We start from the raw sequence: 144,179 nt of genomic DNA, 5'->3' as shown, positions 1-144,179 counted from the left end.
AGAACTTTCACGGCGCGCATAACGGAGATAAAACACCTCAATTATTGGGAGCGCTTGAGGTTCCTAAACCTGTATTCCCTGGAACGCAGGAGGGAGAGATACATGATTATATACACCTGGAAAATCCTAGAGGGACTAGTACCGAACTTGCACACGAAAATCACCCACTACGAAAGCAAAAGACTTGGCAGACGATGCACCATCCCCCCAATGAAAAGCAGGGGTGTCACTAGCACGTTAAGAGACCATACAATAAGTGTCAGGGGCCCGAGACTGTTCAACTGCCTCCCAGCACACATAAGGGGGATTACCAACAGACCCCTGGCAGTCTTCAAGCTGGCACTGGACAAGCACCTAAAGTCAGTTCCGGATCAGCCGGGCTGTGGCTCGTATGTTGGTTTGCGTGCAGCCAGCAGCAACAGCCTGGTTGATCAGGCTCTGATCCACCAGGAGGCCTGGTCTCAGACCGGGCCGCGGGGGCGTTGACCCCCGGAACTCTCTCCAGGTAAACTCCAGGTACACGTAAATACACACCAAACGATACCATGGACGGGGGTAGAACCTGCGATCAGAGAGTATCAGAACTCCAGACTGTCGTGTTAGCCACTGGGCCAGCTAGCCAAAATAAGATTCATCCAACAATAAGATTCGTCCAACAATAAGATTCGTCCAACATAAATACAGTGATACATAGTGTAAATTACCTAGGATAACCCAAAAAATCCAGACAAAGTGCTGTACTATGCTTGTAGATATAAGACATAATAAGCATGACTGGCAAGTAATACACATTTTCAGTTGTTCAGGAATCAGACATGACGACTCTGCATTGTGTGCAATACCTGTTGGTTCATGAGTGGCTCTCTGAGACAGAGAGACAAGTAGAGAGACAGGAGGACAGAAATACAGATAAGCAGAGACAGAGATAAACATAGAGCTAGACAGACAGATAAACAAATAGACAGAAACAGATAGACAGAAACAAGCAGATATACAGACATGTTGATGTGTAACAGTGAAAAATAAAGCCATGGCAGTGCACAATCATCAAATGTCACTCCACTGTTGCACTGTCAGTAGTGGAGTGACACTCATCTTACACTGTGCTTCAAGGATTATCTTATATACTCCAGCATTTCTAAAACATTGCTGGGGCGTGGCAAAAAAGGCAAAATTCTTTTCTTATTTAAACACCCATAACAAAATAATTGGGGTGGTTTTCTGGGGGCTAGAACGGATTAATGGCATTTCAGTTAATTTCACTGAGGAAAATTGATTTGATGTATGAGCAAGTTGAGTTACAAGCTCGGTCACAAAACGAATTAAACTTGTAAGTCAAAGTACCATTGTACTTTACAGTCTAGACAGGTGAACAGTGGTAGAATCCAAATGTTCAATATTTTACTCTATTATATGAGGTAGTACATTTAATGATACAAACATACATTTTTAAGTTTGTAATAATTAAGGGATAATAAAATATTTGGGAGAGTTACTTTAAATTTGGTTATAGTTTAGCATAGTGTGGGTATGGTTGTTATTGAGAGATGAAATGATTTTTAAGGATAGTCCTAAATTGATTTGTGGGCAGGGAACATCTTGCTGTTTCAAGGAAAGAGTTCCAGATCTTCGGGCCCTTTATGTGCATTGCATTTTTGCATAGTGTAAGACTGACATGTGGGATGTCAAAAAGTGTTTTGTGCCTCGTGTTATGCCTGTGTGTATTGTTGAAACTGTCTAGGAGAAGTTTGAGTGGAGGGTTGATATTGGAGTTTAATGTTCTGTATATACAGTAGGCACAGTAATAAGTGTGTATATTTTGTATATTAAGTAAATTCAAGCTTTTGAAGAGTGGTGGGGTGTGTTGTCTAGTGCTGGAGCTTGTGATCATCCACACGCTTTTTGTTGGGTTATTAAAGGTTTCAGGTGATTGGCCACGGTAGATCCCCAAGCACAAATACCATAGGTGAGATAAGGGTATACTATTAGAGAGTGATATAAAGTAAGGAGTGCCCTTTGGGGTACATAGTATCATATCTTGGAAAGGATACCTACCGTTTTAGAAACTTTCTTAATTATATGCTGGATGTGGGTCTGAAATTTAAGATTACACTCAGAGTGGAGACCTAGAAATTTGCCCTCAGTGTGTCTCGTAACGGGTGAACCATTTATCAATATGTTTAGCTGGATATTTAATGCTCTGTTTCCAAAAATCATGAAGTAGGTTTTGTCTATATTGAGAGTAAGTTTGTTGGTCATCATCCAGGTCAATATTTTATGTAGTTCACTGTTTACAGTGTAAAGTATAGCCAGGTTTGGGTGGCAGAAGACCTAATAGGTGTCATCTGTGAATAGAACTGGTTTAAGGAGTCGTGATGCATTTGGGAGGTCGTTGATGTAACTAAGAAAGAGTAATGGACGTACATAAGAACATAAGAAAGAAGGAACACTGCAACAGGCCTACTGACCCATGTGGAGCAGGTCCATGTCTCCCCCCGGATTAACCCAATGACCCCCCCCCCTGCATTAGCCCAATGACCCACCCAGTCTTGTCACCTCCACTCAAGGAAGGAGCACAGTGCCAGACTCAGCAGCACAAGCTAGTCAGGTCCAACTCACACCCACCCACACCCACTCATGTATTTATCTAACCTATTTTTAAAACTACACAACGTTTTAGCCTGAATAACTGTACTCGGGAGTTTGTTCCACTCATCCACAACTCTATTACCAAACCAGTGCTTTCCTATATCCTTCCTGAATCTGAATTTTTCCAACTTGAAACCATTGTTGCGAGTCCTGTCTTGGCTGGAAATTTTCAGCACGCTATTTACATCCCCTTTATTTATTCCTGTTTTTCATTTATACACCTTGATCATATCCCCCCTAATTCTACGCCTTTCGAGAGAGTGCAGATTCAGGGCCCTCAGTCTATCCTCATAGGGAAGATTTCTGATACATGGGATTATCTTTGTCATCCTCCTCTGTACGTTTTCCAGAGCATTTATATCCATTCTGTAATACGGTGACCAGAACTGAGCAGCATAGTCTAAATGAGGCCTAACCAAGGATATATAGAGTTGAACAACCTGAGGACTTCTATTATTTATACTTCTGGATATGAAGCCAAGAATTCTGTTAGCTTTATTGTGAACACTAATGCACTGTTGTCTTGGTTTTAGATTACTGTTAACCAGAACTCTTAAATCCTTTTTGCAAGCAGTAGTATTAAGATCTACATTATTTAGTTTATATGTGGCATGGTTATTTACCTGTCCAACATTTAGAACTTTGCAATTGTCAATATTAAACTGCATCTGCCACTTCTCTGACCATTGCATCAGTCTATTCAAATCATCCTGGAGTGCTCTAGTGTCCTCATTAGAATGAATTGGACGGCCTATTTTGGTGTCATCAGCAAATTTGCTTATGTCACTATTTATTCCCTCATCTATGTCGTTTATGTAAATTGTGAACAACAACGGGCCCAACACTGACCCCTGAGGAACACCGTTTGTGACGTGCCCCCATTCTGATTTCTCCCCATTTATACAAACTCTCTGCTGCCTATTTGTCAGCCATGCCTCTACCCAGGAAAAAATTTCTCCTATTCCGTGTGCCCTAAGTTTCCTCAATAGCCTCTGGTGTGGAACTCTATCGAAAGCCTTACTGAAATCTATATACACAATATCATATTCATTACCATGATCTACCTCCTCAAACACCTTAGTGAAAAAAGTTAGTAAATTCGTAAGACAGGAACACCCCTTTGTAAAACCATGTTGAGATTCATTAATCAATCTGTACCTATCAAGATGGCTACGAATTGTTTCGGCAATTATTGATTCCATAAATTTTTCCACTATGGAGGTAAGGCTTATTGGTCTATAATTCGAAGCCAAGGACCTGTCACCTGCCTTGTAAATAGGTATTACATTTGCCATTTTCCACTTATCAGGCACTATGCCAGTTTGTAGTGATATGTTAAAAAGATTAGCCAAAGGTATGCTAAGTTCCTCTTTACATTCCTTTAGCACCCTTGCAAACAGTTCATCAGGACCTGGGGATTTGTTAGGTTTTAGTTTCTCTATTTGTCTGAGGACCATGTCACTAGTTACCGCAATCGTACATAGTTTATTATCATCCTGTTCTACATAATCTATTATTTCAGGAATATCGCTAGTATTAACCTGGGTGAAAACTGAGAGGAAGTAGGTATTGAGAATTTCACACATATCCTTATCACTGTCAGTGATCTGACCAGAGTGACTCTTAAGTGGGCCAATCTTGTCCCTAATCTTACTTCTGTATACCTGAAAGAACCTTTTTGGGTTAGCCTTTGAATCCCTTGCGACCTTAGCCTCATAATCCCTTTTTGCTTTTCTTATTCCTTTCTTTATTTCTCTCTTTAACTGAATATATTGATTTCTTAACTGCCCATCCCCTCTTTTGATATGCCTATATATGCCTTTCTTTTCACCATTGAGATGTTTTAATCTATTGTTCATCCATTTGGGATCATTTTTGTTAGATCTAATTTCCCTACTCGGAACAAAAGTTGTCTGGGCAGCTAGAACTATGCTCTGAAAAACGTCATATTGGCCTCCAAGATCACCTACCTGACCCATAGTCAGGACACCCCAGTTTAGCCCACCCAGGTAATTTTTCAGTCCCATGAAGTCAGCCAAGCGAAAATCTGAGACAGAGATTTGATTGCAGTTATCTGGGTAATTCCATGATATATTGAAACTAAGTGATTTGTGATCACTTTCCCCAAGCTCATCATTAACCTCAAGATTATTAATTAGTGAATCTTTGTTGGCAAGAACCAAGTCAAGCAGACTGTTTTCTCTAGTTGGTTCTGTCACAACTTGTTCTAAAAAGCAATCCTGAACCGTATTAAGAAAGTCACTAGACTCAAGATTTCCTGTCATATTGTTTCAATCAATTTGTCTAAAGTTAAAATCTCCCATTATCACAACATTTTCATATCTAGATACCTTATGAATTTCGTCCCATAACAGCTTACTGCACTCTCTATCAAGGTTTGGGGGCCTATAAATCACACCCAAAATTAATTTGTCACGTCCCTCGAGAAACTGTAGCCAAACAGATTCTATGTTCGATGTTTCTAATCTTATATCATGTCTAAGACAAAAATTTAAGTTTTCTCTGACATACACTGCCACTCCACCACCCTTCCTGTTGACCCTATCAATGTGGAATAGTTTATAACCCTGTATGTTGCATTCAGAAGGTATTTCTCTATCTTTCGGGTTGAACAAGGTCTCTGTTATACCAATAATATCTATATTACCTACACTTGCAAGTAATCTAGCTCATCTATCTTATTTCTTAGACTCCTACTATTTGTATAGTATACCTTAAGGGGGCTAGTCACTCGTTGCCCTCTACTATCTCTCCTTGTTTGTTGATCAATAAATTTGCCATTGCTAGCAACTTTATTTTGAATATTGTCTTTTAACCCTTAAACTGTCCAAACGTAGATCTACGTTTTTTCAACATCTGAAAGTATGTAAAAAAACATAGATCCTCTTTTTTTTTACATTTGAAAACGAGTAAAAAATCTTTGATCTACTTTTTTTTTTATATATATATATATTTGAAAATATGTAAAAAAACGTAGATCTACTTTTGGAGCACTACGCATGTGAACGCAAATTTGTTTGGACAGTTTAAGGGTTAAACATATCCCTGAGGTATCCTGGTAATAACTGATATTTTTAACCCTAATGCTGCAGCCTGATTGTTTCTCACAAACACCCATACCTCTACAATCTATCAGTTTAAATTCCTAGACAAGTCATCAATTACCCTCTCAATTGAATTGGCTAATGCAACCACTCCATCCCCAGAGAGATGAACCCCATCCCTTGCATAAATATCACGTTTGCCAGAGAATAGGTCCCAGTTATCAATGAATGGGATTGCAAGTTCCTTCAATTTGGCACTCCAACAACTACAGGCTGAGTATTGGAGGTCATGCCATTTATGTATACATACTGGTGTCTGCCACTAAGATAAGATTTTAGGTAATTGAGAGAGCGTCCTCTGGCCCCATAATGCAAGATATTGTGGTCTACTGTATCAAATGCTTTCCGTAAGTCTGTGAAGAACCCCAGAGGATATTAATTTTTTTCAGTTGCTGTATATATGTAGTAATTCAAGCATTTGAATATAATTGCATCATTCGTGGAACACAAGAGAACAGCTAGAAGCTGAAAACACATATGAATCATAGGAATGTTAGGAAGTATTTCTTCAGCCATAGACTTGTTAGGATGTGGAACAATCTAGAGTGTGAAGTGGTAGAGGCAGGATCCATTCATACCTTTAAGAAGAGGTATGATAAGGCTCCTGAAGCCAGGAATGGACCTAATAGCAACCAGCAAAGAGGTGGGGCAAGGAGCTGTGACTCGACCCATTCAGCCACATAGGCAAGTGCTCACACATGCACACACTTATATGTAGGTGTAGGTTTGTGTAAGTGTGCATATTGATGTGTGACAGTATAAACTTCAATAATATAAACCAATAACACGATGATATTTGGAGGGCCATTCCTGCAGAGCTATGACTTAAAAAATATATCAGTGTTTGAAGTGTTTAATTTTTTTTTCCAGGGAGTGTTCTTCCACTTATATCATAGAAATTAATAGACTGATCTTTATGTGACTCACAAGTTGTTCTTTGAAAGAATACATAATTAACCAAAGCACTGTAAAAAAGAAAAAAGAAATAATTTTAATTTCATCTTAATATTGAGTTTTCATTGTAGGTTTTAGATAAAAAATTATGTCTTAAATGGCTGATGGAAATTGCATAAAATTGTATAGTGTAGATTTGAAATATTTTAAAGATAAGGTTAATTTTTCTGCTTGATTACCCAGTTTCTCAGTGGTCCAGAAGAGTAAAGATGATTCTTGAAAAAATCTCAATATATGACAAATTAAGGGCTACAGAGTCGACCAAAAAATTAAATATTTCTTTAAGTAAGACACATTAAAGTTGAAATGTTGAATCTCACCAGAAGAGATATTCTCCAGTTATTACACTGTATCCAAGAATTTAAAGTTTTATTATGTTTAGTTTGCCCAAAATTAATTTGCATGCTAGTGGATTTGTTTTGTGCCTAACAATGTTTTATTACATGTAAACTACATTATCTTTGTACAACATATAAATAAAATTTTTAATTCAATTTTAACTTAGTAGACATAATTGCTCCTTTAAAGCATCTGGTCAGCTTTAAAGTTTTTGCACTGGTGTTCTTGTCTTGAGCACACCAGTGTAAGTTTTAATTTACTGATTTCACTAAATAAATTCGTTTTCTTGAAATAACTAGAGAAATACCATTTCTCATAGGCATCAAACCTTAAAATCTGGTGTATCTTAGATATGTAACGTCATTAAAAATATATGCTGTTCTATCTACTGTTCCTTTTGCATGTTAAATGCCATTCATCTCTCTTCCTTCTAATTAAGGCCCCCTATTTCTCAAAGAATCCATTAACTTAGTGTTACCATTTTGCTCAACTTCCTAAAGTAAAGTCCTCATTTCATAATGGAAGCTGCTAACAAAATCTTTAGTGGCTAGAGAGTAAGCAGACCTTCAGGTGCCTGTACATGTTCCTTCTTGTGAATCAAGACAGTTTCTCTATGTCTACTTGCCAAGGATATAGACCAGGATCTAATTGTTTGTGAGAATTTTATATTATTATAGTCAAAAGAATGTGCTAATGAGGCTTTTATAAAATATATAACAGGTGTAGGAACTTTTGAGGCATGTGAGAAAGTAATTGTGGTAGGGGACCTAATTGCTAAAGTAGGAGAAGCATTTAGGGAGGGTGTGGTGGGTAAGTTTGGGGTGCCAGGTGTAAATGATAATGGGGAGCATTTGATTGAACTTTGTATAGGAAGGGGTTTGGTTATAGGTAACACATATATTAAGAAAAAAAGGATAAATAAGTATATACAAGATATGATATAGGGCGTAATGACAGTAGTTTGTTGGACTACGTATTGGTAGATTAACGACTGTTGGGCAGACTTGAGGAAGTACATGTTTATAGAGGGGCCACAGATATATCAGATAACTTTTTAGTTGTAGCTACAGTGAGTGAAAAGGTAGATGGGATACAAGGAAAATGGAAGCAGCAAGTAAGAGAGAGGTGAAGGTTTATAAACTAAAGGAGGAAGCAGTTAGGGCAAGATATAAACAACTGTTGGAAGACAGATGGGTTAGTATGAGTATAGTCTGGGGGTGAAGATTGAGACACTTATGTAGCATATGGGAATCTTTATTCAGGAAACGTTTCGCCACACAGTGGCTTCATCAGTCCAATACAAAGAGGAAGGCGTAAGGAGAGAGGAAGATTGATGGACTGAACACATCGACTCCAGGCTGAGGGACTGATTACCTCATACTCCTCCTCTCCTTACGCCTTCCTCTTTGTATTGGACTGATGAAGCCACTGTGTGGCGAAACGTTTCCTGAATAAAGATTCCCATATGCTGCATAAGTGTCTCAATCTTCAACTTGTCAGTTTTTCAAACCATTCATCACAGTCTGGGGGTAGAAGATGTATGGGATAAGTTTAAGAATATAGTAGTGTTCAGCAGAAGTTTGTGGTTACAGGAAAGTGGGTGCAGGAGGGAAGAAGAGCAGTTGGTGGAATGATGAGGTAAAGAGAGTGGTAAGAGAGAAAACGTTAGCATATGAGAGGTTTTTACAAAGTAGAAGTGATGCAAGAAGGGAGGAGTATATGGAGAAAGAAAGAGAGGTTAAGAGAGTGGTGAAGCAATGTAGAAAGACAGCAAATGAGACAGTGGGTGAGATTTTATCAACAAATTTTGTTGAGAATAAGAAAAAATTTTGGAGTGAGATTATTAAGCTGAGAAAACCTAGGGAACGAAGATAAGATAAGATTTTGTTCTGATTTTTAACCCCAGAGGGTTAGTCACCCAGGATAACCCAAGAAAGCCAGTGTGTCATCGAGGACTGTCTAACTTGTTTCCATTGGGGTCCTCAATCTTGTCCCCCAGGATGCGACCCACACCAGGCGACTAACACCCGGGTACCTATTTGTTGCTAGGTGAACAGGACAGTAGGTGTAAGGAAACACATCGAAATGTTTCCACCCACCGGGAATCGAACCCGGGCCCTCCGTGTGTGAGATGTTTCCACCCACCGGGAATCGAACCCGGGCCCTCCGTGTGTGAAGCAAGAGCTTTAGCCACCAGGCCACCGGGCCACTGGAAAGGAGAGTTATTAAACAGAGAGTTAGAGGTATCAGGAAGACGGAGGGAATATTTAGAGGAATTGTTAAATGTTGATGAAGATAGGGAAGCTGTGATTTCATGTATAGGGCAAGGAGGAATAACATCTTGTAGGAGTGAGGAAGAACCAGTTGTGAGTGTGGGGGAAGTGCCTGAGGCAGTGGGTAGAATGAAAGAGGGTAAAGCAGCTGGGATAAATATAGAAATATTAAAAGCAGGTGGAGATACAGTTTTGGAGTAGTTAGTGTTTTTATATAATAAATGTATGGAAGAGGGTAAGGTACCTAGGGATTGGCAGAGAGCATGCATAGTTCCTTTGTATTAAGGCAGAGGGGACAAAAGAGAGAGTAAAAATTATAGGGGAATGAATCTGTTGAGTATACCTGGTAAAGTGTGTGGTAGTTATTATTGAAAGAATTAAGAATAAGATGGAGAGCAGGATAGCAGATGAACAAGGAGTCTTTAGAAAGGATAGGGGCTGTGTAGACCAAGTGTTTGCAGTGACATATAGGTGAACAGTATTTAGATAAGGGTAAAGAGGTTTTTGTGGCATTTATGGATTTGGAAAAGGTGTATGATAGGGTTGATGGGGGATGGGGCAGTGTGGCAGATGTTGCAAATGTATGGAATAGGAGGTAGGTTGTTGAAAGCAGTGAAGAGTCTTTACGAGGATAGTGAGGCCCAGGTTAGAGTATGTAGGCGAGAGGGAGATTATTTTCCAGTAAAAGTAGGTCTTAGACAGGGATGTGTGATGTCACCAAAGTTGTTCAGTATATTTATAGATGGAGTTGTAAGACAAGTGAATACTTGGGTGTTGGCAAGAGGTGTGGGGTTAAAAGATAAAGAATCTAATGCAGAGTGGGAGTTATCACAGTTGCTTTTTGCTGATGACACTGTGCTTTTGGGAGATTCTGAAGAGAAGTTGCAGAGGTTGGTTGATGAGTTTGGTATGGTATGTAAAAGAAGGGAATTAAAAGTGAATATAGGAAAGAGTAAGGTGATGAGGATAACAAAAAAAATTAGGTAACTAAAGATTGAATATCAGATTGGAGGGAGAGAATATGGAAGAGGTGAATGTATTCAGATATTTGGGAGTGGACATGTCAGCAGATGGGTCTATGAAAGATGAGGTGAATCATAGAATTGATGAGGGGAAAAAGGTGAGTGGTGCACTGAGGAGTCTGTGGAGACAAAGAACTTTATCCATGTAAGCAAAGAGGGGGAATGTATGAGAGTATAGTTACACCAACGCTCTTAATTTGGGTGTGAGGCATGGGTGGTGAATGTTGCAACAAGGAGAAGGCTGGAGGCAGTAGAGATGCCATGTCTGAGGGCAATGTGTGGTGTATATACAGTGGACCCCCGGTTAACGAACTTTTTTCATTCCAGTAGTATGTTCAGGTGCCAGTACTGACCGAATTTTTTCTCATAAGGAATATTGTGAAGTAGATTAGTCCATTTCAGACCCCCAAACATACACGTACAAACGCACTTACATAAATACACTTACATAATTGGTCGCATTTGGAGGTGATCGTTAAGCGGGGGTCCACTGTATAATGCAGAGAATCTGTAGTTTGGAGAGTAGGAGGATGTGTGGGATTACCAAAACTATTGTCCAGAGGGCTGAGGAGGGGTTGTTGAGATGGTTTGGACATGTAGAGAGGGTGGAACGAAATAGAATGACTTCGAGGGTGTATAAATCTGTAGTGGTGGGAAGGCGGGTTAGGGGTTGGCCTAGGAAAGGTTGCAGGGAGGGGGTGAAGGAGGTTTTGTGTGCGAGAGGCTTGAACTTCCAGCAAGCATGCTTGAGCATGTTAGATAGGAGCGAATGGAGACCAATGGATTTTAGGACTTGACGTGCTGTTGGAATGTGAACAGGGTAACATTTATGAAGGGATTCAGGGAAACTGGCAGGCCAGACTTGAGTCCTGCAGATGGGAAGTACGTACAGTGCCAGCACTCTGAAGGTGGAGTGTTAATGTTGCCATTTTATAACTGTAGTTTAGGCATGCCTCTGGCAAGACAGTGATGGAGTGAGTGATGGTGTAAGTTTTTCTTTTTCAGGCCACCCTGCCTTGGTGGGAAATGGCTGATGTGTTAATAAAAAATAATAACAGGTTGATTTATGTCTTAGAGATACATTTATGAAACTGAAAAAGGAAAATGAAACTGATGTGCAGGTAAAAAATAATCAAAGGTGAATGAAAATACCCTTTTGGATCATTAGAGTATGTAATTGCAACAGCAAATTAATTTATGACAATTTTTTTTACATATACATGTATATAAGTACCTGTATAATTTCTACAAGAGTAACATGAATGTACCAAAGATTTCTTAGCACTGAGGAGCATATTTAACTTCTTGTTATAGAATACAAAAATATGTACTTGAAAATAATCTTTAAGATATTGTGAAGCTTTGAAAGATAGAAATATGCATGAAATATTTTTTTAGATACACTCAAATTAATTTTGACACATGTGGCACATACAATCTCATTACGTATTTTACAAATACAAAATATCTCGCTCAACATATAATATTATACAGTAATTTCTTGTATAGAGTAGTATATCAAACTATTGCAAAGTTATTGGTTTGAGTGTATCTCTGATAAAATGGCCCCATGAATATGCAACAGGTGATGAAGATGTACAGTGATTGTTAAGGGTGATATGTGCATTTACAGGTAATTCACAGATGTAGATGACTGTCCTAGTTGCTACAACTCTCCATGGATCCATATGTATACTATGGAAGTGCTACCACTTTATAAACATAACAATCTTAACAAAAACATATTGTCACATTGATATATGAATCCACTTCTCAGTGAATTTCTACACACATGTACATACACAGTACAACCAAACATTTGTTAAGTAAAAGGACACAAGTGCAGCTAATGTGACATTTTATTGTGGCAATGTTTCACTCTCTGGGAGCTTTGTTAAGCCATTACAAACAATACATGGACACAGAGGGTATATATAGGCTTAGTGAGGTGTATTAATTGTAATACTAGTGGAGGTAGTAGTAGTAATGATACATGTGGTGGAAAGTCAGCTTGTATCACTACTACTAATACTACTACTACCTCCACTAGTATTACAACTGCTATACTTCACTCTAAGCCCATATATACCCTGTGTGTCCATGTATTGTTTGTAATGTCTTAACAAAGCTCCTGGAGAGCAAAATGTTGCCACAATAAAATGTCACATTAGTTGCAGTTGTGTCTTTTTACTTATTGTCGGTAATTCTACCAACGTTAATACAACCAAACACTTGCATGCACATTGATATGTATAGTTCTACTCCTGTATGTAGACGCATCTATATGGCTTGAAGCTCAAATGACCACTGCACTGAGAGTTTATCTTAATCTCTGTTTATTGGGATTAAAGTATTCTTGCCTGGCAGTGAGCAGGATACATGCAGCCATAACAAACCTTGTCTCCACAAACGAACTAGTGTATTAACATACCTCTATAAGCCTCCAAGCTTACTTGAACACTTGCACATACACTGTTTTGTATAAGTAGCTCTACTTCTGTACATTTTTACGAGCCTAAATTCACATTGGTATACTATATAGTTCTACTCTTATGTGTGGACACACCTGTATCGCTCCTAACTTGCATGAACACGTGCACACACATACGGTATATTTTAATATTTTTCAAGTTAACCATCATTACAATATAAAAGATTATATATTATGTTTTGGTTATGTAATTTTACTTTAGCAAAAAAATGGAGCACAAGGTATAAGGTCACTATTCAACAAAATTATGGTGTTTCCACAGAAGCTAAAAACCCATTACAGTGGTACCTTGACTTATGAGTGCCCCAACTTACGAGTTTTCCAAGTTACGAGCTGTTGCTTGGTCGATTTTTTGCTTTGAATTGCGAGCCAAAATCTGAATTATGAGCGAGCTTCAGATACGCCACCACTAGTTGGCACAGCGAATGCCACAACAGTGCACATGGTTACCTTGCCATGGAAGCATCTCTCTTGTGTTGTGATTGCATTTTGTGCAGTTATTTTGCCAAATTTCTTCTTTCTAACCATGGGTCCTAAGAAAGTAAGTGCAAAAGACAGTGCTGAGAAGAAGAGGATGATGTCCATTGAATTAAAGCATGAAATCGTAGAAAAACACGAGCGATGTGTGCGTATAGTTAACTTGGCGAGGCAGTATGAGCATAGTATGTACTTTGTGCCTCGTGCCTTCTCACAGAGAAGGCATGAGGTATTTACGCTGATTTACTTCCGAGATATTCACCCAAAATGTAGGCTCGTCTCCTGACTCGGCAAAAAAAAAATCCGAGAAAATTGCTTTTGTTTCAGTGTTTTCCTTATGAAACTAGTGATCTAGTGCAGGTAGCCTCACAAACTCCATTTTCTCTCATAATAAGATCTCAGAAGGGCAAGAATGGGAAGATATGGTTAGAGTAATAATTATTTTTACCTTGGGAGTGGCCGCCACAACTCGTCACATAATGACATATTTTATTCATTCTAGAGTATATATCATGTTTCTACATTATTTATACAGTGGACCCTCAACCAGCGATGGCATCGATTAATGATAAATCTGACTAGCGATACATTTTAACGCAAAAATTTTGCCTCGACTAGCGCTTAAAAACCCGACCAGCGCTATTCGTTCCATACCATACGCGTCCACTTTGGCCTGAGCGCGCCTCACTTGTCCCTTGGGTGCCAGTGTTTACAAGCCAGCCAGCCAGCCACCGCGGTCGCTTCCAAACATACAACTGGAACATTTCATATTATCACAGCCTTTGTAGTGATTGCACCTGCAAAATAAGTCACCATGGGCCCCAAGAAAGCTTCTAGTGCCAACCCTACAGCAAAAAGGGTGAGAATTACTATGGAGATGAAGAAAGAGATCATTGTTAAGTATGAAAGTGGAGTGCGTGTCTCTGAGCTGGCCAGGTTGTACACAAAACCCCAATCAACCATCGCTACTATTGTGGGCAAGAAAACGGCAATCAAGGAAGCTGTTCTTGCCAAAGGTGCAACTATGTTTTCGAAACTGAGATCGCAAGTGATAGAAGATGTTGAGAGACTTTTATTGGTGTGGATAAACGAGAAACAGATAGCAGGAGACAGCATCTCTCAAGCGATCATATGTGAAAAGGCTAGGAAGTTGCATGATGATTTAATTACAAAAATGCCAGCAACTAGTGATGTGAGTGAATTTAAGGCCAGCAAAGGTTGGTTTGAGAGATTTAAGAAGCGTAGTGGCATTCATAGTGTGATAAGGCATGGTGAGGCTGCCAGTTCGGACCACAAATCGGCTGAAAAATATGTGCAGGACTTCAAGGAGTACATAGACAGTGAAGGACTGAAACCTGAACAAGTGTTTAATTGTGACGAAACAGGCCTGTTTTGGAAGAAAATGCCAAGCAGGACCTACATTACTCAGGAGGAAAAGGCACTCCCAGGACATAAGCCTATGAAAGACAGGCTTACTCTGTTGATGTGTGCCAATGTTAGTGGTGATTGCAAAGTGAAGCCTTTATTGGTGTATCACTCTGAAACTCCCAGAGTGTTCAGGAAAAACAATGTCCTCAAGGCTAATTTGTGTGTGCTGTGGAGGGCAAACAGTAAGGCATGGGTCACTAGGGACTTCTTCTATGACTGGTTACACCATGCATTTGCCCCCAATGTGAAAAATTACCTAATTGAAAAGAAATTAGACCTTAAGTGCCTCCTAGTATTAGACAATGCTCCTGGTCATCCTTCAGACTTGGCAGAGCGACTTTCTAGGGACATGAGCTTCATTAAGGTGAAGTTTTTGCCTCCTAATACCACTCCTCTCCTGCAGCCCATGGACCAGCAGGTTATTTCCAACTTCAAGAAACTGTACACAAAAGCTATATTTGAAAGGTGCTTTGTAGTGACCTCAGAAACTCAACTGACTCTAAGAGAGTTTTGGAAAGATCATTTTACCATCCTCAATTGTGTAAACATTATAGGTAAGGCTTGGGAGGAAGTGACTAAGAGGACCTTGAACTCTGCTTGGAAAAAACTGTGGCTAGAATGTGTAGACAAAAGGGATTTTGAAGGGTTTGAGGCTAACCCTGAGAATCCTATGCCAGTTGAGGAATCCATTGTGGCATTGGGGAAGTCCTTGGGGTTGGAGGTTAGTGGCGAGGATGTGGAAGAGTTGGTGGTGGAGGACAGTGAAGAACTAACCACTGATGAGCTGCTAGATCATCTTGAACAGCAAGAGGGCAGACCTGAGGAAACTGCTTTGGAGGAGGGGAGAGAGAAATTGAAGAATTTGCCTACTTCTAAGATAAAGGAAATGTGTGCAAAGTGGCTTGAAGTGCAAACCTTTTTTGATGAAAATCACCCTGACACAGCTACTGCAAGCCGTGTTGGCAACCTGTACACTGACAATGTTGTGAACCACTTTAGGAAAGTCATAAAGGAACGAGAGGTACAGGTATCTATGGACAGATATGTTGTGCGACAGAAGTCCAGTGACTCTGAAGCTGGTCCTAGTGGCATTAAAAGAACAGGGGAAGTAACCCCAGAAAAAGACTTGCTGCCTCAAGTGCTAATGGAAGGGGATTCCCCTTCTAAACACTAAGATCAATGCTCTCCCCTCCTCCCATCCCATCAATCATCACCAGATTTCAATAAAGGTAAGTGTCATGTAACTGTGCATGTAATCTTCAGTTTGTGTGTATTAAAATTAATATTTCATGTGGTAAAAAATTTTTTTTTCAATACTTTTGGGTGTCTTGCACGGATTAATTTGATTTCCATTACGTATTTCTTATGGGGAAAATTAACTTGACTAACGATAATTTTGACTAACGATGAGCTCTCGGGAATGGATTAATATCGCTGGTTGAGGGTCCACTGTATTGTTTATAATGTCATATTAGATCAATTGCAATAGATAAATAAGTCGTAGAATTGATATTAGCATTATAATAAAGTATTTTCTCCTGCCTCCCAAGAGCCAGGAGTTCCGCTGGAATGGATTAATGGCATTTCAGTTAATTTCAATGAGGAAAATTGATTTGATATACAAGCAAATTGAGTTACGAGTTGGGTCACGGGGCAAAGTAACCCTTTGACTGTTTGTTGTATATATACGTCTTACGCGCCACTGTTTCTGACGTATTTATACGCATAAATTCTAGCAGCTTCAAATCAAGCAGGAGAAAGCTGATAGGCCCACATGTGAGAGAATGAGTCTATGTGGTCAGTGTGCACCACATAAAAAAAATCCTGCAGCACGCAGTGCATAATGAGAAAAAAAACTCTGACCGTTCTTTTGGATTAAAACGCCGACTTTGAGGTGTATTTTCGTATAGTATTTATTGTATTCTCGTTTTCATGATCTCGGGTGATAAAATGGAAACATATTACAGAAATAGAGATGATTTTCATTACTTTCACTATGAAAACGACCTTGAAATTGAGCTCAAAGTAGCGGAAATGTTCGATTTTTGCCAATGTTCAGGAGTAAGCAAATTACACCACACGTCCAATACACGTCAACTGGGGAGTCTAATATTTTTTCACTAGTGCACTGATATTATTTATACCATTTTTGCAATAATGCATTAGTCTGCATAACAGTAAATTTTGTATTGTTTTGTATGAATAAAAAATCAAAATAGAAAGCAATAGTAATATAAGAGGGGCCTAGAGACGTGACTAATGAACAGAGGATATGTTATTTTAGTGCCAAGAATGTCTACATTGTTTATTCTGGACCCTATTTTGAAATTGGCATCTTTTTTAATTTGCGTGAAATTGGCCAAATTGCCAATTTCTGACCACTTTATTGGGTAGTTCAAATCTGTAAATGGGTGGTTTCTTGTACTCAACTGATAGAAAAAATGGAGTTCTAAAGAAATAGCTTTGAGTTTGGTAAACTGGAACAACGGAATTGGCCAAAAACAGGGCTCAAAGTCGGCGAAATTGCCGATGCATACCTGGAGTTTACCTGGAGAGAGTTCTGGGGGTCAACGCCCCCGCGGCCCGGTCTGTGACCAGGCCGCCTGGTGGATCAGAGCCTGATCAACCAGGCTGTTGCTGCTGGCTGCACGCAAACCAACGTACGAGCCACAGCCCGGCTGGTCAGGAACCGACTTTAGGTGCTTGTCCAGTGCCAGCTTGAAGACTGCCAGGGGTCTGTTGGTAATCCCCCTTATGTATGCTGGGAGGCAGTTGAACAGTCTCGGGCCCCTGACACTTATTGTATGGTCTCGTAACGTGCTAGTGACACCCCTGCTTTTCATTGGGGGGATGTTGCATCGTCTGCCAAGTCTTTTGTTTTCGTAGTGAGTGATTTTCATGTGCAAGTTCGGTACTAGTCCCTCTAGGATTTTCCAGGTGTATATAATCATGTATCTCTCCCGCCTGCGTTCCAGGGAATACAGGTTCAGGAACCTCGAGCGATCCCAGTAATTGAGGTGTTTTATCTCCGTTATGCGAGCTGTGAAGGTTCTCTGTACATTTTCTAGGTCAGCAATTTCACCTGCCTTGAAAGGTGCTGTTAGTGTGCAGCAATATTCCAGCCTAGATAGAACAGTGACCTGAAGAGTGTCATCATGGGCTTGGCCTCCCTAGTTTTGAAGGTTCTCATTATCCATCCTGTCATTTTTCTAGCAGATGCGATTGATACAATGTTATGGTCCTTGAAGGTGAGATCCTCCGACACGATCACTCCCAGGTCTTTGACGTTGGTGTTTCGCTCTATTTTCAGGTAAACCAAGGACTCGTTTTGGTCTTCCTATTATTTCTGTTTCCCTTGGGAACAAACCTTTCCTCTGCCTCCTTGCACTTTGTTGCCACATATTCCATCATCTCGTTTACTGATTTTCCTACCATTTCTCTGTCCCACTGAACCTCCTGCAGGAAGTTTCTCATACCTGTGTAGTCCCCCCTTTTATAGTTTGGCCTGTCCCCTTCAGTTCCTGTTACCTTCTCCACTTGTAACTCTACTATATAATCAAAACTCAGAACCACGTGATCGCTAGCTCCAAGGGGCCTCTCGTAAGTGATGTCCTCAATGTCTGAACTGCTCAGGGTGAACACAAGATCCAGTCCTGCTGGCTCATCCTCCCCTCTCTCTGGTAGTGTCCCTGACATGTTGATGCATGAGGTTTTCAAGTACCACATCCATCATCTTGGCTCTCCATGTTTCGGGACCCCCATGTGGCTCCAGGTTTTCCCAGTCGATCTCCCTGTGGTTGAAATTGCCCATTACCAGTAACTTTGCTCTGCTCGAGTGAGCTCTTCTTGCCACCTCAGCCAGTGTGTCCACCATCACCCTGTTGTTTTCTTCGTACTCCTCTCTTGGCCTCCTGCAGTTCTGTGGTGGGTTATACATCACTCCTATGACTACTTTGTTCTCTGGACTGAATTGTACCTACAATGTAGTCTCTTTCTCCAATCATGTCCATGCCTTCCATTTCCTCAAATCCCCATCAGTGTTTTATGAGCAGTGCAACCCCTCCTCCCTACTCCTCCTATCTTCCCTCAGGATCTGATATCCCGTTGGGAAGATTGTGTCTGTTATTGTCTCAGCGAGTTTTGTTTCTGTGACTGCTATGATGTCTGGGGATTTCTCACTGATTCTTTCGTTCCACTCCTCATGTTTATTCATTATTCCATCCGCGTTTGTGTACCAAACTTTGTTTCTTTTCTATCATTGTGGTCATGCAAGAATATTGGGGTTGGGGAGCGAGAGCCTTGGTGGGGGCCTATATGGGGCTGTGGTGTAGGTGGGGTTTGTGATGATGGGGGTGGGGTCAGAATGCCCATAAGGGACAGCTGTTGGGGTGAGGTTTGTGATATGGGGGTTGGTGGCAGAGGGAACAGTGAGTGGGTTGTAGTATAGGTTGCTCAGTTGCGTTGGGAATGTCGCGGTTGGAGTCTTTTGGTGGGAGATTCTGTGGGGTGTGTTTGCCCTTCCTCCTGTGTCTGGGTCCTGCTCATCTTCGTCATTGCCTCTCGTTCCTCCTTATGTCTCTGTACCCTCTCTTTCAGTGTAGTCCTTTCTTCTTGTGTTCTGTCGCAGTCGAGGTATACTCTCTGGTACCCCTGTTTGTCCCTCAGTCTTGCTTTCTCTTGCAGAATCCTGGTTCGAACTGATTCTTCCTTGAAAATTACTTTGACAGGCCATGTCCTTCCACTCGCAAACCACCCAATTCTCTGAAAATTTGTCACCTGGGTCATATCGCCCTCACCTATTGTTTTCATGATGCCTTCAATCATTTTTTTCTCCTCCTGTTTTATTTCTTCGAAGTTGTCCCCCTTGGCTTCTTGGAGCCTGTACACAAAAACTGACCTCACCCTTTCCTCCTCCCACTGAGTCTCCATCTGCTTCCTCTGAGGCATTTTATTTCCTTCCATTGACATGTTCTTGCCTTCAGTCCCTGTCATATCTGAAACTTCTATTCTCAGTGAACTGTCTTTCATGACCAGCTGTCCCTTGCTACTGCAGTTGGCTGTTAGAGTCTCTGCATATAGCATACGTTCATTTTGTCTTCGGACCTGTCATTTGATCTTAGTGTACTCCTCGTCTTTTCCCTGGCCCCACGTGGGTCTGATAGGACCTTCGCTTACGGCATGTCTCCTTTGTTGCTTACCGTCCCCTTGTCTGCGCCTGACATTGAATTTCCTGTCACATCTGAATTGTCATTTGTCTCTCTAATCTGTTTCAGGCTTTACAGTTTCTCTTCTAAGCACTGTATCCTAGCTTCTGCTGCTAAGACCTGTACTTCCCACTTCCTGCACTCTTCAGCTATCCGCTCCTCCATTTTCTTACCAAGCTCTACTATCTTCCTTCCCCACTCTTCCTCCCTTTTTTGGAGCTCTAACTCCCAGTCTTTCCTCCCTGGTTCATCCACCAGATCTCTGGTTTTCCGTCCTCTAGGGCCACCCATTTTTTTTTTTTTTTTTTTTTACCACAGAAGGCTAGAGGAGGGAGAGGGTGAGAGGGGGAGAGAGAAAGGGTAGAAAGAGGGAGAGAGAGGAGAGAGTATGGGGGTGAGGGATAAGACCAAGGGGGAGAGAGAGAAATGTGAGGGGGGAGAGAGAGAAATGTGAGGGGGGAGAGAAAGGGTAGAGAGAGGGAGAAAGAGAGGGAGAGAGAGAGAGAGAGGGGGAGAAAGGAGGGTGAGGGAAAAGGCTATGAGAGAGAGAAATGTGAGGGAGGGGTAGAAATATAGAAAAAGGGAGATGGAGAGAGAAGCCTATAGAGAGAGAGGAGGGTGAGGGATAGGGTTATGGGAGAGAGAGAGAGTAGGGGGAAGGGGAGGGGAAAAGGCTATGAGAGAGAGAAACGCGAGTGAGGGGGAGAGAGAAAGATAGGAGGGAGAAGGGAGTGACAGCAAGAGCGGGGGAGGGGAAAGGTCTGTGGGGGAGGGAAAGGTCTGTGGGGGGTGGGAGGACACGGTCAAATTCCAAGGATCAGCTGTGTGAATGAGTGGGTCTGTGTACTCACCTAGTTGTGGTTTCAGGGGTCGAGACTCAGCTCCTGGCCCCGAGTGTGTATGTGTGTGCGCGCATGTGTGTATGAGCACGTCAGTTGTTTATATGTCCCAGAAATACATTTCACCTCTGTGTATCCATAATACTAATAAGATACCATTAACACTGAGAGTAATTCTAATAATTATAATACTAGCGTGTGTTAACGAGTCTTTCTTTCACCCAGTTATGTACTACCTTTTACTACATGTGTACCCAATACAGTGGACCCCCGCATAACGTTTACCTCCGAATGCGACCAATTATGTAAGTGTATTTATGTAAGTGCGTTTGTACGTGTATGTTTGGGGGTCTGAAATGGACTAATCTACTTCACAATATTCCTTATGGGAATAAATTCGGTCAGTACTGGCACCTGAACATACTTATGGAGTGAAAAAATATCGTTAACCGGGGGTCCACTGTACTTGCTTCTCAGATTGTACTGTCTTTGTGTCCTAAAACATTATCTCTCGAAACTGTTGTCAGGGCTGTAGTCCCATTAGCACTGACTTAATCCTCCTGCCTATTCCTTGCTCCTACAAATTTTATCTTCCTACTACTGCTAGGTGTTGTGTGTATGATAATCGCTCTGGAGCAGGGTTTGTGATAGCCAGCTACCAGTGATCGTAGGGCTGGCTCTACCACTCAAAACTTCCCGCCAACCACAAACAGGTGATTTGTACGTTGCAACTCAGAGGGGACGTCCATCCAGATGCCTGATGTACGATGCTCGTTGTACGATGCTCGCTGTGCGATGCCTCGTGCACCTCGCCCTTCCGCCTCTGACTTCTTCAACTATTCTTTTCTCATTGCCCTTTTGAGTCCTCATTTACCACACTTATCACTTGTATATTGCTACTTTTATAATTTACACTTCACTTTTGGTAAGTACACTTCTTATTTGTGATGACACCCAACCTGTTATGGCGGCGCTACTTCCTCAGGCCTACTGCTGCCACCTTCTCTGCTTATGTATATTTATGTACGTATATGTATGTATATGTGTGTATATATATATATATATATATATATATATATATATATATATATATATATATATATATATATATATATATATATATATATATATATATATATATATATATATATATATATATATATATATACATATACATACATATATACATACAGTGGAGCCCCGCCTAACGATCAGCTCCCAACTCGACCAATTACATGTATGTAAGTGTATTTTTGTAAGTGCTTTTGTAGGTGTATTTTTGGGGGTCTGAAACGGACTAATCTAATTCACAATATCTCTTATGGGAACAAATTCGGTCTATAACGGCACCCAAACAGACTTCTGGATTGAAATAATATCGTAATCCGGGGGTCCACTGTGTGTATGTATATATATATATATATATATATATATATATATATATATATATATATATACACACAGTGGACCCCCGGATTATGATATTATTTCAATCCAGAAGTCTGTTTGGGTGCTCAGAATACAACAGTCTAGAAGCATACACATATAAAGATACACAACATATCCCTCCAAACTGCCAATATCCCAAACCCCTCCTTTAAAGTGCAGGCATTGTACTTCCCATTTCCAGGATTCAAGTCCGACTATATGAAAATAACCGGTTTCCCTGAATCCCTTCACTAAATATTACCCTGCTCACACTCCAACAGATCGTCAGGTCCCAAGTACCATTCGTCTCCATTCACTCCTATCTAACACGCTCACGCACGCTTGCTGGAAGTCCAAGCCCCTTGCCCACAAAACCTATTTTACCCCCTCTCTCCAACCCTTTCGAGGACGACCCCTACCCCGCCTTCCTTCCCCTATAGATTTATATGCTTTCCATGTCATTCTACTTTGATCCATTCTCTCTAAATGACCAAACCACCTCAACAACCCCTCTTCTGCCCTCTGACTAATACTTTTATTAACTCCACACCTTTTCCTAATTTCCACACTCCGAATTTTCTGCATAATATTTACACCACACATTGCCCTTAAACAGGACATCTCCACTGCCTCCAACCGTCTCCTCGCTGCTGCATTTACCACCCAAGCTTCACACCATATTAAAATAATTGGGGATGCCTGGGTGCCATATGCTCTTTTTTCCTATTAAAAAAAAAAACTATTTTTTTTTCTCAAAAAATTTGGGGCACTATGCGAGTTAACGTATATATACGTTTGGATCGTTTAGGGGTTAATGAATGTTATAGGGAAACCTAAATGAAGCACTTAATGTGGAAAGCCTTGTGCTGTGTGTATGAGTTACTACTTTAACCCTTAAACCGTCCAAACGTAGATCTATGTTTTTTCAACATTTGAAAGTATGTAAAAAATGTAGATCTTTTTTTTTTTTTACATTTGAAAACGTGTAAAAAAAACTTTGATCTACATTTTTTTTGTTATATTTGAAAATATGTAAAAAAACAAAGATCTACTTTTGGAGCACTACGCATGTGAACGTAGATCTGTTTGGACAGTTAAGGGTTAAGGATAAATTATTTTTATCATTATTATTATACCATTATTTTTCTGATTTATGGGGTGTGGAGACACTTGCCTAGAAAGGATGGAGTTGTAAGAAAACAGTGTTAAAGACAATAAAGACAAGAAAATAAATAAATTGCCCTAATTTTTTTTAAATATATATCAGAAAATTATGAGAATACACATCCACTTAGTGTTGTATCTTGTCAGATGTTTTCAACACATCCAGAAACAGAGACAGTGTTAACTTGTAAGTTGTAATACTGAATTTTTTGACAACAAAATACTGCATACAAAGTATTGAACACCAATAATGAAGTTAAGCAAATGAAATTAAGCAAGGTAATGCATAATTGAAATTGAGACTTTTGGATTTTTAAAAAAATACTGCACTTAGTTGCTATCATGAACTTGAATACTATACAGTATATATACTGCATGATAGTAAACATGGGTGCTCATGGTGTGTTGGTAACCACCTCAGCTCATACAATGAGAGACTGTGATGGATTCCAGGATGGGTGAAATGTAGAGTATGTTTCCTTACATCTTCTGCCCCAGATCACCTAGCAGTAAGTAGGTACCTGGGTATTAGCCAACTGTTGTGGATTGTATCCTGGGGTAGAAGATCAAAGGACCTGAATGGGAAATAAGACTAACAGTCCCCATTGACATGATGACTTTATTGGGTTATCTTGGGTGGTTAACCCAAGATAACCCAATAAATTACTTGTTGGCAATGTATCACATTTCATAAATGTTCAGTCATTTATCTACATTGAAAATTTAAGGTTCTTGAGAAATTAAATGAACAATTTTAGACACTGTATTTACCAGCATATGAGGCATTTTTTTTCTCCCACAAAACGTCTTGCAAAATCAGCCTGTGCCTTATGTGCTCAAGGTCAGGATCAGTGGTAAGCTTTGGGTTATGATCTTCTTTTTGATTTATTATAATCATTATAATAATTTATAATTATTATAATAATTTGAGTTATGCTTTAGCATTTGTTTGCTAATGTTACGTTACAACTGTTTGGTAACATCGTCTTACATGTCTTGCATGCTCATGTACCTTATATGCCGAAAAATACAGTGCTACTTGTGTCTTGGTGCTATATGCCTGAGCCTTCCTATTAGCAGCTGGTAACCTTCCATAGAATCACCAAAAAAAAAAAAAGAAAAAAAAAGGGCTCTGTTTATTAATTATTTTGTAGAATCTTATGAGGCAAGCATATTCTTTTGAGCATTGGCTTGTAGGCAGCAAACTGCTTCTTGGCTCACTTACATACAAGATTATAAAAGTGACTGGGTCATTCAAAAACAATAAGCTAGCACTGGTGTGTGCTTACCTAGCAGAATGTTGGGAACCCAGTTGCTGGACCCATTATTCGAGTGCAATTGTTGGACTGTTGTAACAAAGCTATTTTTGGGGGGCAAACTAACTCGTATAAATGTAGGAGAATACAGTGGAATCTCAAAAATCGAACTGCTCCCAACACGACCAATTATGTAAGTGTATTTTTGTAAGTGCTTTTATAAGTGTATTTTTGAGGGTCTGAAATGGACTAATCTAATTTACATTATTCCTGATGGGAATAAATTCATTCGGTAAAGGCACTCGAACAGCCTTCTGGACCGAAGAAAGTTCGATATTTGAGGTTCCACTGTATTGTGGTAAATGTACTTATCATGACATACATGACAATTACAGACCATTTTAATCTGAATTTTCATTTGCTACGTACATATGCGTGACTCTTCATTTTAAGTAATAGGGATTTTCCATGTATCCAGTGAGCAAGCATTGCGAAGTTTAAGTTTGTATGATTTATGGGTTTAGCACTCTCCCATTTATGTAATAATAATATTCCTACCATCCGACTTACGACCTGCTCGACATACAACCATTCGACTTATGACCGTGATTTCTATGCCAAATTTCTGGGAAATAAACAACTGTTTGTGGTGTACACAGTGTTTATCCTAAACCTTACAGTATAAAATACAGCACTAACAGCATAAAAAGTAAAGTAAAAAATGAAATACCAAAATAAAACAATAAAATAAAATCATTACAAAAATGTGATGTTGATATTCAGTAGTAAGGTTCGACTTATGTCCATTTCGACTTAGGACCGGTTTGTCGGAACCGAACTCAGTCGTAAGTCAGATGGTACCAGTAGTTACAATAATTAAGTAACTTATCTTTGGTCAATACCGGAGTTATACAGTAAATTATTGAGATGTTGAATCTCAAAAAGTAATCTGCCTATTTTATAATGTTCTATTTCTCATAAGCATAGTTTTGCATTTAAAAAATTACCAGTAAGTTTTAAATAAATATGTAAGACACTAAAGTGGTATTAGGACATTTATTGAATCTTTTGCCTGCCAGTGTTTGTTTTGCTTAGTCCAGTACAAAGAAATAAAGATGGAGTATACATAGCAGGTAAGAGGTCAGGCGCTGTACATGGGCTTGGAGGCTACTTGATAGCTTTGTCTGGTTAGGGGAGGATGAGTCTGGCAAGAATATACAAAATTATAAAACTGCTAGAATTTTGTTTGGTGGTACAGGTTGGCCATTACTAATCCAGCATCATTGAGTCCTGTAGGGTGTTGGATTAATGATTTTGCTGGATTACAGAGTGGTTAAGTTAGAATGCAATTAACCCAGTGGTGATATTTACGCATCGGCGATTTCACCCACTTTACGTCCTATTTTTGTCCCATTCCATTGTTCCAGTCTACCAAACTCATAGCTCTTTCACTAGTATTCCTTCTGTTCTGCTGATTGAGTACAAGAAACCACCCATTCGCCTATTTCAACTTGTAGACAGCCTGTACTGTCTGCACAGACAGCCCATGCTGTCTGCCAGCTTAGTTCATATTTCGCGCCACTCAGGTGCTGCCACCTAGGCCTTGCCACTTCAGTATGCCCAGACTTGCCTCGCCCTCACTCACACAGCGGCCTGGCATCAACACACAAGGCCTCCCAGCTCTCTCTCATGGGCATGGCCCTCCCGGGCCATGGGCATAACACACAAGCCTGTGTACCCACAACGACTTAACAATAAAGTAAGAAGCCTCCGAAGACGTATATCATTTAACCACCCGCTACCAGAATACCAAACAAGCTCGTTATAAATGGTGACAGCGGTGCTCCGCAGCAGTTGTTTGCCTGGAGAGAGGGAGGAAGAGGTATGAAGTCATCTTCACTTCATCACCCTACACAAGAAGCATCCGTCTCTCAACGAGTTATCCTGATGTCGTGTCTGCACGTTTGAGCATCCAGACACAGGTACAAGCAGGATCCAGCCGAAATTTGCCGAAATTCTCCGAGAATTGTAATGGCGTCCCAGTGACCCTACGCTGTTTCTCAAGTCACGTGTTCAGCGTCACTTGTATGTTGCTGTTGTTGTTCAGCTCAGCACAGCTGTTTCAGCAAGGCAGAGGTGAGTTTTGTGGTGATTTCTGCATCCAGTGTGTTTCCCTTGTGTTTGTGGGTGGGAGGAGGAACCGCCAGATGCCCGCCCTGCCATACACTCACGCACGCTCCTCGCCACCAGCCTACCATACACCACTCACCACTGCCCACTCCCTCTGCTGTGTTTTCTGCTGTTTTTCGTATGAATTCATTGCCAGTGCTGTGTATCCGAGTGCCCGAGGCCACTCGAAGCTACGTGGATCACGACGTCACGTGGGTGTGGGCGATGTCACGTAGACCTACAAAGCCACGTGAGTTACCAGATGTCCCAGGCCTCATGCTGTGGTCTGCTGCCCGCATCACATCGACGCCACCCACGATGCTGCCCGACTTCATGACGTCACGATGTCTGCTGACGTCACCTCACGATGTCTGCCTGACGTCACCTCGAGATGTCTGTTGACATCACTGCTGCTGACGTCACCTTGCGACATCACGCCTGACATCACATGATGTCACATCGAGTGTTCTAGTAATTATTTCAGTATTGTTGAGAAGATTGAGAGAAGATATAGTATGTTGTGTGTTAATTAATTCCTCTCAGTCAGTGTTCTCACATTTTAGTATGTCTTAGTCAGTTTTATGCGCAGAAAAGCATCATTTGCTAGTTAAGCCATGTTGTACCGTATGTACAGCGGTGTGTTTGTAAGTTTTCCATGTGTCCAGTGAGGTCTGTGGTCAGACCCTTGAGTTGCACCACTGTGCTAAGTCACCCGCATGACCAGTGTTTGACAGCTGATTTCTCAGCCCTGAGCATATGAGCTCCCTTGTACAGAAAGCTTTTATGCTCGTCGCTCGTGTTGTTCTGCAGAATCGTACCTGCTACGATTCCCATCGAGATTTGTTTCACTTCACCTCCAGACCGTCAGAGTGCAGTTATATATAGAGAAACAAGTCTGGGGACGCTTAGGCTAACCTCTGCTATAACTCCAACTGTCGAGAGATGATACTCGTCAAGCCGCCGCCAGGCCTGTCGGCAGGCGCTGTGTCAGCCTCGTGTCACAAGCTTCATTGAGCAGCCTGCACAAAGATGATGTCACTTTGACTGCTAGCTCTCTCACTGCAGTCTGGTGTATGATGTTACGACTCCCAGATGTTTCGCCCAGTCGTCTCTGCCACGACTCGCTCCACAACTCGCTCCATGCTCGCCGGCAGTGACAGCCCAGCGACAGTACCAGTCGAGAAGTGTCCTCCTGAGTCGCTTGCCAGGAGTCCTGCCCAGTTGCCGAGTTTTGTCGACGCCTCACTCGAGGGCACCAGCATGTCGTGCCCCAGGTTGAGTGAAAACCTGCAGCGACTCCTACGATGTCTGCTTCACCGTTCCAGAGGAGACCATACCCTGTTACGTCACAGCTCAGCCGCAGCGATGTCTCCCGTGTTGCAGTATCTGTCCAGACGCAGGAAGTCGTGCAGTGATGCCCATCGACGCTCATTGCCTTTGACCACGATGTTTAGCACACCCCATGTTTTTTTCTTCCCTCCCTGTAGGAAGTTTTTTTTTTCCATGTTCATATGTATATATATGTTTTTATTTTGTGTTCTGTGCCCTGTTCCTATGAGAGAGAGACCGAGTTTCTTTTACTACCAGTATTGTCGCGTCGGGACGACGCGCGGTAGGTGGCCGAGCATATGTAGACAGCCTGTACTGTCTGCACAGACAGCCCATGCTGTCTGCCAGCTTAGTTCATATTTCGCGCCACTCAGGTGCTGCCACCTAGGCCTTGCCACTTCAGTATGCCCAGACTTGCCTCGCCCTCACTCACACAGCGGCCTGGCATCAACACACAAGGCCTCCCAGCTCTCTCTCGTGGGCATGGCCCTCCCGGGCCATGGGCACAACACACAAGCCTGTGTACCCACAATGACTTAACAATAAAGTAAGAAGCCTCCGAAGACGTATATCATTTAACCACCCGCTACCAGAATACCAAACAAGCTCGTTATAAACTACCCAATAAAGTGATCAGAAATTGGTAATTTGGCCAAATTCACAAACTTCAGAAGATGCCAATTTCAAAATAGGGTCCAGAATAAACAATGCAGACATTCCTAACACTAAAATAACATTTTCTCTGTTCATTAGTCATGTCCTTAGGCCCCTCTTATATTAATGCTTGCTTTCCATTTTGAATTTTTATTCACACAAAAAATAGAAGATTTACTGTTATGCAGACTACTGCATTATTGTTATAATTGTGTAAATAATGTCAACCCATTCATGACTCTGTATTAGACTGGCCAGTTGGACATGTATTAGACAGTGACTTCACTTGTTTACTCTTGAACATCGGCAAAAATCGAACATTTCTGCTACTTTGAGCTCAATTTTAAGGTACTTTCCGGTGTGAAACCAATCAAAATTACAGGTCTCCCTCAACATTCACGTTTTCAACTTTCACAGGCTTCACACATTCGCGAATTCCCAACCGCCAAATTCTCAGCCACCAAATTCCCAGCCGCCAAATCATATTTAAGTTTCCCGCCACCTGCGAGTCCCTACTACCCTCTCTCCGACCCCCGCAACTGGCAGCCAGCCCTCCCACCACTCAGTGTGGTGAGTGTTTTGTTTGTTCATTATTTGCTATTAAACTACAGAATAAATAATGTAAACCCATTCATGACTGCATATTGGAATGGCTATTAGGAAAGGTATTAGACGGTGACATCATGTGTTTACTCTTGAACACAGCAAAGAATCGAACATTTCTGCTATTGCTAATAATAACAATAATAATAATAATAATAATAATAATAATAATAATAATAATAATAATAATAATAAATACGATATAATTGAAGAAGGAAATTGTACAAAAATACGAGGGAGTGGTTGACACATCGTCAGTGTGACTTTGTTTATGCTGGAGTGAACATTAGTCTCCCTGCTCTTCCAAACATTTCACAATAATTCATTGTGTTTGGTGCTTGTAGATTGAGTGTGACTGGAGTGGTAGAGGCAGTGATTGACTCATTGGTATTTAATAACATACATGTTATTAATAATATGTACTATTATTATTTATAACATGTTATTAAATACATACATGTTAATAATAATACATGTTATTAATAATAACAATAATAATAATAACTAGCAGCCAGCCCTCCCACCCGCCACTCACTCACTCAGTCAGTCAGTCTCCAGCCACTGTGCGAGTCGGTCATTGCTGTTTGTGTGGTGGTGAAAGTATGTCTCATGCCATGCAGTTACACTCCATATAATCATCTCCATTCAACTGTCATCAGTAACTGCATGTAATATCAATAGAGAAATAAAGAATTATAATTTAAATTTTTTTAATCATCACAAGTCATCAGAGTTCGTCTGCCTTATGAGTGGTGAGTGTTTTGTTTGTTCATTATTTATTAAACTACAGTATAAATAATGTCAACTCATTCATGACTGCTAATAATAATAATAATAATAATAATAAATACGAGGGTTGAAGCAGTGGGTGGTAGAGGCATCGTCAGTCAGAATGGCTTTGTTTATGCTGGAGTGAGTATTATCCTCTGCGCTCTTCCAAACATTTCACAATAATTCATTGTGTTTGGTGCTTGTTGATTGACTGTGACTGCTACATAATTAACCATGGGCCCAAATAAATTTTGGTAAAGAAACTGAGAAGCACGAAAGAATTGAAGAAAGAAATTATATAAAAATACGAGGCAGTGGTGGAGGCAGTACAATATTTTACGATGTTCTCAGGTACGTATTTTATGATTGTTCATGAGAACATAAGAAAGGAGGAACACTGCAGTAGACCTGTTGGCCCATACTATTCAGGTCCTTCACAAATCCAGCCCAATAACAGAATAAATGCTACCCAAGCAATAAGCTTTGAACATTCTATTTACTCGCATGCAAGACCCATTCAAATCCAACCACCTCTCACTTGTGTATTTATCCAACCTAAATGTGAAGCTACCCAAGGTTTTAGCTTTGATAGGACCTTGGGTAGCTTTAAAAAGAGATTGGACAAATATATGAGTGGGAGGAGCATGTACGTATATACATGTATATACATAGATTATTTCATTTTATTATTTTATTATATTTCCCTGCAATATATTGGGGCACCAAACATTCGCGATTTTTCAACATTCACGAGGCTCTTGATCCCCTAACCCCCGCGAATGTTGAGGGAGACCTGTATATCTATTTCTGTAATATATTTTTCATTCTATCAAACAAGATCAAAAAAATGAGAATACAACCATACAAACCATACGAAAATACACCACAAAATCCTGTTTTACACCAAAAGCACAGTCGCCTTTTTTTTCTCATTGTACATTGCATGCCGCAGGATTTTTTTATGTAGTGCATACTTACCACACAGACCTATTCTCTCATATGTAGGCCCAAATTTACCGGACACAGCTTATCTGAGTGAGCTGAGCTCATGGCAACCGACAGTGGCTTCAAAGCCACGTTTTCTTGTTTGGACAGTGTACGGTGTAAACTACACAATGAGAAGCATTTCTTTATTCGTTGGAACCATGGCTAGGGCTAAAAGTAAGCAGGTTAAAACAATAAATGAGAAAAAGAAATTGGAATGACTTGCGCAGCAAGTAGCACCACCAAATGTGCCACGATTGTAGACATTCGTGGCATTAAAATAACATTTCAAGATTGATGGACTAAACACATCAACTCCAGACTGAGGGACTGATTACCTCAACTCCTCCCTCTTCTTCCACTTTTCTCTGCATTGGACTGAAGAAGCTTCTAGGTGGCAAAATGTTTCCAGAATACAGATACCCAAATATTGCAAAAGTGTCTCATTTATCAACTTGTCAGTTTTCCAAACTATTTATTCAAACATTTTCTCTGTTCATTAATCACATTCCTAGACTTCTCCTGTATTGCACTTGCCCTCCATTTTGAATTCATAATCACACAAAAATATGAGATTTATTTTATTTCTTAGATAATCAGATATAACCAAAAATCATTGGTCATGATTTATGATGTCCCAATAATTTAATCAAGACATATTAAAAACCCATAAAACAGGCTGTGGGGTGTAGGGGCTTTACTATTCCTCAGGAAAATTGGAAAAAATAGAATATTCCTACTACTTTGAGCTCAATTTTGTCATGAAAACAACCAAAATCATCTCTATTTCAGTAGTATGTCTTCTATTCTATCAAAAGATACTAAGAAGCAGCCATAAAATCATCTGTGGAAATACCTCAATGTCAGTATTTTAAACCATACATACAGTCGGGTTTACTCTTCCCATCATGCACTGCATGGGGTAGGATTTTTGTATACTGTGCACACTTACTGCACAGACCCATTATCTCGTATCTAGGCCAAAATTTACTGCTAGCAGCTTATCTGAATGAGCTGAGCTCATGATGTAGAACTACTTGAGAGACCCCTGGCCTCAATGATATAGTTCTGTGTGACTGCCAGCTTTCTTGCCAAGAGTAAGACCATCATGGCCAACATCATATCCAGCACTATCAAGAATTTAATAACAATGAGACACCTCAAAGTAACTAGTGCTAGCAGCTATACCACACTGTAGTGGATGAGACAAACTGTACATAGGGGAGACTTCTAGAATTCTGGATACTTCATGCATTAGAAAATACAGTGGAACCTCTAGTCACGACCATAATTCGTTCCAAAACTCTGGTTGTGACCTGATTTGGGCGTGACCCAAACCTAATTTTCCCATTGGACTGTATGTAAATACGATTAATCTGTTCCAGACCCCAATGAACTGTATGTAAATATTGTTTTTCTAAGATTTTTAAGCACAAAAATAATTAATTATACCACAGAATGCACAGTAAACTAAATTTAAAATCCTTGAATAACACTGAGAAAATCTTGAACAACAGAGAAAACTAACATTGCATGAGTCCGTTCTAGACCCCTATGAACTGTTTGCTGTTTTTTTTTTTTTTTTTTGTAAGAGTTTTAAGCACAGAAAAAATAATCAAAGTTTGAAAAATCCTTATGTATACAAAATAATGCACCTTAAATAACAGAGATAAAAAGCATACTGTAAACAACCAAGAAAATAAAATGAATTAAAAAACATATGAAATACAACACAAAGAGTTCACAGTGAATGAACCATGTCTGACCAAGACCGGCTACAAGGCGAGGGTCTTCATTAGGTGTACACAAACAACAAGAAGTGGGGAAAATTGGCACGTGTGAAAAAATGGCGCGTAATGTGAAAATTGACACGGCTGTGTTTGTTCCATGCCTGATCATGTGTTTGTGACCAAATGCAAAAATTTGGCGAATTTTTTGGTCATGAACCGATTTGTTTGTGTTCAGAAGCATTTGTGACCAGAGGCTCCACTGTATTAGTACCGTATTGCAAACATACAGCACTATGTACCCCGATCAGCTCTTCTTGCACTATACCACTCGCTCATCTACCCTTACCTCACCTATGGTATTTGTGCATGGGGCTCAACCACAGCAAATCACCTTAAGTTTGCCCGAAATGCTCTGCATACAAGGGGCTTTTGGCATGTACACTCAATTATTATATTCCTTTGTACAACTATGCATCCTGTCAAAATATTATTATTTATTATTATTTATTATTATCACACTGGCCGATTCCCACCAAGGCAGGGTGGCCCGAAAAAGAAAAACTCTCACCATCATTCACTCCATCACTGTCTTGCCAGAAGGGTGCTTTACACTACAGTTTTTAAACTGCAACATTAACACCCCTCCTTCAGAGTGCAGGCACTGTACTTCCCATCTCCAGGACTCAAGTCCGGCCTGCCGGTTTCCCTGAATCCCTTCATAAATGTTACTTTGCTCACACTCCAACAGCACGTCAAGTATTAAAAACCATTTGTCTCCATTCACTCCTATCAAACACGCTCACGCATGCCTGCTGGAAGTCCAAGCCCCTCGCACACAAAACCTCCTTTACCCCCTCCCTCCAACCCTTCCTAGGCCGACCCCTACCCCGCCTTCCTTCCACTACAGACTGATACACTCTTGAAGTCATTCTGTTTCGCTCCATTCTCTCTACATGTCCGAACCACCTCAACAACCCTTCCTCAGCCCTCTGGACAACAGTTTTGGTAATCCCGCACCTCCTCCTAACTTCCAAACTACGAATTCTCTGCATTATATTCACACCACACATTGCCCTCAGACATGACATCTCCACTGCCTCCAGCCTTCTCCTCGCTGCAACATTCATCACCCACGCTTCACACCCATATAAGAGCGTTGGTAAAACTATACTCTCATACATTCCCCTCTTTGCCTCCAAGGACAAAGTTCTTTGTCTCCACAGACTCCTAAGTGCACCACTCACTCTTTTTCCCTCATCAATTCTATGATTCACCTCATCTTTCATAGACCCATCCGCTGACACGTCCACTCCCAAATATCTGAATACGTTCACCTCCTCCATACTCTCTCCCTCCAATCTGATATTCAATCTTTCATCACCTAATCTTTTTGTTATCCTCATAACCTTACTCTTTCCTGTATTCACCTTTAATTTTCTTCTTTTGCACACCCTACCAAATTCATCCACCAATCTCTGCAACTTCTCTTCAGAATCTCCCAAGAGCACAGTGTCATCAGCAAAGAGCAGCTGTGACAACTCCCATTTTGTGTGTGATTCTTTATCTTTTAACTCCACGCCTCTTGCCAAGACCCTCGCATTTACTTCTCTTACAACCCCATCTATAAATATATTAAACAACCACGGTGACATCACACATCCTTGTCTAAGGCCTACCTTTACTGGGAAAAAATTTCCCTCTTTCCTACATACTCTAACTTGAGCCTCACTATCCTCGTAAAAACTCTTCACTGCTTTCAGTAACCTACCTCCTACACCATACACTTGCAACATCTGCCACATTGCCCCCCTATCCACCCTGTCATACGCCTTTTCCAAATCCATAAATGCCACAAAGACCTCTTTAGCCTTATCTAAATACTGTTCACTTATATGTTTCACTGTAAACACCTGGTCCACACACCCCCTACCTTTCCTAAAGCCTCCTTGTTCATCTGCTATCCTATTCTCCGTCTTACTCTTAATTCTTTCAATTATAACTCTACCATACACCTTACCAGGTACACTCAACAGACTTATCCCCCTATAATTTTTGCACTCTCTTTTATCCCCTTTGCCTTTATACAAAGGAACTATGCATGCTCTCTGCCAATCCCTAGGTACCTTACCCTCTTCCATACATTTATTAAATAATTGCACCAACCACTCCAAAACTATATCCCCACCTGCTTTTAACATTTCTATCTTTATCCCATCAATCCCGGCTGCCTTACCCCCTTTCATTTTACCTACTGCCTCACGAACTTCCCCCACACTCACAACTGGCTCTTCCTCACTCCTACAAGATGTTATTCCTCCTTGCCCTATACACGAAATCACAGCTTCCCTATCTTCATCAACATTTAACAATTCCTCAAAATATTCCCTCCATCTTCCCAATACCTCTAACTCTCCATTTAATAACTCTCCTCTCCTATTTTTGACTGACAAATCCATTTGTTCTCTAGGCTTTCTTATTAATTATTATTATGTCAAGAGATTATTAAACTAAAACTCTACAGCCATCCCATAAACTTCAAAGATGCCAGATTAGTTATTAAGGAAACTAACACCATAGGTGCTGGTGAAATTCTCTTCTTATTGTCACTACCAATGCCATCACACAAAATTCTGGCAGTTTTAAGAAATCATATATTCTGCCAGGCTCATCCTGCCCAAACCAGAAAGAGTTTTCAGGCAGCCTGTCCCCCACATGGGGCACTGACCATCTTGTACTAATTATTATTTCTGTCCTAGTACTGATTTTGTCTTACAAGCTATATTGGTATACTGAGGTGCCACTCCCCCAAAATTTACTCATTTGCAGATTAGATTTTGCCACTGAAGTAGCTAGTTATTGTGCACCCCCATATAGATTCTGTGGATAGCATTAGAGGATGTGGATATACAAGAGGCCTAGAAACTAGGACCTGAGAGGGTTTACAGGAGTATATCTGGATTTATATCTACAGTTGACTTATTTGTTGCAAGCAAATTTAAGAAGCTTACTTAGTATATCTGGTATCTTATTTTCATAAAATAAAATATCTTGACATATCAATTAGGCTATTATACTGTCTATCTCTGTATTCCTCATTAAGTGGACAGTTTAGCACAGTGTTCAGGATAGTGACCATAGTTTACATCAGTGACCTCCCAAATGCGTCTTGACTCCTTAAACCAGTTTTATTCTATTTTTAGAGTCAAATCATTTCTCAGTAACAAAATGTACAACACAGTATGCTAATGCTACATAGATATAATTTTTAGCTCTACATTGTTTATCAATTAAAAAACAAGAAGCATTTTCATTACATAAATTAACTTCACTTGAACAGATAAGTATGATTGGTCAAAACTTTTTATGGTGCATGCATAATTTTGCTCATCAAATTACAGAAGTCATATGTATATTGTATAATTAATCACATGCTAACCTACACATTTCATTTGAGGTCAGTACAAAAATAATAATCTTTAACCCTTTCAGGGTCCAGAGGCCAAATTTCGAAGTGTGCACCAGGGTCGAAGAATTTTCAAAAAATAATTTTGTTATTTTTTCTTATGAAATGGTAGATAATCTTTTTCTGAAGGTAATAAAACAAAAAGTACGGAATTTGATGGAAAATTGACGAAATTATGCTCTCGCGAATTTTGATGTGTCGGCGATATTTACGCATTGGCGATTTTGCCGGCTTTGACTCCCATATTATGACAATTACGGTATTCCAGTCAACCAAATTCTTAGCTGTTTCACTAGTATTAATTCTATTCTATCGATTGAGCACAAGAAATCGCCAAGTCAACTGTTTCAACAACAAAATAAATTGACCGGAACTTAGTAATTTGGCCAATTTAATGCAAATTTCAAAATATTCTGATTTCAAAATAGGGTCCAGGATAAACAATGTAGGTATTCCTGGCACTAAACTAACATTTCCTCTGTTCATTAGTTACATTTTCAGGCTTTACAAATGAATTCCATTTTGATTTTTTATTCACATAATGAATTTTTATTCAAACCAAAAAATAGAAGATTTACTGTTATGCAATGCTGTAATAATTGTATAAATAATATCACCACATTTGTGAATGTATATTAGACCCACCAGCTGGCGTGTATTACACGTGTGAGGTCATTTGTTTACTCTTGAACATTGGCAAAAATTTAACATTTCTGCTACTTTGAGCTCAGTTTCTAGCCATTTCCAGTACTTAAACCAATCAAAATCATCTTTATTTCTGTAATATATATTCCATTCTATCAATTGAGACCAAGAAATTACAAATACAACTATAAAAACATACGAAAAAATGCTGCAAAGTTGCTGTTTTAATCGAAAATTACGGTCTCAGTTTTTTCTCTCATTATGCACTGTGTGCTGCAGGATTTGTTTTATGTGGTGCACACATACCACAGCTATATTCTCTCATATCTAGGCCCAAATTTACTGGTCACAGCTTATCAGAGTGAGCTGAGCTCATGGCGTAGATCTACAGTTTGGACCCTGAACATAAAGCTGTAGATCTACAGCACGGACCCTGAAAGGGTTAATGTCATTGTGCACTGAGGTATATAAAAGTATGAGTGGAAAATTCCATTTGGCATCATCATAGAGAATAATGATAAAATGATGAATAACATACTTGTAGATGTGTTTCAGCAACAAAATGTATATGATTTTAAAAGAAACAAAAATAAAGATTTTATTTCTTTGTAAAGGTTACAATGTGTAATTACAATTTTGGTTTGCTAAGTACAAAGAAAGTCACCATCATGCTGGGGCAAGATAAGTGGTTAACTTTCATTAAAATCTTAATACTAATCCAAGGTAGTCAAGGTAGAGGTTTATAAGAATAATAACCTTGAAGTTGCACATAATAAAAACAATATGACAGTTAATAGTTCAAGCAGTAATATTTCATGGATTGGCAGATTTTTAATATACTAAAGGTCATACAGTGGACCCTCAACCAATGGCATTAATCCGTTCCAGAGGGCTTGCCGTTGGTCGAAATTGCGGTTGGTCAAATTAATTTTCCCCGTAAGAAATAATGGAAATAGAATTAATCCGTTCATGACACCCTAAAGTCTGAAAAAAAAAAAAATTTTTACACGAAATATACATTTCCTTATATGGAAAAGAATGGGACATGCAAAATAAACAATAATTAAATACCACTTACCTTTATTGTGGAGTTGTTGATGAGTGATGTGCCAGCAGCAGGAGAAATTCAGAATTGTCTATTGCTTGAAAGGAGAATCCCCTTCCCGAAGGACTTCAGGTACCGAGTCCTTTGGTGGGGTTACCTCCCTCCTTGGTTTTTTAATGCCACTGGACCCCTGTCGCACAAAATAGCTGTCCAAAGAGCTCTGTTTCTCACATGCCCTTAGGATTTCACTAAAATGGGACACAAGAGTGTCATTGTACATGTACATTTCCATTGTAATTCTCACCCTTTTTAACACAGGCTTGGCACAAGAAGCTTTCTTGGGACCCATGGTGGCTTATTTAGCAGTTACAAGCACTAGAAATAGTGAAATAATCCAAAATATATGGGAGGCACATGTGGAAACAGACCGCAACAGCTTGTAAACAATGGCACACTGACTCTTGGAGTGGCTGGGCCCGCTCAGGCCGCGCTCCGGGCACATCAACACGTTCCGGACAAACGTCGTTGGTTAAGTTTTTCGCCGTTGGTTAAGGCATTTTTTCTACGGCAAAAAGCACCATTAGACGAAATTGCCATTACTTAACCCTTTAACTGTCTTAAGCCCCTTTCTGAAACTGTCATTCTATGTTTTGGAAAAAAAATTATTTTTTCTTATGAAATGATAGAGAATCTTTTCCTGATGGTAACGACACCAGAAGTATGAAATTTGGTCGAAAACTCGCGGAATTACACTCCCGCGAAGTTAGCTGTCTCGGCGACATATTCACATTGGCAATTTTGCCCACTTTTAGCCCTGTTTTTGCCAATTCCATTGTTCCAGTTGACCAAACTCATAGCTATTTCTTTAGAACTCTATTTTTTCTATCAGTTGAGTACAAGAAACCGCCCATTTACCGATTTGAACTACCCAATAAAGTGATCAGAAGTTGGCAATTTGGCCAATTTCACGCAAATTAAAAAAGATGCCAATTTCAAAATAGGGTCCAGAATAAACAATGTAGACATTCTTGGCACTAACATAACATATCCTCTGTTCATTAGTCATGTCTCTAGGCCTCTCTTATATTACTATTGCTTTCTATTTTGATTTTTTATTCATACAAAAAAAATACAAAATTTACTGCTATGCAGACTACTGCATTATTGTAAAAATGGTATAAATAATATAAGTGCACTAGTGAAAGAATATTCGACTCCCCAGTCGATGTGTATTGGACATGTGGTGTAATTTGCTTATTCCTGAACATTGGTAAAAATCGAACATTTCCGCTACTTTGAACTCAGTTTCAAGGTCGTTTTCATCGTGAAAGTAATGAAAATCATCTCCATTTCTGTAACATGTTTTCCATTTTATCACCTGAGACCATGAAAACGAGAATACAACGATAAATACTATACAAAAATACACCTGAAAGTCAGCATTTTAATCCAAAAAAACGGTCAGTTTTTTTTTTTCTCATTATGCACTGCATGAAGCAGGATTTTTTTTATGTGGTGCACACTGGCCACACAGACCCATTCTCTTACATGTGGGCCTACCAGCTTTCTCCTGCTTGATTTGAAGCCGCTAGAATTTATTTTTATTATTTTTTTATTAACACACTGGCCGATTACCAGCAAGGCAGGGTGACCCGAAAAAGAAAAACTTTCACCATCATTCACTCCACCACTGTGTTTCCAGAAGGGTGCTTTACACTTCAGTTTTTAAACTGCAACATTAACACCCCTCCTTCAGAGTGCAGGCACTGTACTTCCCATCTCCAGGACTAAAGTCTGGCCTGCCGGTTTCCCTGAATCCCTTCATAAATGTTACTTTGCTCACACTCCAACAGCACGTCAAGTATTAAAAACCATTTGTCTCCATTCACTCCTATCAAATACGCTCACGCATGCCCGCTGGAAGTCCAAGCCCCTCGCACACAAAACTTCCTTTACCCCCTCCCTCCAACCTTACGTGTATAAAACCTTTACGTGTATAAATACGTCAGAAGCAGTGGCGCGTAAGACGTATATATACGACATAAACAGTCAAAGGGTTAATGCTGCCGTTAGTCGAGAGTCGACTGTATAATATTGTATTGCCTCTCCTCCCTTAGCGATGGAGTTCCGTTCCTGAGACCATGTTGCAAAATGAATTCATCTCTAAATGAGGAACATACTATAATGGTAGTGAGTCTGTGTCATCCATCTTTGATATTGTTTTAATGTCACCTTTGCACCATTTATAACATTTCTGGTATATTTTTAAATGTTTATACAGTAGTGTACTGTATATTGAAATAGACAGAATAGAGGAAATCTGCTCTAATATACATTACAGTATTTAGGTATGAATGTTGGTCAGAGAGCCTGTCATAAGTCGGAGACATTGGTAAACGAGTACGTCACTAAATGAGGAGAGGCTGTATAATAACAGATTGGAAGTTGTTTTGGCTGGTTTGGTTAATATTGAGAGATGAGATGATTTTTAAGCAAAGTCCTAAATTTATAAGTAGTCAGGGGATCCTTTACCTGTTCAGGTAGTAAATTCCAGATCTTTGGGCCCTTTATGTGCATTGCATTTTTGCATTGTGTGAGACTGACACGAGGGATGTCGAAGAGTGCCTTATGCCTTGTATTGTGAATGTGCGTTCTGTTGTAGCTATCAAGGAGAAGGTTAAATGGAGGGTTTATATTGGAGTTTAATGTTCTGTATATGTAGTAGGCATATTATGATTGTATGTCTTGCATATTTTGCAAGTTCAGGCTTTTTGAAAAGTGGTGGGGTGTGCTGTCTAGCACAAGAGCTGGTAATCTTTCCAGATGTTTCCCAAGAGAGGTATTGCCTTTATAAATTTTTCCCAGGCAAAGTATTTTCTTTCCAAAATTTTCCCAAGCAAGGTATTTCATAAAATCTCAACTTGCACAACAGAACATAAAAGTTGCAGTGCAAGAACATTCCCATTGCATTCTGAAGTTATAATAAAGTTCAGTGCTGGTAGAACATTTACAGTATAGCAAACTATGCTTTTTATTGAATGCTCACTCAGTGAGCCTTATTTGTATAGACACAGTGAACTTTATTTTTACACTGCTACAGTGTGAAAGCTAAGCTTTCACAAGAATTGAAAAAGCTCACCTGTGAGAAAAAGTTGTACAATTAAAGATTGTTCTCTGGTATAAGTGTGTTCTAGCATATCTAGATGGAGTAAATTGTATATATGCAGAGCAAGCTTTGTGAAAAGTCTTACCAGGTTTCAGTGACTGATAAAGCTGCTCACAAAATAAAACCTTGTCATGACAAAAGCTTTCTTTGCATGTGGTCACCCATGCACATTTCTTATCCATGTAATTCCTTACTTGCAGTTTTTGTCACTGGTAGGTTTCTCTATTCATAGGATTCCTCACACACAGCATTACTCATTTGCAGATTAGATTTTGCTACTGAAGTAGCTAGTTTATTGTGCACCCCCATATAGACTCTGTGGATGATAGCATTAGAGGATATGGATATACAAAAGGCCTAGAAACTAGGACCTGAGAGGGTTTACAGGAGTATATCTGGATTTATATCTACAGTTGACTTATCTGTTGCAAGCAAATTTAAGAAATTTGCTTAATGTTTGGTATCTTATTTTCATAAAATAAAATATCTTGACATATCACTTTGGTTATTATACTATCTCTATATTCCTCATTAACCCTTTCAGGGTTTCCGATGTACTAGTATGGCTTACGCACCAGGGTTTTTGACGTACTAGTACGCATAAATTCTAGCGCCCTCAAATCCAGCAAGAGAAAGCTGGTAGGCCTACATATGAAAGAATGGGTCTGTGGCCAGTGTACACAGTATAACAAAAATCCTGCAGCACACAGTACGTAATGAGAAAAAAAAACTTTGACCGTGTTTTTGGTTTAAAACAGCGACTTTGCACTGTATTTTTGTATGGTATTTATGGTTGTATTCTAGTTTTCCTGGTCTTATTTTATAGAATGGAAGACATATTACAGTAATTGAGACGATTTTGATTGGTTTCATAATGAAAAGTACCTTGAAATTGAGCTCAAATTAGCAGAAATGTTCGATTTTTGCCCAAGTTCAAAAGTAAACAAATCATGCCATGCATCCAATACACGTCAACTGGTGAATCTAATATTCTTTCACAAGTGCGCTGATATTATTTATACCATTTCTACACTAATACAGTAGTCTGCATAACAGTAAATCTTCTATTTTTTGTGAGAATAAAAATTCAAAGTGGAAAGCAAAAGAAATGTAAGAGGGGCCTGGGGATGTGACTGATGAACAGAGGAAATGTTATTTTAGTGCCAAGAATGTCTTTCTTGTTTATTCTGGACCCTATTTGGAAATTGGCATCTTTTGAAATTTGTGTGAAATTGGCAAAATTGCTAAATTCTGACCACTTTATTGGATAGTTGAAATCGGTAAATGGGTGGTTTCTTGTACTCATTCGATAGAAAAAATGGAGTTCTAGCGAAATAGTTATGATTTTTGTTGGCTAGTACACTGGAATTGGCCGAAAATAGGGCTCAAAGTGGGCAAAATTGCTGCTGCGCAAACATTGTTGATACCGCTAACTTCGCGAGAGCATAATTCCGTAAGTTTTCCATCAAATTTCATACTTTTGGTGTCATTATGATTGGGAAAAGATTCTCTATCTTTTCACAAAAAAAAATAATTTTTTTTTTTTTAAATTTGGCGACCCTGAGAACAAGTCTGGGAGGGGGCCTGTTGACCCTGAAAGGGTTAAGTGGACAGTTTAGCACAGTGTCCAAGATAGTGACCTTAGTTTACATCAGTGACATCCCAAATGCATATCGACTCCTTAAACAGATGAGACCACTTGTGTTTTCTCCCACCCAAACCTTGCTGTACTTAGTAACACTGTAAACAGTGAGCTACATAAAATATCAAACTGATGATGACCAACAAACTTACTCTCAATATAGACAAAACTTACTTCATACTTTTTGGAAACAGAGCATTAACCCCTAAACGGTCCAAACATATATATATGTTCTTACCGCTAGCGCCCCAAACATAGATCAACATTTTATTTTTACTGCCTCCAGATTTGGCACAATTGGGTCTTAACACTCGTGTGCGCAGTATTAAAAAAATCTGGGACCACTTAGTACCTTGTGGGAGCACCAGTTCAAATGAGCACCAGCTAGAGCAAACAGCGTGGCAAACACCTGGGATTCACTGATTTCATGTAGTATTAACACTCTCAATTTTAAGAGGAAAGGGATGTTGACCCTGAGTTAGTGGCTTTGAGGTGGACATGGCCATAAATGGTCGAGGAAATATAAAAAACCACGATAATAACCCATGTGTATCATTTGTGCAACACCCTTTCAGAATGTCTTATAACCTATGCCCTAAGTAAAGAAAAACAATTCTGGAATGTGTAATACATGTTCAGCAGGCTGGGTGGCTGGATAATAGTTTTGGTAATCCCTCGCCTCCTCCTAATTTCCAGACTACGAATTCTCTGCATTATATTCACACCACACATTGCCCTCAGACATGACATCACTGCCTCCAGCCTTCTCCTTGTTGCAACATTCACCACCCATGCTTTACACCCATATAAGAGCATTGGTATAACTAAACTCTCATACATTCCCCTCTTTGCTTCCATGGACAAAGTTCTTTGTCTCCACAGGTTCTTAAGTGCCCCACTCACCTTTTTTCCTTCATCAATTTTATGATTCACCTCATCTTTCACAGACCCAGCTGCTGACATGTCCACTCCTAAATATCTGAATACAGTGGACCCCCAGTTATCGGCTGGTTTGGTTATTGGCCAACTCGGTTATCGGCGGGGTTTTCGGCGCCCGGTTATCGGCCATTCTGGATGCGTCCATCTGCCGGCTGGGGCAGCTTGTGCTTCAGTTTGGCTTTGTCTCTCGGTGGCTGAGGAAGCTTCTGGTCATAGATCCGAACATTTTGCTTATTTACCATTGTTTTTAGTGGTTTTCTTGCAGTGCAACTGTGAAATAAGTAACCATGGCTCCGAAGAAAGTTCCTAGTAATGTTCTTGTGCTAAAGAAAGTAAGAAACACCATGGAATTTAAGTGTGAAGTGATAGAAAAGTTTGAGAGTGGTATGAAGGTGGTGGAACTTGCCAGGATGTACAGCAAGAATAAATCAACAATTACAGCCATCCTGGCAAAGAAAGAAATCAAAGATGCTATTGTTGCAAAAGGAGTAGCTTTTCTAACTAAACAAAGGACACCAATAATGGAAGAGATGGAAAAGTTATTATTATTGTGGATTAAGGAAAAAGAATTAGTGGGAGATAGTGTTGTGGAGTTGATCATTTGTGAGAAGGCAAAGCAGTTGCATGAGGATCTTGCAAAGAAAATGCCTGGAACAAGTGCTGCAGTTTGTGAATTTAGGGCCAGCAGAGGATGGTTTGATAGATTTAAGAAGTGTAGTGGCATACACAGTGTTGTAAGGCATGGTGAGGCTGCAAGTTCTGACAAATGTGCGGCTGAAAAGTATGTTCACGAATTCCAGGACTATGTAAAGGCTGAAGGATTCGAACCCCAACAAGTGTTCACTTGTGATGAAACAGGCCTGTATTGGAAGAAAATGCCAAACAGGACCTACATTACCCTGGAGGAAAAGGCACTGCCAGGACACAAGCCTATGAAAGACAGGCTTACTCTTTTGTTGTGTGGTAATGCTAGTGGGGATTTCAAAGTGAAGTCTTTACTTGTGTATCACTCAGAAAATCCCAGAGTGTTTAAGAAAAACAATATCATGAAGAATAGATTGTGTGTGACGTGGAAAGTTAATCATAAGGCATGGGTCACAAGACAAATTTTCAAAGAGTGGGTTAATGATGTATTTGGCCCAAGTGTGAAGAAATACCTCCTGGAAAAGAAATTGCCACTCGAGTGCCTCCTGGTACTGGACAGTGCTCCTGCACATCCTCCAGACTTGGAAGACCAAGTGTTTAGGGGCTTCAGTTTTATAAAAGTGAAGTTCTTGCCTCCTAACACCACTCTTCTCCTCCAGCCCATGGACCAGCAGGTCATTTCTAACTTCAAAAAACTCTACACAAAAGCAGTGTTTCAAAAGTGCTTTGAAGTGACCTCGGACACTGAATTGACCCTAAGAGAGTTCTGGAGGAATCACTTCACTATCCTCTATTGCATAAGCCTTATAGGTAAAGCTTGGGAGGGAGTGACTTCCAGGACTTTGAACTCTGCTTGGAGAAAACTGTGGCCAGATTGTGTCCAAGAGAGGGATTTTGAAGGGTTTGAGGCTCACCATGACCATGACCCTGCCAACCCTGTGGACTCTGTTGTGGAACTGGAAAAGTCCCTGGGGTTTCTGGAGTTTATCTGGAGAGAGTTCCGGGGGTCAACGCCCCCGCGGCCCGGTCTGTGACCAGGCCTCCTTAGGTCAGTGTCCCAGGATGCGACCAACACCAGTCGACTAACACCCAGGTACCCATTTTACTGATGGGGAACATAGACAACAGGTGGAAAGAAACACGTCCAATGTTTCTACTCTGGCTGGGAATCGAACCCAGGCCCTCACCGTGTGAAGCGAGAGCGTTAACCACCAGGCCACCAGGGTTGGAGGTGAGTGGCAAGGATGTGGAAGAGTTGGTGGAGGACCACAGGGAAGAGCTTACCACTGAAGAGCTGCAAGAGCTTCAACTTGAACATCAACAGACTGCGGCTGAGGAACTTGCTTCAGAGGAGGAGGAAGAGGGAGTGAAGGAGGTGCCTTCTTCCGAGATTAAAGAGGTGTGTGCAATGTGGACTAGGGTGCAAGCTTTTGTAGAGAAACATCAACCTGACAAAGCTGAAACAAGCCATATCTGCAACATGTTTAATGACAAAACCCTGTCCCACTTCAGGGAAATCTTAGAGATGCCAGAAACAGAGCACTCTGGACAGTTATTTTGTGAGACAGGGGTCCAGTGACTCTCAAGCTGGTCCTAGTGGCATTAAAAGACAGAGAAGGGAAGTAACCCCAGAGAAGGCTTTGCTACCTAAAGTCTTCATGGAAGGGGATTCCCCTTCCAAACACTAACTCCTCCCTCTTTCCTCCTCCTTATCTTCCAGCAGCCAGCATTAGCCTTCAATAAAGGTATGTAATACTTTCATAATTGTAAAAAATATTTTTTATTTTTTTTGTGAATATTTTTGTTTGGAACGAATTAATTGTATTTCCATTAATTCTTATGGGAAATATTAATTTGGTTATCAGCCATTTCGGTTATGGGCCGACCTTCAGGAACGGATTATGGCCAATAACCAGGGGTCCACTGTACATTCTCCTCCATACTCTCTCCCTCAAATCTGATATCCAGTCTTTCATTACCTAATTTTTTTTGTTATCCTCGTCACCTTACTCTTTCTATATTCACTTTTAATTTCCTTCTTTTACATACCCTATGAAACTCATCCACCAACCTCTGAAACATCTCTTCAGAATCTCCCAAAAGCACAGTGTCATCCACAATGAGCAACTGTGACAATTCCCACTTTGTGTTAGATTCTTTATCTCTCAACCCCACACCTCTTGCCAACACCCGAGCATGCACTTCTCTTACAACCCCATCTATAAATATGTTGAACAACCATGGTGACATCATGCATCCTTGTCTAAGGCTTACTTTACCTGGGAAATAATCTCCCTCTCTCCTACATACTCAACCTGAGCTTCACTATCCTCGTAATAACTCTTCACTGCTTTCAATAACCTACCTTCTATTCCATACATTTGCAACATCTGCCACATTGCCCCCCTATCCACCCTGTCATATGCCTTTTCCAAATCCATAAATGCCACAAGAACCTCTTTACCCTTATCTTTGTAACGTGCCATGATTGTGACCAGATCTACCTGGAGTTCATTACCTTTGTAACTAGTTCAGCTATCATAACTTTGGGGTCCAGTCCCTGGACCCATTATGTACCTTTGTAATCTTTTGACTACCACCCACAGGATGGGTATGGGGTGCATAATAAAGATATTAAACTAACCTTATCTAAATACTGTTCACTTGTATGTTTCAAATTCAAATTGTTTCACTGTAAACACTTGATCTACACACCCCCTACCCTTTCAAAGGCCTCCTTGTTCATCTGCTATCTTACTCTCTGTCTTACTCTTAATTCTTTCAATAATAACTACTATACACTATCAGGTATACTCAACAGACTTATTCCCCTATAATTTTTGCACTCTTTTGTCCCCTTTGCCTTTATACAAAGGCACTATGCATTCTCTCTGCCAGTCCCTAGTTACCTTACCCTCTTCCATACATATATTAAATAAATGCACTACCCACTATCTCTCAATAAAAACCATACCCCACAATTCTAATCTCTAACCATATTTGAAGCAATTCTCCCAGATATTTTATTAATCCTTATCTATTAAACCATTATTACAAACCTAAAAATGCATGTTTGAATCATAAATTGTACTACCTCATATTAATAATAGAGTAAAATATTGAATATTTGAAGTTTACCACTCTTTACCTGTCTAGACTTTAGTAGTCTTTAAGTATTAGGTTAATTAATTTTTTTTTTTTATTAACACACAGGCCGATTCCCACCAAGGCAGGGTGGCCCGAAAAAAGAAAAACTTTCACCATCATTCACTCCATCACTGTCTTGCCAGAAGGGTGCTTTACACTACAGTTTTTAACCCTTTGACTGTCGCAACCCCCAATCCTGAGGTGTCTCCTGGTGTCGCAAAATTTAAAAAAAAAAAATTATTTTTTCTTATGAAATGATAGAGAATCTTTTCCCGATTGTAATGACACAAAAAAAAACGAAATTTGATGGAAAACTGACGGAATTATGCTCTCGCGAAGTTAGCGACCTCGGCGCTGTTTACAAATCGGCGATTTCGCCCACTTTGAGTCCTATTTTCGGCTAATTCCGTTGTTTCAGTCGCCCAAACTCATAGCTATTTCTTTAGAACTCCATTTTTTTCTATCGATTGAGTACAAGAAACTGCCCATTTACAGATTTCAACTACCTAATGTGGTCAGAAATTTGCAATTTGGCCAATTTCATGAAAACTAAAAAATATGACAATTTCAAAATAAGGTCCAGAATGAACAATGCAGATATTCCTGGCTCTAAAATAACATTTTCTTTGCTCATCAGTCATGTCTCCAGGCCCCTCTGATATTACTCTTGCTTTCTATTTTGAATTTTTATTCAAACAAGAAATAGAAGACTTAGTATTATGCAGACTACTGCAATACTGTAATAATTGTATAAATAACATCAATCCATTCATGACTGCATATTAGAATGGCTAGTTGGACATTTATTGGACAATGGCATCATTTGTTTACTTTTGAACATTGGCAAAAATCAAACATTTCCCCTACTTTGAGCTCCATTTCTAGGTTCTTTTTATAGTAAAATCAATCAAAATCACCTCTATTTCTATAATATGTTTTCCATTATATCAAATGAGACCAAGAAAACGAGAGTACAACCATAAATACTATACGAAAATAGACCACAAAGTCGGCATTTTAATTTTTTTTAATTAAAATGCCGACTTTGTGGTCGGAGTTTTTTTTTTTTCTCATTATGCACTGCGTGCTCCAGGATTTTTTTTATATGGTGCACACTGACCACACAGACCCATTCTCTCACATGTGGGCCTACCAGCTTTCTCCTGCTTGATTTGAAGCCGCTAGAATTTACGAGTATATATATGTCAAACACGGTACCTCGTAAGACGTATGTATACGGCCGCGACAGTCAAAGGGTTAAACCAACATTAACACCCCTCCTTCAGGTTAAGTCCGCTTGAAATGCCCCGGCATGATAGTGGCTTTTTCTGTACTAATTAAGTTATGAAATGTAAATGCACATTGTAACCTTTGCAAAGAAATAAACTTTTGTTTGTTTGTTTTTTTGTTATAGAACTGGCCGCATTGCATTTGGTTTGATCATCATCTGTGTGTCTGCCAAGCTTCTAGAAGTACTTGTAACTAAGCCTAAGCCTGGCTACTACAACATGAATTAGTTTGTTCTCATTGCTTCTACCCTTCAGAGTACAAATTTTTTTGCTAAAGTATTAAATTTATCATGAAGGAGTAATCCAGTGTGTGATGGAATCCATAATATTGTACATTCATTTTTTTTCTTAGATTTTTGAGAAATATCTATATCTGGCTTCCTAATGAGCATGTTAGTCATTTATGTGAGTCAAGGGCCTTCAATGATGACATAATCACTAATAATCATAGTGTCTAGCTCAGTGTCATAATTAACTTTAGTGCCATTAGGATGGCAAACAATTCAGTGTGCAGTGTAGACTATCAGTTAATTCTTATGCATAACTCAATATAGTTCCTCTATACTATAGTTTAACTACGGAGGTGGCAACAAGAGCAGATGCAGCCCTGCCAGCAGACTTTCTTAGATCTATCAGTGTAGTATATAACTTGTTATTAATTATTACTAACGGTGCCCCTTGCCCTGGTGGCAAAGCTCTCACTTTACATGGTGAGGGGTCCAAGCTCAATTCCCGGCAAAGGGTGAAAATGTTGGCCATGTTTCCTTACACTGATTGTTCACGTTCACCCATCAGTAATAATGGGTACCTGGGTGTTAGATGACTGGTGTGGGTCGCATCCTGGGACAAAACAGACCTAACTTGCCCGAAATACTCTTGCTTTATAAGCAGCTTTCTATATAGTAGTACATATGTCATTGATGTCAGCTAGGCCTGTATACCTTGTACATGTACTTGTAGAAATAAAGATATTATTATTATTATTATTATTATTATTATTATTATTATTATTATTATTATTATTATTATTATTATTATTAACAGTAAAGAGAGAAATTTCTTACTGAACAGTTGCTTTTGCAAGTAATTTAAGGAAGGGATTACTAGTGATGAACTTCTTGGGAGGAGCTTGCAGCTACCTGGAATTTACCTGGAGAGGGTTTGTGATATTAAATGAACACATCTTGCATGGAGGGGTGAAATGCTCTTGTTGCCTACAGTGATACAGTTCATGTATGTTATAAAACTTAATATAATTGCATGTTTTCACAACCCATTTAGATTTATGTGAAGTTACTTCTAGACATTTAGTAATAGTCGTAGTGACAGTATCTGGTACATTTCTTAACATACTAATACCACAGAGTTTTAATCTCAATAATCCTATCACTGATACTAGAAACACCAAGCTCCTTCCTTATATTAAGAACATTGGTAGATTTAGGACAGCCAATAATAATTCTGAGGGCCTCATTTTGCAGGATTCTTCATTTGTGGGATTTTCTCATTTGCAGGATTCCTCATTTGTGGGATTTTCTCATTTGCAAGATTTTCTCATTTGCAGGATTTTCTCATTTGCAGAATTCCTTATTTGCTGTGTTCAGAACTTTATTCACACAGGATATGTACACAAAGGCATCTATTTCTGTGTGTACGCAGTAAGAGGTGTGGATCTGTGTTCCTTCTGCAGTAATGGCTCACATGTAGTTGATAAGCTTCATATCTAGCAAATCAACATTTCTTTTTCATGAACAATTACAGTTAATAATGTATATAATGAATTATGGATAATTATGCAGTATTCTACCTGGTGGTCACTATTTGAGGCTTAGAATCTAAGAATATTTTCAAAGCAACATTCTTCATGCCCCTTAAACCAGTGTCTAACATTTAATATGTTTCATTATAATTTTGAAGTGAACTGATTGTGCGACCAATTCATAACTATTGTTACTGAATACGTTTTTTGAAAAGTTTATTACTAGAGCACACTAACAATGTTGGTCCAGTCCCTGGACACATTATGTACCTCAGTAATATTTTGACCACCGCCTACAGGACACATATGGGCCAGGTGCATACCATAATTGTCAAACTAACCATTACATCGATAGCAACTAGGTCAAGTTAAAATTTAATAATACCTGGTGTTTACCTGGAGAGAGTTTCGGGGGTCAACACCCCCGCGGCCCAGTCTGTGACCAGGCCTCATGGTGGATCAGGGCCTGATCAACCAGGCTGTTACTGCTGGCTTCGCGCAATCCAACGTATGAACCACAGCCCAGCTGGTCAGATACTGACTTTAGGTGCTTGTCCAGTGCCTGCTTGAAGACAGTCAGGGGTCTATTGGTAATCCCCTTTATGTATGCTGGGAGGCAGTTGAACAGTCTTGGGCCCCTAACACTTAATGTGTTGTCTTTTAACTTGCTAGTGACACCCCTGCTTTTCATTGGAGGATGTTGCATCGTCTGCTGAGTCTTTTGCTTTCGTAGGGAGTGATTTTCATGTGCAAGTTTGATACTACTCCCTCTAGGATTTTCCAGGTGTATATAATCATGTATCTCTCCCATTTGCGTTCCAGGGAGTACAGGTTCAGGAACTTAAAGCCCTCCCAGTAATTGAGGTGTTTTATCTCAGTTATACGTGCCATGAAAGTTCTCTGTACATTTTCTAGGTCAGTTTCACCTGCCTGAAAGGGTATACATGGCGTATACCTGGAGAGGGTTTTGGGGGTTAACGCCCTCACAGCCTGGTCTGTGACCAGGTCTTGTGGTAGATCAGGACCTGATCAACCAGGCTGTTAATGCTGGCCACACGCAAATTGACATCCAAACTACAGCGTGGCTGGTCAGGTAGTGATTTTAGGTGCCTGTCCAGTGCCTTCTTGAAAATAGCCAGGGGTCTATTAGTAATCCTCCTTATGTATGCTGGGAGGTAGTTGAACAGTCATGGGCCCCTAATACTTATTGTGTTGTCTCTTAGCATATTCGTGGCGCCCCTGCTTTTCATTGGGGAGATGTATCTCCTGCCGAGTCTTTTGCAAGTCTGGTACTAATCCCTTTAGGATTTTCCAAGTGTGTATTATCATCCATCTCTCTCGCCTGCATTCCAGGGAATACAAATCAAGGGACTTCATTTGTTCTTTGTGACTGCTTTAATGCTACCTTTTTGGAGTGGGATTATTTCTGTTTTTTTAGTGACTATGGGATGACCCGTGTCCATGCTTCCTCTCCATAGAATGCTAAAGGCACGTGAAAGGGGCTCCTTGCTGTTCTTGATGAACATGGAGTTCCACAAATCTGGGCCTGGGGCAGAGTGCATGGGCATGTCATATATTGCCTTTTCAAAGTCTTGTAGTGTTAGGATCATATTAAAGATTTTTGAATTGACCAAATGTTGAGACAGTCATAAAAAAATAATTTAGACTGTCGACTCTTAATCTGGTTAATGGTTCACTAAACGCCTAGTCATATTGGGACTCTTAGTATCTCGCTCATTTCTTTGCTGTCATCTGCACTAATGATGCAAATATAAAAATGCTAGACCTGCTTTACGCAGCATTGGAAAATAAGGAATATCCGCTAGGAATTTTTATTGATGTAAGAAAAGCGTTTGACACAGACCACGGCATCCTACTCCACAGACTTGACCACTATGGTATAAGAGGCCATGTGCTTGCATATTTTAAATCCTACCTTTCTAATAGGTATCAGTATGTCACCATTAAAGACATAGCCTCATCAATACGGCCACTTGATACTGGAGTTCCGCAGGGAAGTGTCCTTGGACCCCTGCTCTTCCTCATTTACATCAATGATCTTCCAAACATATCCCAACACCTGAAACCCATTCTCTTTGCTGACGACACGACTTATGTCATCTCCCACCCTAATCTTGCCACCCTCAACACCATTGTTAACGAGGAGCTGCTCAAAATATCGACTTGGATGACAGCCAATAAACTTACACTTAACACTGGCAAAACCTACTATATTATGTTTGGTAGCAGAGCAGATGCTGCGCAACTTAACATTAAGATGGACAACACTCTAATTGCCAGACATAATGAGGGCAAATTCCTTGGCCTATACCTCGACAATAACCTAAATTTCAGCACCCATATCCAACACATAACAAAAAAAGTATCCAAAACGGTGGGGATCCTCTCCAAGATACGATACTACATGCTGCAAACTGCCCTTCTCACACTATACCATTCACTTATATATCCATACCTCACCTATGCTATCTGTGCTTGGGGTTCAACTGCAGCAACACACCTAAAGCCAATAATAACCCAACAAAAAGCCGCAGTAAGAATAATCACTAAATCCCATCCCTGGCAACACACCCCCGCCACTCTTCATAGATCTAAACTTACTCCCTGTTCAGAACATCCACACTTACTACTGTGCAATCTATATCTACAGGACCTTAAATTCCAATATTAACCTTGACCTAAAACACTTTCTTGATAGTTGTGACAGAACCCACAGGCATAACACCAGACACAAACATCTCTACGACATTCCCCGTGTTCGACTAAACCTTTACAAAAATTCAATGTATGTCAAAGGCCCTAAAATCTGGAATACCCTACCTGAAAACTCTAGAACTGCAGACACATTCATCACCTTCAAAACTACCATTAGAAAACATCTTATCTCCCTGATACACCCCGTCAACTAACTACACGAATACCACCTGGTGGTTCACACTTACACTCACTCACTCATTTGACCATAAACAGAAATATTAATCTCAGTCTTAAAATAATGAATCCTGTGATACTCCAATACTGAAACTATGTACTGTGCCAAAACAAAAGCATTCACATTGCTAAACTCACAAACTAGTATTTAGTCACTTAGCCATAATACCAACTTGCCTCATAATTTGTAATATTTTACAATTAAGAATAAAACTAAGTATGCCCGAAATGCCTAGCCATGCTAAGCGTTCTAGTGGTACACTCTGTAATCACAATTTTACTACATGTAAACCAAACAATAACCAAATTTCTGTAAACTCAGCATTGTAATCCTTATAGAGAATAAACTTTGAATTTGAATTTGAATTTACAAAAATTCAATGTATTTCAAAGGACCTAAAATCTGGAACACCCTACCTGAAAACTCTAGAACTGCAGACACATTCATCACTTTCAAAACTACAGTTAGAAAACATCTTATCTCCCTGATCCACCCTGACAGCTAACTACATGATAACCACCTGGTGGTTCACAGTTACACTCACTCACCCACTGACTATAAACCCAAAAATACTAATCTTAATCTTAAAATAATAAATCCTAACTAGTCATAAGTTTGCCTATGATACTCCAATATAGACACCTTGTATTGTGCCAAAACAATAGCATTCACATTGCTAATCTCACAAATTATGATGTAGTCACTTAGCCTTAATACCATAATCTGTAAGGATTTAATGTTAAGAATTAATCTAAGTCTGCTCGAAATGCCTAGCCATGCTAGGTGTCCTAGTGGCCCCCTCTGTAATTAGTATTTTATAGCATGTAAACCACACAATACCCAAAACCTGCAAACCCCACATTGTAACCCTTATAGAGAATAAACTTGAATTGAATTGAATTGAATTGAAATCTGTGTAGGTCCCATCTCATCTAAGCAGGGGTACAATACTGGATGTTGTTTTTCCCTTAGATTTGGCATAAGAAATATTTTGGGTTTCTTTCAAATTCATTTATGGCTTTAAGTTCTTCCTGAGTTTCTTGTCTCCTGTATGATGATAATATTTTACTCACCAGAACCGAACACTCGCATTTTATGAAAAAATTTAAAACAATTTTTTTTTGAGTCATTTTAATAGTTATATCACATTTTGAAAAAAAATACTGTATATAAAATTGAAGTTTCATTATTTAACAATAAATAAAATATTGTTGCTTATCATAGTAACAAATTACAGTAAAATTGGTACACCATAATTTTTTTTAAAGCTACTTGAAGCAATACAAACACTGTTCATTCTTACTAAATCATGTTACTTAGTTACTAAAGCAGCATCTAATTCTAGTTAAAAAAATATTTAATAAAGATGTTTGAAATTTCTTTTTTCTTTTAGTTCAATTTCTTTATAAAACTGAACTGTATAGGGATTAGATGAATTGGGGAAGGGTGCTGTATTTGGAATTCTGTCTTCTCTTTTGTTCAAAAACATTTACATCACTAAAATGTGTTAGGGTACTTATTTCTGTTTTTCCATGTTCACTGAATAACTTGCTTAAAAACATGCCAAAATGTCTTAAGGGTGTGAGAGAGGTTGAGAGATTGGCTAGCTTCACATGTGTAATGCAAGTGTACCTTGCCTTTTTTCTATAATTAGCTGATAAAATAACTGCTATCATAAAAATGGGTTGCAAAATGCCTTTACTGAAAACGTGATACAGATTGGCCATCACTAATCTGGCAGTCAGCTATCTGGTTCCATCAGTAATCCGGCACTAATTTTGGCTAGCATAATTTCAGATTTCATCATTACACTGACTCAGAAATTGTGCAGATGGTTGTAAATCCACAGCAGCAAGCCAGTGGAGGAGAAAGCAGTGATGAAAATGAGGAAGATGTAGCAAACATGTCTCTATTGATAGGTTAATTAAGTGTATTCTAACATAACCACTCTGTACTCTGGCAGACTCACTAATCTGGCACACTACAGGTCCCAATGATGCTGGATTTGTGATGGCCGACCTGTAGTAGTACGGCATACTGAAAACATGATGGTAGTACAATATACCTTTTATGCAAGGGATCTGTAAATATCTGTCACAACAGCCCATAAGAGAAGTTTAGTTACTGTTCATAACTTCCAGAGATTGAAGTAATTACAAATATAATAGTTAAAACTAATTAGATAATAGGTGAAGGAGGTTGAGTTGTACAAATTCTTTAAACCTGATATAGAAAATCTAGGATACATGATTCCTCAAGGATCACTATGCTTTGTGTTAGCAGGACCCAGTGATTTTATGTTTTAGTCATTTTTAATTTTCTGTAATAACCTTGTCATAATATTTGGCACTTCTGAGAGATCTAAAATTGTCCTTTAATCACTTGAGATTTGAGAAGATAATTACAGAGGTCTTGCATAACCAATTATCACACAAGTAAATTTTGTAACCTCACCTTATATACTGCAATGTTGTGACTTCACTGATATTCTGACCACACACTATTTTTGTACCAATCCCCTTCTCACAGTTGTAACTGCTGCTGTTAAATAATTTGGTAAGAAGTGTGAGTCATGCATAATCTAGTACAATGAAGCTATCACATATGAAAATATCAAGATTTTTATCTTTATATAAATATCTTTCATCTATTCTTGTGATATTCTAATATATTTGTTGTGACAAGGGTGATGGACTCATGCCAGGTCACACCACATAGGTCATCAACCCTTGTCAAGTCACATTAGTCTTGCTTACTTTTCTCCACATGTTGAAACTGACCTTAACTGGTCAAAAGTACATAGAGGATTTATTTACTTTTTTTCATAGTGATTAATTTCCACATATACATTCATAAAGGGATTCAGGGAAATTAGTTAGATGGCCTCAAGTCCTGCAAGTGGGAAGTACAGTGCCTGCACTCTGAAGGAGGAATGTAGCTGTTGGTCTTCAAGAGAATCATTTGAATTTTCATGTCAGCACACTTCTGACAAGACATATATTGAAGGAATGATGGTGAATGAGTTTCCTTTTCTGAGTCATTCTACTCTGGCAGGAGACTGCTGATGTGGTAAAACAAAACACACAGTTACTTGTTACTCAAGAGTAACAATGATGTGTTACCAGCTGATATTACACTAATTACAGAATAACTCTACATATAATACTGACATAAACACAGTTTAACTCCTACAGATCAACCCTTAATACATGTATAAGGTTATCAAGATATTCAACATATGGGTAATTAGGAAAAATATATATATATATACAGTAGGGCCCCGCTTTACGGTGTTTCGCCTTATGGCATTCTGCTAATACAGCGATGTCAAATTATGACCAAAATTTGCTATACGGCAAGCGGTCTTTCAAATATGGCGCCCCCCACCTGGTTTGTTTACATTCTCCGTGACCGCATCTATTATGTCAGGAAACTTTCCAAAATTTCAAGTGTTTTAAAGTTACTGCATATTTATATTTACTCTGATAATTATACTTACGTGTACCTGTACCTAAATATACTTGCACACTGTACTGGTGTGCAGGTACACATTAAAATCGCTAAGTCTCTCTCTGCTCATGACGCCAACACTACGTAATAATAATCACTCTTGGGCACACTAAATGTCTTATTTTACATCAATATAGGCATTTTCATTAATCCATCTATGATATTTTCCTCAAAATTATATATGAAACCCATTACATAGCATATAAACATGATACATACACTCACAGAATAAAAATTGACGTAAATATAAGATTTGTTTACAAAGCAGCTGTGTAGGTAGTGTCGGAAGAATTACGTTTTCTTTAGTCAAACTGGGGGATATCTGTAGAAAAATATTCTTTTCGTTTGCCTTTACTCTATATATAGCAGTTCATGACCCTTGTGGGTATAGAGGTTTTTTTTATAATAATAATAATAATAATATTATTATTATTATTATTATTATTATCTTCATTCACTCTAAAAATGGTGTGTTGCTGCTTGTTTATTCTGTACTAACTTGTACAACTTGTACACAGTGTAAGAGTATTTGTATTGTGAGGTAATTATTATTATAATAAAAAATATTAAGGTAAATAGATTACAAACTCTTACAAACGTACATGAATGAACTAAAAGTACACACACATTAATACGCATTTATTTCGCCTGACCAAGTGATCGCCCACTACCAGTTCAGTTTGTGTTCTTACATTGTCTCAACTCTGTATCTCATTTTCTCTCTCGTTTACTCTTTCGTTAACTAGTTGGCTCTCATTGATGATGGCGTCTAAGGTTAGCTGTGATAAAAAGAGAAGTCGTAAGCCTCTTGCTTTAAGTGCCAAGTTAAGTGCCACTCACCTCTCACACATTAATATTAATATTTTTAAGGTAAGTAATAAGTGTAATCTCCTTCAGCCAGAGATCAGTGTTTTATGTATATATATATATATATATATATATATATATATATATATATATATATATATATATATATATATAGGTATATATATATATACCTATATATATATATATATAGGTAGTAGGTTGGTAGACAGCAACCGCCCAGGGAGGTACTACCGTCCTGCCAAGTGAGTGTAAAACGAAAGCCTGTAATTGTTTTACATGATGGTAGGATTGCTGGTGTCCCTTTTTTTTCTGTCTCATAAACATGCAAGATTTCAGGTACGTCTTGCTACTTCTACTTACACTTAGGTCACACTACACATGCATGTACAAGCATATATATGTATATATACACATCCCTCTGGGTTTTCTTCTATTTTCTTTCTAGTTCTTGTTGTTGTTTATTTCCTCTTATCTCCATGGGGAAGTGGAACAGAATTCTTCCTCCGTAAGCCATGCGTGTTGTAAGAGGCGACTAAAATGCCAGGAGCAAGGGGCTAGTAACCCCTTCTCCCGTATAAATTACTAAATTTAAAAAGAGAAACTTTCGTTTTTCTTTTTGGGCCACCCTGCCTTGGTGGGATACAGCCGATGTGTTGAATGAAAGAAATATATATATATATATACATACATACATACATACATACATACACCCCCGGTTTACGATATTATTTCATTCCAGAAGTATGTTCAGGTGCCAGTACTGGCCGAATTTGTTCCCATAAGGAATATTGTGAATTAGATTAGTCCATTTCAGACCCCCAAACATACACGTACAAACGCACTTACATAAATACACTTACATAATTGGTCGCATTTGGAGGTGATCGTTAAGCGGGGGTCCACTGTATATGCAAAACAACCACTCTGAAAGAATAGAGAAATTCCAAGCGCTTTCGTGACTACTCATAGTTCCTTGATAATGTGAGTAGTCACGAAAGGGCTTGGAATTTCTCTATTCTTTCAGAGTGGTTGTTTTGCATATTCTGAAATCACCTGTTTACTGTCATCTTATTGTATGTATGTATGTATGTATATATATATATATATATATATATATATATATATATATATATATATATATATATATATATATATATATATATATATATATATATATATATATATATATATATATATATATATATATATATATATATATTATATATATATATATATATATATATAATATATATATATATATATATATATATATATATATATATATATATATATATATACACACATACATACATACATACATACATATATATATATACACATACATACATACATACATATATATATATACACATACATACATACATACATACATACATATACAGTGGACCCCCGGTATTTGATGCATTATATTGCAAAAATTTTGCCTCGGTATCCGATTGAAAACCCGGTATTCGATACGATTCGTACGAGACATGTCCACGTGTGGCCTGAACTGCCCCTTGTGTGCCAGTGTTTACAAGCCAGCCAGTGTGCGCGCATCTAAGGATACATTCGGTACATTCCATATTATCCATATTATCACTGTTTTTGGTGCTTCTTTCTGCAAAATAAGTCACCATGGGCCCCAAGAAAGCTTCTAGTGCCAACCCTTCGAGAAAAAAGGCGCTAATGACTATTGAAATGAAGAAAAAGCTAATTGCAAAGTACGAAAGTGGAGTGCGTGTGTCGGAGCTGGTCAGGTTGTATAATAAACCCCAATCAACCATCTCTACTATAGTGACCAGGAAAACGGCAATCAAGGAAGCTGTTCTTGCAAAAGGTGCAACTGTGATTATGAAACAGCGACCGCAAGTGTTAGAAAATGTTGAGAGACTGTTATTGGTGTGGATAAATGAAAAACAGATAGCAGGAGATAGCATCTCTCAAGTGATCAATTGTGAAAAGGCTAGGCAGTTGCATTATAATTTGGTAAAGAAATTGCCTGCAATTAGTGCTGATGTGAGTGAATTTAAGGCCAGCAAAGGTTGGTTTGAAAGATTTAAGAATCGTAGAGGCATACACAGTGTGGTCAAGCATGGTGAGGCTGGTCCTAGTGGCATTAAAAGAAGGGAAGTAACCCCGGGAAAGGACTTGCTACCTCAAGTCCTAATGGAAGGGGATTCCCCTTTTAAATACTAACACCTCTCCCCTCCTCCCATCCCGTCAATCATCACCAGATCTTCATTAAAGGTAAGTGTCACTTATTTTATTGTTATTGTAATTATTCTATTGCATTAAACGTAATATTTCATGTAGTAAAATTTTTCTTTTTCATACTTTTGGGCGTCTTGCACGGATTAATTTGATTTCCATTACATGTATTTCTTATAAGGAAAATTGATTCTGTTTTCGATGTTTTTGGTATTCGATGAGCTCTCAGGAATGGATTAATATTGAATACCAGGGCTCCACTGTATGTATATATATATATATATATATATATATATATATATATATATATATATATATATATATATATATATATATATATATATATATATATACACATACATACATACATACATATACAGTGGACCCCCGCATAACGATCACCTCAGAATGCGACCAATTATGTAAGTGTATTTATGTAAGTGCGTTTGTACGTGTATGTTTGGGGGTCTGAAATGGACTAATCTACTTCACAATATTCCTTATGGGAATAAATTCGGTCAGTACTGGCACCTGAACATACTTCTGGAGTGAAAAAATATCGTTAACCGGGGGTCCACTGTGTATATATATATATATATTGTATGTATGTATGTATGTATGTATGTCGTGCCGAATAGGCAGAACTTGCAATCTTTGCTTAAATAGCAACAGTCATCTTTTGCCATATAGGACAAGTGAAAATTTGTGTATGCAATAATTTCGCCAAAATCATTCTGAACCTAACAAAAAAAATATATTTGATTGTGTTTGTTTAGTATTAAATTATTGTAAACGTATTTAAAATATATTTAGTTGGGTTAGGCTAAAATAAATTGCTCTTGTTATAAAAAGGTTAGGTAAGTTTTCTAAGATTCTTTTGGTGCAAAATTAAAAATTTTTACATTAACATTAATGAAAAAAATATATCTTTAAACGTATAAGAGAAAATTTCAGAAAGGACTTAATTTTAAATGAGTTCTTGCTAATTGACCAGTTTTACATATTAGGCACGACATATATATATATATATATATATATATATATATATATATATATATATATATATATATATATATATATATATATATATATATACACACACACACATACATACATACATACAGTGGTACCTTGACTTACGAGTGCCCCAACTTATGAGTTTTCTGAGTTATGAGCCGTCACTCAGTCGATTTTTTGCTTTGAGTTGCATGCCAAAATCCGAGTTACAAGCGAGCCTTTCAGGTACGCCGCCACTAATTGGCAGCGTATCTGAAGTCAAATCCAACTCTGTACCCAAAGGAATGTCAGGTACTTCATCTTATCCCACATGCTCTTCCAAGACATAACTGGAAGGATAATACTCCCTCGTCTCATGTTTGCATCTCGTATAAATCCGGGGAAAGTAACCTCCATTTCAACACTCAGAGTTTTTCCAGAAACATTAATTAAGGTGGGTGAAGTACTGATATTGGTGGGCGAAGTAGTTATCGTGGTCAGTGGAGTAGTGATAGTGGTGGGTGGAGTAGTGATATTGGTGGATGGAGTAGTGATGGTGGTGGGTGAACTAGTGAGGGTGCTGGAGTAGTGATAATGGTGGGTGGAATAGATATTGTGGTGGGTGGAGTAGTGAGGATGTTGGGTGTAGTAGAGAAGGAGGTGGGTGGAGTAGTGAAGGTGGTGGGTGGAGTATACAATATTTCTTATTTATAAATACATTTTTCTTATTTAAAAACCTGTAACAAAAAAAATTGGGGTGGTTTTTTGGGGCTGGAATGGATTTATGGCATTTCAATTAATCTCACTGAGGAAAATTAATTTGATGTACAAGCAAATTGAGTTACGAGCTGGGTCACAGAACGACTTAAACTCATAAGTCAAGGTACCACTGTATATATACATGTATATATATTTTTTTTAACACTTCAGCCATTTCCCACCAAGGCAGGTCAGGGGCCTGGCCTCAGGGGCACTGAACCTTGGAAGCATCCTTCAGGTATCCTTAGTTTCCAGTGTTTTTTTATGTAAGATGTTATTGTGTAATGAAAAACTAATGTGTAGCTTTATATAATTAACAACATGACACCCTAATAATTTTTTCTATACCTACACACAGTTCCATAATTTACCAGCAAAATTGTTGCTTACATATATTTATCCACTGTTTTTTGAGTGTGCTCCATTTCTTTACTCTCTTTATAGAAGAAAATATTTTTGCTAAAATTTAAAGAAAGCAAATTGAAAACACATTCATTCCACACTTCCTTATCTTAGATATGCATGAGGTATATTTCTTCTAGGTAGAAGTGCTATTACTGTTTGGTGTAGAACTGCTCTTTCCTTGAACAGATTTATTATGGGAGTTGGTGCAAAAGGGCCGAATGAACATAGCTGAATGTGACTGTGAAGACCAGTCATGCGTCTGAATAGGTGTTGAGTACTGTCGCTGACAAGTTTTGTTGTAAACTGGAAGAAGTTCGTTGGCTTCACTTGAAAGTGCCTGAAAGTAAATAAGATAAATGATTTTGATTTGATTTTTTATTTAAAAATATGAAAGGGTAAAAAAATGGTCAGTGGCACAAACGAACTCACATAGAGACATTTTATTTACTGTTTTATCTTCTGCTTATAGTTTGTGCTACTGTACTATGAAAAGACTATTTCTGGACACAGTCACCTAAAACGTATAACCCAAAACTAATAAAAAAAAAAATTTAATGCAGGTCAGAATATAAAAAAAAAAGTTATTCAAACAAAGATGACAGCACAGTTGACCTCCCCCTCCCAAGAATTCATGTGCTTTATGATCCACACAATTTAACCCTTTCACTGTTGGTGCCTAGTGGCTTACAAGCCAATGTTGGTGCTGTAGTACTATGCCAGTATTCTAGAGGCTTCAAATCTAGCTGGAGAAAGCTTACATATGAGAGAATGGGTCTGTGTGGTCAGTGTATGCAGTATAAAAAAAATTAGGGAGCCAGTGGTGCACTGTGGCAATGCTATTTCAGTAGTCCTTGTTCAGCATGCCTAGCAGTAAGAAATATCTGACTCCTGGTGAATTTGGGACTCTTCTCTTCCAAGATGGAAGCGTCAGTGAAGATGAATTTCGTGGTTTTGAGGAGTTTGTGGCCGAAAGCAATGCCCTGGATACCAGATACAGATAGCAAAAAGGGAAGGCAGCTTGGGTGGTGGGGAAGGCAGCTTGAATGGTGGGGAAGACAGCATGGATGGTGGGGAAGATGGTGTGGGTGGTTGGGAAGACGGTGTGTAAGTATATTCAGATATACACGAACACAGTTATGTAGATTATCATACATAGCAGCATGTGTAGAGAACCTAGGATAACCCAAAAAAGTCAGACTTATTTCCAGCGCGGGTGGTGGGGGAAGACAATGTGGGTGTGGGGAAGGTAGCATGGGTGTGGGGAAGGCAGCATGGATGGTGGGGATGATGATGTGTGTGGGGAAGGAAGCATAGATGGTGGGGATGATGGTGTGGGTTGGGAAGACAGCATGGGTGGTTGGGAAGATGGCGTGTACGTTTATTCAGGCATACACAAATACAGTTACATAGATTATCATATATAGCTGCATGTGTAGAGAACCTAGGATAACCCAGAAAAGTCAGTGACTTATTTCCAGCATGTATCAATATAAATCTCCTGCAAGACCAGGACCCACACGTTACTGAATTCACAAACACAATGAGTAACTGTATGTTGCTACCAACAGTAACAAAACCTACAAGAGTTACAGAGACTAGTGTTTCCCTACTTGACCACATCTGGACCAACACCATATCCCCTTTAAAATCAGGCATAATTACAGATAATACCACAGACCACTACCCTACTTTCCTCATAACAACTCTTGGTAAACTACCCCAAGACACTACTAAAGTCACCTTCAGACTTCACAATGAGGCAGCCATTAATAACTTCACAACAGCAGTAGCAAACATTGACTGGCACACTGAGCTAGAAATCTATACAGATATTGATGAATGTATTAATAATTTTCTAAAAAAGACCCAATACCTCTATAACAAGCACTGCCCTAAAAAAACTAAACAGATGACAGCTAAGAGACTGAACAGTCCCTGGCTAACACCCAGCATTCTCAAATCCATAAATACAAAACACCAATATGAAAAACAGTACAGAATGGGTCACACAACCAGAGACCAAACAAAACGTTACTCGTCAATCCTAACCAGCCTGATAAGAAGGGCAAAAAATTGTATTATGAGAACAGATTATCCAACTTACGAGGTGATATAAAAAAGACCTGGAAAACCCTATCAGAAATTCTGGGAACAAAAAAGATATCACGAAATAGCAAAATAAAATTAACAAAATCAGATGAACCCCAACTCCCACCAACAGAAACAGCAAACAGACTCAATGATTTCTTCTCCACTATAGGACAAAACCTTGCCAATAAAATCCCAAGCTCAGATACCCCACCAAATGACTACCTCACCGGCAACTACCCGAACACACTGTTCCTAGCTCCGACTAACCCATACGAAGTCTCCCTTATTATCAACACACTAAAAAACAAGGCAGGAGATTTAAATACCGTACCACCCATTATATACAAAAAAGTGTCACAAGTGCTATCACCAATCATTGCAACACTCTTTAACAAATCCATTGAATCCTCCACCTTCCCTACAGTACTCAAAATAGCAAGGGTCACCCCGATCCACAAAGGAGGAGACCAAACAGAGTTGAATAACTATAGGCCAATATCCAACTTACACCCTCTCTCAAAAATCTTCGAAAAATTAATTCATAAACGAATCTACTCCTACCTTATCTCCCAATAACATACTCAACCCCTGCCAATTTGGATTCAGGCCTAATAAAAATACTAATGATGCTATTATACACATGCTAGAACATATATACACTGCAATAGAGAAAAAAGAAGTCCCACTGGGGATCTTCATTGACTTACGTAAAGCTTTTGATACAGTTGACCATGACTTGCTCCACGTAAAATTGTCACACTATGGTATAAGAGGGCACTCCCTCAACTACCTCAAGTCATACCTCAGCAACAGAAGCCAATATGTGTACGCAAATGGGACAAACTCTTCTGCACAACCAATTACAGTTGGTGTCCCACAGGGAAGTGTCCTTGGCCCTCTTCTCTTTGTCCTATACATAAATGACCTACCAAATGCTTCGCAATTACTCAAACCCACACTATTTGCAGATGACACTACATACGTCTTCTCCCACCCGAGCCCAGTCACGCTAGCCAATACTGTAAATACCGAATTACAGAAAATATCTACCTGGATGAGGACTAACAAACTTACACTAAACATTGACAAAACCTACTTCATTCAGTTTGGTAACAGAGCTACAGATATCCCTCTTAACATAATGATAAATGGATCACCTATCACAAAGCTAACAGAGGGAAAATTCTTAGGAATCCACCTTGATAATAGACTCAAATTTCATACACATATACAACAAATTTCTAAGAAAATTTCCAAGACTGTAGGCATACTATCGAAGATACGGTACTATGCTCCACAGTCAGCCCTCCTGGCCCTATATCACTCTCTTATTTACCCCTATCTCACCTATGGAATTTGTGCATGGGGGTCAACAACAATTAACCATCTCAGACCACTAATTACCCAACAAAAGGCTGCAGTTAGAATGATAACAAATTCTCACTACAGGCAGCACACTCCACCAATATTCAATACACTAAACCTACTCACCATACAAAACATCCATACTTATTACTGCACCTATTACATACATAGAACACTTAACTCTGATATTAACCCTCCCCTCAAACATCTCCTTGCCAACCTCAACAGAACACATGACCATAACACAAGGCATAGATCACTCTTTGATGTTCCTCGTGTCCATCTCACACTATGCAAAAACTCAATGCACATAAAAGGCCCTAAAATCTGGAATTCATTACCTGTAAATATAAAAGAAACACTACCTGTTTATAAATTCAAGTCTCTTCTCAAAGATCACTTACTCACCCAAAACCAAATAAATACTGAATAACTGAACCTTATAAATTGTATATCTTAAATGTTTCTCACAATTATATCACATAAATGTTAAACCTAAAACCCAATCTAACTTTATTATTTTTTAAATACACTACCTAACAGAATACTCCATACGACTGAATGTACAACAATGCATGCAACCATATGACCTGTCTTTGTAATCTTAAGTTAATTTTAAGCCAGCCCGTAATGCTATGCATAGTATAAGTGGCTTTGGCATGCTGCTCTTATCTGTATTTTTTTGTACCTCTGTATGTGTGCTCAAATTGTTAATAAATAAATAAATGGGTGGTGGGGAAGAGTGTGGGTGTGGGGAAATCAGCATGGGTGTGAGGAAGGCAGCGTGGGTGGTGGGGAAGAGAGTGTGGGTGTGGGGAAGGCAGCGTGGGTTTGTGTAAACCAGTTTTGTTAATATAATGATCACAGTGTTTGTGCAGTTATTGTGTTGCATACAACGAGTGGATATATATATATATACATGTATTATGCATTATATTGGTCTCACAGGTCACAAAAGTTACTTGAAAAAATAAAATATTAGAAATGAAAAGAAAAAAATAGAATAAAAGTAAAAATTATATTACCAAGTTTGGAGTACTAATGGTAAGAACGTAGATCTACTTTTGGACAGTTAACCCTTTCAGGGTTTTCGATGTACTAGTACGGCTTACGCACTAGGGTTATTGACGTACTAATACGCCTAAATTCTAGCACCTTCAGATCTAGTGAGAGAAAGCTGGTAGGCCTACATATGAAAGAATGGGTCTATGTGGTCAATGTGCACAGTATAAAAAAAATCCTGCAGCAGACAGTGCATAATGAGAAAAGAAAACTCCAACTATGTTTTTGGTTTAAAACAGCGACTTTGCAGTGTATTTTTATATAGTATTTATGGTTTTATTTTAGTTTTCCTGGTCTCATTTTATAGAATGGAAGACATATTACAGAAGTTCAGATGATTTTGATTGGTTTCATAATGAAAAGTACCTTAAAATTGAGCTCAAAGTAGCAGAAATGTTCGATTTTTACCAAAGTTCAAAAGTAAACAAATCATGCCAAGCGTCCAATACAAGTCAACTGGTGAGTCTGATATTCTTTCACAAGTGTGCTGGTATTATTTATACCATTTCTACACCATTTCTACATTAATGCACTAGTCTGCATAACAGTAAATCTTCTATTTTTTGTGAGAATAAAAATTCAAAGTGGAAAGCAAAAGAGATGTAAGAGGGGCCTGGGGACGTGACTAATGAACAGAGAAAATGTTATTTTAGTGCCAGAAATGTCTGTCTTGTTTATTCTGGACCCTATTTAGAAATTGGCATCTTCTGAAATTTGTGTGAAATTGGCAAAATTGTCAAATTCTGACCACTTTATTGGATAGTTGAAATCGGTAAATGGGTGGTTTCTTGTACTCATTTGATAGAAAAAATGGAATTCTAGCAAAATAGATATGATTTTTGTCAACTAGTGCATTGGAATTGGCCAAAAATAGGGCTCCTAGAGTTTACCTAGAGAGAGTTCCGGGGGTCAACGCCCCCGCGGTCCAGTCTGTGACCAGGCCTCCTGGTGGATCAGAGCCTGATCAACCAGGCTGTTACTGCTGGCTGCACGCAATCCAATGTACGAGCCACAGCCCGGCTGGTCAGGTACCGACTTTAGGTGCTTGTCCAGTGCCTGCTTGAAGACAGCCAGGGGTCTATTGGTAATCCCCCTTATGTATGCTGGGAGGCAGTTGAACAGTCTCGGGCCCCTGACACTTATTGTATTGTCTCTTAACGTGCTAGTGACACCCCTGCTTTTCATTGGGGGGATGTTGCATCGTCTGCCAAGTCTTTTCCTTTCGTTGTGAGTGATTTTCGTGTGCAAGTTCGGTACTAGTCCCTCTAGGATTTTCCAGGTGTATATAATCATGTACCTCTCCCGCCTGCGTTCGAAGTGGGCGAAATCGCCGATGAGTAAACATTGTCGAGACCACTAACTTTGCAAGAGCATAATTCCGTAAGTTTTCCATCAAATTTCATACTTTTGGTGTCATTGTGATTGGGAAAAGATTCTCTATCATTTCACAAGAAAAAATAAATTTTTTTTCCTGAAAAATTTTCGACCCTGAGAACGAGTTTAGGAGAGGGCCTCTCAACCCTGAAAGGGTTAATGGGTTAAGAGTATGTATAATAATCATAGGGAATATATTTAGCGACATCTATACAGCACCATTGTGAAACCGCCTTTAGTGGTCAGTGGACAGGAGCTCAACTTGTATCATCAAGTGACTCGCTGGAGTACAGGACGCATGCATAGTATCCATGAGTCCTGTCTGCTCCTGGCGTGCAAATACAGTCCCCTCATTCACCCACGTTACCTAGTAAATTTTACCCATCATTTAGGGATGTTACAGTAGGGTGCCACTTATATGGCAGGTTAGGTTCCAGGCTACTGCCACAAAGCAGACATCGCTGGAAAGCAGAACGCCAATTTTTCCACTTATAAATGCATATAAATGTCAGATATCAAGTTTACACTAACATATATTAAGTTAACAATAGAACTAGGCATTAAAAAACAATAAAAGGTAAAATACACACACACACAGTACACTCATTATTTACCTCAAAATATTTGTAGTCTTAATGTAGTGCAAAAGGTGAGTAGTATTTAGTGTAAGAAGTCAGGTGTGGTAGCCCTCCTGGCCACCCCACCCACACATAATATACTACAATGCTTAAAGCACCCTAGAATGATAAAATGCATATACAGTACACTCATTACTTGCCTTAAAATATTTGTAGCCTTAATGGTTTTAAGGTAGGGCAAGATGTGAAAAGTATTTGTTTGTAGAAAGTCAGGTATGGGAGGTATGGTAGCCCACCAGGTCACCCCACCCATGCAGAGTATTATGTAAACAAATGGATGAAGCGTCTCGTTATGGTTCATACACTTTCAACAAACACCTTACATTATGTCCACAGTGGTACAGTAGAATAAATAAAGACCAACGCTTCCATTCTCATGTAACATTTTTGGAAGGAACGATGCTCTGACAAGTTAGTACAGAATAAATTAACAGCAACACTCCCATTCTTGTGCAACACACCATTTTTAGAGTGAATGATATTATTATTATTATTATTATTATTATTATTATTATTACAGTGGACCCTCGAGTTTCGGCAGCCTCGACTTTCGTGAAATTCGACCTTCGGCGAGTTTTTTTTTTGGAAAAATTTGGCCTTGAGTTTTGTGAAAAAACTTGTTTCAGCGACCATCCGGTGCCCATCACCATGCACACAAAGCCAGTCTCCCATGCCATTCACGCTCAGTGTGCCATTGTTTACCAACACATGACCATCACCCCGCGGGTTCATACGTAATAATCCATTGTTTTTTGTGATTACAACTGCTAAATAAGTCACCATGAGCCCAAGAAAAGCTAGTGCAAGCCCTTTGGTAAAGAAAGTGAGGAACATGATCAAATTCACGAAGGAAATCATTGAAAAATATGAGAGTGGAGTGCGTGTTACAGAGCTTGCCAGGATGTATGGCAAGCCCCATTCAACCATCACTTTGATCATGGCGAAAGGAAAGGAAATAAGGTGTGCTGTTGTTGCAAAAGGGGTGGATATGCTGACAAAAATGAGATCACAAATCCTCGAAGAAGTGGAGAGGTTATTGTTGGTGTGGATTACCGAAAAACAGTTAGCAGGAGATAGTGTTACGCAGTCGATAATATGTGAAAAGGCAAGGCAGTTGCATGAGGATCTCGTAAAGAATATGCCTGCAACAAGTGGTGATGCTTGTGATTTTAAGGCCAGCAAAGGTTGCTTTGAGAGATTTAAGAAGCGTGGTGACATTCATAGTGTGATAAAGCATGGTGAGGCTGCCAGTTCTGACAAAAAAGCAGCTGAGAAGTTTGTACAGGAGTTTAAGGAGTGCATAGACACTGGAGAATTCAAACCCCAGCAAGTGTTTAATTGTGACGAAACAGGCCTTTTCTGGAAGAAAATGCCAAAGAGGACCTACATCACGCAGGAGGAAGTGGCACTCCCAGGACACAAACCTATGAAAGACAGGCTTACTCTCATGTTTTGTAGTAATGCTAGTGGGGATTTTAAAGTGAAGCCTTTACTGGTGTATCACTCTGAAAATCCCAGAGTGTTCAAGAAATACAGTGTCGCCAAGAGTAATTTGTGTGTGATGTGGAAGGCTAACAGTAAGGCATGGGTCACAAGGGGAATTTTCCTAGACTAGTTTAATGAAGTGTTTGGCCCCAGTGTGAAGAAATACCTCCTGGAAAATAAATTACCACTCAAGTGCCTCCTGGTAATGGACAATGCTCCTGCTCATCCTCCAGACTTGGAAGAGCAAATAGTGGAGGAGTTTAGTTTCATCACGGTGAAGTTCTTGCCTCCTAATACCACTCCTCTCCTCCAGCCCATGGACCAGCAGGTCATTTCAAACTTCAAAAAACTCTACACCAAAGCAGTGTTTCAAAAGTGCTTTGAAGTGACCTCAGACACTGAATTGACCCTAAGAGAGTTCTGGAAAGATCACTTTAATATCCTCCATTGCATAAACCTTATAGATAAGTCTTGGGAGGGAGTGACTTCCAGGACTTTAAACTCTGCTTGGAGAAATTTGTGGTCAGATTGTATGCAAGAGAGGGATTTTGAAGGGTTTGTGGCTGACCCTAAGGAACCTATGCCAGTTGTGGAAACTATTGTGGCATTGGGGATGTCCTTGGGGTTGGAGGTGAGTGGTGAGGATGTGGAAGAGTTGGTGGAGGACCACAGGGAAGAGCTAACCACTGAAGAGCTGCAAGAGCTTCATCTGCAACAGCAACAGATCATAGCTCAGGAAACTGCTGCAGTGGAGGAGGAAAAGAGATGGAGGAAGGTGCCTTCTTCAAAGATTAAGGACATTTGTGGAAAGTGGACTGAAGTGCAAACATTTATGGATGAACTTCACCCTAACAAAGCTGTTGCAGGCCGTATTGGCAACATGTACAATGACAGTGTTGTGTCCCACTTCAGACAAATCTTAAAGAAATGCCAGAAACAGACCTCTCTGGACAGATATTTTGTGTGACAGGGGTCCAGTGACTCTCAAGCTGGTCCCAGTGGCATTAAAAGAAGAAGGGAAGTAACCCCAGATATGGACTTCATACCTGAAGTCCTAATGGAAGGAGATTCTCCTTCCAAAAAATAGTGTACACCTTCCTCCTATCCCCTCCTCCCGTCTTCCATCCACGCAGAAGTCTTCAGTAAAGGTAAGTGTAATGTTATTATTATTTTTTTAAATGTATGTACTTGATTTCTGATTGTTTTCATTATGTAAATCTTTATTTAATTTGAAAAAATAAATTTTATTTTAATATTTTTGGGTGTCTGGAATGGATTAATTTTATTTCCATTGTTTCTTATGGGGAAAATGGTTTCGAGTTTTGTGAATTTCGACCTTCAGCGGGCTCTCTGGAACGAATTAATCATGAAACTCAGGGATCCACTGTATTATTATTATTATTATTATTATTATTATTATCATCATTATTATCAAAATAAAAAAGAAGCACTAACCCACAAGGGTCGTGAATAGCTAGAATGAAGGCATACGAAAGGAAGATTTTTCTACAATTAAGTAACTGGTGTTTGACTAGAGAAAATGTAATTCTTCCGACACTCCTACAAACCGCTTGGTAAGCAAATCTCATATTTATGTCAATTTTTATACTGTGGGTGTATGTATCATGTTTATATGTTGCATAGCATGTTTATTACATAATTCTGAAAAAATATAATAGATGGAATAATGGAAATGTCTATATTAATGTAATATAATTATTTAACCCTTTCAGGGTCCGTCCCGTAGATCTACGGCTTTACGTTCAGGGTCCAAACCGTAGATCTACGCCATGAGCTCAGCTCACTCTGATAAACTGTGAGTGGTACATTTGGGCCTAGATATGAGAGAATACATCTATGTGGTATGTGTGCACCACATAAAACAGATCCTGCAGCACACTGTGTATAATGAGAGAAAAAAACTTAAATCATGATTTTTCGATTAAAACAGCAACTTTGCAGTGTTTTTTCGTATGTTTTTTATAGTTGTATTTGCGATTTCTTGGTCTCATTTGATAGAATGGAAGACATATTACAGAAATAAAGATGATTTTGATTGGTTTTAGCACTGGAAATGGCTTGAAACTGAGCTCAAAGTAGCGGAAATGTTAAATTTTTGCCGATATTCAAGAGTAAACAAACGACCTCACACGTCTAATACACGTCAGCTGGTGGGTCTAATATACATTCACAAATATGGTGATGATATTTATACAATTATTACAGTATTGCATAACAGTAAATTTTCTATTTTTTGGTGTGAATAAAAATTCATTATGTGAATAAAAAATCAAAATGGAATTTATTTGTAAAGCCTCAAAACATAACTAATGAACAGAGGAAACGTTAGTTTAGTGCCAGGAATGCCTACATTGTTTATTCTGGACCCTATTTTGAAATTGGAATATTTTGAACTTTGTGTTAAATTGGCCAAATTAACAATTTCCGATCACTTTATTTTGTAGTTGAAGCAGTTGACTTGGCGATTTCTTGTGCTCAATCGATAGAATAGAAGTAATACTAGTGAAATAGCTAAGAATTTGGTTGATTGGAATAATGTAATTGGCCTAAAATGGGAGTCAAAGTCGGCAAAATCGCCGATTCGTAAATGTCGCTGACACATCAAAATTCGTGAGAGCATAATTTCGTCAATTTTCCACCAAATTTCATACTTTTTGTTTTATTACCTTCACAAAAAGATTCTCTACGATTTCATAAGAAAAAATAACAAATTTTTTTTTTGAAAATTCTTGGACACTGGTGTGTGACTCCAGATTTGGGCCTTGGACCCTGAAAGGGTTAATGCGCCCAAGAGATTATTATATGGCGTCAAGTAGAGACTTAGTGATTTTAACGTGTACCTGCATGCCAGCACAGTGTGTAAGTATATTTAGGTACAGGTACACATAGGTATAATTATCAGAGTACATATAAAATATGCAATAACTTTAAAACACTTGAAATTTTGGAAAATTTCCAGACATAATAGATGTGCTCACGGAGAATGTAAACAAACCGGGTGGGGCGTGCCGCATTAGAAAGACCATTCACTGTATAGCAAGTTTTGGTCATAATTTGAAATCGCCATATTAGCGGAACGCCATAAAGCGGGGCTCTACTGTTTATGAATTTTAAAAATTTAGGTATGTTTATGATTATTTTTTTTATTTTGCAGAAATGTCTGACCATCCAATGTGGCAATTTTTGAAGAGAAAATATCTAGAGAATTCTGATGAGGTTAGAAAGAAAGACATTAATAATAATATATAGTAATTTTATGCAGGGGTTCCCTGAGATGTGAAAACTATTTCAAGGGTTTCACAAGGGTAAAAAGGTTGAGATTCGCTGGTTTAAGCACTGTAGGTTAAATAATTGTTTCAGTGGTTGGGCTGTGTTCACTAGACATGTTCACTGTGTGAAGTGCAGGATAGTGAGTGATCATCACACCCTCCCTCACACAGTTATACTTACCACTTCCTTCCCACACCACATACCTGCCACATTTTTCCCCTATCTCCCATCCCCTCCTCCCACTCCACCTTCCCTACCTTCTCCCAGAGATAATTCATCTGCTGCTCATCCATAAATTAGATCTGTACTATACAGATATGTATTACAGATCTTTATAATATTATTTGTAAGGGAAAAGTAACATTACTGGTAAATATTCTTAATTTGAAAATAATAGAAATTAGATACGAGTCAGAAAACATTTCTGATTATAACATGGGTGTCTATGAGAAAATAGGTTCAAAGTTCCAAGCACTTGCAAATCATTTCAGGAATGCATAAACGTCACAAGTTGGGGCCCTGCATATGAAGTATACAGTGATTTGTTTCGAACCATCTCAATTTTCTCCATTTCTTGCTAGATTATTATGTATCCAGTTATATTATTCAGTATTCAGTACTTGTACTTGTAGAGATCGAACATTACTAAACTTTTTGCTGATACTCAATTTTTAGTTCAGTACCATTAAAATTAGCAGATATCCACCAATATCATAAAAATTAGCTGATACCTGCCAATATCAATACCATTAAAATTAGCTGATGCCCACCAGTACTTTGGCACACCTCTTGTTACTTGGACTATTTACATTACATTTGAAGGGTAGTAAACCTTAAAATATCATTCGATCCTCTTAACCCTTTCAGGGTCGCCAGGCCCTCTCCGAGACTTGTTTTCAGGGTCACCAAATTTTCAAAAAAAAAAAATTATTTTTTCTTATTTAAAGATAGAGAATCTTTTCTCAATCATAATGACACCAAAAGTATGAAATTTGATGGAAAACTTATGGAATTATGCTCTTGCGAAGTTAGCGGTATCAACAATGTTTATGCATCGGCGATTTTGCCCACTTTGAGCCCTATTTTCAGCCAATTTCAGTGTACTAGTCGACAAAAATCACAACTATTTCGCTAGAACTCCATTTTGTCTATCGAATGAATACAAGAAACCACCCATTTACCGATTTCAACTATCCAATAAAGTGGTCAGAATCTAGCAATTTTGCCAATTTCACACAAATTTCAAAAGGTGCCAATTTCCGAATAGGGTCCAGAATAAACAAGAAAGACATTCCTGACACTAAAATAACATTTCCTCTGTTCATCAGTCACGTCCCCACGCCCCTCTTACATTTTTTTGCTTTCCACCTTGAATTTTTATTCTCACAAAAAATAGAAGATATACTGTTATGCAGACTACTGCATTAGTGTAGAAATGGTATAAATAATATTAGCGCACTTGTGAAAGAATATTAGACTCACCGGTTGACGTGTATTGGACGCGTAGCATGATTTGTTTACTTTTGAACTTTGGTAAAAATCAAACATTTCTGCTACTTTGAGCTCAATTTCAAGGTACTTTTCATTGTAAAACCAGTCAAAATCATCTCAATTTCTGTAATATTTCTTCCATTCTATAAAATAAGACCAGGAAAACTAGAATACAACAATAAATACCATATGAAAATACAGTGCAAAGTCGTTGTTTTAATCCAAAAACACGGTCAAAGTTTTTTTTCTCATTACGCACTGTGTGCTACAGGATTTTTTTAAAACTGCGCACACTGACCACATAGACCCATTCTTTCATATGTAGGCCTACCAGTTTTCTCTCACTAGATTTGAGGGCGCTAGAATTTAGGCGTACTAGTACGTCAAAAACCCTGGTGCGTAAGCCATACTAGTACGTCCGAAACCCTGAAAGGGTTAACCACAGGCATCATGACACTTGTAAAAACAGTCAAATGGGTGACTATTGACAGCACCTTGAACAGTTGAAGTATAACTGTTTTACATGAGCTGCGTGTAGCAAGTGTCTATTTTGTTTCCTGAAGCAGATTTTTTTTTCTTTTTCCTTTTTCTTTTGTAACCCAACCTTCCTTAGATATGTGCTCCAAACCTTATGGGAAAAAGTGACATAATTACTAAGAGGATAGACTGAAAATGTATTGTGTATAGTATAAAAATTTATTGAAATGTTAAAAATTTCAACATAACCAGGAATGTTAGGTTTTATCATTAATAGCAACACAGCCAGGATTTCAATCATGGGGTAGGTGTTTCAGAATCATAAGATAATGAAAAAATCAGACATCATCTTTGTGAAATTTCTTACACTATTGTGGTTTTGTGGTCACTGGACAATGTAATATATTGAAAATTAAATATTAATTGAAAAAATTAAAGTACAGCTTGGCCATCACTTATCCAGCAATCAGTAATCTTGTTTCATCAGAAATCTGGCACTAATTTCGGCTAGCATAACTTCAAATTTCCGGGGTCGCCACAGCATCTTGCCACTACTGTTTGGTGGTGCTACTTCCTGCATAAGTCATTCCAATTTCTTTTTCTCCATTTACTGTTGTAACCTGCTCACTTTTAGCCCTAGCCATGGTTCCAGCGAATAAAAGAAATGCTTCTCATTGTGTAAAGCACATACACTGTACACTGTCCATAAAAGATAAGGTGGCAATCCTACGATCATGTAAACCAATTATAGGCTTCTGTTTTATACTCACTTGGCAGGACGGTAGTACTTCCCTGGGCGGTTGCTACTACCTATATATATATATATAGTGTGTGTGTGTGTGTGTGTCGGTTTCCCTGAATCCCTTCATAAATGTTACCTTGCTCAAATTCCAACAGCATGTCAAATCCTAAAAACCACTGGTCTCCATTCACCCCTATTAACATACACATGTCTGCTGGAAGTCCAAGCCTCTCGCACACTAAACCTCCTTTGCACCTTCCCTCCTACCTTTCCTAGGCTGGCCCCTACCCCGCCTTCCCTCCAGTACAGATTTATACACTCTCGAAGTCATTCTATTTTGTTTCAACCTCTCTACGTGTCTGAACCACCTCAACAACCCCTCCTCAGCCCTCTGAATAATAGTTTTGGTAATTCTGCACCTCCTCCTAATTTCCAAACTATGAATTCTCTGCATTATATTCACACCACACATTGCCCTCAGACATGACATCTTCACTGCCTCCAGCCTTCTCCTTGTTGCAACATTCACCACCCATGTTTCACAGCCATATAAGAGAGTTGGTATAACTATACTCTCATACATTCCCCTCTTTGCTTCAATGGACAAAGTTCTTTGTCTCCACAGACTCCTAAGTGTGCCACTCATCTTTTTCCCCTTGTCAGTTCTATGATTCACCTCATCTTTCATAGACCCATCTGCTGATACGTCCACTCCTAAATATCTGAATACATTCACCTCCTCCATACTCTCTCCCTCCAATCTGGTATCCAATCTTTTGTTACCTAATTTTTTTGTTATCCTCATCACCTTACTCTTTCCTATATTCGCTTTTAATTTTCTTCTTTTACGTACCCTAACAAACTCATCCATCAACCTCTGCAAGTTCTCTTCAGAATCTTCCAAAAGCACAGTGTCATCAGCAAAGAGCAACTGTGACAACTCCCACTTTCTGTTAGATTCTTTATCTTTTAACCCCACATCTCATGCCAGCACCCAAGCATCCACTTCTCTTGCAACTCCATCTATAAATATACTGAACAACCATGGTGACATCACACATCCTTGTCTAAGGCCTACTTTTACTGGAAAATAATCTCCCTCTCTCCTACATACTCTAACCTGAGCCTCACTATCCTCGTTAAAACTCTTCACTGCTTTCAGTAACCTACCTCTTATTCCATACATTTGCAACATCTACCACATTGATCCCCCTATCCACCCTGTCATATGCCTTTTCCAAATCCATAAATGCCACAAAAATCTCTTTAACCTTATCTAAATACTGTTCACCTCTATGTTTTGCTGTCAACACTTGGTCTACACACCTCCTACCTTTCCTAAAGCCTCCTTGTTCATCTGCTATCCTGCTCTCTGTCTTACTCTTAATTCTTTCATTAATAACTCTACTTACACTTTACCAGGTATACTCAGCAGACTTATTTCCCTATAATTTTTGCACTCTCTTTTGTCCCCTTTGTCTTTATACAAAGGAACTATGCACGCTCTCTGCCAGTCCCTAGGTAACTTACCCTCTTCCATACATTTATTAAATAAAAGCACCAACCACTCCAAAACTATATCCCCACCTGTTTTTATCATATCTATCTAACCCATCAATCCCTGCTGCTTTACCCCCTTTCATTCTACCCAATGCCTCAAGAACTTCCCCCACACTCACAACTGGCTTTTCCTCACTCCTACAAACTGTTATTCCTCCTTGCCTTCTGTATGAAATCACAGCTTCCTTATCTTCATCAACACTTAACAATTTCTCAAAATATTCCCTCCATCTTCCTGATACCTCTAACTCTCCTCTCCTATTTTTATCTATCAAATCCATTCGTTTCCTAGGCTTCCTCAACTTATTAATCTCCAAAAACTTTTTTGTATCTTCAACAAAATTTGTTGATAACATCTCACCCACTCTCTCATTTGCTCTCTTTTTACACTGCTTCACCACTCTCTTAACCTCTCTTTTTCTCCCCATATACTACTCCTTCCTTGCATCACTTTGTAAAAACCTCTCATATGCTAACTTTTTCTCCTTTACTACTCTCTTTACATCATCATTCCACCAATCACTCTTCTTCCCTCCCGCACCCACTTTCCTGTAACCACAAACTTCTGCTGAACACACTTACGCTACATTCTTAAACCTGCCCCATACATCTTTGACCCCATTGCCTATACTCTCACTAGCCCATCTATCCTCCAATAGTTGTTTATATCTTACCCTAACTGCCTCCTCCTATGGTTTATAAAATCTTCATCTCTCTCTTACTTGCTGCTTCTATTTTCCTTGTATCCCATCTACCTTTTACTCTCACTGTAGCTACAACTAAAAAGTGGTCTGATATATCTGGCCCCTCTATAAACATGTACATCCTGAAGTCTACTCAACAGTCTTTTATCTACCAATACATAGTCCAACAAACTACTGCCATTATGCCCTACATCATATCTTGTACATTTATTTATCCTCTTTTTCTTAAAATATGTATTACCTATAACCAAACCCCTTTCTATACAAAGTTCAATCAAAGGGCTCCCATTATCATTTACACCTGACATCCCAAACATGCCTACCACACCCTTTCTAAATGTTTCTCCTACTTTAGCATTTAAGTCCCCTGCCACAGTTACTCCCTCACTTGGTTAAAAAGTTCCTACACACTCACTCAACATCTCCCAAGATCTCTCTCTCTCTCTCTCCTCTACACTCCTCTCTTCTCCAGGTGCATACACACTTATTATGACCCACTTTTTGCATCCAACCCTTATTTTAATCCACATAATCCTTGAATTTATACATTTATATTTCCTCTTCTCTTTCCATAACTGATCCTTCAACATTATTGCTACCCCTTCCTCAGCTCTAACTCTCAGATACTTCTGACTTAATCCCATTTATTTCTCCCGACTGAAACTCTCCTCTGTCTCTATATCTATCTCTGTCTCTTTCTCGGTCTATCTCTGTCTCTATCTCACAGGTACACACAGTTGTAAATAAAAATTATGTAGGATAACCAAAAAAATCCAGACGAAGTGTTATACTGTGCTTGTAAATATAATGCATAATACACATGACTGGCAAGTAATATGCATTTTCACTTGTTCAGGAATCAGACGTGACTACTCTGCATCTCTGCATCGTGTGTAATACCTGTTGGTTCACGCATCGCTCTCTCTGAGACAGAAAGAGAGAAAAGCAGAGAGACAAGCAGACTGAGACAGAGACAGAAAGATAAGCAGACTGAGACAGAAAGACAGATAAGCAGAGACAGAGATAAACAGAGAGCTAGACAGACAGACAGACATGTTTATGTGTAACAGTGAAAACAAATAAAGCCAAGGCAGTGCATGATCATCAAATGTCACTCCACTGCTGCACTGTTAGCAGTGGAGTGACACTCGTCTTACACCTTGCTTCAAGGAGTTTCATATATACTCCTGCGTGTCCAAAACATTGCTGGAACCTATAAATACTATACTGTATATAATTCTAGACAACAGTATGTGACTAAGGTAGGTGAAAATGTTCACCTGTCACTGTGTTTGTGACTATTTGAGTACTATTTCAGTACCTAAAATTAGTGTCAGAACAAAGATTGGTTATCAAATCACAAGAACTACTACAAATTGTAATTATCAGAACATAAAAATTATACAAATTAAAAAATGAGAAAAAAAAAAGGTATATTGGCAACACTTCTGCAAGCGACAGGGCTTCATATTGCCATCAGATGAGCGACAAGTGCCAGCTTTGCGGCCTTATATCTCCATAAGTACTGACTCTAAATTATTACATGTAAAAAAATGTCATCTTTATTTAAAATACTCGGAGCACTGGGTGAGAGAACATAGATCTCTGTTTGGGCAGTTAAGGGATTAAAGTAAGTGATATTAAATTTTGGATGTACTTCTGCAGTTTCATTTACAAAAAATGCACTATATACAGAAGCTTTATGAAAGGGGTTACTGTAGTCATATTTAATTAAATGTACCTTTAAGAAGATGATAGCATCTGTACCGTAACCTTCACAGGATGTTAGCATCAGGTCTCCATGAAAGTAACGAGCATACAATCTGGAGAGTGGAAGACCATAACCATATCCAGCCAAAGGTGGGATATCTAGCCCAGAAACAGCTGGTTGAGGTGCTGTAGAGTACATGTAATTGAAGAGGAGGTCCATTTGGCTTCGGGGAATGCCACCACCTTGGTCACTCAACTGAAAGGGAAGTAGAGAAGTTGCAGAGTTATTTAATTTTATATGAAATGAAAATAAAAATATTTATTTCCTTGCAAAGCTTACAATGTGTGGTTTACATATTATAAAATATTAATTACAAAGACGGCCACTAACATGCCTAGGCATTTCGGGCAGATTATACTGGATCAGGTTATGGAGCAGTACATTTTAATATACATTATTGCGTGTCAGGTTATGGAGCAGTACATTTTAATATACATTATGACGTGTCAGCGGATGGGTCTATGAAAGATGAGGTGAATCATAGAATTGATGAGGGAAAAAGAGTGAGTGGTGCACTTAGGAGTCTGTGGAGACAAAGAACTTTGTCCTTGGAGGCAAAGAGGGGAATGTATGAGAGTATAGTTTTACCAACGCTCTTATATGGGTGTGAAGCGTGGGTGATGAATGTTGCAGCGAGGAGAAGGCTGGAGGCAGTGGAGATGTCATGTCTGAGGGCAATGTGTGGTGTGAATATAATGCAGAGAATTCGTAGTTTGGAAGTTAGGAGGAGGTGCGGGATTACCAAAACTGTTGTCCAGAGGGCTGAGGAAGGGTTGTTGAGGTGGTTCGGACATGTAGAGAGAATGGAGCGAAACAGAATGACTTCAAGAGTGTATCAGTCTGTAGTGGAAGGAAGGCGGGGTAGGGGTCGGCCTAGGAAGGGTTGGAGGGAGGGGGTAAAGGAGGTTTTGTGTGCGAGGGGCTTGGACTTCCAGCAGGCATGCGTGAGCGTGTTTGATAGGAGTGAATGGAGACAAATGGTTTTTAATACTTGACGTGCTGTTGGAGTGTGAGCAAAGTAACATTTATGAAGGGATTCAGGGAAACCGGCAGGCCGGACTTGAGTCCTGGAGATGGGAAGTACAGTGCCTGCACTCTGAAGGAGGGGTGTTAATGTTGCAGTTTAAAAACTGTAGTGTAAAGCACCCTTCTGGCAAGACAGTGATGGAGTGAATGATGGTGAAAGTTTTTTTTTTTTTCGGGCCACCCTGCCTTGGTGGGAATCGGCCGGTGTGATAATAAAAAAAAATATTGCGTACTGATATAAAGGATAGGTAACTGAAGTGATTAACATTAATTAGATTTATAATAGTGAGTTAGTATATAGTAACCTATATTCAGGATTTCATTGTATTCTTGCTCTTCTCAATTTTGAACTAATGAGGCCTATGACAAACTAATATACAGTATTTCAGTTGCATGTTTAAAGTATCTGGTAAGCTCAAATTACTTTTATCAAAAGCTCTTCTCCAGCATTAAGGTGCCTTGAACATATACCTACTAGTACTTTTATTTAAAAACTCATGAGTTGAAATACCTAATTATATTGAACTGATGGGGGCACAACTGCCTTAATTCTTTCATGACAACTTATAGGTGGAGAGGCCAGATGTGTTAACCTTGTATGTATTTCAGTATAAAATAGATTTTGTGTAAAACAACACACACATAATTAAAATAAGTATATTGTAAAGACAGTACTTTAAGAGTAAAATAAGGTGTAGTAATGGGAGAAAAACAAAACTTAATGTATTAAACTGTGCATGGTGAAGTTCTGCTGTTTGTGGGTATAAAAGCAAAAGAAAGCCTAGCTTCCACGTATAATCCTAATTTTTGAAGAGGTAGACCAGTAAGGCAGCGGAAGGCCTCGGTCAGATGATCAAAAGCTCCAGCAGTGGGTCAATCGTGTGGCTAAGACACTTGTCCTGTTTCCAGATGAATCTTGCTATTTTGTTGTTGTGCATTCAGGCTGGGAGGACTAACCCACTCTTCTGGGCAAAATGTGAAGTTGTTCTGGATGTAAGAATTATAAGTAACAAAAATGCTGATGTTGTAACAATAATACCAAAGTGGCTACAGTGTGTCAAAACACTGGGTAAGGCCTCAGGTTTCAGATGATGCCATGTGAAAGCTGGGCCACACTATTTAATAATAATAATAGAATATTTTTATTTCTACAAGTACATGTACAAGGCATACAGGCCTAGCTGATATCAATGACATATGTACTACTACGTACATAGAAAGTCACTTGTTATGCAGAGCATTTTGGGCAAATTAGGTCAGTTTTGTCTCAAGATGTGACCCACACCAGTCGATTAACATCCAGGAACTGAACTGAACCTGGACCCTCACCATGTGAAGTGAGAACTTTTGCCACCAGGTCACCGGCCACCTTGGCCTGGTGGCCACAGTCGCCCGTAAATACTTATCCATTGAATATATGATTATCTTTTGTAGAACAGTGTTTTAAACAACCTATTCTGAAAGGAAGGATAAGTTTTCAGAAAATGAGATGGACTAATCATGAATGTAAGTATATTCCCCTAGACTCTGTAATGCATTAATGAGCTACCCTACACCAGAGCATATAGTGAGAACTGTAACAGTGAAGTAAGAAAGGGAAAACAATGTAACACGTCAAAATTCCAATGACCCTCTGAACTGCAACATCACCATCCCTCCCTCCCCAGAATACAGGCACTGTACTTCATAGTTCCAGGACTCAGTGCAGCTAGCCAGTTTTCCTGAAACCCTTGTTAATATTCCAACAGTATGTCAAGCCGTATTAAACATACCTACTACAGAGACTTTATAGTTGGAAAAATTTAACATTTAAAAAATAGACATATCATTGACCATAATAACTAAAATAAGACTACAGCCTCTCCTCGCTTAACGATGGAGCTCCATTCCTAAGACCACGTCGGTAAACGAATTCGTCGCTAAGTGAGGAGCATACTACAATGATAGTGAGTTTGTGTCAACCATCTTTGATATTGTTTTAATGTCACCTTTGCACCATTTATAACATTTCTGGTATATTTTTAAATGTTTATACAGTAGTGTACTGTATATTGTAATAAATAGAATAGAGGAAATGAGTTGTAATATATGTACATTATTCAGAGAGAGCCCATCGTAAGTCCGAGTCATCGGTAAACGAGTCGGTCATTAAATGAGGAGAGGCTGTATTTTAAAATCTAATTACAGTACATATTATATATTTATACTTTAATCAGGAGTGCGTTGAGGTATATGTGGAGTCAAAAAACGTTATCTATGGAGGCAAAGAAGGGAATGTATGAAAGTATAGTAGTACCAACACTCTTATATGGGTGTGAAGCTTGGGTGGTAAATGCAGCAGCGAGGAGACGGTTGGAGGCAGCGGAGATGTCCTGTTTAAGGGCAATGTGTGGTGTAAATATTATGCAGAAAATTCGGAGTGTGGAAATTAGGAGAAGGTGTGGAGTTAATAAAAGTATTAGTCAGAGGGCAGAAGAGGGGTTGTTGAGGTGGTTTGGTCATTTAGAGAGAATGGATCACAGTAGAATGACATGGAAAGCATATAAATCTATAGGGGAAGGAAGGCGGGGTAGGGGTCGTCCTCGAAAGGGTTGGAGAGAGGGGGTAAAGGAGGTTTTGTGGGTAAGGGGCTTGGACTTCCAGCAAGCGTGCGTGAGCGTGTTAGATAGGAGTGAATGGAGACGAATGGTACTTGGGACCTGACGATCTGTTGGAGTGTGAGCAGGGTAATATTTAGTGAAGGGATTCAGGGAAACCGGTTATTTTCATATAGTCGGACTTGAGTCCTGGAAATGGGAAGTACAATGCCTGCACTTTAAAGGAGGGGTTTGGGATATTGGCAGTTTGGAGGGATATGTTGTGTATCTTTATATGTTTATGCTTCTAGACTGTTGTATTCTGAGCACCTCTGCAAAAACAGTGATAATGTGCGAGTGTGGTGAAAGTGTTGAATGATGATGAAAGTATTTTCTTTTTGGGGATTTTCTTTCTTTTTTGGGTCACCCTGCCTCGGTGGGAGACGGCCGACTTGTTGAAAAAAAAAAAAAAAAAACATGTATTTACTTAATAAGCAAAAATATTTCACTTGATGTATTGATAAATTAACTGTAGAATTTGTTTACATCATAAATCTTCTGTCTGGCAAAGATATTTTTAGTTTAATGTGGTCAGAAAGGCCATGCAGTCTTAGCACATACAGTACAATCCTGTACGAACCTTAATAGTAATATCTTCACGTCCCATGACTAGAAGTACATCTAAAGGAGGGAACACATCAGCACCTGGACCGTGATGTTCCACAACAGCACGCATGCTGTTCTTGAAGAGTTCACACAGCATGTGATAAAGATGAGATGGCACATACACAACTGATGCTGGGGTTTTATCCGCTGCAAAGAGTACATACAACATTCATAGTACATATACTTAGTGAATTGTAAATAAATTCTTCAAATGCATCATTTATTTTCATGTAAACTGCACCTTATAAAAGTCACTCCTCTATTGTCTTGAAACATTCTCTGACTGCCATGCACATACAAAGTTATACATTCAAAATTACTAAAACTCTCAAAGGCATTCCAATTTTAGTACAGTTATACATAAACAAACAGTTTGTCATCACATGTAATTCCATGGAACCTTTAGTGATAAAAACATGGGAGGGTGCAAATATTTTTGTTGGATCATGGTGAGAAACTCTATCCCAGCCCATCCTTGCACAACCCACAATACTCCCACCAGACTGAGAATTTCCTGGTGTTGTGCAGTAAATGTTTAATATACATTTTATACCTCGAGAGGGTTTCACGGGTCAATGTCCCTGCAGCCTGGTCTGTGACCAAGCTTCATAGTGGATCAACCTGATCAACCAGGCTGTTACTGTTGGCTGCACACAGTCCAACATACAAACCACAGCCTGGCTGGTCAGGTACTGACTTTAGGTGCCTGTCCAGTGCCTTCTTGAAGACAGCCAGGGGTCTATTGGTAATCCCCCTTACGTATGCTGGGAGGCAGTTGAACAGTCTTGGGCCCCTCACACTTATTGTGTTGTCTCTTATCGTGCTAGTGGCACCCCTGCTTTTCATTGAGGGGATGTTGCATCATCTGCCAAGTCTTTTGCTTTCATGGGGAGTGATTTTCGTGTGCAAGTTTGGTACTAATCCCTCTAGGATTTTCCAAGTGTATATAATCATGTATCTCTCCCGCCTGCATTCTAGGGAGTACAGGTTGAGGAACGTTCCCAGTAATTGAGGTGTTTTATCGCAGTTGTGTGTGCTGTGAAGGTTCTCTGTACATTTTCTAGGTCAGCAATTTCACCTGCCTTGAAAGGTGCTGTTAGTGTGCAGCAATATTCCAGTCTAGATAGAACAAGCGACGTGAAGAGTGCCATCATGGGCTTGGCATCCCTAGTTTTGCAGGTTCTCATTATCCATCCTGTCATTGATACAGTGTTATGGTCTTTGAAGGTGAGATTCTCTGACATTATCACTTCTAGGTGTTTTACATTAGTTTTTCATTCTATTGTATGGTTGGGATTTGTTTTATACTTCGATATAGTTTTAATTTCCTCATCTTTTCCATATCGGAGTAATTGAAATTTCTCATCATTGAATTTCAAATTGTTTTCTGCAGCCCAGTTAAAGATTTGATTGATGTCTGCCTGGAGTCTTGCAGTGTCTTCAGTGGAGGACACTGTCATGCAAATTTAGGTGTCTTCTACAATGGAAGACACAGTGCTGTGGCTTGCATCCCTGTCTATGTCAGATATGAGGATGAGGAACAAGATGGGAACGAGTACATCTTCAGGGAGGCTGTTCAGGATCATTGGTTTCTGGAAATTATCCTTGTGGATGAATTGTTGCACTCTCTGTTGAATGGTCATTCTTTGGGTTCTTTGGGGAGGTGTGCTGATGATACAATTGTTGGTTTTTGCAAATTGGGGAGGATTCTCTGTCTGGTATATAGAGTTCTTGAATTGCATATAGTTGTCTCATCTTTAGTTTATCAAGCCTTACATTTATTGCATCAATGTCCTGGCGGATGTGTAAATCTACCATCCTGATTCTCTCTCTCCTCCTGGTGCCTGTGATGAAGCAGAGTGCTCTATTCTGAACTCGTTGTAACTGTAGCATGTTTGTTTTAGTTGTTAATGACATGGGGACACATGGATATTCTAACATAGGTCTTGTCATCATCTTGTACAGGTGTTTGTTGATGTGGGAAGGGGCTTTATTAAACCTACATAGACTGCTGAGGGGGGCTTTGGCTAAATTTATTTTTTTTAGTGACGTGAGATGTGGAGTGGAGCAATCTGTCTATCTCATATCCCAGAATCCTGTTGGAGTTTCTAATGGTTATAGGTGCACCTCTGATGGAGATACCCCTTTGTCTTCTATGGTTGTTGTAAAACATCCGATGGTGCTAATAAGGACTTTGTCTGGGTTGGTCGTGATTCTCCATTTCTTCTCTCAGTTTGCTGTTTTTATAGTTCTGTATTCCCTTTCTCTATTACCCTCTCATACTCATATTTTCCTGTTATGGGGGTGGATGATACTACCTGAATACCATCATCTGCAAATTGGGTGATAATAATATCATTGAATTCGGTTTGAGGGAGATCGTTTACATATATGTTGAATAGTATCAGGCTAAGGCACAAGCCTTGTGGTACTCCATCTGTTGGTATGAAAGGCTCTGCTGACTTTCCATTAAAGGTAGGGATGATTATTCTTTTTGACAGGAGGTTGTATATAAATCTGAGAAAGGTCCATGTGTGGTCAAGTAGGTCAACCAGTTTAAATATGAGTCCATCATGCCACAAGCTGTCAAAAGCTTTGTGTACATCCCTGGTGGCAATTAGGGCAAGACTGTCCTGTTTTCTCAGGCTGTTAACAGCATCAAAGATGATATTTATAACATGTTGAGTGTGAGGGAAAAGTAGGTGTAAGTGGGGTTAAGGTTGTTCAGGCAACCAGGAACCATTAGTTACGTCGCGTGCACCCCCCCTCCTCTCTGGCGGGCTGGGGCGAAACTAGTTCCTGGTGTCCGATTTGTTAGTTTCTACTCCTGGTAATATTGACCTTACCTGGTGTGGGTTGAAGTTTGGAGAGTCACTTCACCTCCACTCTTCTCCTAATCAGGTAGGGTGATATACCAGGAGTATCACTGTTTGTTTCTTTATTTTGTTTGCTGGTTACCAGTAATGATTTTGGCATTTATCATTCTTTTCAATTCTTAAATGTTATATTATCATAACTATGGGTAACCAGTTTATTTTCTCTTATTTACCAGCTCTGTTCCTGGCGTGGTCTTCCAGGATAGACGCCAGATAAAGGAGCAAGACGTGTTAATAATACTTATTAACATTATTCTACTACTACCGGCCCTTACCTATTCTACTTGTGCTCCATCCAAGTGGTAGGAGATTCCAGAACATCGGATTGTTACCATCTGCCCAGGATAACCTACATCTATAACATCAGAGGAACTATCCAGGGCCATACCTACTCCTGCCCAACTAAAAGAAACTGAAGGCCAATTTTTTTTATTATATTTAAATTTTAAGTAAAATTCTCAAAAATCATTATTCTCATTTTTCCTAAGTTATTTCTTTATTTATTTATTTTTCCATTAATTTCTTTTGTTCAGTTGGAAGGCGTTCCACTGACAATGGCGACCTTGCCAGGATCCGACTCTTGAAGCAACATCATCCTGATGGTTCAACTGGTTGTGAGTATAACATTTAAGATAGAAAAGGGTGAGTTAGTTGAGGTGTCAAGTCATTACTGGTAGTCTGGTTGACTTACCGTTGTTTGGTTCTAAGGTTCGGTTTAGAAGTTTACCTATTTGTTGGACCTGGGGAACTTTGATGATAACCCCTCCTGTGTGAACCGTGTGTATTTTGCTTAGTGAAGGCTATTGAGCCCACAAGTGTATTCTTCCAGGGAGAAATATTTACTTCATTTTCTACCTTGGGAAGTTTAAAGTGTGCGGACTGTGTCCCTCTTCTGTAACAGACGTTCCTGTTAATTTTAATTAAGTCAGTTGAAGGTGGGTGCGTAATATTTCTTTTTACAAGATGGATTCTTTAGATTTCTGGTTGAAAGCTGGAAAGGAAATGGGATTTACTGGACAAAGCCTTGATAATTACATTACTGCTAAAATGGCTATTGAAAAGAAAGAGGAACAGGAAAGACTAGCTCGAGAAGAGAAAAAGGAACAGGAAAGACTAGCTCGAGAGGAGAAAAGACTAGCTCGAGAAAAGAAAGAGGAACAGGAAAGACTAGCTCGAGAAGAGAAAAGGGAACAGGAAAGACTAGCTCGAGAGGATAAAATCGAACAGGAAAGGATAGCTAGAGAAGATAGAGTTCAGGCCAGAGAGGTAGCCTTCAAAATGAAGGAAATTGAGTTAGAACAATCAAGGTTGGAATTAGAAGCCAAGAAGATAGAACTATCTAAGCAGAAAATAGATGAAGGGGTTCTAGAATACCCTTCCCAAGAACCTAATATTAGGATGCCACAAATACCACCTTTCTCAGAACAAGATGACATAGCGGCATATATTACTAGATTCGAGAGTACTGCTACTCTCTGTGACTGGCCAGTAGATTCTTGGGCTACTAGGCTTGGCTTACTACTGTCAGGTTCAGCATTAAACGTCTATTCCACTCTACCCTCTGATGTTATTTCTAGTTATAGCCTGCTGAAGAAAGCTATACTACAGGCTTTCAAAAAAACTACTCATCATTACAGGTCGGAGTTTAGGCACATTAAAATAACTCCTCATCAAAATTACATGCAATTCTTAACAACACTTTTCAGATTATTTGATTCGTGGATTGATAGTGCTGAGGTTGACCACGATTTCGAATCTTTACGAGACCTGATGGTAAGAGATCAATTCCTTTCTTCTGTAAACTCTGACTTACGAATATTCATTAAAGAAAGAAACGTTCATACAGCTGCAGAAATGGCACAAGCTGCTGATATATATGCGTGCGCTCATAATAACTACCCTAAAGAGCGTAGCAGATATAAGCCTGTTGTGCCTAAGCAATCTGAGGGATCCAAACCCTCCGTACCTAAGAATTCCACGGCCTTCACAGTAAAGTGTTTCAACTGTAATGAGTGGGGTCATAGACGTCCCGACTGTCCTAGGAAAAAAGGTGAAAATGTCGGTAAATGTTTCACTGAATCAAACATAAACGCACCTTTTAGTGAAGGTACAGTCAATGGCATGAATGTATCAACCATTCTTAGAGACACTGGATGTTCCTGTATTGTTATCTCGAGTAAGCTTTTCCCTAACCTAGATTCTTCACGTTATAAGTCCACTAAATTAACTGACTATTTAGGAAGAAGCGATTATTTTCCAACAGTCAGATGTTTCGTTAGGTGCAAATGGTTCTCAGGATGGGTAGATGCCGTAGTTGCCCCGATAACCTCGTGTTCTGTTTTGGTTGGGAACATACAAGGGGCTGCTTTCCCATCTGAGAAGGACTGTTTGGAATTTGGAGTTTCCAAGGAAGGGTTGGAACCTAATATCTCTGTTTCTTCACAGATAGTTCCAGATGAGATTCAGTTGGATAACCTAAATCAGAGAGCTGATGGTTACAAAACTCCGTTAACACCTTTAGTAAGTCAGTCACTTGAACTGGACAACGCAGACACCAGTGGAAAACTACGTGTGGCACAATCTATACAACAACTAGACTCAATTAACGTCCTTACCAGAGCTCAGTCTAAGGTAAAACCTATCCACCCATTAGTTCTTTCCAAAGGAAAGCCAATCGAGCTGTCTCATATAGATTTAGAGGGTCTTCAAAAGACTTGTCCTTCCTTAGAGGAATCTCGGAAGTTAGCTTTAAATGGCAAGGTGACCCAGAGAAAGAAATTTTCTTACAAGTTTGAGTTCAAACACGATCTTTTGTACAAGACTATAGTGTCTGCGGACAAACCCAATGACGTTGGTCGAAGCCTGTTAGTCATTCCGCAGGATTGCCGTGAAACCATTTTAAAGATTTCTCATGACTTGCCAGTCTCTGGCCATTTTTCACATAGGAAGACCTATAATAAAATCAAGGACCTATATTTCTGGCCTAGCATGTCCTCTGACATCTATAAGTACTGCAGATCATGTCACGTATGTCAACTTTCCACGCAAAAGGGTAGAACTAGGAGAGTTCCTATGGTAAAGATGCCAATTTTCTCGGTCCCTTTTGCAAGGGTTGCCGTAGATATAGTTGGTCCTATCACACCTCGCTCATCAGGAGGTCATAAATATATTTTAACTATGATTGACTATGCGTCCAGCTTCCCAGAGGCGGTACCCTTAAAATCCATTACCTCCATAGAAGTTGCAGAAGCCTTATTTTCTATTTTTTCACGTGTAGGTATACCTCGTGAAATTCTGTCTGACAAAGGGGCACAATTCACTTCAGAATTAATGGAACACGTTTATCAACTTGTGGGTGTTAAACCTCTTTTCACTACACCTTACCATCCGATGTGTAACGGAAGAGTGGAGCGACAACATGCCATCCTAAAGTCAATAGTAAAAAAACTATGTATTCTTAAACCAACGGACTGGCATAGATTTTTACCATGTGCTCTTTTCGCAATGCGCGAGATTCCAAGTGATTCCCTTGGTTATTCCCCTTTTGAATTGCTTTATGGGAGACAAGCTCGTGGACCACTATCTATTTTGAATGAAATTTGGTCCAAAGATATCAAACCTGAGGTTCAAAACAGCTATCAGTTTCTTTTAGATCTAAGGGAAAGGTTGGAAGAAACCGCCGATTTGGTCGGTAAAAACCTAGAGATGTCTATGGAAACGTACAAGACCTATTTTGACCATAAAAGCTCCAAGCGTACGTTTAATGTTGGTGATGAAGTTTTAGTTCTCCTACCTGACAAATCCAACAAATTGCTAATTACCTGGCGCGGACCGTATAAAGTAGTGAAGGTCTGCAATAAGGTAGATTATATCTTGGATGTCAAGGGTAGAGAAAGAATGTATCACGTCAATATTTTGAAACAATACCATCGAAGAGAAGTTAATCTTTGCGTAAATTCCTTTGACGAAGATACTACTTCTTTCGGCTTGGTTAAAAGTGGTGATTCGTACGAATGTAGAGTTTGTATTATAGATGACGAGTCTTTTACTGAATCGAAGGAACTACTGGATATCTTAACGCATGATCCCTCACCAAAGAAGTCAAATGTCAACATTAACAACGACTTGTCGAATAAACAAAAGTCTCAAGTAAGTGCCTTAGTAAACACATTTTCTGACGTATTCACAGAGGTACCAGGACTTACCACCACTATTGTACACAAGATTGAATTGTCGGATCATGAACCAGTAAGGCGGAAAATCTACCCTGTTCCCGTTCATTTACGGAAAACTTTTGATAATGAGGTTGACAAACTATTTAACTTAAACATCATAGAACCTTCGAAATCAGCTTTCTGTTCACCAGTTGTTATGGTTAAGAAACCCGATAATTCTTACCGACTGGCACAAGATTTTCGTTATTTGAATACTATAACTAAATGGGATGCAGAACCCATGCCAGTAATTGATCATGACTTGTATAAATTCCATGACTGCAAATTCTTCTCAGAATTAGACATCTCGCAAGCATACCATCAAGTGCCATTACACCCAGACTCGAAACCATACACTGCTTTCCCTACTCATAGAGGTCTAATGCAATACCGCACAATGCCTTTCGGCTTGGTTACTGCGTGTGCCACATACATTAGGCTTATGAGAATAGTTCTCTCTGATCTAAAGAATGTTTCAGTGTATTTTGATAATATTTATATAATGACAAGTGTCTGGGAAGACCATCTAAATACACTAGCGCTTGTTTTGAAAAGACTAAGAACTCATGGCCTTACAGTTAAACCACAAGAGTGCTTTCTTGGCTATCATAAGGTACAATACCTTGGGTTCATTATCTCTGATAACAACTTTTCACCACTTCCTAATAAGACCAAAGCTGTTTTAGAAAGTACGTTCCCTGCTACCAAAAAGTTATTAAGAAGTTTCCTTAGATCTGTAAACTTCTATAGAAATTTCGTACCAAATCTAAGTAGCTTAACTTCAGTTCTTACGGACTATTTGAAAAAGGGTGTCAAGGAACCTCTTAGTTGTTCTGAGGAAGCCATCCAAAGCTTCGAAGAAATCAAGAGGATATTTTCAAATCCCCCTGTCCTAAAATTGCCAGATATTAATAAAATATTTTGTCTCCGAACAGATGCCTCCCATTCTGGACTCGGGGCTGTACTACTTCAATATTATGAGGAGACTCCTTTCCCAGTATCTTTCGCCAGTAAGAAGCTTCTGCCCAGAGAAGAAAGATATTCCACTGTGGAGAAAGAATGTTATGCTTTAGTATGGGGTATAAGTAGATTTAAATACTACCTATACGGTAAACCCTTTGTGCTTGAAACAGATCATAAGCCACTGATGTACTTGGAAAACTTTAAAGGGTCAAATAGCAGACTCTTGAGATGGGCTCTGGCTATTCAACCCTATAAGTTTAAAGTCGTTTATATTTCTGGCTCTGAAAACCACTTTTCAGATTGGCTGAGCCGAGGTTGTAGTTAGTTCTTTTCCCTCTGTTCGTTGACTTATTGACTCCGTCCATAAGTTTTGGAAGGGGGTATTGTGAGGGAAAAGTAGGTGTAAGTGGGGTTAAGGTTGTTCGGGCAACCAGGAACCATTAGTTATGTCGCGTGCACCCCCCCCCTCCTCTCTGGCGGGCTGGGGCGAAACTAGTTCCTGGTGTCCGATTTGTTAGTTTCTACTCCTGGTAATATTGACCTTACCTGGTGTGGGTTGAAGTTTGGAGAGTCACTTCACCTCCACTCTTCTCCTAATCAGGTAGGGTGATATACCAGGAGTATCACTGTTTGTTTCTTTATTTTGTTTGCTGGTTACCAGTAATGATTTTGGCATTTATCATTCTTTTCAATTCTTAAATGTTATATTATCATAACTATGGGTAACCAGTTTATTTTCTCTTATTTACCAGCTCTGTTCCTGGCGTGGTCTTCCAGGATAGACGCCAGATAAAGGAGCAAGACGTGTTAATAATACTTATTAACATTATTCTACTACTACCGGCCCTTACCTATTCTACTTGTGCTCCATCCAAGTGGTAGGAGATTCCAGAACATCGGATTGTTACCATCTGCCCAGGATAACCAACATCTATAACATCAGAGGAACTATCCAGGGCCTTACCTACTCCTGCCCAACTAAAAGAAACTGAAGGCCAATTTTTTTTATTATATTTAAATTTTAAGTAAAATTCTCAAAAATCATTATTCTCATTTTTCCTAAGTTATTTCTTTATTTATTTATTTTTCCATTAATTTCTTTTGTTCAGTTGGAAGGCGTTCCACTGACATTGAGTTCCTCTATGAGTCCTGAATCCGAACTGTTTTTCAGTGAAGAGGTGATTGTACTCCATGTAGCAGTTTAATCTGTTGGAAATTATTTAATCAAGGACTTTACCAGTGACTTCAGGTAATGAGATAGGCCTATAGTTCTCTGCTTTGTTTGTCTTTATTGGGTTTTACAGACTTTAGAGTCATTGGAAAGTGTCCTGAGGCCAAGATGGCATTAAAAATATTTACCAGAGACATTCTGCAATTTTTAGGTAAGTACTTTACTTGTTTCACTGTTATGCCTGAGAGGCCAGGGGCTTTATTACACATTCTGCCGATAATTTGACTCATCTCTCTGAGTGTGATTGGTCTTGTAAGGGGGTGTTCATCTTCAAGAGTTGATGTATTAATTAAATGTAGCGGGTGAAGGTCAGCTCAGTGGTCATCTTTCCATTCAGTGATCCACTGATAATGGTTATTATTAAATCTTCTACAGTGAAACTTCAGTTTTCGTTTGCCCTGGTTTTCGTCAAATTCGATTTTTGATGACTTTTTTCGTCAAAATTTTGTCCCAGTTCTCGTTCATCACCTTGGTTTTCATCAAGTTGACAGTGGTCCACCATACCAGACGTGTCCACCCGTGCCCACACAAAGCATCCCATGGTTTCTGAGTCTGTCTGGCTTTGTTTCTCATCGGTAGAGGGTGGTAGTGATGGTGGTAGAGGGTGGTTGTGATGGTGGTAGAGGGTGATAGTGATTGTGATGATGGTAGAGGGTGGTAGTGGTTGTGATGGTGGTAGAGGGTGGTAGTGGTTGTGATGGTGGTAGAGGGTGGTAGTGATTGTGATGGTGGTAGAGGGTGGTAGTGGTTGTGATGGTGGTAGAGGGTGGTAGAGGGTGGTAGTGGTTGTGATGGTGGTAGAGGGTGGTAGTGATTGTGGTAGAGATAACCTCTCCTCCATCTCCCCTCCTCGCCATCTTCCATACGCCAACAAGAGGCTTCATTGAAGTTAAAAGTGATGTTAAATGTTCATTTATCCATTTCATTAGTCCTTTATATTTATTTCTCATTGTTTTCTGTATGTAAAACTAGTTATTATCTATAAAATGTATTTTTTGTTAATACTTTTGGGTGTCTGAAACGGATTAATTGGATTTACATTATTTCTTATGGGAAATATTGCTTCAGTTTTCGTTGAATTCGGTTTTTGTCAGACTTTCTGGAATGAATTAATGACGAAAACCGAGGTTCCACTGTACTGTCATTGTGTGAGAAAATTTTCTCCCCCACATCACCTATCAGATTGGCTTGGTCTTATGAGTCATCAAGTTTTATATCAACTTCCTCATCATCGTCATCAGTGAAGGAATGCAATAGATAACTGATGGTCTTGTGCTTTGCCCCTAAAAGCTGGCAGATCTTGCTCCAGAACTTTTCAGGATGACATTTGTATTGATTAGCTTGAAGAATAAGATACTTCCATAATTTACTTTTGTGTTGTGTGATCATGGTAATTAACCCTTTGACTGTCACAAGCCCATTTCTGAAACTCATTCTATGTCAAAAAATATTCGAAATATAAAAATTATTTTTTCTTACCAAAATGTTTGGATTATTTTACCAAGTGTTTTAAGCCTAAAATTTTTTTTTGTGATCATTACTTAATGATATATAGAGACGTAAAGTTGGCAGAAAACGAGCCACGTATGGCAACAGCCGCAAATGCCACTCACCCCATAAACTTTTTTTTACTTCCATTCGAAGGTTTCTTGCTTTTTCTATTTTTTCAGGTAACTTATGTGGCCTCTGAGACCAAAGTAAGGTGCAGTGCACATATACTATACACTCGTATACAACACAATAAGCGCACAAACATAATTATCAATATATTGTTTACAAAACTTGTTTACACAAACAACTAATACAAAAAATTGTTTATTACTATTGTTCTATAATATACAGTGGACCCCCGGTTAACGATATTTTTTCACTCCAGAAGTATGTTCAGGTGCCAGTACTGACCGAATTTGTTCCCATAAGGAATATTGTGAAGTAGATTAGTCCATTTCAGACCCTCAAACATACACGTACAAACGCACTTACATAATTGGTCGCATTCGGAGGTAATCGTTATGCGGGGGTCCACTGTATATACAAATGTCCAGTCACTGGGCATGTCCCTAGAAGTTCTGCAGCTTGTGGAACTCTTTGAAACATGGTTTCATACACAATAATGTTTTACACTCCTCACACATAAAACGAGTGTGTCTGCATTTTTGTGAGCGTTTTTTTTTTTTTGTATGTGCGAAGACAAAACACCTTGTCTGAGCAGTTTTCTTCAAAGTAGTAGCAGACAGTTGTGTTAGGTAGTTATCCTAGGTAAATGGTCATGTGTCATCATTCCTTCCTACCTACCTTTCTGTCTTCATTCTTTCTTTCTTTCTGCCTTCCTTCCTTCCTTCTGGTTTCTATAATACACTGTATATACACATATATAGTCACTGGACACTTTTGTAGAACTGCTATGAAAGTGTGTGTGTGTGTGTGTGTGTGTGTGTGTGTGTGTGTGTGTGTGTGTGTGTGTGTGTGTGTGTGTGTGTGTGTGTGTGTGTGTACTTCTAAATGTACTGAGTCAGGGTCTGGCAGCTGTCAAAATGACATATTATATCATTACTCACTCCCCCTACCACTTGTCAACACAGTGGGGTCCGATGCTTGCTTCCCCACCATCCTTTTTACCCAACTATCTTTCCTTCTTTCTTCTTCTCTCTCCTTTTTCTTTCTCTTTTTCTTTCTCCTTTCTTTTTCTTTCTCATTCTTTCTCTTTCTATTTCTTTCTCTCTTCTCTTTCTTTCTCCTTGTTTCTCTTTTTCTTTCTCTCTTTCTCCTTCTTTCTCTTTTTTTCTTTCTTCTGGTATCCTGGGCATTGCTCTCGGTCACAAACTCATCAAAACCATGAAATTCATCTTCACTGACACTTCCATCTGTGTTAGATCTATCACTTGGGAAGAGAAGAGGCCCAGATTCACCATTGTTCTATAATATACAGTGGACCCCCGGTTAACGATATTTTTTCACTCCAGAAGTATGTTCAGGTGCCAGTACTGACCGAATTTGTTCCCATAAGGAATATTGTGAAGTAGATTAGTCCATTTCAGACCCCCAAACATACTTCTTACATATTTCTTACTGCTAGGCATGCTGAACAAGAACTACTCAAATGGCATTCCCACAATGCACCACTGGCTCCCTAATTTTTTTTAAAGTGCACACACTGACCATGGATACCCATTTTCTCACATATGGCCCTAGCAGCTTTCTCTCACTTGATTTGAAGCCGCTAGAATTTACGCATATTAATATGTTGGAAACATTGACTTGTAAGATGTTTATATACGACCGAAACAGTCAAAGGGTTAAGTCTCTTCATAACCTTTGCAGTATAGCCCTTATGGGCTGACTTGTGTGGTGGTGCCTTCTACATTCTGTTTGATAATTTTTCATGCAATCCTTAATTTCTCTGGTTGGTTTATATTGTTGATAGATCTTTGATGAATATAATTAGCAAGTTGCATGAGTGGCTCTGATTTGTTTATTGTGGGAGCTATTTGCTTCGACAGTTGCAGTTGAAGGCATGTTCTGAAGTGAAACAGTATTGTCATTGCATAGGTATTCCCTGAAGGGTTCAAATCCTCGAGTTTTTAGGTTGGGTTTCGGAGGAGTGGGTATTCTAAATGGCAATATTTGTAGTGTTATTATAACAGGGATGTGGTCTGATTCTACATTTCCACTGGGAAAGACTCTGCAATGGTATAAGTCACAGTCCCTGTTGGTCAAGACTATTTCAGGTGTCCCTGGACGAGGTTCTACATATGACTTAAAGAATGGTCCTTGGAAAGATAACTTTCTTGCTGTCATTATATTAAATAATTGTTTTCCCTTTAGGTCACCCAGCAGATTTCCAGTTCCACAGTTGAAGAGTGCAGGGTGATGGGCATTCAAATCTCCTGCCATGATTGTAGGATCTTTGTGTTTTATTTGTTTGGAAATTATAAATCCATCTACCAACTTTTCCTGTTATTCCTTCATCATGCATTTTGTGCGCTATTACACCATGGTCACACTTGTCAAAGGCTTTTGCGAAGTCTGTGTGTACTACATCTGCATTCTGTTTGTCTTCTAAGCATCCAGGACCTTGTCATAGTGGTTCACTAGTTGGGACAGGCAGGAGCAGCCTGCTCTAAACTCATGTTGCCCTGGGTTGTGTAACTGACGGGTATCTAAATGGGTGGTGATCTTGCTTCTTAGAACCTTTTCAAAGATTTTTATGATATGGGATGTTAGCAATTTTGGTCTGTAGTTCTTTTCTATTGCTTTACTACCCCCTTCATGGAGTGGGGTTATGTCTGTTGTTTTTAGCAGCTGTGGGATGACCCCTGTGTCCATACTTCCTCTCCATAGGATTTTAAAAGCATATGATAGGGGTTTCTGGCAGTTCTTGATGAACACGGAGTTCCATGAGTCTGGGCCCGGGGCAGTGCATGGGCATGTCATTTATCACCTCTTCGAAGTCATTTGGCATCAGGATAACATCAGATAGGTTTTATTGTACCAAATTCTGTCTCTCTCATAAAAAATTCATTTAGGTCTTTGACTCTGTCTGGTTAGCCGCTCACTAAAAACCGAGTCATATTGGGACTTGAGTAGCTCACTCATTTCCTTGCTGTCATCTGTGTAGGACCCATCTCATCTAAGTAGGGGCCCAATACTGGATGTTGTTCTCAACTTTGATTTGGCATAAGAAAAGAAATATTTTGGGTTTCTTTCAATTTCATTTATGGCTTTTAGTTCTTTCCACATTTCTTGACTCCTGTAAGATTCCTTTAGCTTTAGTTCGATGTTTGCTATTTCTCTGACCAGTGCCTCCCTACATATTACAGATACATTGGCCTCTTAGCTGTTCTGTTATCCTTTGCCTTTGCCTGTATAGGGAGAGCCTTTCTAGACACAGGTTTGGGTCTGTGTTGCTTAGGCTGTCTTCCCAGTTTATATCATTGAGGACCTGGTTTACTTGATCCCATCTTATGTTTTTGTTTATATAATCTAACTAACCCAACTGAATCTAACCTAAAATAAGGAAAACAGTAAAAGTTTCCCTTGTTTTGTGGTGTACAAGTGTTCCCAGGCTCTTGACATCTGCATTAGGCTCTGTCAGTCATTTAATTACACCTAATAAGAAGCCTCTACGAACTCTGCAACTTTACTGATCGCACAAGGTTACCATAACTTGCCTGTGTGTAGTTAATGTTAAAAGGAGGACATCACATAGCAGAAAATTTGCATAAAATGAATCTGTAAAAACAGAGGGAGACCTATATTTATAAAAATACAGGAAATGTTAAGGCATTAAATGCTGGGAACTTCTTAAGAAAATTAAGCTGTGCTTAATTTCCTTTTGAGTTTATCACTTAATTTGATTTTACCTGGAGAGGGTTTCAGGAGTCAATGCCCCTGTGGCATGGTCCATGACTAGGCCTTTTGGTGGATTAGGGTCTGACCAACCAGGCTGTTACTGTTGGCCGCACATAAACCGACATAACCACAGCCCAGCTGGTCAGGTACTGACTTTAGATGCATGTCCAGCTCCTTCATGAAGACAGCCAGGGGCCTATTGGTAATCACCCTTATGTATGCTGGGAGGCAGATAAACAGTCTTGGGCCCCTGACACTCGTTGTGTTGTCTCCTAGCATACTCATGGCACCCCTGCTTTTCATTAGAGGAATGTTGCATCTTCTGCCGAGTCTTTTGTTTTTGTAGGGAGTGATTTTTGTGTGCAGATTTGGGAATAGTCCTTCTAGGATTTTCCAAGTGTGTATATATATTATCATGCATCTTTCTTGCCTGCATTCCAAGGAGTACAAATAAGGGACTTAACTGTTCCCAGTACTTTAGGTGCTTTGTCATACTTGTATATGCTGTGAAAGTTCTCTGCATATTCTCAAGGTCTTCAATTTCACCTGCCTTGAAAGGGGCCATTAGTGTACAGCAATATTCCAGCCTAGAGAGAACAAACTATTTTAAGAGAATCTTCATGGGCTTGGCATCTCTAGTTTTGAAGGTTCTCATTATCCCTCCTATCATTTTCCTAGCAGATTTGTTGGATACATTATTGTGAAATTTGAAACTGAGATTCTCTGACATATTATTAAAAAATTAACAAAGGAAAGTAAGAATAGACCGCTTATTCTTAGAGGTCAGACACTACTCCATGGATATACAGTATTGTAATAACATTGTTGGCTGAGCAAAATTATTTACAAACAAAAAATCAGTGTTTGGGTAAGCTTACATATACAATAGAACCCTGGTTTCCGTAATTAATCTGTACCAGAAGGTTGGCCGAAATCTGAAATGGCTGAAAACTGAAGTAATATTTCCTATAAGAAATAATGTAAATCCATTTAATCCATTTCAGACACCAAAAAATATTAAAAAAAAAAAAATACATTTTATAGAGAATAACTATAGTTTTACATACAGAAAGCAATGAGAAATAAATATAAATGACCAATTTTAATGATAAATGAACATTACTTACCTTTATTGAAGACTCTTGTTGGCGAGTAGTATTTATTTGTAGTCTCAGGGGCACTACATCCCAGTGTATGTATACCCACTGGCTACATACACTGCAGCCTATAGCCATATTATTACCATCGACATACCATGTTCACTGAGTTTAATCATTTTTAACAACTACCTTTAGATTCCATCATAAAGAAAGGGAGAAATAATGAATAATTCATGCAGAGAATTGCAAACAAAAGCTTATGTGTAAAGGGTGGTTACTGGGCCAATGCAGATTAATATAGTTTTCACTAATGCAGGACCAGAGAAAATGAAATGTTTACCCTCCACTGCATATAAACATTGCATGTTTATATGCTATATCATGTGTTTCTTTCATAATTTTAAAGAAAATATCATAGATGGATTAATGAAAATGTCTATATTAATGTAAAATAAGACACTTAATGTGCCCAAGAGTGATTATTATTATTTACTATTCATCAGAGTACAAAACAAATTCTGGCCACAGAATAGAGCGAAACACCAACGTCAAAGACCTGGGAGTGATTATGTCAGAGGATCTCACCTTCAAGGACCATAACATTGTATCAATCGCATCTGCTAGAAAAATGACAGGATGGATAATGAGAACCTTTAAAACTAGGGAGGCCAAGCCCATGATGACACTCTTCAGGTCACTTGTTCTATCTAGGCTGGAATATTGCTGCACACTAACAGCACCTTTCAAGGCAGGTGAAATTGCCGACCTAGAAAATGTACAGAGAACTTTCACGGCGCGCATAACGGAGATAAAACACCTCAATTACTGGGAGCGCTTGAGGTTCCTAAACCTGTATTCCCTGGAACGCAGGAGGGAGAGATTTATTATTATTATTATCACACTGGCCGATTCCCACCAAGGCAGGGTGGCCCGAAAAAGAAAAACTTTCACCATCATTCACTCCATCACTGTCTTGCCAGAAGGGTGCTTTACACTACAGTTTTTAAACTGCAACATTAACACCCCTCCTTCAGAGTGCAGGCACTGTACTTCCCATCTCCAGGACTCAAGTCCGGCCTGCCAGAGAGATACATGATTATATACACCTGGAAAATCCTAGAGGGACTAGTACCGAACTTGCACACGAAAATCACTCACTACGAAAGCAAAAGACTCGGCAGACGATGCACCATCCCCCCAATGAAAAGCAGGGGTGTCACTAGCACGTTAAGAGACCATTCAATAAGTGTCAGGGGGCCGAGACTGTTCAACTGCCTCCCAGCACACATAAGGGGGATTACCAACAGACCCCTGGCAGTCTTCAAGCTGGCACTGGACAAGCACCTAAAGTCAGTTCCTGATCAGCCGGGCTGTGGCTCGTACGTTGGTTTGCGTGCAGCCAGCAGCAACAGCCTGGTTGATCAGGCTCTGATCCACCAGGACGTAAAGACTAAAGGGACACTGAGTGAACGAGTAACAAAGGCATGTTTATATGCTACGTAACATGTTTCTTACATAATTTTAAAGAAAATATCAAAGATGGATTAATGAAAATGCCTATATCAATGTAAAATAAGACATTTAATGTGCCCAAGAGTGAGTCAAGAACGTATGAGGCAGATGCATCTAGTACCAACGATTTACAAGGGGATGTACAAAACCCTGGGGGAAATTTCGCCAAAAAAGTGCTCAAAATTTGAATTGTACGATTTCAGCACCGGTCAAAAACCGGGGGTCCACTGTACATTATAATTTACCTGATTAAATTTGCAATAAATATTGATTGTATATCAAATAAAAGGATGAAAACATACAAAGTTAATTGGTATACAGTATACAGTACAGTATATAATTTTGTACTTTATTGTGCCAACTAGTATTATGTTATGTTTATACTGAGTATACAGAAGAACTCTCATATCTACTCATTTGCTGTTTCAGTTCAAAAATATTTCTTAATTTTGCATGATAAGATAAGATTTCGTTCGGATTTTTAACCCCGGAGGGTTAGCCACCCAGGATAACCTAAGAAAGTCAGTGCGTCATCAAGGACTGTCTAACTTATTTCCATTGGGGTCCTTAATCTTGTCCCCCAGGATGCGACCCACACCAGTCGACTAACACCCAGGTACCTATTTGCTGCCAGGTGAACAGGACAACAGGTGTAAGGAAACGTGTTGAAATGTTTCCACCCACTGGGAATCGAACCCGGGCCCTCTGTGTGTGAAGCGGGAGCTTTAGCCACCAGGCCACCGGGCCCCAAGGCACATAAGTAGAAAAGCTGGCAGTTCTTCAAAGAATAAGAGAAGCTGTGAAGTGCTTCCCATCATTAAAAAGTGATAATTCTCCACTTATTGTGCATAATTTATCAATTAAACTTTATAATAGGTATGTAGAGGACTTATCTATAGGTACACAAATAACCCGCACATAGAAGAGAGGAGCTTACGACGACGTTTCGGTCCGGCTTGGACCATTTACAAAGTCACACTAGCGAGAAGTGGAGCAGGACAGGTACATATAGGCAGGAAGAGGTAGTGGTGGTAGTAGTAGTAGTAGGAGTAGTGATACTATCCACTGTTTCAGTATCCACGGCAGATCCTTGGAACGTATCCCCCGTGGATACGGGGGTCCTTCTGTACTTCTTTTTACCTATGTCTTAATTTGATCATATTAATACAAAATATTTTTATACTGCTTACATTAAATAGTATAATTTTATTACTTTTGGTGTATATTTTTCTATTTTCTTTAGATGACATATTACTGAGATAAAACACCTCAATTACTGGGAACACTTGAAATTCCTAAACCTGTACTCCCTAGAAAGCAGGTGGGAGAGATACATGATAATATACACTTGGAAAATCCTAGAGGGATTAGTACCAAACTTGCACACAAAAATCCCTCGCTATGAAAGCAAAAGACTTGGCAGACGATGCAACATCCCCCCAATGAAAAGCAGGGGTGCCATTAGCACGTTAAGAGACAACACAGCAAGTGTTAGGGGCCCAAGACTGTTCAACTGCCTCCCAGCATACGTAAGGGGGATTACCAATAGACCCATGGCTGTCTTCAAGCAGGCACTGGACAAGCACCTGAAGTCAGTACCTGACCAGCTGGGCTGTGGTTCGTACATTGGATTGCGTGCGGTCAGCAGTTACAGCCTGGTTGATCAGGCCCTGATCCACCAGGAGGCCTGGTCACAGACCAGGCTGCAGGCGTGTTGAACCCTGAAACTCTCTCCAGGTAAACTCCAGGTAAGGGCAAGTCATACAAAATTATATTCTCACAGTCATGAGCTGTTTGTATTATCATGTGTGTAGATAATACTGATACTTAACCCTCTGACTGTTTTGGTTGTATATTATATGTCTTACGAGCCAGCGTGTTTGACGTATATACATATACTCAAAAATTCTAGCGGCTTCAAGTCAAGCGGGAGAATGCTGGTAGGCTCACACGTGTGAGAATGGGTCTGTGTGGTCAGTGTGCACAGTATAAAAAAAATCCTGCAGCAAGCAGTGCATAATGAGAAAAACAAAAACTCTGACCATGTTTTTGGATTAAAATGCCAAATTTGAGGTGTATTTTCCTATAGTTTTTATGGTTATATTCTCATTTTCCTAGTCACATTTGATAGAATGGAACACATATTATAGAAATGGAGGTGATTTTGATTGGTTTTACTATGAAAAGAATCTTGAAATGGAGCTCAAATTAGGGGAAATGTTTGATTTTTGCCATCATTATCCAATAAATGTCCAACTAGCCATTCTAATATGCAGTTATGAATGGGTTGACATTATTTAAACAATTATTACAATATTGCAGTAGTCCGCATATTAGTAAATCTTCTATTTTTTTTTTGAATAAAAATTCAAAATAGAAAGCGAGAGTAATATCAGAGGGGCCTGGAGATGTGACTGATGAACAAAGAAAATGTTATTTTAGAGCCAGGAATGTCTGCATTGTTCATTCTGGACCTTATTTTTAAATTGGCATATTTTTTAATTTGCATGAAATTGGCCAAATTGCCAATTTCTGACCACTTTATTGGCTAGTTGAAATCTGTAAATGGACAGTTTCTTTTACTCAATCGATAGAACAAATGGAGTTCTAAAGAAATAGCTATGAGTTTGGTCGACTGGAACAGTGGAATTAGCCAAAAATAGGGTTCAAAGTGGATGAAATCACCGATTCGTAAATATCGCTGAGGTTGCTAATGTCACAAGAGCGTAATTCCTAAGTCTTCCATCAAATTTCATGCTTTTGGTGTCATTACCATCGGGAAAAGATTCTCTTATCATTTCATAAGAAAAAATAATTTTTTTTTTTCAAATATTTTGCGACACCAGGAGACACCTCAGGATTTGGTTAACCAGTTAACCAGCACAAATGAATGTTCATTGCTAGACATAAAAATGAACAGCACAGACACTGTAAAATAGATTATAGGGTGAATTAATACTTATTCATTTAAATAATAATAGTATTAATTTAAACTATTTCCCACATAATATTCCTTTTGTGGGATAAGTACCTTTAATATCATACAACTCGTGTTGGATGCCGTTTTGTTTTTAACCCTTAAACTGTCCAAACGTAGATATACGTTGATGTGCGGCAAGCTCTGAACGTAGATCTCCATTCTTTTTTACATGCTTTCCAATGGGGAAAATCAAGGTCGGAGCACTATGCACATGAACGTACATCTACGTTTGGATAGTTTAACCCTTTCAGGGTTGGTGCCGTACTAGTACGGCTTGCACGCCAGGGTTGGTGCCATACTAGGACGCATAAATTCTAGCGCCTTCAAATCTAGCGAGAGAAAGCTGGTAGGCCTACGTATGAAGGAATGAGTCTGTGGTCAGTGTGCACAGTATAAAAAAAATCCTGCAGCACACAGTACGTAATGGGAAAAAAAAAACTTTGACCGTATTTTTGGTTTAAAACAGCGACTTTGCACTGCATTTTCGTATGGTATTTATGGTTGTATTCTCATTATCTTGGTCTCACTTGATAGAATGGAAGATATACCACAGGAATAGAGATGATTTTGATTGGTCTCACAATGAAAAGTACCTTGAAATTGAGCTCAAAGTAGCAGAAATATTCGATTTTAGCCAAAGTTCAAAAGTAAACAAATTATGCCACACGTCCAATACACGTCAACTGGTGAGTCTAATATTCTTTCACAAGTGCGCTGATTTTATTTATGCCATTTCTACACTAATGCAGTAGTCAGCATAACAGTGAATCTTCTATTTATTTGTGAGAATAAAAATTCAAAGTGGAAAGCAAAAGAAATGTAAGAGAGGCCTAGGGACGTGACTCATGAACAGAGGAAATGTTATTTTAGTGCCAGGAATGTCTTTCTTGTTTATTTTGGACCCTATTTGGAAATTTGCATTTTTTGAAATTTGTGTGAAATTGGCAAAATTGCCAGTTTCTGACCACTTTATTGGATAGTTGAAATCGGTAAATGGGAGGTTTCTTATACTCATTCGATAGACAAAATGGAGTTCTAGCGAAATAGTTATGATTTTTTCGACTGGAACATTGGAATTGGCCGAAAATAGAGCTCAAAGTGGGCGAAATTGCCGATGCGTAAACATCGCTGAGACCGCTAACTTCGCAAGAGCATAATTCCGTAAGTTTTCCATCAGATTTCATACTTTTGGTGTCATTTTGATCGGGAAAAGATTCTCTATCATTTTTTTTTTTTTTCCCGAAAAATTTCAGACTCTGAGAACAAGTTTCGGAGAGGGCCTACCAACCCTGAAAGGGTTAAGGGCTAAATATAGTATATCATAACTGTTCTGTATAATTTGTGATTGATATAATCTGGTACATCAATTTACATTACTCTCCTGTTTGTATCATTAATGATCCCAAGGAAGATGTTTTTGTTTTCTGTACATTTACTGGCAGATTAAAACTTTATCACTTCTTAGTTTAATAAGGTATTGAAATTATTTTTATTACATGACACATACTTAGCACAGTGGACCCTCGGTTATCAGCCGTAATCTGTTCCAAAAGGTCGGCCTAAATCTGAAATGGCCAAAAACTGAAATAATATTTCCCATAAAAATTAATGTAAATACAAACCATACCATGGATGGGGTTTGAACCCACGGTAAGAGTGTCTCAAAACTCCAGACCGTCGCGTTAGCCACTGGGCCAGCTAGCTTAATAAGATTCGTCCAATTAGGTATATTTCTACACCATAGGAAGGTTAGCATAGGCACCGCGGGTTCAAACCCCCATCCGTGGTATGGTTTGTTTGCAATCGTGTCATTACGGTTAATGAAAATACAATTAATCCATTCCAGACACCCAAAAATATTAACAAAAAAATACATGTTTTTAAAGATTAACTATAGTTTTACATACACAAAACAATGAGAGCTAAATAAAATAAATAATTATTATTTATTATCACACTGGCCGATTCCCACCAAGGCAGGGTGGCCCGAAAAAGAAAAACTTTCACCATCATTCACTCCATCACTGTCTTGCCAGAAGGGTGCTTTACACTACAGTTTTTAAACTGCAACATTAACACCCCTCCTTCAGAGTGCAGGCACTGTACTTCCCATCTCCAGGACTCAAGTCCGGCCTGCCGGTTTCCCTGAATCCCTTCATAAATGTTACTTTGCTCACACTCCAACAGCACGTCAAGTATTAAAAACCATTTGTCTCCATTCACTCCTATCAAACACGCTCACGCATGCCTGCTGGAAGTCCAAGCCCCTCGCACACAAAACCTCCTTTACCCCCTCCCTCCAACCCTTCCTAGGCCGACCCCTACCTCGCCTTCCTTCCACTACAGACTGATACACTCTTGAAGTTATTCTGTTTCGCTCCATTCTCTCTACATGTCCGAACCACCTCAACAACCCTTCCTCAGCCCTCTGGACAACAGTTTTGGTAATCCCGCACCTCCTCCTAACTTCCAAACTACGAATTCTCTGCATTATATTCACACCACACATTGCCCTCAGACATGACATCTCCACTGCCTCCAGCCTTCTCCTCGCTGCAACATTCATCACCCATGCTTCACACCCATATAAGAGCGTTGGTAAAACTATACTCTCATACATTCCCCTCTTTGCCTCCAAGGACAAAGTTCTCTGTCTCCACAGACTCCTAAGTGCACCACTCACTCTTTTTCCCTCATCAATTCTATGATTCACCTCATCTTTCATAGACCCATCCGCTGACACGTCCACTCCCAAATATCTGAATACGTTCACCTCCTCCATACTCTCTCCCTCCAATCTGATATTCAATCTTTCATCACCTGATCTTTTTGTTATCCTCATAACCTTACTCTTTCCTGTATTCACCTTTAATTTTCTTCTTTTGCACACCCTACCAAATTCATCCACCAATCTCTGCAGCTTCTCTTCAGAATCTCCCAAGAGCACAGTGTCATCAGCAAAGAGCAGCTGTGACAACTCCCACCCTGTGTGTGATTCTTTATCTTTTAACTCCACGCCTCTTGCCAAGACCCTCGCATTTACTTCTCTTACAACCCCATCTATAAATATATTAAACAACCACGGTGACATCACACATCCTTGTCTAAGGCCTACTTTTACTGGGAAAAAATTTCCCTCTTTTCTACATACTCTAACTTGAGCCTCACTATCCTCGTAAAAACTCTTCACTGCTTTCAGTAACCTACCTCCTACACCATACACTTGCAACATCTGCCACATTGCCCCCCTATCCACCCTGTCATACGCCTTTTCCAAATCCATAAATGCCACAAAGACCTCTTTAGCCTTATCTAAATACTGTTCACTTATATGTTTCACTGTAAACACCTGGTCCACACACCCCCTACCTTTCCTAAAGCCTCCTTGTTCATCTGCTATCCTATTCTCCGTCTTACTCTTAATTCTTTCAATTATAACTCTACCATACACTTTACCAGGTACACTCAACAGACTTATCCCCCTATAATTTTTGCACTCTCTTTTATCCCCTTTGCCTTTATACAAAGGAACTATGCATGCTCTCTGCCAATCCCTAGGTACCTTACCCTCTTCCATACATTTATTAAATAATTGCACCAACCACTCCAAAACTATATCCCCACCTGCTTTTAACATTTCTATCTTTATCCCATCAATCCCGGCTGCCTTACCCCCTTTCATTTTACCTACTGCCTCACGAACTTCCCCCACACTCACAACTGGCTCTTCCTCACTCCTACAAGATGTTATTCCTCCTTGCCCTATACACGAAATCACAGCTTCCCTATCTTCATCAACATTTAACAATTCCTCAAAATATTCCCTCCATCTTCCCAATACCTCTAACTCTCCATTTAATAACTCTCCTCTCCTATTTTTAACTGACAAATCCATTTGTTCTCTAGGCTTCCTTAACTTGTTAATCTCACTCCAAAACTTTTTCTTATTTTCAACAAAATTTGTTGATAACAGCTCACCCACTCTCTCATTTGCTCTCTTTTTACATTGCTTCACCACTCTCTTAACCTCTCTCTTTTTCTCCATATACTCTTCCCTCCTTGCATCACTTCTACTTTGTAAAAACTTCTCATATGCTAACTTTTTCTCCCTTACTACTCTCTTTACATCATCATTCCACCAATCGCTCCTCTTCCCTCCTGCACCCACTTTCCTGTAACCACAAACTTCTGCTGAACACTCTAACACTACATTTTTAAACCTACCCCATTCCTCTTCGACCCCATTGCCTATGCTCTCATTAGCCCATCTATCCTCCAATAGCTGTTTATATCTTACCCTAACTGCCTCCTCTTTTAGTTTATAAACCTTCAATGCTTCTAAATCTACCTTTTACTCTCAGTATTAAAAGTTTTATATTGTGGCTCACAAAAAGTGTACTAGTCTTTTATCTACCAATACATAATCCAACAAACCCTTTCAGACAGGCCCTTTTGTTCTCACTGTTATAGAGAATCAGACTACTGCATTAGTGTAGAAATGGTATAAATAATATCAGCGCACTTGTGAAAGAATATTACTCACCAGTTGATGTGTATTGGACGCGTAGCATGATTTGTTTACTTTTGAACTTTGGTAAAAATCAAACATTTCTGCTACTTTGAGTTCAATTTCAAGGTACTTTTCATTTCTTTGCCCAGATGGAAGTGATTGTTGATTTGGATTTCCCATACATCCTGGCAGGCTCAAGCACACATACACCACTCTCATACTTTTAACCCGTAAATGGTCCAAGCAGATCTACGTTCACATGTGTAGTGCTACAAAAGTAGATCTAAGTTTTTTTTACATATTTTCAAATATAACAAAAAAAAAAAGTAGATCAAAGTTTTTTTACACATTTTCAAATGTAGAAAAACAAAAAGAAGATGTACTTTTTTTACATACTTTCAAATGTTGAAAAAACATATATATACGTTTGAACCGTTTACAGGTTAAACAATTTATTTCTTAACCCTTAACCTTTAAATTGTCCAAATGTAGATCTACGTTTACATGTGTAGCGTTCCAAACATAGATCAACATTTTATTTTTCATTCCTTCAAATTTGGCACAACAGGCTTGAGTCGCCTAGACATGAAAGAATGAGTCTGTGCACTCAGTGTGTGCAGTATTAAAAAAATCTGGGAGCATATGTATCTTGTGGGAGCACCACTTCAGTTGAGTGCCAGCTAGAGCAAATAGCATGGCAAACACCAGGGATTCACTGATACCATGTTGCATTAACACTTCCATTTTAAGAGGAAAGTAAAAATAAGTTAGATAAATACATGAGTGAGTGTGGGTGGGTGTGAGTTAGACCTGACTAGCTTGTGCTACAAGGTCTGATGTCATGCTCCTTCCTTCACTGGATGTGACCTGACTAGGTGGGTCATTGGTCTTAGCCAGTGGGGGGAGGTTGTCATGGGCCTGCTTTGCATGGGCCAGTAGGCCTGCTGCAGTGTTCCTTCTTTTTTATGTTCTTATGTATTTGGTAGGCTGGCTGGCTTGCTTTGGCTGTCTCTGGCTGTCTCTCTGTCTATATTTCTATCTGTCTATATCTCTATCTCACATGCACACATAAGTACAGTTATTATACATAGTGTAAATTACGTAGGATAACTAAAAAATTCCAGGCAAAGACAGACAGACAGACAGATAGACAGACAAACATGTTTGTGTGTATCAGTAAAAACAAAGCCAGGGTTCACCGAGCGCCCATTTATCAAATGTCACAATTGGCATAACACGATTCTTCAAGGAGTTTGATATACTATACTCCAGGCAGACAGAAAGACAGATAAGCAGAGACAGACACACAGGCAGACAGACAGAAACAGATAGATAGACAGGCAGACAGACAGATATACAAACATGTTTGTTTGTCTGTAACAGTGATAACAAATGCAGCGAAGGTTAGCTAATTACACGAGTGAGTGTGGGTGGGTGTGAGTTGGACCTGACTAGCTTGTGCTACTAGGTCTGGTGTCGTGCTCCTTCCTTCAGTGGATGTGACCTGACTAGGTGGTCATTGGTCTAAGCTGGGGGGGGACATGGACCTGCCTTGCATGGGCCAGTAGGCATGCTGCAGTGTTCCTTATTTCTTACGTATTCTGCAGGCTGGCAGGCTGGCTGGCTGGCTTTGGCTGGCTTTGGCTGGTTTTGGCTGGCTTTGGCTGGCTTTGGCTGTCTCTCTATCTATGTCTCTGTATCTGTCTATATCTCTATTAATTTATGTCTCTCAGATGCACACATACGTACAGTTATTATACATAGTGTAAATTACCTAGGATAACCCAAAAATTTCAGGCAAAGATAGACAGACAGATAGACAGCCAGATAAATAGACAGAGAGACAAGACATGTTTGTGTGTAACAGTGATAACAAATACAGAAAGGGTTAGCTGGGGCAGTGGGCATTTATCAAATGTCACTGGGCTGTCAACAGTATAGGGATGCCTTTCATAACAACATGCTTCAAGGTATATGCCAGGGTATCTAAAACATTGCTAGGACCTGTAAATACTTTGTGTATATTTCTAGACAATAGTAAATAACCCAAGCAGGTGTAAATGTTCACCTGTGAATGTGACTATTTGAGTACTATTTTAGTACTGAATATTAGTGTCAGAACAAAGATTGGCTATGAAATCACAAGAACTATTATAAATTGTAATTATCAGAACATAAAAAATACTATATAAATTAAAATAAAAACGAGAAAAAAGTGGCAGGAATCGATGTTGCTGTCAGGTGAGCATCCAGAGCCAATTTCATTGTCTTATATCTCGGTAAGTACTGACCCTAATTTTTTTTTTATCCTATAATGTGTAGAAAAATGTGCTCTTCATTTTAAAAGAAAAAACAATTTTTTGTTTTTCAAAATATTCAGAGCGCCACGCAAGTGACCGTAGATCTAATTTTTTTTACATTCTTTCTCATGGAGAAAATCAAGGTCAGAGCGCTATGCGTGCAAACGTAGATCTACATTTGGACAGTTTAAGGGTTAAATTCTATCATGTTTCTCACTTTCTTCACCAAAGGAACTTTACTAGGAACTTCGAGTCCATGGATGCTTATTTCACAGTTGCACTCGATCAGTAACCACAAAAAACAATGGATTGTAGCGAAATGTTTGGATGACTGCGCGGAGGCTTCCTCACTCACTCAGAGATACAGTCAGACTGACTCATGAATGTGGCAGAGCAGCAGGTGGACGCGTCCAATATGGCCAATCTCCAAAATAATGTCAGATAACCAGGATAGAATTTCGGCCAAAAAAGCGGGCAAAAACCAAAATGGCTGATATCCAGAATGGCTGATAACTGAGGGTCCACTGTACAGTGGACCCCCGCATAACAATATTAATCCGTTCATGAGAGCTCACTGTTATGCGAAATTATCGTTACGCGAATGAATTTTCCCCATAAGAAATAATGGAAATCAAATTAATCCGTGCAAGACACCCAAAAGTATGAAAAAAAATTTTTACCACGTAAAATTGGATTGGACCACTACGACAAGGTCCTAAATGCACTAGAAGACAAAAAGAATGCAGATGTAATATATACAGACTTTGCAAAAGCCTTCGACAAGTGTGACCATGGCGTAATAGCGCACAAAATGCGTGCTAAAGGAATAACAGGAAAAGTCGGTCGATGGATCTATAATTTCCTCACTAACAGAACACAGAGAGTAGTCGTCAACAGAGTAAAGTCCGAGGCAGCTACGGTGAAAAGCTCTGTTCCACAAGGCACAGTACTCGCTCCCATCTTGTTCCTCATCCTTATATCCGACATAGACAAGGATGTCAGCCACAGCACCGTGTCTTCCTTTGCAGATGACACCCGAATCTGCATGACAGTGTCTTCCATTGCAGACACTGCAAAGCTCCAGGCAGACATCAACCAAATCTTTCAGTGGGCTGCAGAAAACAATATGAAGTTCAACGATGAGAAATTTCAATTACTCAGATATGGTAAACATGAGGAAATTAAATCTTCATCAGAGTACAAAACAAATTCTGGCCACAAAATAGAGCGAAACACCAACGTCAAAGACCTGGGAGTGATCATGTCGGAGGATCTCACCTTCAAGGACCATAACATTGTATCAATCGCATCTGCTAGAAAAATGACAGGATGGATAATGAGAACCTTCAAAACTAGGGAGGCCAAGCCCATGATGACACTCTTCAGGTCACTTGTTCTATCTAGGCTGGAATATTGCTGCACACTAACAGCACCTTTCAAGGCAGGTGAAATTGCCGACCTAGAAAATGTACAGAGAACTTTCACGGCGCGCATAATGGAGATAAAACACCTCAATTATTGGGAGCGCTTGAGGTTCCTAAACCTGTATTCCCTGGAACGCAGGAGGGAGAGATACATGATTATATACACCTGGAAAATCCTAGAGGGACTAGTACCGAACTTGCACACGAAAATCACCCACTACGAAAGCAAAAGACTTGGCAGACGATGCACCATCCCCCCAATGAAAAGCAGGGGTGTCACTAGCACGTTAAGAGACCATACAATAAGTGTCAGGGGCCCGAGACTGTTCAACTGCCTCCCAGCACACATAAGGGGGATTACCAACAGACCCCTGGCAGTCTTCAAGCTGGCACTGGACAAGCACCTAAAGTCAGTTCCGGATCAGCCGGGCTGTGGCTCGTATGTTGGTTTGTGTGCAGCCAGCAGCAACAGCCTGGTTGATCAGGCTCTGATCCACCAGGAGGCCTGGTCTCAGACCGGGCCGCGGGGGCGTTGACCCCCGGAACTCTCTCCAGGTAAACTCCAGGTAAAATATACATTTTCCTACACACAAAGAGAAGGATACATGCACAATAGTAGAGTAGTACATGCACAGTATATATTGTGCATGTACTACTCTACTAAATGAAGAATAAATGACACTTACCTTTATTGAAGATGCAGCAATGACTGATGAGACACTGTGTCCTGGGAGTGCCTTTTCCTCCTGAGTACTGTAGGTCCTGTTTGGCATTTTCTTCCAGAACAGGCCTTATCACACTGTGTATGCCACTATGATTCTTAAATCTCTCAAACCAACCTTTGCTGGCTTTAAATTCACCAATATGAGCACTAGTTCCAGGCGTTTTTCCCTGTTCACCTGGGTGTTAGTCGACTGGTGTGGGTTGCATCCTGGGAGACAAGATTAAGGACCCCAATGGAAATAAGTTACAGTCTTCGATGACACTGACTTTTTTGGGTTATCCTGGGTGGCTAACCCTCTGGAGTTAATTGTTTCTTGGTATTCTCAATAAGCCACACCAACAACAGTGATACAGCAGCAACAGTAGCAGCTGACAGTGCTACAGCAGCAGCAGCAGCTGACAGTGCAGCAGCAGCAGCAGCAGCAGCTGACAGTGCAGCAGCAGCAGCTGACAGTGCAGCAGCAGCAGCAGACGATGCTACAGCAGCAGCAGACGATGCTACAGCAGCAGCAGACGGTACTACAGCAGCAGCAGCAGACGGTACTACAGCAGCAGCAGCAGCTGATGGTGGTACAGCAGCAGCAGCAGCAGCTGATGGTGGTACAGCAGCAGCTGACGGTGCTACAGCAGCAGCTGACAGTGCTACAGCAGCAGCAGCTGACAGTGCAGCAGCAGCAGCAGCAGCAGCTGACGGTGGTACAGCAGCAGCAGCAGCTGACGGTGCTACAGCAGCAGCAGCAGCTGACAGTGCTACAGCAGCAGCAGCATCAGCAGTTGACCATGGTACCACAGTATTTCGATAATATTTCTCACCCTTTTTACCACAGGGTTGGCATTAGAAGCTTTCTTGGGGCCCATGGTCACTTATTTTGCAGATAAAATCACCAAAAACACTGTAATAATACGAAATGTTACAACTGTATGCTTGGATGTTACCGCGGAGGCTGGCTTGTAAACAATGCCACCGGCGGAACATGTGAGGCTGGCTCAGGCTGCACATTAGACGCGTCTTGGACGAATAGTGTTGAGCGGGTTTTTTAGCGGTATGAGAGGCAAAATCTTAGCGATAAAATGTATCGGTATGCGGATTTAACGTTATGTGATGCCAACGGTATGCGGGGGTCCACTGTATCTCCACGTGGAAGTGGAAAAAGATTCTTCCTCCGTAAGCCATACCTGTCATAAATACTGGGAGCAAAGGGCTATTAATCCCTTCTCCTGTATAAATTACTAAATTTAAAAAGAAAAACTTTTGTTTTTCTTTTAGGTCACCCTGCCTCAGTGGGATATGGCCGGTTTGTTGAAAAAAAAAAAGTATAAAATTAAACATAAAACTCCTGAATTATGTCGATATTCAAGCTTTGAAATTATTTCTTCAGTCTGGTTATTTACTTTAAATCTGTTTTAGTTAAAATGAACTCAAAGAATTTAGTAAATACTGCAAAATTATCTGAAAAATATTTTGGGTCCTCTTACATAACACTGTACAGTCCCTCAACAATAAAAACATTGAAGGAACAAGCAATCAAAATTGTAGATAAACAGCAAGATACACCTATGGCCAACATGCAGTCAACTAAATAGATGCAGCAAGTTTAAAAGAATGTTGACTGGTGAGAAAAATGGTAACTTGTTTAGTATAAAAAGTGCTTCATTAGACCACGTAGATAAGTTTTTGTGTTCTAATCCAAAACCAAACTAGCAAAAGGACATATTTAGCATGGCTGTGGAATGCACACATTATGGTACTTGGTAAGTTAAGTAAAGAATTGTAAATGGATGGCTGACCATACAGTTGTTGACTTGTCCCTGGCTAAGGGACCTGAGCAAGATGTAGATGTCGTCATCACAAATAACCCACACTTAGGAGAGGAAATTTACGATGTCTTTGTCTGTCTTGAACATTTATCAAGTCACAGGACTCACGAAATCGTAATGACACGATTGCAAACGCAACGGGCTGGAGTTTTGAGACTCTCTGACCGTGGGTTCAATCCCGGCCGGGGTATGGTTTATCAAGTCACAGCTTCTGATTTGACAGTGGTACAGTTTGGCATGAAATATTATCAGCTTCCTCTCCTAAGTGTGAGTTATTTGTGGATTATAACAGCCATGGTACTGTGACTTTTATTCTTTAACATGCAGGCATCTTATTCCTTACAGTGTATACCCATTTGGCACTACTCTCCTATACTATATGAAGAATGTTAAAATAAGAAAATGGTATGCAAGAACCTTCTGTAGCACAGTATTTACTAAAAAAATATTAATAGAAGTCAATTAATTGGTAACAGTCATGGGAATTATACTCAGGAAACAAGTTCATTGTTATCCTTCTGATAATGATTATAGTGAATTATGCTTCCATTAACATGCACCTGTTTTTTTGACTGTCATGCCTTCTCACATATTCCAAAATTATTTCCCTTTATTTTCTACTTTATTCTGATGTTTTAAGCTCATTGTTCTTTTTGTCTATTCAAAGAGATGAACAAAACATACAAATACTTGCATTAACAAAGACGTAGGCAATGAAAGTAACATACCTGGTGCTCCAGCTTCTTTTATGATTTTAGTGGCCTTGTCCTGCTCTGTAGGGGCAAGTGAGCAAAGCATTCTACCATTAGTGTTGCTAAACATCACACTTAAGTAATATGACCGGAGACTTAATTTTAGAAAAGATGTGAAATATAACCATCCTTTACACTGTTGGTTAAAAAGATGTACAGTGGTGCCCCGAGTTTTGAACTGCTCCCAACTCGACCAATTATGTAAGTGTATTATTGTAAGTGCTTTTGTAAGTGTATTTTTGGGGGTCTGAAACAGATTAATCTAATTTACATTATTCCTTATGGGAACAAATTCATTCGGTAACTGCACTCAAACAGCCTTCTGGAACGAAGAAAGTTCAAAACTTGGGATACCACTGCATAGCAAAAGGAGACCTTTTATAACTACAGGTCTCCCTCAACATTCGCGAGGGTTAGGGGATCAAGAGCCTCGCGAATGTTGAAAAACCGTGAATGTTTGGTGCCCCAATATATTGTAGGGAAATATAATACAATACTGCTTCCTTAACTTGTTGAACCATGAATAATCATGAAATACATGAAAACGTCATAAATTGTACTAAATATATACATGTTATGCTTTAATAATGTATGTTATTTAATAACATGTATGTTAATAACATGTATGTTATTAAATACCAGACTTCACCACTGCGAGTCCCTACTACCCTCCCTCCGACCCCCGCAACTGGCAGCCAGCCCTCCCACCACTCAGTGTGGTGAGTGTTTTGTTTGTTCATTATTTGCTATTAAAGTACAGAATAAATAATGTAAACCCATTCATGACTGCATATTGGAATGGCTATTACGAAAAGTATTAGATGGTGACATCGTGTGTTTACTCTTGAACACAGCAAAGAATCGAACATTTCTGCTATTGCTAATAATAACAATAGTAATAATAATAATAATAATAAATACGATATAATTGAAGAAGGAAATTGTACAAAAATACGAGGGAGTGGTTGACACATCGTCAGTGTGACTTTGTTTATGCTGGAGTGAACATTAGTCTCCCTGCTCTTCCAAACATTTCACAATAATTCAGCGGTTGAGGCAGTGGTATTTAATAACATATATGTTATAAATAATAATAGTATATGTTATTATACACAAATAACCCGCACATAAAAGAGAGAAGCTTACGACGACGTTTCGGTCCGACTTGGACCATTGACAAAGTCACACTAACAGAGGTGGACCAGGACGGCTATATATAGGCAGGAAGAGGTGGAGGTAGTAGTAGTAGTAGTACAAGAATTGTAGTATATGTTGTTATTAATAACATGTATTATTATTAACATGTATGTTATTAAATACCATTGCCTCAATCACTGCCTCTACCACTCCAGTCACACTCAATCTACAAGCACCAAACACAATGAATTATTGTGAAATGTTTGGAAGAGCAGGGAGACTAATGTTCACTCCAGCATAAACAAAGTCACACTGACGATGCGTCAACCACTCCCTCGTATTTTTGTACAATTTCCTTCTTCAATTATATCATATTTATTATTATTATTATTATTATTATTATTATTATTATTATTATTATTATTATTATTATTATTATTACTGTTGTTATAGCTGTAGCAGAAATGTTTAATTCTTTGCAGTGTTCAAGAGTAAACACGTGATGTCACCGTCTAATACCTGTCCGAATAGCCATTTCAATATGCAGTCATGAATGGGTTTACATTATTTATACTGTAGTTTAATAGCAAATAATGAACAAACAAAACACTCACCACACTGAGTGGTGGGAGGGCTGGCTGCCAGTTGTGGGGATCGGAGGGAGAGTAGTAGGGACTCGCAGGTGGCGGGAAACTTAAATATGATTTGGCGGCTGGGAATTCAGTGGCTGGGAATTTAGCGGTTGGGAATTTGCGAATGTGTGAAGCCCGTGAAAGTTGAAAACGAGAATGTTGAGGGAGACCTGTATAATGTTTCATGTAGAGGCTTTATCAGGCACTTTATATGAAGGATGGCAAACCCTCGATTTAACTGATTAATAGGGGGGAAGTGGATGAGCAGTAATGGCAATTGTGGTACTGTACTTTATAATATAATAATAATAATGGTATCTTTATTTACTGCAAGTACATGTACATGGCATACAGGCCTTGCTGACATCAGTGACATACTACTATATAGAAAGCCTCTTGTTATGCAGAGCATTTCGGGCAAATTAGGTCAGTTTTGTCCCAGGGTGCGACCCACACCAATCGACTAACTCCCAGGTACCCATTTTATACTGATGGGTGAACATGGATGACGTGTTTTATGGAAACATGTTCCTAATGTTTTCCAGCCATACTGGAGGAGATTTGAACTTCGGACCTCAGTGTGTGAGCTGAGTGCGCTAGCGATCAAGTTACAGGACACCTAAAGAGAGATGAAATTTTGCTGTGATTGTAACAAAAACGGTTGAGACACTTTGTCCATTAATTCTGAATCAATTAACCCAGTGGATGTTGTTCTGTACATTTCCAAAGTTTGTTAAATCAAGGGTTTATTGAGCTTTATATTGCCTCATGTTAGTAAAATGTCTCAATTTGCTTCTTGAGTCTTTTTGTACTACATGTTAGCTATGCCATACTTCAACTACTGTATATATATATTGTTGTTTTCTAAGCAGACAACTATCTTCAAGGGCAGGTGCCTTGATGCTAATGAAAGGATTTTGATTCAAAGAAGTGGAGCTACCCTCCTCTTTCCTGGATCAAACATAGTTACTGCCCATTCCCCAGAGACTGTATAACCTCTACACATTTAATGCTTCCCAGTAATAATAATAATAATAATAATAATAATAATAATAATAAAATAATATTAATTTAATGTACAAACATCTCATTTGCCAATAAAAAAAAAACAAATATAACTTGTTCATAAGTTTGACCTACTTGTATTATCAGTCATAAATTACTAATAAAAAAATAGGATGACTTGGAGGGTGTATAAATTTGTAGTGGAAGGGGGTTAGGGGCTATCCTAGGAAAGGATGGATGGAAAGGTTAAAGGAGGGTTTGTGTACAAAGGGCTTGTGCATCCAGCAGGCATGTGTGAGCATGTTAGATAGGAGTCAGTGGAGGTAAATGGTTTTTGGGACTTGAAGAGCTGTTAGAATGTGAGCAAGGTAACATTTCGTGAAAGGATTCAGGGAAATTTGTTAACCTGACTTGAGTCCTGAAAGTGGGAAGTACGGTACCTGCACTCTAAACAATGGGTTGCAATATTTTCTGTTTGAAAGAATCCAAGGCCAGGAGGGTTCACAGAGTGTATCATGGTTAAGAACACAAGTGATGACTATGTGCCTGACATACTAGTATGCATAAATAGTAACAGCAAACAAAGGAACCAGGAGCTGTTGTTCCACTACCAACTTCCCTACTAGTAAACACGGTGTGCATGTGGCACAAAGATGACATATTTATTCCAAATTTATTACAATTTCATAACAATGACAGTGAAATTCAGCCATAAAGAATGCTAAGAATATTTAACCCAGGATAACCCAGAAAAGTCAAACAATATGACTTATTTCCATGTTTTGAGGATTATTACAATATGAAACAAATGTAATATTAGTATAAGTATTCCTTCTACATAGCATTTGAAGACCAAATTGATAAAAAATGGAATAAAAGCAATTACACCATGTATGTACTCTATATTGCAAGTGAAGCAATGCCATGTTAAGCATTTTCCCTTGTCTGAAATGCTAGAACATCTTTTAAACACATTTAATATCATAAAAAACTAGTGTATACAGTGTAAAACATTAAAAGCCGTTAGATAAGGCAAGATAAGATTTTGTTTGGATTTTTAACCCCGGAGGGTTAGCCACCCAGGATAACCCAAGAAAGTCAATGCGTCATCGAGGACTGTCTAACTTATTTCCATTGTGGTCCTCAATCTTGTCCCCCAGGATGCGACCCATACCAGTCGACTAACATCCAGGTACCTATTTGCTGCTAGGTGAACAGGACAACAGGTGTAAGGAAACGTGTCAATGTTTCCACCCGCCGGGAATCGAACCCGGGCCCTCCGTGTGTGAAGCAGGAGCTTTAGCCACCAAGCCACCGAGCCTGGTGGCTAAAATGTAAATATTGTAAAATGTAAATATTGTAAAATGTAAATATTGCTGATGCATTTACACCACTGTTTCCTGTAAGTGATTATTTTGCATTATTTTTATATTATTATTATTATTATTTTTACATTATTATTATTATTATTATTTTTATTATTTTTATTATTATTACAGTATTATTATTTCATTGTTACACAACTTCACATTAGTACATAACTGGAATGGATAAAAATTCCCAAGAAAATTAACTTACATAGCTACACACACAAGATCATGCAAAATGCCTATCAGGAGCATCAGGCTGGTAACTCCAGGACTGCCAGACCAGGGGTTTGAATACTGCTCTCTGTGTTAATTATCAACACCATAATTTCTACATTTTTCAGTTTGGAATTGGATATGTCAAGAATTTTTTGCATAGATTAATGAGGTGTGACTCTAATTGAAAAATATTCAGTTGGGAAAAATACTTTACCCAAAATCAAGTGACAGAGGATTGGAAAAGATAGGCATTATTATAGTATACTAAACAGAAGGATGGATAAGTGGCTTGAACCATGGTCTGTATTTTGATTGTCACTTTACAGACTGCAGTTCAAGCCCCTTGTCCATCCTTGTGTTTATTACAACTTGAGTTTATACTTTACTAAATTTCTGAAAGGCAAAAGCAATACAGCAATCTAATTTATGCTTCACTAATATATTACAGCACTGCAAATATCCTAGTTTTCCATAGTACTGTACCTACCATTGTGATACTTGAGAACAAGCTCTGGAGAGGCAAGGTAATACTGATCACAAAGAAAACGGGCGCTGGAGTATGCATCTTCAATCACACGAACAACATCACAGTGAGGGTCAATACAACCTATGTGGTTCTGTGCGTTGACACCTTCGCCAAACAGTATTGCTGTAAATACAGAATTAATTTAGCATCTGATTTTAATTTTATTATGTTTGCATTATAGTACATTAAAAGCTCAATTTAATGGACCCTGATTTAACAGCTTTGAGATTTAATTAACTAGTGTGGAAGTCATGGACAAAGTCAATTAAATCCAAAATTATCCATCCATTATTTTACAGACAATTCTAGATTTAACAAAATCTATTACTGTTATGATCATGGGAAAAAATACACCGTATTCACTTGATATGGATTTTAACGGACAGTCTACTTCAACGAACATCCCCTCTCCTGAGTATTCTATTAAATTGAGGGTTCACTAATTCCTGAGTAATTCCAATATTACTGTCCTACATCTTAGTAAAATATAGTAATGTTACTTTCCTATTTCCATTTATTTTCCCCACATATATGTACATGTATACCTGGAGAGGGAGAGGTTTTTGGGGATCAACACCCCTGTGACTAGGCCTCGTGGTGGATAATAATGATAATAATAATATAATGATGTAATCTTAAATCTTCCACTCACAGTCTTACTTCCCACTTTAAGCAAGTGACTTCTGGTACACTTATAGTAAATGGAAAAATGAATATTGCAAGCAAACTTTCATTTTTTCTTTTGTAAGTGATTCTTGAAGGGTGTGATACCAGCTTCAACTAGCTGGACAGGAGTGATTCAGCACATTCTGCTATATCCTTACCTGGAGTTGACCTGGAGAGGGTTTTGGGGGTCAACGCCCCCACAACTCGATCTGAGACCAGGCCTCATGGTAGATCAGGGTCTGATCAACCAGGTTGTTACTGCTGGCCGCATGCAAACTGATGTACGAACCACAGCCCGGTTGGTCAGGTACTGACTTAAGATGCCTGTCCAGTTCCTTCTTGAAGACAGCCAGGGATCTATTGATAATCCCCTTTATGTATGCTGGGAGGTAGCTAAACAGTCTTGGGCCCCGGACACTTGTTGTGTTGTCTCTCACTGTACCTGTTGTGACCCTGCTTTTCATTAGGGGAATGTTGCATCTCATGCTGAGTCTTTTGCTTTCATAGGGAGTGATTTTCATGTGCAGGTTTGGTGTCAGTCCCTCCAGGATCTTCCAAGTGTATATTATCATGTATCTCTCTTGCCTGCATTCCAGGGAATACAGATCAAGGACCTTCAACCGCTCCCAATAATTTAGGTGCCTTATCGTAATTATGTGTGCCGTGAAAGTACTTTGTGGTTTTGAAAGACACGTAAGCAAACACTATGACATATTTATTAGAAAACGTTTCAGTCCTGGGACTTTGATCACTTCTAACATACAGAGGTAGAAAGGCATTATATATATAGGCAGAGAGTGAGGTGTGAGTGACGCATGGTGACCTGAAGAATGTCATGTTGGGATGAGGACGGGTAGACAATGAAATCATGTGACTCCTGTGTTGTTGGGTTGGTAGTGCTTAAGTATCATGTATGCTAATGTTTTTGAAATTTTGTAGTTTCCAGTGTTACGTTCTATAGTGTCAGTGACGGCGATTAGTGAGGCTTCTAGGCACCATCCGCATCTGAGGTCTGGTTTGGTGAGAATGAGTTGTGCCTCATTCCAGTTCATTAAATGCCCTGTGGAGTCTCTGTGGAGGACACAGGCGTACCTTACATCATCTCTGTTAGAGGCATTTCGATGCTCATTCGAGCGGACTGCAAGATCTCTGCCTGTCTTGCCTACATATTTCTTGGGACAGAATCCACAGGGAATAGTGTAGATGCCTGCTGTAGAAGTTAGAGGTGTGGGGCTGCGTTTCATAGTGAGGTCTTTGATAGATGATGTGTTTATGGTGGAAATGATGTTACTCATAGCAAGTGCCCAGCGAGTATTCATGGTAACATCACCACATGGGAGCACTATGAACTGCTTAGGGGGCTGTTCCATGGGCGGTTTGTTGGGGATAGCTTGTGCCTTGAGTCTGCAATTTCGGATGAAGAAAGATGGGAACTGAAGACGTGTAAAGGCTTGTGTTATATAGATACATTCTTCTTCAAGAAAACAAGGGCTGGAGATGCGTAGAGCTCTCAGAAGAAGCCAGTGAAGACTCCTCTTTTAGTGCGGGTGTCTTGGTGTGAATAAAAGTGTATAAGATCGTCCTTGTTGGTAGGTTTTCTATACACTTTGAAGAGAAGTTTGTCACTGTCAGGAGATCTGCACAGGAGAACGTCGAGGAAAGGAAGTTTGCCATCGTTTTCGAGTTCAAGTGTAAACTTTACTGATGGTTCGGCTGCATTGATCTTGTTGAGAAGGGCCTGGATATTGAGACGTCTCGGATAGAAAACCAATATATCATCAACGTATCTTAGCCAGGTAATGGTGTTGGGAATGAGGGTGCTGAATTTCTCTGTTTCTAGGTTTTCCATGAAGAGGTTGGCAAGCACAGCACTGAGCGGGCTGCCCATTGCCATCCCAAAGCACTGTTTGTAACAGTTGTCCTGATACTTAAAGAAGTTGAAATTAACACAAAGATCCACTAGACTGATGAAATCTAGAAGAGGTAAAGGGAGGTCATGGTTTTCAGTGAGCCTCTGTCTCAGAATGTTGATTGCAGCATCAGTAGGAATGTTGGTAAAGAGGGCTGTGACATTGAAGGAAGCCATGCTTTTGTTTTTAACATTCAGGTTGGAAATTTGGGAGAGAAGGTCACCTGAGTGTTTGAGGTGGGCTTGACTGATGGTGCCCAGAAGCGCTGAAAGGTATTTGGCAAGGTGGCCGGCTAGTCTGTGTGGTGCACTGCCTATGCCCGAAGTGATAGGCGGTAGTGGGATGCCAGGTTTGTGTGTCTTAGGAAGGCCATACAGACGTGCTGGTTTCAGTTGACCTGGTAAAAGTTTAAGTAGTTTCTTGCCTTGTTCTGATTTTCGTAAGATGCTACGAGCCTTTTTAAGATAAGTCTGGGTACTTTGAAGTAGCACTGATTCTGATACAGGCTGGTATGTGTTGGCATCGTTGAGAAGATTTAAGACTTTATTGTTGTAGTCGACACTGTCGAGTAACACCACTCCTTCTCCTTTGTCAGCGGTTGTAATGACGATATCATCGTTATTAGCCAAGTCCCTGAGTGCTTGAATGTATCTTCTGGGAATGACCAGTCTTGAAGGCTCAGTAGCTGCAGCAGTGATAATTCCTTGAACAAAGCCTTTTTGAAACTCGGAGCCTCCAAAAGGTTGGTTCTTGGTTACCATATCCACCAGATGTTTCTTGTTGATGCCAGTAGTAAACTTGAGCCCTAGGCTGAGGGCTTCTGTCTCGGTGACAGTTAGTGTATAGGAAGATAAGTTATTTATGATTTCTGGTCGTCCCATTTCGCTCCATTTGCTGTGGGAGCACAGGTCTTGTAGTTTTCGTGATAGCTTCAATTTCTGTTGGATGTTGGCAGTGGTAATTTGGCTGAGTATATATTCTGCCGTTCTTCTGTCAGGAGTAGGAAGTGAAGCACGAATCTGAGCGGCACGTAATGAGGCCTTCTTCTGAGCATGTCGCAGTTCATTGGAGCTTTCTCTAAGGTAGGCGTAAACAGCAGGAGAGAAAGGGTGTCTAGATGTGGTCAGTTGTCGAGTGGACCGTGGTACTACCATCTCAGCAAGACAATCTTCTAGGAAGTTGTGTCAGTTATGAAGACTATTAGCTTTGAGTAGGAGAGAAAGGTATTCTCTGTATGCTGTGTCCATAGTGTGTTGCAGTGTCAGACAAGATGGTATAAACCTTGGTAATAAATACCGACAAGTTGGCTTAGAAAGACACATAAGCAAACACTATGACATATTTATTAGAAAATGTTTTGGTCCTGGGACCTTGATCACTTCTAACATACAGAGGTAGAAAGACATTATATATATAGGCGGAGAGTGAGGTGTGAGTGACGCATGGTGACCTGAAGAATGTCATGTTGGGATGAGGATGGATAGACGATGAAATCATGTGACTCCTGTGTTGTTGGGTTGGTGGTGCTTAAGTATCACGTATGCTAATGTTTTTGAAATTTTGTGGTTTCCACTGTTACATTTTATAGTGTCGGTGATGGCGATTAGTGAGGCTTCTAGGCACCGTCGGCATCTGAGGTCTGGTTTGGTGAGAACGAGTTGTGCCTCATTCCAGTTCATCAAGTGCCCCGTGGAGTCTTTATGGAGGACACTCTCCAGGTCAACAGTGTCACCAGCCTTGAAGGGGGCCGTTAGTGTACAGCAGTATTTCAGTCTAGAGAGAACAAGCGATTTGAAGAGAATTATCATGGACTTGGAATCCCTAGTTTTGACGGTTCTCATTATCCATCCTATCACTTTCCTAGCAGATGCGGTGGATACATTATTGTGGTCTTTGAAGCAGAAACTGAAGTAGCCAGACTAGTTGGTCCCTTTCAGCAGACAGTGCTGGGGAACTGGAGATAATCAGGTTTAGTCCAAGGAAAGGATAACTACTTCCTTGGAGCAAGAGTTCATCAGTATCAAGTCCATCAGCATCTAGGGAATGTGAATTATAAATTTTTCTTTTGTCTACCTTTCTCATATACTGCAATGTGTCCTCACAAGAGAGATGACAGGAAGCAAGCAGTGGTATGCACCTATGTGAAATGTATTCACTAGACTAAGTCACACTGATGGTTTAGTATGTACACAATACTCATCCTGTCAGTCGTAGTCAAAAGATTACAGAGGCACATAATAGGTTCAAAGACTGGATCCTAACAATCTATTAAGTATTGATGAGGGCTATTTTGGTGGCTCATTATTATGCTAGTGACTAAGTATTTGCATATATGTATATTATATACCATATTTTAAATATTTACAGTATCTAATTCTATTATTTTAATACTAGCATTTGCATATGCAAAAAAAAAAGCCACATTGTTTGACTTTGTATTATCCTTGGTTAAATTCACATAAATGGTGCATTATGTATGGTTACATGTGTGTGTGTGTGTGTGTGTGTGTGTGTGTGTGTGTGTGCCCTCAAAACTTGTGGCTTAATTGGTAGTTCCTGTGGCTCATATCTTATGAAATCAGGTTCAGTCCTGGCACAGTTGGTGTTAATTGTTGGCTGGACAAATAGCATAAGGACCTTGCAGTTGTATTTAATAACTAGGACCGCTTCTGCAACAGGAATGAAATACGTGTCATTTGATAGCATGCATATCATTCCTGCTGCATCAAATGACATGCATGCACAGGCATGCCATAGGATGGGGCTGTTGCTGCAATATATTGGGTTTTAAACTAATAGTTAAAGGTATGAGTGTGTAAGTGTGTGGGAAAGGGATTGTGGTATTATAAATTTAAGCAGTAAAAGCTATAAAATAACTGTCAAATATATGAGTGAGAAGGGTTGGGTTTGAGAAGAACATGCCTAGTATGGGCCAGTAGGTCTACTCCATTACTTCTCTGTTATGCACTTAAGTGGAAAAGTTGCCTTCAGGGTTAATAACCCAAGTGAAATCTTGACACTTTGTGTAAAATCGACAAGGCCTAGGTCCTGGACCAGTGATGTATTACTTGGAACACAGGCAAGAAAGATGCATCATAATATACACTTGGAAAATCCTAGAGGGACTAGTCCCAAATCTGCACACGAAAATCACTCCCTATGAAAGCAGGCAGTGCAACATACCCCCAATGCCTCCCAGCATGCATAAGAGGAATTACCAATAGACCCCTGGCTGTCTTCAAGAGGGAGCTGGACAGGAGCCTAAAGTCAGTTCCTGACCAGCCAGGCTATGGTTCTTAGATGGTTTGTGGGTGAGCAGCAGTAATGGCCTTTTTAATTAGGCCCCGATTCACCGCAAGGCTTGGTCATGGACTGGGCTGTGGGGGCATTGACTCCCTGAAACACCCTCTAGGTATACTCTGTATGCTCTTAACTACTGCCCACAGGATGGGTATGAGGTGCAAAATAAATCTATCAAAGAAAATCATTTGTAGATTTCCTGAGTAAAGCTTAACATTCCATCTCAACTCACTGTGCTGGTTGATGAGCATCCTGATGGAGATGCGGTTCATGTAGAACCTGTCAAGGAAATACTGGATGTTGGACTCTGTGTTGGCGTTGATGGAGTGAGCATCCTTCAGCTCCAACACTCCCTGAGCCATTGTCATTACCACGTCCTTATGGCGATTTCTGATTTTTAATAACGTGTCAGTGAACCTAAGGAACAAGTGGCTGTGTTACAAAAGGCAGCAGTTACTGAAAAGCAGCTGCGTTTTCATTATCTCAAGAGGAAGGTCACAAGAACTTAAATTTAAAAAAATGTTAGAACTGTTGTAATCTAAAAAAAAGGCCAATTTCTCATTCCCCATATACATATCACATATGGTATATAATACTGACAAGTGTATAAATTAGGTATGTAACATTTGGAAACTTTTTATTAGGATACATTTCATCCACAAGGATTTTTTCAATCTAATAAAGAGTGATGAAAACATGGATAAATAGAGCAAAAAAAAAAAGGACAAGTGTTGAGGAAAAAACATGAGTAAACACTTAGAACACTGGCTTCAAATTAATTACTTTTCAAGGATGGAAGGATTTGTATAACTGCCATCTTCGAAGTGGAGGATGTCCATGAAACTCATACGGTAGAGGTCCCTGACGGCACACACAGAGGGCATGTGGAGGAGTTTCTCAGGCAGCAAGTGAAACTCCTTCATTATGTTGGCAAGTCGTACTGGCAGCTCTTTCCGCAGGAATAAAAAGGAATCGCCATTGGTGGCATTTTCTCCTGTTGAAAGAGAAAAATCATGTGTAAGATCTTGAGTATATTTTGTATTTTGGATGCATTGACATTTCATTTTGTTCCACAAACTTTGTTACTCAATACAAAACTTAAGTTGCATAAAAACTACTGAAAGCTGTTCCTTGGAAAATCTGGTGTGTATATTTTCCAGAAGATATAATCATTACTATGTGTATTTTCCATGGGAAAGTGGGTGAGAATTCTTCCTCCATAATCTATGCATGGTGTCATAAAAGCCAACAAGAATGCCAAGAGCAAGGGGCTGGTAACTCCTGTATAAACTGCTAAATGGATAAAGGAAAAATCTTGTTTAGGTTTGAATATGCTTGGGTGTAGTATGGATGTAAAGAAAGAATTGATTGCATATATGAACAAAAAGAATCTGGATGTTCTCTCTCTCAGCTAAATGAAACTAATGAAGGCAGGAGAATTTTAGTGAGGAGGTATAAGTAGGATTAGGTCAGGTGCATCTGAAAGAATCAGAGCTAAGGAAGAAGTAGCAATAATATTGAATGATCAGTTATAGAAAAAGGGAAGATAAATGGATTAAAGTAAGAGTGGGATATAAGATATGGGTAATAGTAAGTTTATGCCCCTGGGGAAAGAATATATAGGAGAGAGAGATTTTTGGGAGATGTTTGAGTTTTGAACCAAGTGAGAAAATTGTTGTGGAGGCATAAATGCTAAAGTGGGAGAAATTTTTGTATAGGGAGTACAGTAGTAGATAACTTTGGAGTGTCAGGGATAAATGATAATGGAGGGCTTCTGATTGATCTGTGTATAGAAGGAGTTTTGATAATAGATACTATATATTTTAAGGAAAAAGAGATATGATATAGGGCATGATGATGGCAGTTCGTTGGACTAGGTTATAATAGGTAAAAGATTGATGGGTATCCTACTGGATGTGCATGTTTGTAGAGGGGGCAACATATATATCAGATCATTATTTAGTTGTAACTACAGTGAGAGTAAGACGAATATCATCGATGGGTAAGAGAGAAGTGAAAGTTTAAAAATTCAACAAGATAGTAAGGGTAAGATATAAACAACTGTTGGGAGAAAGGTGGGCTTGAGAGAGAGCAGATAATGAGGAAGGGTTGAGGAGGTATACCAGGAGTATACCTGGGGAGGGTTTCAAGGGTCAACGCTCCCACGGCCTGGTCTGTGACCAGGCCTTGTGGTGAATCAGAACCTGATCAACCAGGCTGTTACTACTGGCTGCATGCAAACCAACATATGAACCACATCCTGGCTTATCGGGTACTGACTTTAGGTGCCTGTCCAGCGCCTTCTTGAAGACAGCCAGGGGTCTATTGGTAATCCCCATTGTGTATGCTGGGAAGCAGTTGAAAAGTCTTGGGCCCCTGACATTTATTGTGTTGTCTCTTGCCATACTCGTGGCACCCTTTCTTTTCATTGGGAGAATGTTGCATCTCCTACCCAGTCTTTTGCTTTTTTAGGGAGTGATTTTTGTATGCAGATTTAGTACTAATCCCTATAGGATTTTTCAGGTGTATATTACCATGTATCTTTCTTGCATTCCAGGGAATACAAATCGAGGGAGTTCAACAGTTTCCAGTAATTTACATGTTTCATCGTATTTATGCATGCCATGAAGGATCTCTGTACATTCTCCAGGTCAGTAGTTTCACCCACTTTGAAAGGCGGCATTATTTTACAGCAGTATTCAAGCCTAGAGAGAACAAGCTGTTTGTAGAGAATCATCATGGGCTTGGCATCCCTAGTTTTGAAGGTTCTCATTATCTATCCTGTCATTTTTCTAGCAGATGTGGTAGATACATTGTTGTGATCTTTGAAAGTGAGATCTTCTGACATTATCGCTCCCAGGTCTTTCCCATAAGTTTTTCGCTTTATTGTGTGGTTGAAATTTGTTTTATACTCCAATACAGTTTTAATTTCCTCAAGTTTTCCATATTGGAGTAATTGAAATTTCTCTTCATTGAACTTCATATTGTTTTCTGTGACCCCAATTAAAGATCTGGTTGATGTCCACTTGGAGTCTTGCAGTGTCTTCGATGGATGACACTGTCATGTGAATTTGGGTGTCATCTACAAAGGAAGACATGGTGCTGTAGCTTACATCTCTGTCTGTGTTAGATATGAGGATGTGGAACAGAGCTTTTTGCTGTAGCTGCCTCAGACTTTACTCTGTTTACTATTACTCTGTATTCTATTTGTTATAGATCCATCTGCCAACTTTTCCTGTTATTCCTTTATCACACATTTTGTGCATTGTTACACAGTAAGCATCAGGGGTCCAAGACTGTTCAACTACCTCCCAGCATACATAAGGGAGATTACCTACAGACCCCTGGCTGTCTTCAAGAGGGAGCTGGACAGACACCTAAGTCAGTACTTGACCAGCCGGGCTGTGGCTTCTACCTCTGTTTGCATGCAGCCAGCAGTAACAGCCTAGTTGATCAGGCCCTGATCCACCACGAAGCCTGGTCGTGGTCCAGGCTGCGGGGTAGTTGGCCCCCAAAACAACCTCCAGGTATTATTCTTATTTGCATTATCACAATATATTGAAGACTTTTCTGCTCTCTTCAGTACCTTCAAGGAAGGTACCTTGATATAAGTAAAGGGCTCTTCATCCAAGAAACTTAATTTATCCCCCTTTTTTTAATCAAACATCATTACTTCCCTTTTCCCCAGGCTGTACTCACCTATTTGTGGTTGCAGGGGTTGATACATAGCTCCTGGCCCTGCCTCTTCACTGGTCACTACTAGGTTCTCTCTCTCCCTGCTCCATGAGCTTTATCATAGCTTGTCTTTAAACCATGTATGGTTCCTGCCTCCACTACATCACTTGCCAGACTATTCCACTTCCTGACAACTCTATGACTAAAGAAGTACTCCCTAACATCTCTCTGACTCATCTGAGTCTTCAACTTCCAATTGTGACCCCTGGTTTCTGTGTCCCATCTCTGGAACATCCTGTCTCTGTCCACCTTGTCAATTCCTCGAAGTATTTTGTATGTCATTATCATGTCTCCCATAACCCTCCTGTGTATGACACACGGATCTAGCACCTCCCCTGTGAAGATAATGTTCTTCATTACTGACAAAAAAAATCTGCCACTGACTCAGTCAAATAATGTTAAATATCGACATTAAATACTGCACCAAAATATTTAAGTTTACTCTAGTGAAATTAATGAAAAAACAGAGAAACTACGTTGGAAATATTCCCATTGAACACATGGTAAATTATTACAATTAGGGCCTCTTCAAGGGGGCTCCTTGGCGTGGTGAAGAGGCTCTTGGTCTGAGGAATTAGACCTGTCAGTCTCCTTCCTCAGACCGAACCTAATTACCCCCCAATCCCCCCTTCCCTATCCCATCCTCCCCTTTTTGCTTTCCTCCTCCTCCTCCCCACCCCTCCCTTTTGCCCTTCCTTTTTTGGCCTTTGGGATTTTTCCCACAGGCGCGCTAGTTCCTAGGTAGGGGAAAGGGTACCGGGGTCCATCCCATTCCGTTGAGGTTCTTGGCAGTGGATAGTTTGCCGTGGAATCTGGATCGCCTGGGGATGTCCCGATCCCTCTCCGGTATCCTGGAGGGTGGCTTTGGGTGTCTTTTGGGCAACGGGTTTATCTCTGGAAGCCACCTTTCGGATTCAGGGGGTGGTGGCTGAAGGTGGTATGCTTTGTGGCGGATATCCGGCCGCCCTCTCTTTTGTCCACTGAGGTAGCTCGGCAGATGTGAGGTTGCTATCCCGGATTGCTGGTTTACTGGCATGAAGGGTAGGGTATGGCACAGGTTCCATGCTGCATCTGCGCTACTTGCGGTGCTGAGGTCTTCTTGGGCGCGGAGGGAGATTTCTGGCCTTTTCATTCCTCCTAGGAACTATCCCTCCCCGGTCACCCCTTTTTTTATTCTTTTTTTTATTTTTATTTTCTTTTCTTCTTTCTTTTTTTTTTTTAAAAACAAAAAGAAAGAAGTAACCTAACCATGGAGTACCCGATCCATGACCCCGCTACCCCCGGGCCCCTTATTGTTACCGCACCCCGTTCTGACCTCGCCTCGTCTTTTGGCCACTCTTCGGACATTCCTAAGGCCCCTGTACCTCTTGCTGGTGCTGTTTCGTCACCCGCTGCAGGTGCCGGGGTTTCGACTGACTCCTTCGATTTGTCTGACCTCCGCTCTCCTTTGACTATGCTTCCGGCCTCTCCCTCTATGGTGCACCAATTTTCGAATCGCCAGCCCATCCCATGTCAGACCCACTCTGGTCCCACTTCTAAACGCCAACGACAATCTCCTGATGATGTTACATCATTACCTTCCCATTCTACTCGGAAAAGACCGACACGTCATGCACTCCCTCTCCACACTCAGTTTTGGACCACACAATGGACTAAATTCTTTACTTTAAGACCGACTTCTTCTACTGCCTATCTTTCTGACCATAGTATTGGCAAAGCGCTCCTATGCCACGTTGGTAGAGATATTTCCTTTCATGCTCTTAAGAGTGGTACATGCATCATCACAGTCCAGAATTCTACCCAAGCTCATGATCTTTCTCTTCTTTCACATATCGATACTATTCTTATCACTATCGAAGAACATCATTCCCTCAATTCTTGTAGTGGTACTGTTATTCTGCCCCATACCATAGCCCAACAGAATTTCCAGACATGTGGCAACGACATTCTTGAACAGCTGGAACTCCAAGATCTTCCAATTCTCAAGGTAGACACTTATGTTCTTCCTGCCCGCGGATGAAGACGATACCCATGCAATGTGGCTCGTTTAACTTTTGACAGCCGTAAACTCCCATCCTCTGTTTATGTAGCAGGACATCGGTTACAAGTTCGGAAGGTGATCCCTACACCGCAACAGTGTAGGAATTGCTGGCGATTTGGCCACCCAGCAAAATATTGCAGATCTATAGCCGAATGCCCAATCTGTGGTGTCGATGACCATTCTAATACGTCTTGCAGTCGAACTCCGTCTCGCCTTAATTGTCATGAGGCTCACGCTTCATACTCTCGCCGTTGCCAGGTCTACTTAAATGAGCGGGAAATTCGTTGCCTCAAAGAGGCAGAAGGTCTCCCTTATGCTATGGCAGTTTCTCATCTCCGCCTCCACGGGAGACTACCCCGTGTTTCTTATTCTCGTGTTTCAAAATGTCCCCCCCACTTCTGGGGTCCCATCTTCTGCAGCCTCCTCTGCGGTTGCCAGTCCCATAGTCACTCCTGTATCTAATTTTTTTTTTGCTGTCCTGGGCTCAGACGTCCCTACTTCAATGCCTCAGTCTGTCCTCACTTCTTCGTGTTCTTCCTCACAAACCCTGGTATCGACAAGACCTCGTACAACACCTCCTCCCAATCATCCCTCTACTTCTCAGAGGTCCAATAAATCTCCTTTAACCCCTCCTTCCCTTCATCCACCTCCACATTTTACCCTCCCGGTAACTGTACCTGGGTCTTCCCCTTTCTGTGGCTCTGTTACAAGTGTGGAGGTTCATCCTCCTCCGCGTACTGTGCCTTCCTCCCCTGTCCCCTCCCAAGTTTCTTCCTCTTCTACCACCTCCCAGGTTTCTGCCTCTTCTGTCCCCTTCCACACTTCTCCCCCCTTTCACCCCCCCCTTCCTACAATGGTACAGTCCATTACAGTTCCGATCTTTACTCAAACTCCTCCTCCTTCCATCTCCAACATTGTCTCCCATACGACGTCTCTGAACTCCGAAACACTTGAAGCAATCTCTGAATATGTTGCAGAGACCAAACCATCAATGGACATTGATCCACCCTCTGTTCCTTCTCTTTCCTCTTCTCCATCTGCACAACTCCTTTCTTCACAGTGCACCATTCCTTCGCTGCTTGAACATTTTCATTTGCCACCACACGTGGACTTTTCTAACCCCTCTAGTCCGTAGGTACCCTTACCTGCGGACTTCAGGTACCTTTATCATTGCCAATCATGGCCTATTTACAGTGGAATATACGCGGCCTCAGGGGTAATCGGGGTGAGCTTCAGATGTTGCTCTCCCAGTTTTTCCCTGTTGGTGTTTGTTTACAGGAACCAAAATTACACTCTGCTGTTATCTATCCCATCTCAGGCTATAATTTATTGTATTCTTCAGATCCTTTTCCTGATGGGACCTTTAATGAAAGTGCCCTTCTTCTACACACTGATATTCCGTACCATCAGCTATTTGTTCGTACTTCGCTGCATTACACAGCAGCCCGTATCCACTTGCATAGGTGGTATACACTCTGTTCTTTGTATCTCTCTCCCTCTCGGGCATTATCTATCCCGGATATTGCCTTTCTTGTTTCATCATTACTGCCACCACTTCTGTTACTTGGTGATTTTAATGCCCATCATTTCCTCCGGGGGAGGGGGTCTCATTGTGATTCCCGTGGCATTCAGTTAGAGGCTTTTCTTGCTACCCACCCCCTCCATGTTTTAAATACAGGTATTCACACCCATTTTGATCCTCGGACTCGTACTCTCTCTTGCATCGATCTCTCAGTCTGCTTTTCCTCTGCCGCATTAGACTTCACCTGGTCTGTTCTCCCGGATTTACATGACAGCGATCATTTCCCAATCATTCTTACTTCCCCTTCATATTCACCACCTCTTCGTAACCCACGCTGGCAATTTGATCAGGCAAATTGGAACCTTTACTCACAACTAACTGTTTTTAGTGAGGTTCCTTCTTCGTCCTCCATTGATGAGCTTTTACACCTCTTCTCGTCCTCCATTTTAACAGCAGCTTCTCATTCTATACCCCAAACTTCGGGCAGGCATTCTCAGAAATGTGTGCCTTGGTGGTCTCCTGCTTGTGCTCGTGCAGTACGTTTGAAACACGCTGTGTGGGGCAGGTACCGGTACAATAGAACCACGGAGAGACTTCTCAATTTTAAGCAGAAGCGTGCAATCGCTTGCTGTGTCATCCATGACGCTAAATGCACTTGCTGGTGAGATTATGTCTCCACCATCACCTCTGCTTCCTCTATGAGTGCAGTCTGTAAAAAAGTACGAAAACTGAGTGGTAAATATTCTCCTGACCCGGCTCCTGTTCTGCGGGTTGCTGGTGTTGATATAGCAAACCCATTAGATGTTGCCAATGAAATTGGCAATCATCTGGTCCGTATTTCTCAGGGGCTCCATCTATGCCCCTCGTTTCTTTCCTCAAAGTCTGCCAGAACGTTAGCACCCTTGGACTTTTCTTCTCTCAGAGAAGAACAGTATAATGTGCCTTTTACACTTCAGGAACTGGAGGCAACACACTCAGCTTACCGATCATCGGCAGCTGGGCCCGATGACATTCATATTCGTATGCTACAACATTTACATCAGTCAGCCCTTGCAGTCCTATTACGCCTTTTCAATCTTATTTGGTCACAAGGAGTTCTTCCACAGCTGTGGAAATCTGCCATAGTTCTCCCTTTCCACAAACCGGGTACTACGGGACATGAAGCCTCCCACTATCGTCCCATTGCTCTTACCAGTGCAATTTGCAAAGTGATGGAACACCTGGTAAATAGACGTTTAGTGTGGTATTTAGAGACACACAACAGTCTCTCCACTCGTCAATATGGCTTTCGTAAGGGACATTCTACCATAGACCCCTTACTACGCTTGGATACGTATGTTCGTAATGCTTTTGTGAATAACCACTCAGTTATTGCCATATTTTTTGACCTTGGGAAGGCATATGACACAACTTGGAGGTATAATATTTTGGCCCAAGCCCACTCCTTAGGCCTCCGAGGCAATCTACCATCCTTCCTTAAGAACTTTTTAAATGACAGACATTTCCGTGTTCGGGTTAATAATGTGCTCTCCCCGGACTTTATCCAAGCTGAAGGTGTCCCCCAGGGATGTGTTCTGAGCACAACGCTTTTTCTCCTTGCCATAAATGATTTGGCCTCTAGTCTTCCATCCAATATTTGGTCATCACTCTATGTTGATGACTTTGCTATTGCCTGTGCAGGCGCTGACTGTCACCTCATTACAGTTTCTCTCCAGCATGCGGTCGACCGTGTTTCCAATTGGGCCACCACACATGGGTTTAAATTTTCCAGTACCAAAACTCACCAAATTACTTTCACTAGACGCTCTGTCATCTCTGATCATCCTTTGTACCTCTATGGCTCCCGTATCCCTGAACATGATACAGTCAGGTTTCTAGGCCTCCTCTTTGACCGTAGGTTATCCTGGAAACCTCACATTACCTCTTTGAAGGCAACTTGTCACAGCCGGCTGAACCTTCTTAAAACCCTTGCTCATCTTTCATGGGGAGCTGATCGTCGAACTCTCCTTCACCTACATTCCACCCTCATTTTATCGAAACTTGATTATGGTGACCAGATCTATTCAGCGGCCTCTCCTGCTACTCTCTCTAGCCTTAACCCCATTCATCACCAAGGATTACGTTTATGCCTTGGTGCTTTTCGCTCTTCCCCTGTTGAGAGCCTTTATGTAGAATTAACGTTCCATCCTTATCCAATTGCTGTGATGCCCATTGTCTTCGCTACTATGTACACTCTCATGATCTCTGCAATCCTTCCATTTATAGAATGGTCACCGATATTAGTAGATATTATTTGTTCGCCGCCCCTGTATGCTCCGTCTTCTCTCTCTTCACCTACATTTGCTCTTGTCTTCTCTTCAATTACCACCTTTCTATGTTCATATAGCATCTCACTTTTCCCTACCCCCCTGGGAAGTTCCAGCTGTTTGAGTCTGTTCTTTCTCACTCCCTTGCTCGAAAGCCCAACTGTCTATGATAGCTTCCCACTCTCTTTTTCTTGACCACTTCCACTCTCATTCTCATGCCATTGCAGTGTACACAGATGGCTCTAAGTCTTCTGACGGCATAGGATTCACAGCAGTGTTTCCGGACAGTGTCGTATGAGGGCATTTACTATCTTCGGCTAGTATTTTTACTGCTGAATTGTATGCCATTCTTGCAGCACTTATCCGTATTGCATCTATGCCTGTGTCATCATTTGTGGTTGTCTCAGACTCCTTTAGTGCTTTACAGGCTATACAGATATTTGATACACCTCACCCCTTAGTCCTCCTTATCCAACTTTGACTATGCCGCATCTTTACCAAGCATAAAGATATTGTTTTTTGTTGGGTCCCTGGTCATGTTGACGTACAGGGCAATGAACAGGCAGACACTACAGCGCGGTCAGCAGTACATGACCTACCAGTTTCATATAGAGGTGTTCCATTTACGGACTATTTTGCTGCAATAGCTACCCACCTTCACACCCGTTGGCAACAACGTTGGTCTACTCTGCTCGGTAACAAACTTCAATCTATTAAACCGAGTATAGGTTACTGGCCGTCTTCTTGTCACCAGTGTCGAGGTTGAGAGACTACTCTCTCCCGTCTTCGCATTGGCCATACTCGTCTTACTCATGGATATCTCATGGAGAGGCGCCCTGCTCCTCTGAGAATTGTCAGGTTCCATTATCGGTCAGCCACATTCTATTAGACTGCCCGCTTTATCAACAAGCATGCAGAATATACCTCCAACGTCGTCTTCGCTCTGTTGCTCTCTCTTTACCTTTCCTTCTCGCTGATGGACCCACCTTTCATCCAGACTCTCTCATTGACTTTTTGACAACAACTGACTTACTTCACAAACTCTGATGATATCTTCAGCCCTTTCTACCTCAATCTCTTGCTGCCCTCTACCCCCGCACTATCCCCTGCCCCGCAGTTTTCTGTAACCTACTGATCATCCCTTCCCCCTTCTGCCACCCAATACCCTCGCTTCCTTCCGTACCCTGCAGCGCTGTATAGCCCTTGTGGCTTAGCGCTTCTTTTTGATTATAATAATAATACAATTAGGGCAGCACTTTAATGTATATAAACTGTGAGGTATATATCACTGTGTATATACATCATTTTTACTTTAGCTTTATTTTAGGGAGCAAAGAATTCTTGAATTGTGATGTACATGAGCAGTAACGTAGCCAGACTTTCAATCTGGAGGGGATTTAAACCAGTCTTCCAGTCAGGAGGGGACTTAAGCCAGGATTTCAATGAGGGGCTTAGCCAGGATTAATAAAAGTATTTGTCTCTGGATTTCAGCCCCAATAAGCTTCATCATGGCTGCGTTACTGTCCAGGTAACATTAATAACTCTTGTGTAGTCGACAGGTTTCAAGTCTGCATCCAAAGTACGTACTGCAGACAATATTAACAAGAGTCAAACGTTTTAGAGCAAGATTTTACTGGAGCAGCTCTTTGCTCTGTATAGAGCTTTATCAAGTAATGCCTTAATAAAGTTATACACAGCCAAACCATGCGACAATAAAATGTGCATTGTATTTACTTCAAGTTTCTCACCTCAGCAACCAGCCATCAATACTGGCAAACCATGTTCAGTGAAGCCAGGGATTTGTTGATTTATGAACATTTTCTTACCAATACTACTGGCCATTGATGCTGGAGAAGGGCTCTTATTACAAGAGATTGGAACTACCTGCCCTTCCTCCAATCAAACCAGATACCCTTTCATTTTCCCAGGCACTCTATGACCCCTTTAAGTTCAGGTAGTACGAGTACCAGGTTGTAGAGTACACTTGTGCACAGTATGAGGCAGTGTTAGTACTAGGTTGTAGAATACACTTGTATTCATTACGAAGCAGTACTAGTACCAGGTTGTTGAGTACACTTGTGCACAGCATGAGACAGTACTATTACTAGGTTGTAGAGTACACTTGTGCACAGTATGAGGCAGTACTATTACTAAGTTGTAGAGTACACTTGTGCACAGTATGAGGCAGTACTAGTACTAGGTTGTAGAGTACACTTGTGCACAGTATGAGGCAGTACTAGTACTAGGTTGTAGAGTACACTTGTATGCAGTACGAGGCAGTATTAGTACCAGGTTGTAGAGTACACTTGTATACAGTACGAAGCAGTATTAGTACCAGGTTGTAGATTACACTTGTATACAGTACGAGGCAATATTAGTACCAGGTTGTAGAGTACACTTGTATACAGTACGAGGCAGTATTAGTACCAGGTCGTAGAGTACACTTGTATACAGTACGAGGCAGTATTAGTACCAGATTGTAGAGTACACTTTTATACAGTACGAGGTAGTACCAGTACCAGGTTGTAGAGTACATCTGTATACAGTACGAGATAGTACCAGTACTAGGTTGTAGAGTACACTTGTATACAGCACGAGGCAGTATTAGTACCAGGTTGTAGAGTACACCTGTATACAGTACAAGGTAGTACCAGTACCAGGTTGTAGAGTATACCTGTATACAGTACGAGGTAGTACCAGTACTAGGTTGTAGAATACACTTGTATACAGTACGAGGTAGTACCAGTACCAGGTTGTAGAGTACACTTGTATACAGCACGAGGCAGTATTAGTACCAGGTTGTAGAGTACACTTGTATACAGCACGAGGCAGTATTAGTACCAGGTTGTAGAGTACACTTGTATACAGTACGAGGCAGTATTAGTACCAGGTTGTAGAGTACACTTGTTTACAGTACGAGGTAGTACCAGTACCTGGTTGTAGAGTACACCTGTAAAGAGGTGAGAATCAGTGCCCTCCTCATCTTTAATTCCACTGTGCGTTCGTGTTGTAGTGAGGAAGAAGATTGTTCTTATGTTTCTCTCAACCTGTATCTTATCATCACTGTCTTCCACAGTCCATCACTGTCATCCACAGTCCATCACTGTCATCCACAGTCCATCACTATCTTCCACAATCCATCACTGTCTTCCACTGCTCATCGTTATCTTCCACTATCTATAATTGCCTTGTACTGTCCATCACTGCCTTGCACTATCCATCACTGTCTTGCACTGCCATCAATGTAATCAGTATTAGTGGTAATGAACGACTGTCGAATAATACAACCTGGCCTCCACAGTAAGGCGACCCAGCGTTGTCCTAGGAATGGGTAAGTGCTATACATCCTGACCCAGTGTTGAGGAGTTTACCTGGAGGGGGTTTCGGGGGTCAACGCCCCCGCGGCCCGGTCTGAGACCAGGCCTCATGGTGGATCAGGGCCTGAATGGGTAAGTGCTACACACCTTGACCTAGTGTTCCTCTTCAAGGGGGGCTGCCTTGCTGTGGCGAAGAGGCTATTGGTCTGAGGAATTGAACCCTTCTGTCTCCGACCGAGCCTAATTACCACCCAATCCTCCCCTTCCCTGTCCAATCCTCCCCATCCCTCCTCCTCTCCCCATCCCTCCTCCTCTCCCCATCTCTCCCCTTTCCCTTTCCTGTTTTCAGCCTTTGGGGTTCTTTCCTCAGGCATTCTAGTTCCTAGGTTGGAGGAAGGGTACCGTGGGCCATCCCATTCCGTTGAGGTCCTTGATGGTAGTGTAGTTTCCTATGGAATCTGGATTTTCTGGAGATCCCGATCCCTCTTCTCTACCGGGGGAAGGCTTTGGGTGTCTTTCAGGTAACAGGTGCATTTCTGGAAGCTGCCTGTCGGATTCCAGGAGGTAGTAGCTGAAGAACCTATGCTTTCTGCAGGGTTTCTGACCGACCTCTCTTTTGTCCGTCGAGGTGGTTCGGTAGATGTGAAGTTCCTATCCCGGACTGCTGGTTTACTGCTATGAAGGGGTAGGGTATGGCACGGGTTCCATGCCACATCTGCACTACCGGCTGCGCCGAGGTCCTCTTGGGCGCGGAGGGGTATTTATGGCCCTTTCATTCCTCCTAGGGGCTACCCCTCCATGTTCCCCCCCATCTTTTTTTTTTCTTAAAAACAAAATGAACAGAGACCCAACCATGGAACCCCCAAAACATGAAACTGCTCTTCCTGGGCCCCATTCTGTAGCAGCACTCTTACGACCCTGCCTTCTTGCCAGACCATCCTTCAGACCTTTCTAATGCCCCTGTATCTTCTGCGGGTGACATTTTGTCTGACCTGTCTGCTTGGCCTGACTCCTTTGACACATCCGACCTCCTCCGCACATCTTTGACTATGCTTTCGGACCACTTCTGGTCCTGCATCTAAACGACCATGACCTTTCTCTGATGACACTACTTCGAATGCCTCTCACTCTATTCAGAAAAGACCAATGCGACAATCGCTGCTTTTACATACTATGCATCATAGTACACAATGGACTAAGTTTTTCACTTTGCAGCCAAAATCTTCCTCAGACTATCTTTCTGATCATAGTATCAGCAAGGTGCTCCAGCGCCATGTTGGTCGAAATATTTCGTTTCATGCTCTCAAGAGCAGTGCATGCATTGTCATGGTACAAAATGCTAGCCAAACTCACAGTCTTTCTCTCCTTACCACCATAAACGCTATTCCTGTAACAATTTCAAAACACCATTTTCTCCATTCTTGTGGTACCGTCATTCTACCTCATACCATTATTCAGCGTAATTTCCAAACATGTGGTGACAACATTCTGGAACAGCTTGAGCTCCTCTTCTTCTTCTTATGACCAGAGCTTTGGTAAGATGGGTAAGGATTGAACATTAAAATGGTATAAAATACCGACAGGTTGTTAGGTAAGACACATATGCAACAGTTAGGTATCTTTATTATGAAACGTTTCGCCTACACAGTAGGCTTCTTCAGTCAAGTACATTTTAATGTTCAATCTGTCAGACACTGCAACACAAGGGTATCTTGGTACAGACCTGCAATCAACTTCGACAACTTCCACTAGTGAGAGCGGCTGGATTTGAGAGGGACCTGACCTCTCAACATCTGAGTTCTTACCTCTCCTAGTGGCCTACGTCTCACCTCTTGGCGCTATAAAAAGCTCCATCCTGTCACTTCATCTCCATATTGTTTCATACTATGGAACAATGCTCTTCTCCAGACTGAGGGACTGACCACCTCAAAACTTTAAGGGTGATGGACTGATTACATCGTCTTCAAGTATCTTCTGCTTCTATCAACTTTTCTGTACTTGACTGAAGAAGCCTACTGTGTAGGCGAAACGTTTCATAATAAAGATACCTAACTGTTGCATATGTGTCTTACCTAACAACATGGGTAAGGATAGAAATATTGGAAAAGAGTGGGAGGGGGGAGAGAGGTAGGATATAAAAGGTAAGTGGCCCAACCAGTTTGGTGTAGTTTAAAAAGTGTGTGTGGAATAATAAAATATTCTTGAAGGGGTGTAATACTAACCCATCAGAGTCACATAGATATAACAGATATATAAGTACATGACTCTGAATTGGTAGTAAATATACAAGTTGCAATTGCTTTTTTTTTCGATTGCACAACGGACATTTAAACGACAATGAAGGCAATAATTTTCTGGCCAGTTTATAAAGAATTACTTGAGTTTATTAGTTTAATATGTTTATTATGCACCCCATACCCATCCTGTGGGTGGTAGTCAAAAGATTACAGAGGTACATAATTGGTCCAGGGACTGGACTCCAAAGTTTTGATAGCTGAGCAAGTTACAAAGGTAATGAACTAGATCTGGTCATAATCATGACCAAGTTACAAAGGTAATGAGCTCCAGGTTGAGCTGGTCACATTCATGAATAATTGCGAAGGTAATGAATCAAACACATTAATCATGAAAATTTACAAAGGTAATGAGCTCCAGGTAGAGCTGGTCACAATCATGACAAGTTTCAAAGGTAATGAATGATAAACACGTTATGACATGATTACAATCATAGACAAATTACAGAGTAATGAGCAGTTAACAAACATAGTAGGGAATTCATCCAATGCCCCAACAACAGATGTTGCTAGGTGCCTGTCTCTCCTCGGTAGACAGCCATTGCAAACAGCAGCAAGTTGCCCAGGAATCTGCTGCTTGCACGAGCACCATCGACCCTCCCCAAGAGGTCCAAGAAGCCAGTGACTCCGTTAGCAGCCCGATGGAGAGCTGTCCTAGGGACATGTCAGCGTCCTGGTGGACACATTAGCTTCTTACAAGGTGGTGTCCCGCCATAGTAAATGTAGCATAATTTTAACAGTAGAATGTTATACAAGATGTCTCCCTAATTGGGGGCGATGATTTTCTTAGTAAACATAGAAGGGTTCTGGTGTTACCCAATCATCTTCATCTGCAGGGAGGTTGCTCAAGATCATTGGTCGATGGTAATCGTCTTTATGGATAAAACGACGGACCCTCTTTGGGAGAGTCATTCTTTGAGTCCTGTGAGGAGGAGTATTGATGATATAATCCGTGATATTTTCAACTTGCAGAGGATGTTCTCTATCTGGCATGTAGAGTCCTTGCATTGCATAGAGTTGAGGCATAGAGTTGAGGCTGGAATATTGCTGCACTCTAACAGCACCTTTCAAGGCAGGTGAAATTGCCGACCTAGAAAATGTACAGAGAACTTTCACGGCGCGCATAACGGAGATAAAACACCTCAATTACTGGGAGCGCTTGAGGTTTCTAAACCTGTATTCCCTGGAACGCAGGAGGGAGAGATACATGATTATATACACCTGGAAAATCCTAGAGGGACTAGTACCGAACTTGCACACGAAAATCACTCACTACGAAAGCAAAAGACTTGGCAGACGATGCACCATCCCCCCAATGAAAAGCAGGGGTGTCACTAGCACGTTAAGAGACCATACAATAAGTGTCAGGGGCCCGAGACTGTTCAACTGCCTCCCAGCACACATAAGGGGGATTACCAACAGACCCCTGGCAGTCTTCAAGCTGGCACGGGACAAGCACCTAAAGTCAGTTCCGGATCAGCCGGGCTGTGGCTCGTACGTTGGTTTGCGTGCAGCCAGCAGCAACAGCCTGGTTGATCAGGCGCTGATCCACCAGGAGGCCTGGTCACAGACCGGGCCGCGGGGGCGTTCACCCCCGAAACTCTCTCCAGGTAAACTCCAGGTGTCAAGTCGTGCATTTAAGGCAGTAATATCTTGTTGTACGTGTAAATCTGCCATTTTAACTGTCTCTCTCCTCCTGGTGCCCGTAATGAAGCGGAGAGCTCTATTCTGGACCCGTTGCAACCGTAGCATGTTGGTCTGTTGTTAATGACATTGGGACACATGGGTATTCAAGTATAGGTCTTATTATCATTTTATACAGATTTTTTTGACATGT

General features: G+C 39.9%; 1 protein-coding gene across 3 annotated transcripts; it reads right to left on the bottom strand.

The window, feature by feature from the left end:
• Positions 1-61,227: 61,227 nt before the first annotated feature.
• LOC128691922 (pyruvate dehydrogenase (acetyl-transferring) kinase, mitochondrial) lies at positions 61,228-128,206 on the bottom strand. 3 transcript variants are annotated; one of them, XM_053780902.2, is made up of 7 exons: positions 127,911-128,206; positions 127,360-127,544; positions 121,213-121,374; positions 116,342-116,386; positions 84,585-84,757; positions 80,313-80,537; positions 61,228-62,628 (listed from the first exon to the last, which is right to left on the bottom strand). In XM_053780902.2, exons 1-7 carry the CDS (start codon positions 128,189-128,191, stop codon positions 62,425-62,427), a joined length of 1,275 nt encoding a protein of 424 aa, XP_053636877.1. In that variant the 5' UTR covers positions 128,192-128,206; the 3' UTR covers positions 61,228-62,424. The 3 variants fall into 3 exon arrangements, with proteins under 3 accessions (XP_053636877.1, XP_053636878.1, XP_053636880.1); XM_053780903.2 differs by having other exon boundaries at positions 127,360-127,517; XM_053780905.2 differs by lacking the exon at positions 116,342-116,386.
• Between the last annotated feature and the right edge of the window lie 15,973 nt (positions 128,207-144,179).

The sequence above is a fragment of the Cherax quadricarinatus genome, chromosome 75 (assembly GCF_038502225.1).
Source record: "Cherax quadricarinatus isolate ZL_2023a chromosome 75, ASM3850222v1, whole genome shotgun sequence".
In the NCBI taxonomy this organism is placed as follows: Eukaryota; Metazoa; Arthropoda; class Malacostraca; order Decapoda; family Parastacidae; genus Cherax; species Cherax quadricarinatus.
This window is presented reverse-complemented; position numbering and strand designations above follow the sequence as displayed.

What these genes read in the sequence shown, in the direction of transcription:
- LOC128691922 (XM_053780902.2), bottom strand. Translation starts at nt 128,191, where the DNA reads ATGAAATGTCAATGCATCCAAAATACAAAATATACTCAAGATCTTACA. An exon ending in GATGCTCATCAACCAGCACA is followed by an intron (nt 121,375 to 127,359) that starts GTGAGTTGAGAT and finishes CTGTATTTACAG; the next exon opens with CAATACTGTTTGGCGAAGGT. An exon ending in GTGAAGATATTACTATTAAG is followed by an intron (nt 80,538 to 84,584) that starts GTTCGTACAGGA and finishes CTTCCCTTTCAG; the next exon opens with TTGAGTGACCAAGGTGGTGG.